At 45.0% G+C, this 141,656-nt stretch overlaps 8 protein-coding genes and 1 long non-coding RNA gene across 13 annotated transcripts in view; 5 read left to right on the forward strand and 4 right to left on the reverse strand.

The window, feature by feature from the left end:
• Positions 1-18,620: 18,620 nt before the first annotated feature.
• On the forward strand, positions 18,621-22,944 carry styx (serine/threonine/tyrosine interacting protein). Its single transcript, XM_076050559.1, has 11 exons — positions 18,621-18,860; positions 19,214-19,246; positions 20,141-20,194; positions 20,281-20,378; positions 20,458-20,518; positions 20,626-20,662; positions 20,755-20,794; positions 20,956-21,006; positions 21,765-21,837; positions 22,051-22,141; positions 22,380-22,944. The coding sequence occupies exons 1-11, from the start codon at positions 18,672-18,674 to the stop codon at positions 22,451-22,453; spliced, it is 801 nt and encodes a 266-aa protein (XP_075906674.1). The 5' UTR covers positions 18,621-18,671; the 3' UTR covers positions 22,454-22,944.
• Positions 22,945-23,379: 435 nt separating this feature from the next.
• gnpnat1 (glucosamine-phosphate N-acetyltransferase 1) lies at positions 23,380-26,739 on the reverse strand. Its single transcript, XM_076050569.1, has 6 exons — positions 26,494-26,739; positions 25,448-25,611; positions 25,240-25,302; positions 25,026-25,153; positions 24,607-24,668; positions 23,380-24,498 (listed from the first exon to the last, which is right to left on the reverse strand). The coding sequence occupies exons 2-6, from the start codon at positions 25,599-25,601 to the stop codon at positions 24,351-24,353; spliced, it is 555 nt and encodes a 184-aa protein (XP_075906684.1). The 5' UTR covers positions 25,602-25,611; positions 26,494-26,739; the 3' UTR covers positions 23,380-24,350.
• A 567-nt stretch (positions 26,740-27,306) lies between these two features.
• On the reverse strand, positions 27,307-37,221 carry LOC142904441 (E3 ubiquitin-protein ligase AMFR-like). Its single transcript, XM_076050547.1, has 14 exons — positions 37,056-37,221; positions 36,020-36,292; positions 35,839-35,931; positions 35,427-35,591; positions 33,686-33,838; positions 32,417-32,457; positions 31,826-31,958; positions 31,581-31,714; positions 31,331-31,441; positions 30,877-31,076; positions 30,690-30,793; positions 30,179-30,313; positions 29,813-30,003; positions 27,307-29,206 (listed from the first exon to the last, which is right to left on the reverse strand). Exons 2-14 carry the CDS (start codon positions 36,272-36,274, stop codon positions 29,050-29,052), a joined length of 1,872 nt encoding a protein of 623 aa, XP_075906662.1. The 5' UTR covers positions 36,275-36,292; positions 37,056-37,221; the 3' UTR covers positions 27,307-29,049.
• A 1,842-nt stretch (positions 37,222-39,063) lies between these two features.
• LOC142904470 (leukotriene B4 receptor 1) lies at positions 39,064-40,495 on the forward strand. Its single transcript, XM_076050581.1, has one exon. The coding sequence runs from the start codon at positions 39,105-39,107 to the stop codon at positions 40,212-40,214; it is 1,110 nt and encodes a 369-aa protein (XP_075906696.1). The 5' UTR covers positions 39,064-39,104; the 3' UTR covers positions 40,215-40,495.
• Positions 40,496-42,361: 1,866 nt separating this feature from the next.
• Positions 42,362-62,071, forward strand: esrp2 (epithelial splicing regulatory protein 2). Of its 4 annotated transcripts, none has more exons than XM_076050624.1 (16): positions 42,362-42,819; positions 43,010-43,162; positions 43,645-43,773; positions 49,306-49,419; positions 49,857-49,971; positions 50,118-50,213; positions 50,573-50,627; positions 51,115-51,225; positions 51,772-51,904; positions 51,989-52,031; positions 53,368-53,669; positions 54,315-54,548; positions 54,968-55,166; positions 56,776-56,980; positions 57,256-57,481; positions 60,804-62,071. In XM_076050624.1, the coding sequence occupies exons 2-16, from the start codon at positions 43,031-43,033 to the stop codon at positions 60,963-60,965; spliced, it is 2,256 nt and encodes a 751-aa protein (XP_075906739.1). In that variant the 5' UTR covers positions 42,362-42,819; positions 43,010-43,030; the 3' UTR covers positions 60,966-62,071. The 4 variants fall into 4 exon arrangements, with proteins under 4 accessions (XP_075906739.1, XP_075906729.1, XP_075906746.1 ...); XM_076050641.1 differs by adding an exon at positions 58,638-58,740 and having other exon boundaries at positions 42,366-43,162; positions 60,804-60,942; XM_076050614.1 differs by having other exon boundaries at positions 42,362-43,162.
• Positions 62,072-62,223: 152 nt separating this feature from the next.
• On the reverse strand, positions 62,224-114,726 carry nfatc3a (nuclear factor of activated T cells 3a). Of its 2 annotated transcripts, none has more exons than XM_076050595.1 (10): positions 114,080-114,726; positions 102,866-104,045; positions 99,022-99,184; positions 87,415-87,614; positions 86,784-86,956; positions 86,481-86,621; positions 83,210-83,265; positions 82,485-82,611; positions 79,439-80,515; positions 62,224-65,369 (listed from the first exon to the last, which is right to left on the reverse strand). In XM_076050595.1, exons 1-10 carry the CDS (start codon positions 114,168-114,170, stop codon positions 65,311-65,313), a joined length of 3,267 nt encoding a protein of 1,088 aa, XP_075906710.1. In that variant the 5' UTR covers positions 114,171-114,726; the 3' UTR covers positions 62,224-65,310. The 2 variants fall into 2 exon arrangements, with proteins under 2 accessions (XP_075906710.1, XP_075906718.1); XM_076050603.1 differs by lacking the exon at positions 114,080-114,726 and adding an exon at positions 109,464-109,738.
• Positions 74,269-79,429, reverse strand: LOC142904502 (uncharacterized). Its single transcript, XR_012929408.1, has 3 exons — positions 78,901-79,429; positions 78,553-78,866; positions 74,269-78,271 (listed from the first exon to the last, which is right to left on the reverse strand). It is a non-coding gene; the product is annotated as an uncharacterized LOC142904502 (long non-coding RNA).
• A 4,880-nt stretch (positions 114,727-119,606) lies between the features above and the next one.
• ddx28 (DEAD (Asp-Glu-Ala-Asp) box polypeptide 28) lies at positions 119,607-121,807 on the forward strand. Its single transcript, XM_076050658.1, has one exon. It carries the CDS (start codon positions 119,827-119,829, stop codon positions 121,528-121,530), a length of 1,704 nt encoding a protein of 567 aa, XP_075906773.1. The 5' UTR covers positions 119,607-119,826; the 3' UTR covers positions 121,531-121,807.
• Positions 121,808-123,410: 1,603 nt separating this feature from the next.
• The window catches only part of LOC142904518 (talin-2), an 82,435-nt gene continuing 64,189 nt past the window's right edge, over positions 123,411-141,656 (forward strand). The window contains exon 1 of the mRNA XM_076050668.1: positions 123,411-123,593. The gene's annotated coding sequence lies outside the window, so the exon portion shown is untranslated. The remainder of the gene's footprint in view (positions 123,594-141,656) is intronic.

Consider the following 141,656-nt stretch of genomic DNA (forward strand, 5'->3'; position numbering starts at 1 on the left):
ATTTTGTATTGTATGATGAAATATGAAATATTCCTCTTCCCTTTCATAATTGATGTTGTGTAAGAGGCAGACACGTTTTAGTTCAGTTCACAGACATCATCCACCATCTCTTTTACTCAAAGTCGCAAGAATTTGACCTCCACAACTCCAGTCTGTGAATAATGTTGGTCGAACAATGGTAGGTGCATTTCACTATTTGTTTTGGTGCTGCTCACCAATTGAATCAACAAGACCCTCTGTTCCGTCTGATGTTCTGAGTCTTTCTTTCTTTCCACGTCCAAACGGCCCTCTTTGATCGGCACGCGACTGGCTAGAAAACTTCATGATTCTCTGCGAGTCTCTAATTCCAACCTTGCAGCCAGTCTCAAAGAGACTTGCTCAGAGCCCCAAACCTGCCAGCACTTCACCGTACTGGACCAGTCTTCTGCACTCTCAGCGGAATGTCCCAGCGTCACCATCTTCTGTTTTACCATTTAAAAAAATTAACAAATAGTTCGACTGTTGAAGTTCCAAAAAGACACAAATTATCGCGATACAGCCTTTTCCATGTTGTGGAACTATTTTCACTTCAAACTTTATGCAAATTTGAGCGTGAATGAAACATTGCGCACGATTTTACGCATGGTGATTTCTCAGGAATCTGACGGATTCAGTGACTCTCCAATTCTGACATCATCTCTAGGCTACAACACCTCCCCGATAACAACACGGGTGTGAATAGTGCATTTTGCCCAGGACGTCTTGCTTAGAGTAGGTGGATACAATCGCACCCATGTTCGCAGTCGTATCATTTGCTCTTGGATGTGGAACCAACCTCAAACAGCGGGGGTTTCACTCGGTCCCAGTGTGAATGCAGCTGTTTAGAGTCTTGCTGTAATAACAGCCATCCGGGTGGCTCCTACTTCTAGTCAAGTGCGAGCGGCGATAACGTCCCCCCGCTCTTCCTCTCTCACTGCCCTTTTCTCTTCTAATCTCCTCCTCACTGAATGGCTGGCAGATAAGTGGCGGTTCCTCTTTTTCGCTTGAGGTCTCCACAGGGTTGGGCAAAGGCGCCGACGGACCCTGCAAAGAAATGTGGGGAAATTGCTTTTGGCTTTTTTTTTCCCCACCAGCCGTTGCAAGCTGTACAATTTACACCTGGGTGTCCCACAGCCTTCACTGGAGAAAAGGTGAGAAAACTGAATTTACACAAAAAGAGGAGTGTGTGGGGGAGGAGGGGTGTGAAGGGGCAAAGGGATGCGATGAAATGTTTAGAAAATCTGGACAGAAAGTAAAGCCTAAGGAAAAAAGGTGACAATGTCATTACAGCAATCTGTGTTCATGCCACCATTTTGTTCTACTGATGGGGAACTGGATTCATTTACTTGACTCAATCCTCTATGAGTCATTCAGCAAAAAGAATCAGGTTTTGTAGCCACTGAGTCAGTTGCCCAGAGTGAGGACGAATCCGTGGGCATGCACGCACGAGTTCAAAGTTCAATTGCTAAACTGAGTGATTTGTTCACTCCTTTCTCAGCTTCATAGCAGGAAGGGAAAGGAGGAGCAGAACTGTTGCTTTCCCAGAGATTAGTTCTCATGTTTATTTAGATGCCGTTAAAATTGCAGTAGCACAATAGTGACATATCATCTGGTGTATTCTTTATGCAGTTAGTTAGGTAGCTGTAGCCAGCACAAGTCAGTGAACTGGTTAATAGAGACATGGAATCATGACTAACAAGTCACAAGTTTTGAACAATTCACTCAGGGCTCATCACAACTTACTTCCTTTCTACCACATTTTGCACAAGACACACCCTTGCTAGTTTTCCTTTCAGTGAGTAATGACTTCAGTAACCAAACCCAAACCGTCTGCCACTCCACCTAAATCCCAGGATGAGAGTGGGAACACCTGTCACCAATCATAACTCATTTATTTTGTGGCCCCTCTTGTTTTGTGTCGCAAATTCACGAGTACATTATCTCTGGCAAGGGACCCACAAAAAACCCAGTTCCCCCATTAGCAGCCGGTGGCTCAGATCCAGGATTTGTTTTCTCGAGGACGCTGTGTCACCGTAGACCTGCACCAGCTGTTATTGTCTCCAGCTGTGTTGCCTTTATTTTTCAAGATATTCAGGGGTATGGAGGGTTTCTAGTGTAATGAGACTATAGCAAAGATGCCCCAAACTTAAAGCTGGGAAACTTTAAAAGTAATTTCTAAAATAAATTCACAAGACTGTCTGGTTTTGTGGTGCAAATTCATGGGTTCATTATCTCTGGCAAGGAACCCACATAAACTCAGCTTCACATTCGGAGTCGGTGTATCACCATATACATGCAGCATTAATCTATTTGTTTTGTTATGTGTAATCACTTTGGCCAGAATCGGTGGTTGGAAATCTTTAAACAGAATCTTCAAGATAAATTCACAAAATCCTGCAGTAGACCTAAATAGTCAGTGTATGTGATCTGCAGGGAAGGGAGATGAAACACTTCCAAGTACGTGGCTTTGAATGGACACTACCACACTGTAGGGAAAAGTCCAAAGTTATTTTGTGACGCTTAATTTCAGACTGCCAGTACAAAACAAATAATGACGCTCCACTCGATGCAATCTAATCACAAAGCTAAATAGGGATCATTTAGAGAATTATGCTTTGGTATTCAATCGGTGGATAACGCAGCTTTGAAACTAATGTTCCTTCGTCATGTCCGTTAATCAAGAGGAGATGAAACAATGCATTTTGGGAGCCCTAAAATTTATCACACAACTTTTCAACATCAGATGGAGTTCTAAGCAAGGGTGTTTCTTTCGTGTCCTCACATAACTGTGAATGCTGGAGTACACATGCTATGCCAGTAGTTGGCAGTGGGAAGACTGGATCTGGAAGGAGGCACTCCCTCGAAGGGATATGCAATAATCATCACAGTGGCATTGCAAAATTTATTTTACGTTCTGATGCACTCGTAAAAGTCATAAGCACCCCAAACCACCCGAGTTCTTTGTAGTCATCCTACTTCCTCAATGCTGTTTGGCTGAGCGTGCATTGAGTCCACGCCAGGGTTCAGTTATGGAATCATTCACAGTAAACATGCCGGTGTTACGTAAAGGGCAAACCTCAACAAAGGTTTTGTTTTTAATGTGTAAACACGATTGCTTACACTGAATTAGGGTTCTGTGTGTACTTAAGTCCAGTCGAGACCTCTAGGCTGCCCTCAACTCTGTTCTACAAACTGTCTCTGGATGCTTCAAAGCCACTCCAACCAACCATCTGCCTTTTCTTGCTGATATCGCCCCACCAGATATCAGACGAGAAGCAGCCACATTGGCTCTTGCGCAGAGGGCACAGCAGCGTGAGTTACATCTCCACCACCCCAAGGTCTACCCACCTAAAATCTTGCCGCCCCTTCACTGGCCATGCCCACAGACTGCTCCGCACAACATCAGCTGGCCTGGCCAAGTCCACCTGGGTCAAAACAAAATGGAGGGAATAGCGGAAATCTGTGGAAACAGCATGGAGACTTCGGAGTGTCTATGCTGCACTGGGGTCTCACAGACAGTGGCCAATGCGAATGTGGGGATCCATTGTAAACCGTGGACTGCATACTGACTGGTTGCCCAAAACATCAACCTCCAGGGTGTCATTGACCTCAACAATAACACCCTGGAATGACTTGCATCAACAGAGCTGACTGTCTGACCTAGGACATATGACAGAGAGAGAACCAATCCACAGGTCATTGTGTCTGAATGCGTCATTCAAGGCATATTTTCTCTCAGATGTTGCATGAATCTGTTGCTGTTAAGCTCCAAAAAGTTAAATTAATGCCTGATAACGTTCTCTGACACGTTCATTTTTATCTCTCAGCTTAGTGCAGCATTTCTCTTAAAAAAAAAACAAAAAAAAAAACTATCTTAACACTTTTTGCAGCTCTATCAATACATGTCATTTTCCCCGCAGCATTTTTTTTAAGTTATTTGGAAACTTTTTATTTCCAACATTTTGTTTCAGGCCAAAAAGTTCAGAAAGTAATTTTCCTTGTACCCTCTCCCCGAGGAAGTGAGAGAGCGTACCTCAAATGTTGTTTTTTTTTCCAGCAAATGCTGAAGCAACTATCACCAGGGAGCTCTGTTTCCATATCCATATCTTGGTGAGCTCCGTAGCCTCTGGCTTTGGCTTGGAGTTCCGCATGTTCATTAATATTAATTATACAAACGTAGACCAAAGCAATAGCACATACAATCTGTGTTTTTGTGCGTGCGTGTGTGGGTGTGTGTACTTGCGGGCGTGATGTCTGCGCACGTGTGTGTGTGTGTGTGTGTGTGTGTGTGTGTGTGTGTGTGTGTGTGTGTGTGTGTGTGTGTGTGTGCATGCTGTATTTGGCTTCAATTTTTGCACTTTGCAAGTTTACTTTTTTTTGCCCAAATAGCAAACAGCAGAGACACAAAGTGCACAGCTGGGCAGAGCTGAGTCTGAAATAGAAACATACTTATTCAATATCTGATACATGTCATTCACGTTTGTCCATGTTTTTATTGTTTACTGGTTTATTATTTAGATATTAATGCACTGACCAAGAGAAGCACCCATCAATAAATTCAATTCAATATGAGAGGCAATTGAGACTTTTCAGGTATTCTCTCTTTTTTTCTTCATGGAATTTCATTATATATTTGATTTTGGGGGGGACACACATTGTGCTCTTAAGTGTATTTATTTTAAAGCCAAGCACTTTACTAGTTGATTCCCCTGATTGGTAGAATTTTAAGCAAAACAACCATTAAAGTCTCAGTGACTCCTGGTCCTGGTGACGCAACAAATCATCATCTGACAGAAAAATGTCTGTGGCAGAGGCTGTCAGAAGCCGTCTTTCTTTTTCTCCCTTAACATTTTCACTGTGTAGGATTTAAACTAAAAAACACAGAGGTTCTGCATGTCTTCATTGGGAAGTGTGATGATGAGTGCGAACACAATATTGGGGAGAGCTCGACTGATTTCAAATCTTGCCTCTGATGGATCCACTTGAAAATTGAATCAGAATCATTATTTTAGATGGTCTAAAATCCCATGTCCACACGAATCAGCTGAGAGAGAGAGAGAGAGAGAGAGAGAGAGAGAGAGAGAGAGAGAGAGAGAGAGAGAGAGAGAGAGAGAGAGAGAGAGAGAGAGAGAGAGAGAGAGAGAGAGAGAGAGAGAGAGAGAGAATCTGATTGGCCTCTTTTAAAAGTGACACGGTTTGGGTTTATTGAAGGTGTTTTATTCCTGACATATAGCTCAGGGATACACGAAATATTAACTCCTTTCAGAACACTCATCACTAAGAATTACATTTCCTGGTGTGGATCCTCTCACTTATGCAGCTTGTGAAAAACAGCGTCCACCAGTCTGTCTGCACACTCCAAGGGCAGAGGAACTCTGCAGAGGATGCAGACGATGCCCAGATCCGCACGCGATGTTGCAGCACCTGCCTTAATGAAAGCCAGAAAGTGCTTGCAGGGCTCAAGGTCTCGCCTCTGCTTTATTTTCCCCTCCAATCTTAGACGCAATCGCACAAATCTCAGGTGGCAGCGTGTGCGTGTAAATACCGTATGTCTTCTAATTAAGTCTTCATGTTCCCCGACTTTATTGTGCCTTTCGGACTTTGTAGCGCCAGTAGTGATAATTAAAGCCAGGCCCTCTTCCAAAGGCGTGTTTTGAATCCTCATTTAATTACCTTTATTAATCAGAGAAAAGAAGCCTAAAATCTATTTAAAAATAAATAAATAAAATAAAATAAAATAAAGTGCGACTGCAGTGGAGCGTGCCTTTTTCTTTTTGTTTGGAGTTCACAGCACCGGTGAAATTGTTTTTGTTGGCATATTAAAGGCAGCGATAATAATGAAAGATGAGATAATTTCCTAAAGATAAGACACCGTGTAGGAACCGGTTCAGAGCAGGGGGAATATGCAATTCGTTAAGGCTCCTGTGTTTTGTCGAGTGAGGGCCTCCTGTGGACTCCCCGCCATCAATTACTTTTATTGCCTTTGAGAAAAGAGCAAAAGAGTGACAACAAACAAATCAACAATACCTGCAGAGGAACAGATAAGGCCCCACAGTGGGCTGCGTTTGATGCGGCCACATTAAAAGGAAGCAGAGCGTCGGGAACGCGGGCATTTGTGGGTTTAGCGCAGCCTCGCGTCTTTGAGCATCGCTCGTTTGCCTCCGAAGGCGACAAGATGGTGCGGCTCACATCCAAAGCCGCTGCGCGACAACTCGTGCGCGTGCCACTTCAACTCAGCGACTTCAAATTAGGATGAGAGCAAAGCGAGGGAGAGAAGACAGACGCCCCCGCGTGACCCTTGCACTCGTCTCGTCAAACACTGCGAGCCAACGGTGGAAAGCTCTTCGCACCCTGTTGATTATCCTTAGCAGCCTCACGCTCTCCTGCAAATGGCTGGCTGCCATTGGGAGCCCAGTGGCAGCCAGATAGATAGATAGATAGATAGATAGATAGATAGATAGATAGATAAACATTAGGGAGACAAATTGTAGACTCCTGTGTTGAATACTTTAAATGCATCACGACTACTATTACTACGTACATATTGCCGTGGTAATAGTAGTAACTACTATTAGTAACATTGTGGAAGTATAACATGCTAGCATGAGTGTGAGCTGACTACAGTGCTGCTCGCTGTTAATGTGTCATGAACCACGAGCTGGCTGATTTCCAGGACTTCGTGACATCTCAGGTTACAAACACACATCATTGTTAAAAAAAACACTGGTGGGCCACACAGAATTAAGATCATTTCATTATTATTCCATTAGCCTCCAATGCACTCAGCATTGGAGGGAATATTTATAAAGTCTATGGGGCTGTTAAAGTTACCACTGATCAATCCATCATCATCACTAATCTGATTAAAATTGATGATTAAAAAAAAAACAGCTCTGGTAAACATTTGGTCCAGTGGGTCCTGGACTTTGCACCATTTGTTTGTGATTTTGTCCTTGGCCAAAAAATTTTTTTTTTGTCTGTCTCCAGTTTCTCCTTTGGAAAAAGCACAAATCCCCAGATCAAATACAACCATAATTCTTTTAATCACTCTTATGTCGCCTCTAACTGGACAGCTCCCTTCTTCTTCCTCTCCGCTTGAGCTACCAGACTCGACTGCGGCACGTCGCCGGACCCCGATTAGCCCCCACAAAGATCAGAATTCGAGCATGAGCTCGGTGTTCTGTCATGTTTGCTCAAATGAAAAATCCGGTAGACCGTCTCCATCGCCATTATCTTCGTGAAGACTTACGCGTCTCCCGCCACAAAGCAAAATAAATGCACAATCCATCAACAAAACAAAGTGGCAGACTGGGCTCACGAGGGCGGCGAGCGAGCAAATCACCAGGGGGCAGCAGCGGGCTGAAAGATGAGGAAGAGGCTCCCCCATTTCCCATGTCCCCTGTGTAACGTAAGAATCCCTTGTAGCCGAGTAGGACCGGCAGATCAGGCTGGCTGTAAGACGTCTGCAGCCTCACCCATTTAGCTAACAATGGGCTTTTCTTAATATTCATGAAAACTCAACCCCAAAGCAAATAGCAAAGCAAAGAAATGGGAGGGAAAAGGAAACAACTGTAGCTTCAGAAGCCATCGCTCTCCAGCCGTTACGTCGCCCAGAGGGAGTGGAAGGACGCGTGGCAGAGACTGAGTGTGTAGCCGCGTCCCCCTGGAACCCATATGGAAAGAAATCATCAGTGCAAACATGAAGTACATACCAACCTGCTGCAGGGAGTTCGGCGTGGGGGAGGCTGTCCTACCAGTGTGTGTTTTCATCTCAAAGTCACAGCTTTTTTCCTCATTCATTTGCATACTTACTTGCAAACGATGTTTGCTCGGGCACTTTGTCAGAGTGTTTGCATGTCGTACGTGTGAATATGATGACAGCTTGAAACTACTTGTCTACTACTTGTGCGTCGGCCCTCGCAAGCATGTTCGCATCCGTCGAGGGCAGTGGGGTTGTGGTAGTGGAGGGGTTGTAAAATCACGGACGAGCCGATGGCTTATTTATGCGCAGGGACACACACAGATTGTGCATTTAGCTTTTTGCCCCATTACGGGCAATATTCAGCCGAAGGGTTCAGGGCCCATTTCTAAAGAGTCGGCCTGTAATGAGAGATCAGAGGCAAGGTTTTATCATAGGCAATAAAACATGAGAACTGCGTGTCTGTTAATAAGACCTCGGGAGGATTGGGGAGAGGGGTGTGAGGCGTGGGATCCAAGGATCAAAAGACACGTCTGCCTGAATAGGGGACGAAGGAAGAGATCGAGGCGGAGCGCAGAGGAGAGGAGAGCAGCGGAGGAGGAGAGGAGACGGGAGAGGAGTGGAGGAGATACTGTACAAAAGGCGGACGAATACATTGACGCTTAATACAAAGGGAAAAGTCACCAAAAAAAATGCAAGATTATAAAAAAAAGGTCTTTTTCCCCTCGTTTTTCCATTAATGTGTTTTATTCTCCCATCAGTCTCTTCTTCCCTCTGCACCGTTGTCTTTGTTCGGCTAGAGGAAAAAATGTGTTTCCATTCTCGTCAGCTCTTTGTATTTCATGTACTGCCCACTGATGTCTTTTTGTCTTTTTTTTTTTTTTTTTTTTTTTTGTAATATTCAAGCGGTCATGAAAATGACCTTGATTGTGGTGAATATTGTTGAAGAGAACTACTTTCTTTTTCACATGTAAATATGATTTTAGATGTCATCAGACTGTCCTCTTCATACTGCATGAGCCTTTGGAATGAATCTGCAAAAAATCTTTCACGGAGAATGACACTGATTTTTTTAATTAAACCTCTAGTTGAAACCTCTAATGTAATTCGCTTCGACAGCATCACTGATTTAATGTACAGCACGGCAGTTTTACATGAGGTTTTTTTTCCTGGAGTTTTTTTTTTTTTACAGCATCACTTGGGAAACAAATTGTACACTCCTGGGCTAAATTCATTGAATGAATCTCGACTACTATTACTACATGCATACTGTAGCGGTAATAGTACTAACGTCTATTAGTAACATTGTGGATCTGTAGCATGAAGGTTTTAGCAGTGCTGGCTAGTATGAGTGTCTGCTTTTTGCTCTTCCAAATCGAGGTTTCCTATTGGCGCGTCTAAAATGAGGCCTCCTGTTGGTCAGTGTAAAACTACGCTTCCAATTGGCTCTTGCAAAACGTGGCTTCCTGTTGCCTAGTTAATAAAAAGGCTTCTTGATGGCTTGTGTAAAACAAGGCTTCCCTTTCTTCAGTGCACAATAAAGTTTCCCACTGGCTCCTGCAAATCGAGGTTTCCTATTGGTCAGTGTAAAACGAGACTTCCTGATGGCTCTTGTAAAACAAGTCTTCGTATTGGTCAGTGCAAAACAAAGCTTCAAGTTGGTTCTCGCAAAACGAGGCTGCCTCATGTTTCTCATTTCAGATCTATTTGTTTTGTTTGTCCTCCACGTAACACGCATAACTGCGGCACAGTGTTGCGTTGGCTGGCGGAGGTCCTGCATAAAACTGCCTTTTTTTCATCTCTCTGCAGGGAGCCTGTAAATGAAAACATGACTGCAGAGCAGCTGCACTTGATGTGACAGGAGGCTCCCCCAATTTATTTTGATTGGCCTTGCTTTATGCAAGCTCCGGCTACATTTCCCATGCGGGCAACTACGCATTCTGACTTGAGATGCGGAAATTTGAAATGTGTGAAAGCCCACTGTGGGGGCAGGGAGCAGGAATGAATGAAAAGGCAAAGGTGTCACCAGAGTCTGCACGCCTATCAGGCGTCATCCTCGTTTGTTGTTTCATCCTGATGCCATATTAATCGTTATTACACTGGAATCGCGTGGAATCGGGGTCAAGTGACTCATATCCATGAATGCGCGTGCTGTGGTGCACGCTGCCATGAAAGGAGCGCCTCAGCGACCGCAACGGCAAACAAAAAAGCCAGACCGAGAGCATCAATTAGTGCTTCTCTTAAACACTTGATTGAGTTTTAGTGCCTGTCTAAGATTGGAGGGAAATTAGCCTGAGGAGAACTTAATTGGACGTCTTAACAGCTCCTTCAGCAGCAGCTAATTCACGCCGCAACGCGGGATTTGGCGAAACAAGTACAACTGTAATTGACTAATAAATCCTCACAGAGTGCTTGGTGATCCTCGCTGGCACCCTGCGGTCTCTGCCAGACATCAGAGCTCCGCAAGGCTGGATGGCGTCCACAGAAACAGGGACAGAACTGATCAATGATTCAGACACATTCTGCACAACAACAGGACACAGCTGGAGGTGGAAATCATCCTGTCTATTAATGCCTGGGTCAAATGTTTTTTGTTTTTTTTGTTTTTTTTTGAGCTATCAGAATGAAAAGAACACACCTGTCTGAAGGACATTCAGAAGATTCCAAAGCATGAGAAGGTGGGTTGGTCATCTTTATTGCAAAAGGTCTTTAAGAGGCTTTTTACTGGGATGTCTCAGACACATGAATTGGCAGTCACACACAGATCAAATAAATCAAATAATCAGTCAAATAGAGGCTGATCCGTGAGTCCGCATTCGTTTTGCAATTCATTTAATGGTGCTTAATTATATGAAAAATTAAAAGCCTTACTTGAGTCTCAAATAAGGCACACATTTATTTTGAGGTAATTGCATAACTTATTTGCAGAATCCAAATATCCTCTGTTGGCCAAGTACAAGAAATTCAATTTGGATTGAATGCAGCTCATATTATATTTATGAAGAAAGGGACCTGTATAGCCTTGTATGAGGTCAAAGGGGATTAAACAGTAAAGGTGAGATCAATAATAAAATAAAATATAAAAATAAAAAAATTCTGCGCAGAACGGAAGAGGTGTGCAGTTGTGTGCTACCGTACGGAAGAAATTAAAATTCTAAATGTGCTCCCAAAAAGTGTGTTTTTGAACATCTGTGGCCTTCAGCTGTGCCACATGAGATCAGTTGACCTGTCAAACTTTTACATTTTTATTATTATTTCCATATTTAATCAACTAGGCCTGATGTCAAAATAATGTTTGAACACTGGTGTTGTGGGCGCTATGTTCTTTATTTAAACCCTGCATTTTTTCATTTCATCATTTGAGACACATTCTTTCCACTGGAGATCTCATCCTTAGGCTAAAATCCAGGAGAACTCATTCAGCCGACGTTGCTGACTGTAAAACATGCCCCATGTGACAAGTAGTTTGGCAGACACTGCCAAAACCAAAAGCAAACACGGGCTTTTCCCTCTCACAATGAAGAACGAAACACTGCATGCTCAGGAGGTGACCCACCAATGTTCCCGACGCTGGATCTGTCTGTGGCTGCCAGTGGTGGGATTGTGCTCGTCACAAGCTTGTCGGATGTTTCGAATAAAGAGTCGTCAGGAACCAAGTCACAGGTGTGGGTGGGCCCAACAGGACACCAACCGCTGAGGAGGCAAATCAGGCTCTGACTTTGGTTTGATATGAGCTATAGACGGCTCACTTCAAGCTGTCTCCTTTGCCCACCTAACAGTTAGAAACCTGAATAACTAAACCCAACCAGGCCACTAACAGTAATCTCCTCTGAAAGAACGAAGGGAACGAGATCAGGGCACACTAGCAGGAAATGCTTCCTGATTTTAGCGAGTGAAAAATGGATTAATCAGCCAGGAGGTTCTGGTCTCTTTCTTATTGTTCTTGATTGCCTGTCTCGCCACGTGCCCTGGCAAGGTGATGTTAAAATTCATGAGAAGTCTGATGCCCACGTGAAGCTGGGAGGAAAGCTTGACGCTCGCTCTCGCTCTCTTCCCTACATGTCCTGGCTGAATAAATACCTGGTCGATGGTGAATTTTGTCAGATGCCAGATACTACCAGGATTTTTTTCCATGAAAATTCCAAGGTTTTATCCCTATTATTGCCTGTTAAATGCTGTATTTTGTCCCAAATATATACATATGGATATTGTTTAAATATCACACTTTATCTGGATTCTGGAAAAAAAAAAAAAAAAAAAATTATCTAGCATTTATTCAGTTAAAATGTTGAGGGGTCTGCCATTTATCTAGAGAAAACCCCACATTTGTTCGGCAATTATTTACCACCAGCCGGCGCAGTGATGCTTAAGGGCCCACATATCTGCACTCCATTATTACATCCTAACAATTAACCAACAGGCAGCCTCCTCATTTGTATCACTTTACACACTGTAATCAGTGGTTTTGTAATGGTGCGGTGAGAAGGTGAAAGTGGGTGGTGGTGGCAGTGGCCGGGGGGGGGCAGGGGGGGGTTACTTTCAGCACTGTGAATTGAAATTCCAGTGTTGCAAAGACTCTCTCTCTCTCTCTCTCTCTCTCTCTCTCTCTCTCTCTCTCTCTCTCTCTCTCTCTCTCTCTCTCTCTCTCTCAACTCAACTTATGCAAACTCACATTCCTCACAGCCGTAAAGTCACACTACATTGAGTGGACCCCCTTGCAGTGCAGGCCAGCCAAAGCCAACCCAGGCACTGTGCTCATCTGCTGTGACATTTACCTCAATATTGATATTGTAGCACGCTCCGGGCCTCCCTCTTCTTTTTTTTATCAAGACAAGCCCAAAAAGCCCTGGGCTGAATGTCAGAAAAGGAGCGGAGCAGCAGAGCAAGCAGCGGAGTGCGCAGTAATAACCTGTTCTGGCACCACGTCTGCAGCCCAAACAGGAGGGTTGTTCAGTCACCAAAAAATATATATATATATAATAAAAAAAATCAACTTAAGACGGCCAGCTGAAGTCTTTGTCCAGAATGTGCAAAGGGCTACGTCACCTCTGAATGTTTATGATTGAGCACCACCTAGTGCGAGAGGTCTGGAAGTGGAGGCTTCGACAGAGAGACTGACTTTTAGGAACCTTTTACAGACACAACAGAAATCTTTCCTGTCCAAAGCCATGATTCATGTCTCTATTACTTACAACTGCTGATGCTTTACATCTTATTTCCATCTTTTTTTTTCTTTTTCTGTATCACTTATTCATAAACTGTATAGTTCACATATTGCCATTTCATTTTGCTTTAGAGAATTAACCGTTATCTATCTATCTATCTATCTATCTATCTATCTATCTATCTATCTATCTACCCATTACACCCAATACGTCACAGCTTTCCTGGTAGGCAATGACTCCTTGTGTGGTTTCTTCTTGTTTGCTGTTTAACCTTACTAAGTGTAACTGTATAAAACTTGTCAGAAATAATGATGTGTTATTATCAGTTTATTATTCTTTTCTTACGACTAAACTACAGTTACACACCAGTAATTACACCACAGTTTCATTTTTTTAGAAGGCATATGTACTGAGAACCACATTGTATTTTCCCTGGTTTTCTTTATTCAGTGCTGCACTCTGATCCGTGCACCATTATTAGATAAAACTGTGTGCGATAAGACTAAATTATTCTCTTTTTGTTTAGATTCCCACCAGATGTACAAAATGTTTCTCCTGATCTACTCTCGGCAATCCCAAGGGCAGGATTTGAGGAGCGTTATCCAGTAAAAGAGGAAATTCCATTAATGATGTGGCCTCTGCAGTCTCCCACTCTCTGTTCCGTGGCAGTATTTCCAGAGGAGCGCCCGCCCCTGCACCTCGAGCAGCTGCACATTAAGCTTTTACACGGGGACCTCACTTTCATACTCCTAATTTCCCATGAAAGTAAAGTTTCCTTTCACCGACGCTGACGGCATTTAACGGTCAAAGACGTATACGCTTTGCTGAGGAAGATGGGGGCTGTTATTACTCTTTGGGGAGGTGAGTTTTTGTCCCCAAGTGATATCACGGCCCATGAATATGACTTATGAAAAGCGGTGTCGCAGGAGCCCCGGGGCGGTGTGCAAACTTGGAGACGGATATTCCGCTGTTCCCCCCCAACCTCACTCTCGCCAAATTACAATAATGTCTCCTCTGCCCGAGCCGCCTCAGTTCATCACTCGCAGCGGCTGCTGTCTCGCTGACTTCTTTTTTTAATTTTTGGTGTATTAATTGAACTCTTGACCCGGCAGCCTTCACTTGATAAATGACGGCGTCTGCGCTCTTAATTATACCTGTTTATAAACATTTTTCTTTGTTATCTGCATTAATCGCGCGTCTCTAAGGGGGTATGGAGGGGGGGAGTCTTATTTCCTGCAGTCTTATTTCACTTTAGAGGGAAAAACCCAGGGGACGGATACAATGCGTGCGCTCTACCACGAGGAAAGAAAAGAAAAGCACAATTTAATAAGCTTAACGTGTCACTATCCATCCCGTATACAGCAGCCACGGCTCGTGGGGATTGGACCTCATATGAGGCGGAGACGCCTTTCAGCCGCACGGATGAATGATGTGACAGGAACGAGGAAGCGTGTACGACATCAAGGCACCCAAACGGGAGAACAGTTAACAATTAGCTTAGCAGATGCGACCCGCTGTGAGGCGTGGGAATTCATGAATAAGGCATCAGGGCTGTCCCTGTCAAACGACACCTCTGCGGTCACGCTGTTTACAAAGTGAAGCGCTGAAACAACATGGAGGTATGACAGAAAAGATTCACTATGGGACAAACTATTAAGTTATTGTGTCACTTTTTTCAGACTGCATTTTTTTTTGTTACACACAATGTATTCTTTTGTCACGCCAAGTCGCTCACATTGAGCCCATTTTCAAAGCTTTATTTGTTTACAGCTTCTTCCCTGCTACACCTGACGGCGTTCCTAAACAAACAAAGCTACCATGAGTGGCCTCAGAGGCCGGAAACGACACCGGAGCCGCGGCGTTTTGCGCGCGCTTTCGGGAAAAATGGAGCGAACAAAGCGAGGAAAGAGATGGACTTTCCCCGCTGGTGTGGAGACAAACTCTTTAACAAGGAAAAGGAGAGTGAAATGGTTTTCTGGTGTTTTGTTAGATATTTTTTGTGCATGCATAATTCACAGTCCCCAAGACATGAGTCCCGCCTCAAGCAAACAGCCTGTGGCTGTGTAATTTGTAAATGCTGAAAAGTGCGTAATGTTGATTTGCGACGGAGAAATCAACATTTATGATGCTAAAAATAATCATCTGTTGTGCATACTTTGCATTTTTTTCTTCAGTTATTGATCTTCTGTGAAGTGGCAGAAACTCACTTATATGTTGAGATGAAATGAAGTCATTGAATCATAATGCATTCTACATTGCACAAGCATTGTGTTTCGATGATTAGGTCCAAGACTGATTTGTGATTTTGCCATGTAAAATGTGACGTCAGTTTAGCCTCTCTGCCTTTCAACATTTACGTTGTGGCTGCAGCATTCAGACAGACGCTCGTCGTTGCTTCTCACCAATATGTCTTGCAGAGTTCAGAAGTTGAGTTCTATCCCAGAGCAATAAGAGGAAGAAGACGAAGAAGAAGTTTTTCTTTTTTTTTTTAAGTTCAAAATCATAAACCTGGCTTTAGATGTAGACTTTTCATGTGGACACTAAATTTTTCAGTACCCTATTAAATGTCAGTTCAAATATTACTACTTTGTGCTTGTGGATGTTCATAAAAGTGTTTTAGAAAAACACATCTGTTCCTCGTAACAGTGAAACTTCCCTCACACTGTTAATTAAGTGAGTCAAATTAGTTTTTGAATCATGTTCACCATCACGTTTAATTTTTTTTCTTTCCTTAATGGTAAAAACTTAGTTAAGAGACCAGAACATCCACAGGCAAATCAAACTTCAACAAAGTTGTCTTGAAGAAAACTTCAAAAAAACAGCTGATTAAATCTTGCATCTATTAAGTTCAAGTCATTATTCACAGGCCTGAATCAAAATAAATTGTATTTTTAAGTAACTGATATTTTTTTCACAAAGAACTATGTTTTTGTCGGCAAACATCATTATGTCTGCATCAGTCCACCTCCAGAGTCATACAGAGCAATTACATAATGCTGAATGAAGAAGAGCTTAGATCGAGATCCAATAAATCATTTTGAAATGTCTGTGTGGGCGGCCCATTTAAAGCATCGTTTTTTAAGTGACTGAAAATAAAAAGTGCTGATGAATATATTTCAGCATGTGCAGTGAGAAATTAATCTGACCAATGTCTTTGTAACTGCAGTAACTGACCTGCTTTATGATTATTAACCCTTTTTTTTTTTTTTTTTTTTTTTTTTAAACACAGCCTCACACTGCTGGAAAATGAACACTGTTTGAGTGACAGTCTGAGACATGTTCATGGAAACAGATGCGGTAGTCGCATTCCAACTTGTTGGTCCCTTTCTGTCTGCCTGTGGGAGGATGCACTGAGTAGGTTGTCAGTTTAATTTGCATGGTCTTTGCATGGTCTCCCTGTGTCTGGGTGGGGGTTCCCTCCTGGTCACACCTGCTCTGACTCAGCAATCAAGCTCACCTGGTCATCGTCAGCTCCTCATCAGCAACACAGCATATCAGCTGAGCTTCAGGGCTGCCTGGGGCTTCGCTTTGTCTCTTAAACTGTGTTTCTGATGATGGTTTCAGACGCCAGGTCACTCAGCCAGTTGACTTGTCTGCCTCCGTCTGGAAAGTTGCTCCAACCTGCCTGCTGGGTTGACTTGTTTCTACCTCTATTAAATAATGTTTGTCTGTTAAGCTCCTGCATCTGCCCTTTACAAGTGTTTTCCCACAAGATTAAGTGACTCTTGTTTCTTCCCTGTCGCTGCACTTTTCAGAAAGTGTTTGCTGGAACACACTTCTGGCAATTGCTGAAGAGAAATTGCTCAGATAAACCATTAGGTGAAAAATCAAGATGTTTGAATGACTGCTCAAGACCCACTAAAATTCTGAGGCATTGCTGCATCTTCAAATCGTCACCATTACAAAGATATTTCTAGTTGGCTGCATTACAGTCCAATACTTTTATACAATTTTTGATACAAGTTACTGTAACGTGTGTATTTTTACAATTATATTTATGTGGTCCTAAAATGAAGCCCACTAATGTCAAACTGCTCGGCACCTTTTTGTTTTTCTCGTGCGCGTCCTCACTCAGTATTTCCTCTCTCACTGTGTCTCCAAACATTTATCCTCTCCAAAGTCTGGCAAGGCAACTCATCTCTGATGCTTCTTTGAACAACAAAATACCAGCTATAGCCGAGGTCACCCAGATGTCAGTGCTTGAGGGGGGGACCCTCACACATGGAGAGATCTTGATGCTATTTCTTTTTCTCTTTTTTTTAAATGCACATAAAAGAGGAGGAAAAAATGAGAACAAGCAGGTAAAGTTTGAAGAGGAAACCTTTGAGAGACTTTTGAACTGAACTGCATTTGACTGATTTCATTTGGCATGTGATTGCGAGTGTGCGGCGGTGGGGAACGTGTCTGTGCCTGTAACAGATAAGACATAACGCTGGGTGACAGCGTGCATGCTGGCCAGTTAGCGCTGCGTATCTGCAAGGCAAGGTGTTACTCTGAGACACAAACGTGAGCTAAAAGCAAAGCACACACCCAAGCTTTGACAGTTGATCTGCCTTGAGATTCCATCTTCCTCTGATCGGTGGGGGGGGGTTGTCCCCTCCCACGGGCCAGACAGCAAACACAAATCACAAACACTTTTGGCAGCAACACACAGACGACACGTCTGACAGACAAGGATCTTGATGTTTTTGTTGGTTGTTTGGTTTCGCTTGTCACGAATTACAAGTTGTCGCCGTAGGCTGGCGTTCAGGTGGCAGAGAAAAATAAAGCTCAGAGGAGAGGGAGAGGGAGAAAGAGGAAGTCTATCCCAGGGTAGGAAGAGGTTTGTTCAGTTTGAGTGGGGGGGTCAACCTGCATAAAAATAATACCAGGTTGTGTGATCGAATATATGAGATAGTGCAGGACCTAATGATGAATGGGAGCCAAGTTATAGCTGCAGGTTATGTTGCAGTTACTGCTGTAACAGTTGTTACATCACACCACCAATAGGTTTGTACAAATATTCATAGGGCCACACTGGAAACAAATAACAGACTTTACAAAAATCAAAGTTCTAGCTTGCAGTTTTGAGTTTAACTTTATCAATAATATCATCATCTTTTTTGCTTCAACAGTTTTGTGTCTTACATTTCAAAGAGGGAGGGCGGAAATGGATTACTGGACTATTGACCCACCCAGGCCCCCAGAATCCAAGTTGCTCACCCAGCGCATACGCCCAAAATGTGTTTGACTTCTGCATTAATGGGCCAATACAGCATGCACAGTAGTGTCACTTCCCATCACGTGTCTGTAACTCACATGATCTATTTGGCCAGAACATCACTTACAGACAAATTAGGTCACAGCCAATCAGAACGGGCTGAGACACAGCACGTACGATGTGATGTCATGCTGGGAATAAACTCTTTTCTGGTGATTTTCTGGCCTTCATCATTTTTTAAAACAACTAAAAGGCCATGACTGAAAAATCCACAATAGAAACATTTGCTATGAATCGCGTTTCAGGTCTCCAGTCGTCCTGTCAGCCGTTTCAAAGACGTTTATTTTTGTATTGTCTGTGGGAAAAGTGCTTTTGGGCCCATGGGATTTGTTTTTTTCTGCAATAGCGCGAGTGGCCACTGAGAAAAATCGGCGCCCCAAGTATCCTTTCCTCTGTTTGCGCTGCCTTTCCTCGACCCGCCGCTGGGCGCCGCTGCTGCCAGCCAGACGCCCTCTTCTTGTTGGCGTCGGTCGGGTCACGTGACTGTTGTGTCAGTGGAGTTGGGGGAGCGGCAGCATGGCCGACATGCATGTGGAGTCTCAAAACAAATTGCGCCCATCGTCCAGCTAACCCCGCCGCGGAGGGAAAGAAAAATACACCGTCGTACAGCAGAGCAGAGCCAAGGGCCATCGGTGCCCGAACGAGCGGGGAAGGCGGCATGGACGGGGACAACAAACTCCAGTTCCCGACTCTCCCCGCGACAAAAGAGGAGCTGCTGGTGAGTGAGTGTGTGTGTGTGTGGGATCTCTCGGCAGCCCCCCTACGCTAGCCCGTTACCTCCGCCCGGGCTAATGTGGGCGACCCTGCGCCTCATTGTCCGGCTGTTGGTGGCCGCGTCCCATTTATTTAGCTCGGGTTGAACGAGTGTCATATCGATATTGGAACTCGTCGGGTGATTATTTTGAAGGGTAGCAGCACAGATGCCGACTAGCCAAGTGTCCAAACATTAGCCACGTATATACACACACACACAGAGGAGTCTGCTGCTGCTGTTGTTGCTGCTGCTACTCAGTCGCTCGCCTGCTTCTACACATGATTTTATATGTTTGTTTGTTTGTTTTCCTTCCGCAGGACTGGGCTTATCCAATGAGACGAGATATGCAGGTATGTTGACGGTGATAAGGGGAGAGTACCGTTGAAAGCCTATTCCACATTCCTCCCTTTTCTGTGGCAGCAGGCAATGACTCGACATAAGCCCTTCCCCATCCCGCCTGCTTGTCTCCACGCTAGTTTGGACCTGAATCCTGATGTAGCTGTTCAAAGTTGACAGCCACTGCGACGCACAGAAAAAAAATACACACACACACACACAACCACGTAGCATCACGTATCAGACTTGTGCAACCGCAGCCAAATGTGATTTTATATCCCCTCGGATGAGGTCTGCTGACGTGAAGTTTACTTATTATTGGTCTATGCCTCACCTCGAGTGTACCCTCCCCTCCCCTGCTCAGTGCAAGTGCTGGATCGGGATTGCTTCCATGTGTCTGTCAGAGAGAGAGAGTGATATCGCACCATCGAGTCTGCCTTAATTTCACTGACAATGCAGCTGGCAGCACAGCAGGCAGCGCCTGTAGCAGTGGGCACCGGCGACCTGCTGTGAATCAGTGTTGAATTAAAGCTGCGAACATTCTCACTTGTTATCCATGTCAAACTCCTTCTGTTCAGCCAGTGATTGACATGTCTGGGACACTGAAGGGGGGCCCATAGCGCCCTCTGCTGGAGGGGCTGAACAACTGCAGAGTGTTTAGTATTCAGCACCCTGATCTTTGTTTCCCCCGCCCAAACACACACACACACACACACACACAGAAGTAGATTGAGAATTGTATAGATCTGATTCCCATGCCTGGTGTGAAAACACAGTTCAGGAAATGAGCCCTCTGGGATGTCACAAAGGGCACCAGGAGCCGGAAGTGATGTTAAAACTGGTTTATTTTTCTGTCCAGTCATAATCCAAAGTGACCACGTTCACGTGCTGTTTGATTTGTCTTCTAGGAGATTTTACCAGGGCTGTTTCTGGGTCCGTACTCTGCTGCAATGAAAAGCAAGGTGATGGTTTGTTTTTTGTTGGTTTGTAAATCTCCCACCATGTACTCTCATAATGACTCTGGTTGTCGCCCTTTCTTTTGCTGTAGCTGCCAGTCCTTGAGAAGCAGGGCATAACACACGTTGTCTGTGTCCGCCAAGATATTGAAGCCAATTTTATTAAGCCTAATTTCCTTAATTTGTTTAGGTAAGTCAGACCTGACCTGATCAAGCTTGGCAGACTTCTGCTTTCCTATGAACTAAAAGTTTTGTTTTTTTCCCCGCAGGTACCTTGTCTTAGACATTGCCGACAATCCAGTGGAAAACATAATACGATTTTTCCCGACAGTGAGTTACACAACATGCTTTAACGCCGCTTTTTGGAAGTAAATCTACATCTCTCTGTGCATGTCAGTAGCAGCAGCTCCATCCTGTTGTTTTGTTCTTTCTCGCAGACAAAAGAATTTATTGATGGCTGCTTAGCATCAGGAGGTAACAGCACCGGCCCATTCCACTGCATTTCCATACCCCAAAATGTTGAGAATGAAATAACTAAAATCAGTGAACTTTTGCTGCTGTTTCAGGAAAGGTACTGGTTCATGGTAATGCAGGGATATCAAGAAGGTAAAGTTATGTCAAATACTTGCATACATGCATTTTTTTTAAGAGCAAAACAAATCTATATAAATAGGTACATGTACTTATTTGGCAGAGGAGGTGTTTTCCAACTTTTATTGGTAAATTCTACAACTGGAGCATAAAACCAAACTCATTTGTTTTCTCAGTGCTGCCTTAGTGATTGCATACCTTATGGAGACATTTGGGATAAAGTACAGGTGAGTTTGTCTAATATGAAAGCATATCTTTTCTCTACAGGTTTAACTCTAAGTATAATATTCTAATAATTAGGGCTGGGTGATATCGACCAAAAATCACATCTTAATATATTATTAGCTGAATGGCGATTTATAATATATCTCTCAATATGTGCCAAATCTCAGACAAGCAATTTTTATTAAAGATTAGCTACAGTATCAACTTCCTCATGAATAAAATGGTGCAGAAAAAAACTACCAGCATATATTAAAGATGCTTTTTTTTAATATATTAAAATAAATAATGTTCCTTTTTACGTGCAAAACGTGTATAAACAGATACAGAGCAAAAGTAAAAGGCTGATTTGATATTCAAAAGTTATGCTTCTCTGAATTCGAAAGTTTGTTCTTTGCCAAATAAAGTTGCGTTGGCAGTGTGTTACGCCACCGCTTTAGTTATTTCACGCCACTTCTCGCTCGCTCGTTCGTAAGGCACAGCGCGGGTGAGTTCTGTAGCGAGGTTTGTTTCCAGTGTATATATTTCTGCTGCACATTTGACACTTTGAATTCCAACCATGCGAACCAGGTTGTGCTCAGACAGGCGGGCCGAGGTGAAGTTGTGTTAGGGGACAGTTGTAGTACTAATGCAAAGTAAGCCGCTATCGCCGTAGATCGCATTTATAAACATGTCGATGTAAAGTAAAATCTCAGCACGTCGTCCAGCCCTCCTATTAACCCAAGACGCAAAGCGGTGCAAACTGTTTGACTCTGTCGTGCAGGGATGCATTCAGCCACGTCCAGGAAAGAAGGTTCTGCATCAACCCTAATGTGGGCTTCGTGCACCAGTTACAAGTAAGTAGCTCCATCACAGCACTCGGCTCTAAATGAGCAAGAGCCTGGGGGGTTTTCACAAATATAGAACAAGTAGTGACCAAAATGGCTCGGAATTCTTTGCTGCAGCAATACTGTCACAATATTACTACGATGGTAATAAGAGTAGCATGCTAAGGCACTGGCATTTTCTGTCTTCATCTCCGGGTTTGGTTTTTTTTTTTTCTTCCTTAGGAGTATGAAGCGATCTACCTGGCCAAATTGACCATTAAAATGATGTCACCAGTGCAGCTGGGCCGATCCATCTTGCAGGCTGGGATGCCAGGTTGGTGTAAAGTTTCCCCACTCCCTGGGGAGTAAATCTTTTTGCTATTTTCTACTGAGTGGCAACAATGGCATTAAATCTAAAAGCTGGAACAGACAATTACATTGACATAACAGCATATTTAGCCAACTGTTTCTTTTCTACCCACCAGAATGTTTTATGTTTCCACGTTGTGACAGTAAGAGCTTAGCTTGAAGTTGGCGCATTAAGTTGTTTTTCTTGTTCTTTTCTGTGACAGGAAGCCGTAAACGCAGCCTTGAAGAGGATGAAGACTTTGGAGCAATGCAGGTCACGGCAGCGCAGAACAGATGAGCTCTAATATTTAGCTGCGTGACAAAAGTGACTCAAGTCTCTTTTTTTTGTTTGTTTCTTTTTGTTACATTTTTAATGGGATTAAAAATGTAAATATTTAAACTTTTTCTAAGGGGAGGGTTTGGGACTACTCGTGTCTGAGACATGGAGAACTGATGGGGATCGGGCTTCTTTGATAACCTTTTGTTGTTTTTTTCTTTTGAGCTGTATGCACTGATGCGAGATATTTTGCCATTTTATAGTATTTAAAAGCATTTTGCATTTCGAGCGGGACAGTATTGCAATAATGCACTTTCGATACTTGAATTAGAGAGGACGACCCGAACGGAACGGTCGTCAAAAGGGAAACAGGAACGTCGCCCAGTGGAGGATACAAGCTTTTATTTTGACGCCTTTATTTTGAAGCAGAGTAGGACTGTGGACTAATGAGGCTTAACTTGGAATAGCAAGGATTGGAAAAAAAAATAAATAACTACTTCATGAAGACTGAATCATTTTGAAGTGTGAATTTGTTTTTATTGTCGTAACTCCCCTCATGCACAAATGTAAACTGAGATCTTCACACCTGAGATTTCTCCTCTTCATTATAACTCAAGGAACAGAGAACAGTGACAACACGCTGAATTTTTGTGTGTACTGAGAATGTTCTTTAATGGGCGTAATAAGTTAATTTCTTTTTCAAATTGCTAATTTTGAAGTCAAACAGATGAGCAAATAAAAGCACAAACACGATAGTTCCAAGAATATTTTTTATGGTTTTATATTTGGAAATAAATTACATAAATATGTTTCCCTTCCCCCAGATTAATAGCATGTTTTAAAGAGTTTTCTTCTTTTTTTTTTAAGTCTTTTCTCTTAACTACCAACTACAAAATACCCGGTCCACCAAAACAAAACTTCAGGGATGCATCACTGCTTTGAACAGGAAAAAAAAAAAAAAAAAATACAATTTGTTGGAAGATTCAGCATAACAGTCGCTTTGAAGTAAGACATGGTTTGGCCCCCAGCAACAACAGTGCTGTTTCACGGACAACTTTAAATTTGATGTGACGCAAAACAAACTGCTGACTTTCTTTGGTGGGTTATGCACAGATCACCGAGTTGAATTAGTGTTCACATTTGGCTATGTGACATGCTTGCCAGTTCTTTGTTGGACATGTTCTAGCTACTTGCTGTGGATGTTTAAACTTCATGTTTAGTACTATCCCGTTTTCACTCTTCAGCTGCATTATAACTGCAGACGTAGAACAGCTTTTCTGCACACGGTAGTCAAAACTGGGCAATAAATTCACAGTTGGAGACATTCTTCATTCAGAATAAAGGAGACGGTGATAGTCCTCGACTGTGGTGGGGTGGCCCTGATCAGGTTAGAAGGCCAGTGTGCAACCGTACAGCAATGTACATGCATGGAATGGAATAAAGACGATTCGTACCGATGCTTTTGGTTTAGTGAAGTCGCTGAAAACATGTAACTTGTGTTTTCATATGAAAACAATATCAAACAATCCAATCATTCAAATTTACAAAAATAATATTTCCAATTGTGAGGATTGTGTGATTTTACTCCGACATCACAACATAGAAGCAATATGTGAGCCCAAGTGGGACGTCAGGCGAAAAAAAAAAAAAAAAAAGGTTAACAATGTTTGTAATACACTTTTACACCTTTACATGGTGCTGAATTTTACACACTGGGCCTTTTAACTGTGTTGGGCAGATAATGATACTGGGCTGAGCAGAGAGTTCAAACATCTCTTTAATAGGAGCAATCCAAGAAAGTCAGGGAGGGACCTGGGCAGCTCCCAGTCTGTTTAAGACAATCAAGTTGTGGCTGTGAAGGTGCGTGTGGTCCATCATCTCCCCTTGAAAAAGGCGACGTCAAAAGCTGCCGACGTCGTCAATCAAAGAATCGAAACTGCATGTAGGTCTCGTTTGACGAGTTGTAGCCAAACTTTTGGTAGAAAGCCACGTTTTTGTCCGAACACTCCAGTGTGACTTTATAACAGTTTAGTTTTTTGCTGAGAAGAGTAAGAGCTGAGACTAACCTGTGCGGAGGAAAAACATAAAATGACACTTTTCAATCCGCTGTCCATCGGTTTCTCCTCTGGACAAGCTGAAAAATATTTGAGTGCAGTTATGAAAGGTCTACTCACAGTTTGCCCAGCTGCTTCCCTCGACATGAGTCATGGACCACCACATCCTCCACTCTGCCCCTCTGCAAGTACAACACACAGGCTCCTCAGCTCAGTCATATTCATTCTGTCTTTTTCATTCAGCATTGTTTGCAGCGAGCTGATGCTACATTTTTTTAAACTGGCTGATGCAGTAACACAGAAAGCACTACGGGCTGATGACAAAATAGAAAGACACAGAAGTGCTGGACATTAATGAACATGCATTAAATACAACATAGCAAAAAATAAGAAAGTGCTCTGCACAAATGTTTGAGTAATCTAAACTGTGAAGAATGAAAAAAAAAAGAGCATCATCAATGAGTAACTTTATTTATTCGATTGTAGCAACCAGGAAAGAAACAAACAGGACTTCAGGACTTGCCGGAATGTTGATTTACCTTTGCACAGGTGTGGATGAATTTGTGCTCTACGATCAGGGTAGCTGTGGCAATTATCTGCCCAACATTTGTGTCCTCTACCACAGCAACATAGTAGTCTCCAGTCTTCTTCATGTGCTCAAACTTTTCTGTAGGCCAAATCACATCAATAAATCAACCCAAATCTATATTTTGTCGATAACGTAAAACGTAGTGAAAAGCAGCGTTGCCTGACTTGAGAACTGCTCTGCTGTGACATCGCCCGTCTTTGCAAGCTGAGATAAAACACCATAAAATCCTGTAAGATTGGGGGGGGGGGGGGGGGGGAGAATGGAAAAACAAATTTACAAAGCAAGCGATTTTCAATACCCTTCAGAATTCTGTCAACGGCCGACATATTCCTCCGCCGAGCAGCTGACGCTCTGGAACGTCTTCTAACTCACCCCGTTTGAAATCTGCAATGCAGAGCGGCCTGAGGACCAGGCCATCCCCGGGACTGGACGGGGAAATGGGAGGAGAGAAGGAGATGGTGTTACCGCTCCAGTCCAGATCCTGTAGCAGAGCCGGGTCGAAGAGTGGAGTATCGTCCAGCAGCATTCCACGATCTCTGTCAACACACACACAGTTAAAAACCCACAGGCAAAGTGTGCGTGTGTGTGTGTGTGTGTGTGTGTGTGTGTGTGTGTGTGTGTGTGTGTGTGTGTGTACGAAACAATCAGTGGCACCTAAGACACTGTGTCACTGTAATAAGTGAAAGCAGCGAGCGAGAGACAGAGAGGATTAGGGTTTGTTTGAGCCTACACAGAACTTTGACTTGACAAATACAATTTGACTTGTTTTTTAAAAAAAAAAAAAAAGTCTTGACGTCACTGTGTGAATAGCAGGCATTCTGACATGACAGTGGGCGTAAATAGGAGTTCTTTGAATCATCGTGGCAGGGGGAAATGCCTACACCCATGGTCGTCTAGGATGCAGTCCAGGATACACACACACTAACGCAAAACTCCACGACCAACAACAGTGGTCGAGGTGGTGTTGATAGTATTGTTGCCACTAAAAATGGACTTGGTCCACTCGCTGAGGTGAAAGGGTAGTTCTATCCACACGAGCTGTACAGAAAACACAAGCCGGAAGGTCGGGAATTTAATTCCCATTGTTGCCTAAAACTTTATTGGCGTCTAAACCAAAGAATTACGCTGAAGTTAAGGGAAGAGACGCGGTTATCCGCGCTATGCATTAGCACAGAGCTAAAGGTTAGCTACAACATGAGCCGCACGTAAAATGTAAGTAAATGTTCAAATGATCCAATAGTCGAGTTAGCGACAGCTCGGTAGCTGACTGAGACAGTGATGTCATTCATAAATGGGTTGACTCGTGTCGCGTAAATACTGTAAATCTAAGAGCAGCTTTAGACTGGATAGATTTACAAGCGCTCTCTGGCAACTATCACCTGCTGTGCTACCGCGCATGCTGAGCTTCGTTCACTTACCAGTGACAACAGGGCGCAAGGAAAACGGTCGTATGGTAAGGTTCCCAGACCATGAAAACATGGAGTGACTACCAGGAAGTGACTGGGCCTGGGCTACATTATTTGGGATGAAAAATGTGGGTGTTCACCGCCGTCTAAGCAACGTGGCAAAAAAAGATCCGGTGTAGGTACAGAATCTGTCCGGGACTACGGGATGTGTCCGGGGTCCTACGGCAACTCGATTAGGACAAACTACATCGCGGTCGGATAAATAGACAGACCGGGGTTGCGTCTCAATTCAGGGTCTGCATCCTTCGAAGGAAGGGTCCTCCGTCGGAAGGAAGCGTTCTCTGCAGTACCCGGAGAATGCTTCTTTCCGACGGAGGACCTTTCCTTCGAAGGATGCAGACCCTAGACACAGCCCAGGAGATCATTAATGGACTTGCGCATCTCGATGACGTCATGTAGCCTGCCTCGGGTTCACAGTATAAAGGGATGAATGTGCTGTTTTGTTTTTTCTTGTCATGTAGTTGCCGATCCATGTTACATTTAACGTTTACGCTAGTTTTACGAGGAGCTAAAAAAATTTACGACTCATTGTTTTGCTTCGAAGACAGCAGTTCTACTTTGTACTTCAACTCTCCCATTGTAAATTTCATTTATGTTGACCCCTTCCTTTGCATTGTAGTATGACTTTATTTGCCATACTCCTAATCCCGTTTTTTCAATATTCTTTTTTTTCAAATGTTGAATTGATACCAAAAGCACGCCAAATGGCATGTACAGCTGATTTGAGTCAAAACGATTTCCAATCTGCAATGTGTGGCCACCAGACTTTGTTAAAAAGCTGTAGAAGCTCTGTTTATTAAGTCTTTTATATTAACATATTTTACAAAAACTAGATTTACAGAGATTACCCACAACTGACTCAGTCTCGATTTAGGCACAAAATACAGGAAAGCTCAGTTCAGAAAAGTGTTTTAGACTTGATTAAATTAAATTAAGGGTTACAACAGAACCACGTGAGCGCAAAATATCATATCACGAATATCAAGAGTTATTAAATAACTGTGACACAAATGAAAGCTGTAAAACGTTAACAGTTTGACTAAATGAAATCAAAATTCTAAGGTGAAATTGTTTTTGACAAGTACTCCAAACAGTCTGAGAAATAAACACGCAACAAGGATGACGCATCTGCTTTGAGTGGAAGATTGTGGTCTGCTCTTTGGATTAAGTGAAACAAAGAAGAAATAAAAAGCTTGCCTAAATTGGTTCATGCACATCCCACCCCCACACTGTCCATACGATTGCACTGAAAGCGCACAAGATCAAAATTTGTCCTTGCATTAGTTGATGTTACTACAAGCCAACAAAATGTGATGTTCCATAAAATGTTTCCATCCATGTTCTTTACCCGCATCTTTACCTCATGACCCTCGGACTCAACGGTTTTCTAACTAAACTGAACTATTTTAAATGAGGGAAAGCAAAAAACTTTTCTCCAACAGATTCTAACTCTTCAGGTCACAGAGCAAAGCAGTGTTAGGTCAAAGGCAAATACATTTGGAAAATGGCTCTGTTTAACTAAAAGACAAAATCTCTCATCTTCATCCACTGGTGATCGCAGATGTGCGTCCGTGTGTAATCAGCAGTAAACCATAGTTTCTAGCCCAAAAACCACAACACCTCCACATCCTCAACTTTTGAGAACAGAGACAACCGTACCCATTTGTATAAAATGTTATACACCCCACTTGGCTGCTCAAGTATTTCAGAAACAGCATCCAAACCAGTTTTACAAGTCTCCCATCACACTTTTAAACGTGACAAAAGAGCAGAACAGCCTGCAAATGGGCAATAAAAACACACTAAACACAGAATACAAGCGGGTCGAAAAAGACTTAGTTTGCAGCATCTTTTAAAGGGAACATTCATATCTGACAGAAAGGCTCACCAAAAACTAAAGTGACATTCTCTTACTCGAAAGTAAGAAATCACATCATGTGTTAACTTACATACACATAGTTCACAGTAGAAGCTCAAAAGAAAAAAGAATAACGCGCAAAAACGCAGGATACGTTTCTTTGTCCCGAATGAGTCACTTTCTGTCATGAACAAAACAACCGAAAAGAAAGTGAGAGGACCCGAAACTCCTGTCCCACGTTCACCCCCCCCACTTGAAAATTGAAAAAGACCCCTGCGAGCGCACAGCATGCTTGCTTTTTTTTTTTTTTTTTGCCATGCCACTTCCAGTCCTGGTCCATACTGACATCCCACTCAAGATTGTGGCTGCGACGTGTGGCACATGAATAAGGGCAGCGCAACCGTGAGCGTGCACCCCATTAGTTTAGTTTATAAAGTCCAAATACTTTAGAATTAGTGAGGCAGAATCCATTTACATCAGTCTTGGCCTGGTTTTGGCAGCCAAAACACTATATTTGCAATGCTTTAGAATAATGTATTTGATAGGCGATGACAACGGACTGCACACCGGAGAAAGACGGGGAGGTTAAAAGAGTTCCAATGATGCCTCCTGGGATGATGACACTGGAAATCCTCCTGCCGCAGAGGCGCTCAAGGTGCTGGGTCTTGGTGGTTTTGCATGCGTCTCTCTGCCGCTGCTGCCATGGTTCTGCGTCTCAGCACAGTCAAGTCCAGCTCTGGAGCAAGGTCCTCCTCCAGTCCGGGCAAATCCTCGGCCTGATCGTCCTCACTCTTGTTCAGGAATCTCCTGCGCACAAGCAGCAAACCACTCGTGGTTCTTTTCACAAAATCAAATGTCCGTTTTGGTGCAATGAAATTTGCACAGCTCTACTATGTTGCACAGTATAACACGGTCACATTTTTGAGATCAACCAGCAAATGTATAGTATTATGGTTCCTACATGGCCTAAAATAAGGAACATGCAGTTTGTTGTTGCAGGTTAGGATGCAGAAAAAATAACACGTATAGAAAATAAATAGTGATGCACAGAATCTTGCAGAAGTGCAAGCTTTTTAAAAGTATAAAACTAAAATCACACAGGCAGAAAAGGGAGCCGGGTCAACCGGGTGATTTTCTTTCCAAAAAGCCCAGGAACATTTTGTGAGCTTCTCTACCCAGAACTAAAGCACACCAGCAGTCAAAAACCTGAACCAGCAACTATGAAACATTCAAATCTTTCTTCTCCATTGTAGCACTCAATTTGAACTTGACAGGTCATAATGCCCATGTCGAAATGCACTTATTTGTGAGCATGTGGTTGGCAAATACACATTTTCAGGAGTAAGCAGCAGAAGAGACCGACCTCCTCGGTGATCCACGTATTAAGATTTGAAATAACAGGTGTGAACAAACCTGCGAGCCTGCTGCAGCAGCTCCTCTTTCCGCTGCATTAACATCTTCTGCCTCTCCTCCGCCGACTTGGAAAAGCGGCCACCCCTCACCTCCATATTGTCGGGGTCGCCGGCGCCCTGCTCCGAGGCGCCACTGGGCCCCGCTTCCTCGTCTGGGGAAGCGCTCGCCTGCGCAGAGCCACGCTCTAAGGCCTGAGTAAAGCACACACCAACAGCTGTTACATATTGTTGCATTCTACCTTGCAAGAAAATTAAAGGGTATTAAAAGGTGTGGAGGGGGTTGGGGGGGGAAGGAATAACAATAAAACAATAACAATTAACATTAAATATCTTTCTTTTTCTTAAAAAAAAAAAATCTCTGACGAACCTGTGCTGGGAAGGGGACCTGGATACGACCCTCCAGGATGTTGTCAGTGGTTATCTCAACAGAGCGGGTCAGCTGCAGGTCCTGCATGACCAGGTAGGAGGGCACCTGAGGGAACATCTCCTGGACCTGATGGGCCTGACGAGCAGCAAAGGACGGATGGAGGAAATATTTAGATAAAAACACGAGGAGAGAAAACTCAGAAAGACAAAGTGTCTTTGAGACCAATGTTTGAAATTACTTTCATTTCTGTCAAACAAAATACAAACATTTAGTAATACATAATGATAGACAATGTGTATCGACAATAGTCAATATCTACTGAATATATTGTAACCATAAAAAGCAAAAAAAAAAAAACTGAACATAGGAGAATAAGCATATCATGGTGACAACAACAATCTAAGAGTCAATTCCCCACTAAAAACCCTCACCAAACATCCAAGGAAACAAATGTGTAAGATCCTTCTACATATTTCATCTTTTCTAGAAGCAACAGGAAGCAGGAGCTTACCATGGCCATGAGCTGCGAATTGTTGGCCTGCGCGATGCCCAGGATGTTAGAGGTGTGCATCACTTCCACAGAGAAACTGGGCAGCCAGCTGGCAATGCGAGATCCTGCGAGACAACATTGAGGGATTTTAGCGCACAGCCTAATGTCCAACGTGATTCATGTTTAGTTTTGTGTCTTGTGAACTGACCATCAAAGTGGAAGAAGTGATTGTGTTGGTTGATATGTGGTCGAGCATCTGCTGGAGGCCCTGCTGGGCCCATGTTGTCCTCCAACCCCCCGCCGCCTTGCTGCTGGTTCCTCGGCTGGCCTCCGTCCCCACTGATATTCAGCATTTTACGACAGGTCGGGCACGACGTGTCCTGTTCCAGCCAAGAACGCAAGCAGGAGCTGTGCACGGACACACACAGCGAATGTGAATAGGGCATTTCTCTGTGTCAAGACTTTTTCCTCAGAGTCTTTCAGGAATAATTTTCATCAGAATCGCCATCAACCGACAGAACGATGACAGCACTGAAGTAAAAGTACCATTTCAATACTGCTTTTAAAGAAAAGTCTATTTTTTTCCTGCAGCAACATCAGGAACCTTATTTTAGATCGGCACTGTGATAAAAAAAAAATGCAACCGGACAAGACAATCTCACTTGTGGAAGAGATGTCCGCAGGGCAGTTTGCGTGCAGACTGCATTGCATCCCAGCAGATGGCGCAATCATCATCATTAGCTGCGAGCTCCTCCGATGTGGCGATGGCAAATCTGTGCCATAGAGCAGAGCACATTTAAACAACATTGAAACAGGCCATGAACTGCAAAGAATAAAAAGCTCCCGTCACAAAACCTCTGAGACTGGGGGAAAAAAAAAAAAGGCAGAACGACGGTTCCATCGAGATGCTACCTGGCCTCCATGTTGTTAATGACACGCAGGTAGTTCTTGTGGCGCCGGAGCCGACGCTGCACCTCGTGGAAGAGATAGCGCAGCTGCATGAAGATGACCAAACTCGCCATGGACAGCCAGATGTTGCCGAAAAGCTGTGGAGGGTTTGTGACAAGCACGCGGATGAATAAATGCCACGTGAAAGGGAAGCAATTGAACAAAAATAGCACTTTCAGTCTACACGATCCATCACGCCTGTGTCTTACCAGCATGTGAATGTGGTGGATGAGATCCAGGAAGAGCATGGCCAGCTCCATGGCGAAGTCTGTGTAGTAGACGTAGGTGCCCTTGCTCTCCCAGGTCCCTGGATGCTTCAGGTCCCACAGATGAATGGAGTATCTGAGAGGAAAAGACTCGGCTATAAATCTCGGCTGCAGTTCAGACAGCACAGCTAGTAGAGAAGCAGTTCATCTAGATTCATGCGGGAGTGTAGCCGTGCACAACGCAGTCATTAACAAGGTTGTTGTGCATGAGATAAACACACTGGTTTAAATCGTCTTTATCTAATACAATAAATTATATGGTTAAGATTGTATAGTCTGACTTTGTTGAACAATGTAGTTGAAATTAATCTGTAAACTCTTATTGTCACAATGACCCTAAAAGTTTTACTGTTAAACAGTAACGTGTCTTTATTGCAACTAAGGAGAGCGTGTTCGCTTGAGTGCCCTCCCACCGCCTAGGAAGCCCCAGGCTTTTGTAATACAATCAGACCAAAATAAATAACTTGGCTAATATTAGCATTGATGCTAAATCTGGGCAGAGAGTCGATGTGTGTTATGAAAAAAGGGGCTTACCGCGTGATGACATGACCTGTGCGAACAGTGACCAGCAGACACTGAAGACAAAGAAGAGGAAGAGGAGGATGGAAATATTAAAAGTCGTTCTCCCTGCATGGAACAATCAAAAATAGCACATTGAATGTGCCTTTTATGTGAATGACCCCATGCTATAACCACTGTCAGAGCTTGTCGTCTCATACCCCTGCGATGCAGCCCGACACCAGGAGACCACCTCTGTTTACAGCCTCCAACAAAAGGGCATGGTTTTATTTTTCTGCTACAACAGATCATTTAGATCATTTAGTTTACATTCCAGTGGCTGTTGCCCCAAACAACATTCTTAGAATGCATTGGTAGAGGTGTGTTTAACAAAGCAGTTCGTTGGAGGCACTTAATATAATAAAAAGATTAAATAACAATAATTTTAAAAAAAAAAAGTTCTCCCTAAAATATGGGTTTAAATAGACGTGAAGCAGACAGGTTTAAAAAAGTATTGTGGTTAATTGTATTTCACATGAAGCAAAAATAGCAAAGGACATGAAGCTCAATGACCCTATGGTTGTGAGTTATGTATAAAACAAACCCTTAAAAGAAAAAAAAAAAGAGGCTCTGTTCGTTGTACTGAACACTTCTTCCCGACAGGGACAGCTTTCATTTTTTTTTTTAAAGTGCATTATTCCCTCATAGCAGGAAAAAGCAAAGTTTCAGCAGAACTGAATAGCAGTGCTTCTGGTGTCCCTGTGGGCCCTTGCATGCCAGCCGTCTGGACTGAAAGCGCTAGTGGCGTTCACAAAATCATGTAAAAAGGGGGCAACGGTTGAAAAGTTGGCCGAGCTCCATAAAGCACTGTGATGATAAAGTTGAGTGTGACCACAGTGTAAAAAATATAAATTTCATGCAATGGGGACAAGCCAGCACGAGGAAGGGTCTCCAATAATACAGTCCTTTTATTTCACTCGAAAGTATTTTATATGAACCCATATTATGGCATATAAGCGTGAAACAGTGCTGGGGCAGATCCATCACAGATTGTTTGAATGTTTTAATGGTTCTATTCCAACACGCCCAGGAGGCTTTACACCAGGTCTTGCCGTTATAGAAGATGGACAGATTGTGGCCAACACTGTTTTTTTCCCCCTTGAAAGAAAGTGATCATTTAAAACTGCACTGGGTGTTTTTTCTGTATTGATGCACTGCATTTGCAGACTGAAGAAATGCATCCATTGCCTGATGCGTTTCAAGTTCTCCCATCTCTGGTCACGTGTTCTGAGCGATAGTTCTCACCTCTGCAGCCATGAAGGACAGGGTGTGCATGCCATACGAAGCTCCCAGCAGTCCACAGACCACAGCCAGGCTGCAACAGGCCAGCAGCAGGGACACCAGCAGGCAAATCACTCGAACGTGGCTGTTCATGGGGGTGGAAGGCGAGAAAGAGAGCTGCAAAAAGAGAAAATATATCATGTTGAGTCTGGGTTTTTTCTACCGTCGTTTTTTGATTTTCCCCTCTGTTTCCTGAAGATGTGATGGAGAGATTCCAGCACTTACTTGAGTAGACGTGCTTAGATTCAAATCTCAATGTCATTCACATGAAACATGAGCATAAGATGGACATCAGTGCATTAAGCTGAAAAAATGAGAGGTGAATACCTTTGATAGTGGATGAAACGTATAAAAACGAAAAGAAAAAAATAATCAACCCCAACTTTGCAGACACTCCTCTGAGGAATTCAGTCTTTTGCATTCCCCATTTTGACGTCAGCAGGCCTGATTTAAAGCCTTTTTAATGGTCTGGACAGTTTTCTAGTTCATTAGTGTCGGAACCAGGCAACAGCAAAACATGATGTCACTGCCACACACAAGCTGAGCTGCACAATTCATCAGACTGGACAAAAAGTTTTTTCAGCAAAGAGCACAAGTCGAAGTGTATGAAGCCAAGGGGGCGCTAGCCGTGTGCCAAAGCTTACTGGTCATCGTAAACAAGCAGGGAGGGATGCCTTTCACTGGAAATAACTAACTCTGTCTGACTGGAGCCTAAACCGAGTGGCATGACAGCAACATTTAATCTCACCGCTCAAAAAGAGACACTGAAATCTATATTGCTTTTCAGACTCCACAATGTAAACTATCTCGGTCTGTTGGACCTGCCAGTAAGGCCACCTGGAGTAAATCTGGAGCCAAACTTGACGAAGAAGCTAAATATAGATCCAAAGCTAGAAAGAGCGCAGTTATTCTTTGACTTTTAAGGGACTCTGGTCCTTAGAAACAGACTGACTTCAAAATGATAAATGTTTAATTAAAAATCAGCATGATGAAATAATGACGTATGAGACATTATTTAGGTCACACAGTCAGGTGGAATTCAGGTCAGGGCCTATCATGTGTTCACTGTAGCGTAAATAGAGATCACTTTCACTGGGTGGAAACAAAAAAAGTGGAAGTAACATTAAAATAGCACTAATATGCTGTTTCTAACTGACATATTCAAAGGTAGGCTTCTTTTCCACAGTCTGGTGTGTGTGTGTGTGTGTGTGTGTGTGTGTGTGTGTGTGTGTGTGTGTGTGTGTGTGTGTGTGTGAGAGAGAGAGAGAGAGAGAGAGAGATGGATTCCTTGAGTAGCAACTTAAACTGTTTCTTACAAGGAACAATGATTTTGTCTAGTCTTATCTCATGCAAATTACATTCATGTTCCAATGCAACGTTCAATGCTGTACTGTTGCAACTTTTGACAGGAAATGATGTTGTATGATAAGTGTGTGCATAGGGTCACCCTGAATCTATTTTTAAAAAAATATCTGGTTTTGAAAAATATTTCTTTGAACTTGTACAGACTCAGCTACCCTTCATCCTCGAGGATCAGTGGCATTCTGCTTACACGGACTGTGAAATGTTGTCTGCTTGGAGAAATAATCTATTCCGTAGTTTTAGCAAGTAAACGTACAGGAAGTGGTTTGAACTTTCAGACGATATTTAAAAACATGACTCGGTGCTCTTGGAATTAAAATGACATGAAAATTGTAATACTCACATATTCAAATCTGTCTTTGCAGAGCTGCACCATGAGGTGGAGAAAGACCAGCGCAGAGAACCACAAACACCACATGACCACCTCCTCCACTGTCTGTACGTTCAGCACCCCAAAGATGAAGATGAACTTGTAGAAGATGAAGTTCCAAAATTTATCCTTAAGATGCTGGTGAAAGAAACAGAGCAGATGAGTGCCAGTTCTTTACCGTCGTGTGTTTACAATAGAACAACAACATTTAGTTCAGAGCTCCATAGGCACAACAATAACTCTGTAAAATTCTGAATTTAGCCGTCAAATCAATAGATTCTGAAAAAGCAGATGCAAATTGCTGGCTGTAAAAGGGCTTCATGAATACCCAGAAAATGTAGTGACAGGTGCTTAACCCTTCCACCAAATGAAATCCAAGACCCACCTGTTTCTCACTGACCCTTAGCGGACCAAAAACAATGCACTGAATCGTTTTGGCAATCAACATCAAGGAACAGCACGCTGTGTTGACTAAGACCTAAAAGAACACAGAGAATACACAGTTAGGTGAGAACGACCTGTCTTTCACCAAAAAGAAATGCAAGCTTTTACAAACTGACACTCACCCATACAAAGAGACTGTCTGTGATGAGGTACCACAGGACAGTGGTTGCCAAATCCGTCTGACTGAGATCATGGTGGAGATGTTCAAGATCTATATCAGGAGAAACTGGTGTCTCCTCAGCCTCCAGGACCCCAAACCCAGGGTCTGTCACTGTCGTGTACGCACTGAATATGCTGCCAGCGAGTAAAGCCACACTAAGTGCGGTGTAGGTCTGCAGGCTGGGCCAAGGAAACCTCTCCAAAAACATCAGCGGCATAGTAACGGTTGTTGTCCACTTCTCAGTTGAAAGGGCGGAGGAAAGAGAAAAAAAGTGACTGTTAGAGCCCGGAATCAAAGCTTTCAACAACAAACGGGGCTGAGGGGCGTGGGGAGTTACGTCCCTACTGGTTTCCAGCATAACTGGTTTTCTTAAAAAGCAGCTGCAGATGTGCCGCGCCACGGTCTGCAGATTCGTCACAAATCCACAAACGTGCAGATCTCCAGCTGCTCGGCAAGGAAACCAGTTCATTCAATTGGAAACCAGTAGGGACACAACAGGGGCAGGAGCGCGTTAGCAAGGGTTGCTAAACTTTGAAGTCGACGTTGGCTCGCCTCATTACGCAATGTTAGGTAGCAAAAATACATTAATAATAAGAGCTACGGCCTGGATTCATTTGGCTGATGTCTTGTGTGTTTTAGAGGACATCAAGTTAAAGACGAGTAACGTAAAGAATGCAACGTCCGTGATTGTTTCCCACCTCGGCTAAATCAACAGTAGCTTACCCTGGTTAGCTCAAACGATCGGAAAGCGTTAATAGTCTCCAAATACCACGAGACATTTCTTATGAATTACAATGCATGTCTTTGGAATATTAACGACAGACTTGGCCGGCGTAAACCGGAGAGCCTGATCATATGATAGGGGATTACGCGTCTGCCTGAAGTAAAAGCCTGTGCCATCTACCTGGCTAATGTTACCGTTAGCACACTAGTTTGCTACCGAACTAGCCACCGTTAGCGAGCAGCAAACATGAAGCTTCCACCAAATATACACTCACAGGATTGTCAAACGTTCGGCAGAAGACTATATCTGGGACCCGTTGTACCAATACGATGTTGTACTTTTAGTCCAGCTGCACCGAGGACATCTTGGTTGACAACGCCGTCATGTTGATCTCACCGAATGAGCAGCTGGTTCACCGGAGGTGGGGCTGTCAGTACACAGACTTCGGGATTTAAGGCTAACTCCGCCCACTTCCTGTTAACGTCATTTCCGCCTACCTACGGACGCCGATGTGGATAACGCCTATGTTGAAGGCCTACAATTTTGCAAACTTTGCACATCATGTCATTGTTATATTGAAGATCTACATTTCTGTAAACTTTGTAACTGATGAATAAACATTTTTTTTTTTTTTTTTTTTGGGGGGGGGTCGTTGAGACTATTTCTAATATTAACAAGTGTAATAGTATATCAATATAAACGGATTCATATTCAGCGTGTTAAAAATAGCTATTTCACCTTTAGTTATAAAAATTAATAAAATATAAAATATATCGGAGAAATGACGTACCCAGGAAGTAGGCGGAGTTAGGCTCAAACGTCAAAGTCTTTACCTTTGTTACCAGGCTTTCACCAGAATTTAAAATGCAAAAATAAATAAATAAATAAACTCCCTATAAATCCCTTCGAGAATAATAAAATAAATTCATAGGCGGAATTTTACCTTCATATGGGGAAAAATAAATAAATATCACCATATTAGAGATGGGGATTTAGTGAAATTCTAAATTTTGTTTTTTGAACATTTTGATTTATTGTGACCCCTTGTGGTTGTAATTGTAAATTGATTTTTTTTTTTTTCTTTCTTTAATTTTATACAAATAAGTAAGAATTTCATTGTACGGGGAAACGTGTTTCTTTACTGTGCATATTAAAATAAAAGTATTATGCTTACAATCTCTTGTATTTTTTATCCTCCCCTTGTTTTTATTTTGTCCTCTTATTTTTTTTCCAATATTCTATTCTGCACTTACATGTTCAGCAGGGTTTTTGTTGTTGATGGTTGTTGTCGTGGACTTATATGAGTATGTTATTGTTGCATAGTAGAGGTATGAAGGTAAGTTATTGTTCTTCGTCTCTGGGTTGGCAAACAGCTTTTTAGCATTACTGTCATAATGTGTGTCATAGTGTGGTCCGAGTGTCACAATCTCACACTTAAAACGTGACCGGCCTTTTTGAAAGGACCAGCTATCTATGGATATCTCAAATATAAGATACAGTTATTTATTTTAGTCATGTGGCCAGAATACCCAACCCAATTTCTAAAATAGGCTTCAGTGTTATTGACTAATTCATAGAATCTTGCTTGTGGATACAGTGTAATGTGGAAAACAAACTTTTCTTAAAAATTAAAAGGCTTGAACAAACTTTTTCACTTTTTCTCACTTTTTTTCACCCTGTGGTGACCACTTTTATGCCACATTGGTTGTCACATCACATTGTCAGTTGAATGTGATGAACAGATGTGTTCTGCATACAACGGTGCATGTGGTGTGCTGGACAATTGTTACCAGCTCAGATGCACTTCACCCTTTTGTATCAAATGAATGAATCCGGTGTAGTTTGATCTCTTCTGGTTGTTCCAGGACCTGAAACCTCTGACCAATGAATGTCTCTGCTGTTATCCTGAATTTTTGTTTGTTTGTTTTCTATAACAAGTGTTGGTAATGACAGCAAATTAAAAAGAGGAGAGGGCATTTGAGGTCAAGGTCGCACAGTCGCAAGAGCAAATTAGATCAGTCAAACAACTGATCGTTCTTCAAGTTTACTTGTTCTACAGGTTCTGTTGCTGTGATTGTTCAAACTTTTGATTAGGCTTCTGTGGTGTGAGATTCTAAATGTTATGCCTTTGTCAAGCACTTTTTGACAAAGTTTTACATTCAACTTTTACATGTACATTACATTACACGTACTTCATGCAAACATGTATGAGTCAACTCGCTGTGTCTCAAATACCATGTGAGGAAACTACTTTCATGCGCAGTCTTTACTCCTAAAAGGAAGTCAAGACTTGCTTGTACAGCACTTTGTTTCTCTCTCTCGCATGCAGACGCCACTGTCAGCAGATAACGCACAAGGAATGAACCACTCAACTGAGCTGAATATGGCCCCCGAGGAGTTTTATGGCGGGACGGCGGTGGCTTGTGTGATCCTCGGTCTGTCTTTCCTTATCGGGACCCCTGGGAACCTGATGGTGATCTGGACCATCCTGAGGCATGTCAAGCGGCGCTCCCACACTGTTGTGCTGATTCTACATCTGGCCATTGCCGACCTTCTGGTCCTCATCACCTTGCCTTTGTGGATCTACGCCCTGGCGCACTCCTGGGTGTTCGGCGAGACCTTCTGCAAAGCCATGGTGTATCTCATCAACGCCTGCATGTACACCAGCGTCCTCCTCATCACAGTCATGAGCGTTGAGCGTTTTGTTGCCGTGCGCTACCTCTTCGCCTCAGCTAAGTGGAAGAGGCAGAAACGGCTGAATAAACTTCTCCTGGTTCTGTGGGTTGTGGCCTTGCTCTTCAGCATACCTGTCATCCCAACGCAGGTTGTGGGAAAGAAGTCTGACGGGGACCACTGTCTCTACCGGGAGTACACTTCCCCTGCCCAGGAACTGGTGTGTCTGCTGCTGGAAACGTTGGTGGGCTACGTGTTGCCCTTCTCCATCCTTGTGGTGTGCTACGGGTGCCTGTGCAGCCGAATCACTAAGATGACCTTCAAGTCGAAGCGCAAGTCCACCGTTCTGATTGCAAGCGTGGTGGTCATGTTCGCCATTTGCTGGACTCCCCATCACATCGGGAACGTCCTCTCACTGATAATCCTCGGCATTGAAGACCGCTTTCCAGACACAGCAGCGAACCTGGAGAGTGTCAGGACGACCATGGCCTTCATCGCAGGCGCGTTGGTCTTCATCAGCAGCACCGTCAACCCCATCCTCTACATGTTTGCGGCCCGCTCCTTCAGGAGTTCCCTGCGCGACACTGGCATCAAGAAGCTCTTCCACCACATCTCCAGCACGTCCCCAGGTGAGGGCAACAGAGAGGTGTCTTTTGTGACCAAGCGCCAGAGCAACCCGACCAACAGCACTGAGTGTCTGTCTGAGCCAAAGGACCAAATAAACATACTGTTAAAAATGTGTGAGAGCAATCCGTCCTGATAATGGATGTTTGGTTCCTATTCTATGCGCCTCTCTGTAGATATGTTTGTATGTACACACGCAAGAGATTTTGCCTGAAATTAAGCTCAGTTTCCTTGTATGTTTTATCTGTGTGGTGTTTTTATCAAGAACTGAACATGACCTGTTTAACATATTTGAAAAGATATATGACTTGTAAATCTTGAACATATATTTATAGAATTAATATTCATTATTATGTCTTTTTTCATTTTCGCCCTGTAAATATTGGAAATTCACTAAAATATGGATTAATAAGTCTGTGACTGTGTAGTTTCTTTTTTTCCCTCACAGCAAGAGAAGCTATGAATTGTGTTTGGGCTTTTTCGTAATTTTTTCACATCTCAAATCTTAATCTGATCTGACTTTCAAGACATATATAATGCATATACATATATATATATATATATATATATATATATATATATATATATATATATATATATATATATATATATATATATATGTATATATATATATATATATATATATATATGTAAATGTGTTGTGTTTGCAAATTAACCAAAAGTTGCATTTATATTGTTATTTTCTACCACAGAGATAGTCATACTTTCAACTTCCTCTGTCGATGAAAAGATTGCAAAATGAAAAAGTGCATGTTCCGTTTGTGGGACAGAAAAGCGGAATCATGTCTTAGTGTTTGTCACAATCACAAAAATCTCAAAGCTGAGTCCAGCAAACCCCTCTTCCCCCCTGACGTTTTTTTTTTTTGAACTAATATTTCAGTAATATATACTAAGATTTATATAAATTAAGTTTTAAATTCAATTTCCCTTTTTGTTAAATGTCGTTATCAATAAGTGACACAGCCAGTAGATGGCAGTGGAGAAGCGTTTTTCTCACGGCCCTGACACCATTTTGGAGTATAAGCATATCATGATTCAAACGTAAAACAAAAATAACATTTATGAGATGGTTAGAATATTGAGCTCGGCAACAAGAATTTTAAGAGTCCAAAGAGGATCTCAGTTAGGTAAACATCTCACCCTCATTCCCTTTTTTCCCCCAGCAGTTCAGAGCTACAGGTTCTGGTCAAATCAACCTATTGCAACATTCTTGTCACAGCTTTGACATAATTCCAAAGCCTGTGAGTGATTTACCATATAACCATGACAACAAGAGCAGAAAAAAAAATACCAAAATAGGGGAAAGAAAGAGGGACGTCAAACAAGATTGTGAAAAGAAAAACAGTTGACCCAGACAAATCTTTTCTCACAGAAAAGAGGAAGCTGACTTTTGTGTGGCATGTGCCACCCACACTTTGGCATTTTTATTTATTTATTTATTTTACGCATTTATCCTCATTTTAGCTTTATTTTCTCACATTTGAAAGATAAGAAAATAATACAACTAAATAATGTGAATTTGCAGAATCCAAAAGTATTTTAGAATCTGTTAGCATTCATCTATATTTTATGGGGTTCCTATTTACTCATCATTTGCCCTTGACTTTGACAAGTTATATGATTTGATATAGAGCATTCTTTTACTGTAAAGGCCATACAAATTCTAGATTTTGGAAGCTACTCCTTTAATATTTATTGCCATGCAATAAAGACATATTTTATCCCACAGTATTCGTAGAGTTTTCTGTTTCAAGAAGTGTACGTCAAGATTGTCCTATTTCTTGTATTGTATTTCTAATTGCTGATGAACTTTTATTTTGAAAATTCACAGACTTTAAACATTCATGATTTAACAATCTTTGTAGTCCACTAGCTGGGAAATCATTACATTCAGTTTTATTTTTTAAAAGATAAATCACAAATACAAGTTGCACTCAGACTACTCGGGAATTTGCAGATAATTCAGACCTTGAAGCTAATATCAACAAATATTTTTACTTCTCTGTGAGAATGATGAACAATTTATGTTTAATATTCCTGTCAAGCAATCAGCTAAATATTTAGGGATTCACATAACTTTAACCCTCAGATAGAGACAGCAAATAAACTTCCCCCTACAAACCAATAGCAAAATCCATCTATAATATGTGGTTACAAAGGGACCATTCCATTTTTGGGACCATTCCATTTCTGAGAGAGTGTCACTGTCATAAGCTGAAGGTGAGTCAAGGTTTGTTTGACAAAACGTCAGTTTAAAATACTGCACACCATTAATTCTTGTAACAACCCATTTTCCAGCTTCACTCGGATGGTAAATACACTTTTTGTGGGGTTGAGTCAGAGTCAATTGCACATTTAACTGTGCGTTTAACCTGTGGATATGTGTTCTTTTAAGAACCAAATATGCCAACGCGGTATCAAACCGCCGTTATTCCATTGGGAAGGATACTTCCTGGTGCAACGGCAAGAACCAATAACATTACAGTAAATGTCCCTTCGTCCCGCCCTCACCTTTCCAGTCCAGCCTATAGTCGAAGGTTTTCCTTGCGCGGAGGCCGAGCCATACAGGTAACTTCAGGGTAAAAAAAAAAAAATAGGAGAGGAGGGAGAAAAAACTCCGGGGCTTACCATGGAGTTCGTGTAATGCAAACACGGATTTCCACCCTTCTTTACCAGTTAAACCAGTATCTCTGGATAGAAACACTCAAGTACTGCAACAGGTAGAGTGTCGAACCGCAAAACTCTTCCGTGTCTCCTCTGAAAATTATCCTCCCCCCTTTTTTTCTCCCCCTCTATCCGTTTACCTGAATTGACTTTCCAGCCCTTTTGTTCGCTCCTCTTATCACTTGGAAAAAGGTGAACCCTCGTGTTATTTTTTTTTTTATATATTAATCTTTGCTTTAATTGTAGTTTTTACCCTTGTGGTCCCTGATGGCTTCGCACAGTGATACTCTGGTGGTGTTCTTTGGGGCAACAGCTGGTGCAAATGGGGGTAAACTGGGTTCGGATGAGAGGGAATTAATTCTCTTGGTGTGGCAAATTGTGGACCTACATGAGAAAAAGGTACGGACCTTCCCTGACCTGTTCGTTCGTTACACGGTTTCTTATGTAGGCAAAGAGTGTGTTTGTGTTGTGTCGAGCTGTAGTGGAAGCAATAATGTTTTGACGTCGAACCAAACACGATGTGCTCTCCGAAGCTAGCCGAGACTAAAGCCTATCGTGGCGTCTCGTGTATTTTATTTTTGTAAATGTTTTATTTTTATTTTTTTCTCTCAATTTTATTTTACTTTTTAATTATGTTGAACACGAGGGAACGCTGTGTAGTTCCCGACTCCTTCGGATAACACACCTGTTTGCTTCGGCCTGTCAGTTGACAATTCAGTGCTTTTGCTTATAATTGTCATTTTGTTGTTTGTTTTGTTGTCGAGTATGTTTGCTGTAACTTTGCGGGGTTAGGGTCTAGGGGTGATATCGTGTTTGTCCAATGAATTAACGAACCTCGTGCTACAATCTGCCCCGTGAAATGCTCGACTTCGCCTTCGCAGGTCGGAAAGCTTCATAGGTGTCTCGTCAAGCCAGACACGTTGGACTTGACGGAGCAGTGTAAAGAGGAGACGGGACTGAGCGTGGAAGACCTCGCCAAAGCTGAGCCTTTAGATAAAGTTCTGCAACAGGTGAGTCCGTGTGGACGCTCAACACGCACTGGTAATGTTATGAGACACAAACCCCGGCCCGTGCTCAAGATGTCATGTGTGAATGTGGGTACTGCTCGAGTATTTGTGATTTCACCTCGACATCATAGCTGATACATATAGAAAAAGATGTTTGATCCATTGGGACGTCAGAAATTGGGGATTAACATTGCTTGTAATTTGCCCTTTTCCCAGTAGGTACTGCCAAATCTTAAATTGTGGGTCGTTGTTTTTTTTTGTGCACACTTCATTTGACCCAGTGAGTGCAACAAGCTGTTAAATATCTGCATTATTGAGCCCAGTGGTGTGCAAGCTCAGTTTTTCTCATCCTGCTTCCAATGAAAGAAACATTTTCACATTTTTTTTTTTTTTTTTACAAATGGTTCCTACAGGCCCCGCCTGCTGGTAGCATTGTGTGAATTTTATATATATATAAATATATTTTTTTCCCCCCCTGAGCCTTCAGACAAGACCTGACAAGACCTGACAAGCCCTGCAAAACTTCTGATTGAGCAGGGTTGATTTCTTTTCAAAAATGACGTTCCCTCTTGGCTGAGATGTCTTGCTGTTTGGCCCCTGACAGTTTAAACTGCGCTGACACTTGGTAGAAGAGTTGGGGTTGGGCAGGGCCCGAGGCATCTGGAGATAAGCAAGACGCACGCACAGGTCTTGTCTTGTCTCGCTTGATGCATGCTGCAGACATCTGGAAGGCGGAATGTTTACCTGGGACCACACCTCTGTTTTACACTGGAGGAGAGACAAGAGGGGGCTACTCTGGTCTGGGGGTTTGGCTGGTTTGAGCAACACTCCTAACAAACCTGCATTTGCTTTCTGTCGGGAGGTGTGTTTTGACAAAACAGGTCATGTTGCCAAACATGTTTGGCGACATGAACTGGGACACTTGTGTGCTCTTTTGTTGTCCTTCCAGTATTTCCTAATGAAAAGAAATTTGAATAAAAAAAAATACAGAAACAACTCATTATTTACTCATTTGGAAATGCTGCAGTAGGCCTGGTAGATATGCTGCTGTGGTCTGCTCCAGAAGCACTTTGGTTTGGCTAATCAAAGTTTGTTGTCTTCTACCATTCTGTTTGGGCTTTATCAGAACAGCATACTGCTGGTATTGGCTCTCTTAAAACCTCAGAGGGCTTTGTTTTAAAGGCTGGTGGGATCTGGGCTCTGTGCAGACCTACAGAGAGTCCCAGTTCCTTTGTAGGTTAGTTTGTGTGCTTAAACCTTCAAATATTAACCCAAGCAATCAAACCCTTCTTTTCATACCTCACTCAGTCCCACTCCTGACTTTCTATAGCTATTGGCCATTCCAACCTTGTTGGTGTAGGCTAGCTTTACATTTTAGAAATCAAAATGAACTCAGATTGTGTGGTGTGTTACATTTGGGTGCATTAAAAAAAACGCTCCTTTGGCAATTCCTTACTCTCTTTATGAGGGTAAAGTCATTGGGAACTTACAGAGGGGTTGGTGAAACAAGCCACCAAGGACAAACAGTTTTCCATGGTAAAAGATTTATTGAGGCACACAGCAGCCACAGAGTGAATATGAACTCCTGGCTGCACTACAGTTTACCAGGTAAATCACATAAGCTGCTCCAACAAAATATTCTGTGTCATTTTTATATGCCTATCCTCCATGAAGCAGACGGCACAAACGGCATAGAAATGCCGTTAAACCAGTTTCTGTTGGAGCATAGATACAAGTAAGATTCAGTGTTTTCTTTTCCCATGCAGCGGATCTGCTGATGTGGGAACAAACGTAAATTATACTCATCAAAGTTTTCTTACAAGCCTTCAATGAGAATGTATGGAATTTATGACATAGAACTGAAAAACATGCGTCGTGGTTCTGTGACTATCTTTGTGCTTAACACGATTGTGGAAAACATGTGAGAACTTGAGCATGTGTGCGCGGCAACTGTTGCTTTCAACTCGTATCTTGTGTTCTCTTGCGAGGCCAGAACTCGGTGCAGCTCCAATGAAGAGATGGATAGCCGGCTCTACAGGTTTGGTGGCCTTCCTGTGCAAAGTTGTTGTCTGTAGTTGTGAACGTGCACATGTGTTTTGTTTTTTCCTCTTAATGCTGCCAAGATACCTGATGGTTCACGGTAGAAAGGGATTAACGCAACCTGAATCAAGTCTTTCAGGTCCCTTTTTTTATTATTACAGTACTGAAGTTGTGAGTCAGTGCACGCAGCCCAAGCTAGGAAGCTTCAGACTCGATGTCTATGCCTTCCTTCAACAGCATTGCTCCCTTAGCTTATTATCACTTCTGACTCTTCATCAAAATCCTGCAACAAATCACTTGAGCACACTGGCTTATGTGGAATCCTTGTCCGGAGTTGAGCAGTTGTTTTTTTTTGTGTGTACCTGTTTGATTTAGGTATCTTCAGCAGCTTCCTTCAGAACTGCTCTGACACTCTGCTGTTCTACATTCAGTTCAAGAGTTGGTCTGAGCCGCGGCAACACCCTCGACACACAAACGGCGCGGATGAACTGGAGAGCAAATCCTGATAGAGCCGCGTTCAAAGGCCACTTCCTCCCCCTCATCTGTGGGAATGTCTCTCGGCGCTCGGAGTGAAACAGAACGAGTTGTGCAAGTTTATGTCGGAGCTTAAATAACTTTGGGACAATCTCTTGCGACAATGCCGGAACTTTTAATCAGGTCATCTTGCTTGAGCAGCAGAGCCAGTGGCCGTGTGTGGCCATGGTGATGAATGTTTGAGTGGCGTGAAGGCAAATTTCCTTCTGTGTACTAGAAGGAAATTCTATCTAAATAGCACTTGTGGCTGTTTATTGGAATGCTGTTTTGAGTATTTGAAAAGAGAAGCGAAACATGAATAATTTCAGTCTTCAGTAGACTTCTCAGTTCAGTGTTGTTCTTCTGTTTGTTGCATGCTGTCTGTGGTTCCACTGTAAGATGCAAGCATTGACATGGGGATTTCAACTCAGTGGCCCGATGTCTCACTCTCTGTGTGAGGCTTTTTTTTTTGTCTGTTCTTGGGGATTTGGGGTACTGTCTGGCACAGACGGGAGTGTTAGGGTGTGCCAGGTCCTCTGAAAACGTTTGCTTTTTCACTCAGTAATCCGCTTTTAGTAATTTGCCAAGGTGGAGCAGCATCCACAGCCGTGAGCAAACATGACTCCTGTTGTTGTTACTGTTCATATGAAAGGCCACAGTACGGCTGCACCTTGTGATGCTGTGCCGGTGTGTTAACACAGCAAGTGTGACAAGCTTGAAAGTTGGATGTCATTAATGTGTGAAGTGGCGCTCTCAGGCTTCAGACGTCTTAGTGTTGGGGTAAATTAATATAAATGTGAATGAAACGGCCACCGGTGATCCTGAAAATCAAGTAATTGACTGGAAATGTATTGCGTAGCAAATATTACTCAGTGAATTACTTCCACATTCCCTCTAACTAGCTTATTGTAGGCGTTTGTATTCATCACAATGACAAGGCAGTGGCAATAATGCCACACTGCTGCTTCAACTGTGTCTCAACTGTTGTCTGTCTGTCCTTCAAAGCCCAGCGTCAGATGTGGTCTAAAACCTCTCTTAATACCAGGTGCTGTTGAGGTGGGCCAGCAACGGTAAGGCGTGTATGTGGGTGTGCGCATGTGTGTCCACCTCACCTGCACAGCATCAGTTTTCTTGAGGATTGTGACCCGTTTGTTGTTCCGTCGATGGTATATTCGATGTGTCATTCTTTTATCTCAATGTATCTGATGGCCTACTTTCTCTTGCGCCGCTACTACGCGGTGGCCATCTCGGGTAATGGCACTGGACTGATTCCAGGTCACTGTGCTGCTGTTGGTTTTTTTTTTCTTTTGCTTATCAATAGCTGGTGTGCTGTCAGTAACTATCATTCACGGAAGCTGGATTTCATGCTCTTGTCAGCTCAGCTTTATCTATGTTTGGTGAATGGAGGTCTTACAGGCTGTGGCTTGTATTCGCGTTTTAAAAAAGAAAAAAAAGTCTTTCCTCAATAGTTCCGTCGTGTTTTCATCCAACTGCCCAGATCGACTCTAATCTCACTGAAAAGAGTTTCTGGATGTCAGCAGCTGGTTGGTGTTGATAAATGGACACCGTGATTCTCTTTGGCTGTTTAGGAGCGTGTCGGAGCACGCTCTGCTAATACTCTCCCGGTCTAGAGAACTGTCATATACACTATATAGCCAGTGGCCATCTAAGACTAGTCAGAGCTGGGGTTGGAGCTGCTCTCACGGCCAGGTGGGATGGTGGAGCGCTCAAACTGGCCGTGGGTCGGAACATTCGTGAGAGAAGGAAGGGGGTGAATAACGCAACATTCAGGAGCATCAGGCGTTCCAGGAAGCAATTCTCTCAGCAGTGTCGCAGCAGCAGCAGCCTCAAGGGTCACGTCAATATATCACAAACGCTTTGTTTCCATCTGGTGCTCTGCAAATACTGAAGTACTGTGCATGCACGAGACGCCAAGTACAGGAAGTAACTTGACTTCAATGTTTCCATTGAACTCTTCTTAGTCCGACTTGTAGATTCAGGGAGAAGAAGAGACATTTTTGTAGTAATCCTCTTACTCTTAATCAACCCGTTTGCCCCCTGCTGCTTCTACATGATGACGCCTCATTAAAGATGTTGGTTTACTCCTCCGTTGTGTTGATGTTGAGACTTGCCGCTTATTGATTTGCCTCATGGAATTTTAAAGGAGCTTTGTTGCTTTAAAAAAAAAACCATAAAGCTCTCTGATGGCCGGTCATCACGGACAGTCAGAATGTCAGTCAGACTTCAAGGCAACGAGCCAAAGTAAATGCGTAGCTAATAAAACACGCTGTAGTCCAAGCCAAACCAAATGGTTGGTAAATAATTTACATAATTTGCGTGCGTCCTGACTGCTTAATGATTAAGTTCAGCAGTTGTTGTTTTTTTTTGTTTTTTTACTGCCGCTCTCATTTGTTTGTTTTGAAAATGAGCTTCAGAAGTCAATAAACTCAAGACGATTGTCGTAAAATATGCAACATTTCCGAGATGCGTTCCGCTGGGCCAAAAGCCATTCTTGTCTGTGTTTGTTGACGTCAACGTGGTCGTTGATGGTGAGATGTTGGCCAACAGCGGGTTGACACAACAGAAGGAGTGGGGCTCATTGAATGTGGCAGATAAAAATAAACACTGTGTGCCATGTGGAGGGTTGCCGGTGCTCAGGACTCGGTGATTGTTTTTTTTGAGCCACCTTGAGTGGGGACGGTCAGGTTGTCTGGGTGTGACTGCGGCTCGCGGCTGAGAGAAAAGTGTGATCCTGGTGATTAGTGTCGTAATCGCTCCTCTCCTTTGTTTGCTCCCTCGCTCACAAGACAAACGGCCAAACCTGTTGGACGAGCCTCGCTGCTAATGAAAACCCAGCGGCGAGACAAATGTCGAGCAGCGCTGTTCGGTTCGAGTTAGAGATGTAATTCTCACTTAGCTGAATGTCTTGGAGTCGCCCGCCTTGCAATAATTCTAACTAAAACCCTTTTCTGTCTTTCACAGTTTCAGCAGTCAGTCTCGTCAGAGCTGAAATGCCTGGATAGAAGCTCGTACACACTGTGCATCAACAGTCCCCTTGTTATCCGACAGGCCCTCCACCCGGAAGCCTCCAAAAAGGTAGCAGCCTCCAAAGCATCGATATCCTCTGTGGAAATGTTCTCCGCTGCATTTTGTTCTCGTTATTGTTTAAAACACGCTTTTTTTGTTTAGCAAAAAAAAAACTTTGTCCAACTTTTGTCATCCCGCTAACTTTGACAGTCATTCTGATGGTAAAACTGCAGGAGCAAAACAAACCTGCCTAAGAAATCGATTTGAGGAGAAGCTGTGGATGAATTTCTAAGGATTTGCGTCTTGTCACAAAAAGGGATCTGGCCTTTAAAAGCTTTTAATGTGCGTCTTTAAAGTAGTTCTCCCTCCTTTGTGGTTTGACCCCACTGACACAGCTCAAGATATTGTTGTGCATTCACACCTTTTCTTCTGAATTGTAAAGGCGTTTCCCCTAAGAGCATCCATGTGTGTTTTTCTCTAAATGCTTTTTTTCCCTTCCCTCTCAGAATCTTGTTCTTCCAGAATGTTTCTTTTCATTTGTGGATCTAAAGAAGGAGTTTCACAAATGTTGCGCCAACGCCGACCCCGTGCAGACGCTCGATCTGGATTCTATGTTGGAATGTATCCTTTGCCGCGCCATGCGCTCTACAGTTGCAATTGAACGGGTCCAAATAAATGCTCATAGGATGGCGTATTAAGTCGTCGGAGACGGTTGAGGTCGACGACCCCCATGCTGCGCGTTAGCGTCCTTAGCCTTGTGTGCGCAGACGTCGGCCTACCCGCTGTGTCAGAGCAGCAGGTGGGGGTGAAGGAGGTGACGGCCATGGTGCAGCTGACTCTTCAGATCCTGGCTGAGCCGTACAGTAAGTCGCCGGGCACCATTCAGAATCTTAGTGTTATGCCAACCACACCTAGAAGTGTGTTCTAAAGAAAAACAGATAAGTCTTCACGCCATTGTTTGACTATTCACTGTTGTATGACTCAATGTAAAATGAGCCAGGCATGTCCGGGTGGCGATAAATTGCTCTGACAGCTCGTGACTGTGGCTCCTGGGGCCACCCCCTTAATAACAGTCACAGGCGTCTCTGGGCGTGATGGTTAACAGGAATGCCGAACGCTTTGCATGCGAACCCGCGAGCTCGACGACGGAGAGAACCGATGCCGTGTTCAGAACTCCGGTATCCGAACCCTCATCCAGACTTCCAATCTCCTTTTCCCTCAGATCACAAGTTCTCCTGCGTTGAAACCGTGAAGTACAAGTTTGATTCGGGCACATGGTATGTAGAGGCTACTAGGTGGATGCATCTGTAACTTCTCACTGTCTTTGTTTTGTTTTGTTTTACCCCCCCACCCCCAACCACCAAATACCTGTTGTACCTGTTGACAACCCCCACCGCCGCCAGACACATCCAGACCTCAGAGCTGGGACCGTTTGCACAGATTACAGCAACAAGGAGACCGCCAGTGTGTTATTACAGCGGTCCAACTTTGCTATCAACTGCTTACCTGGTTGTCTAGTAGCAGAACACCAAATCCCTCTGCACTCTGGCGCTCAAAAGCCGCCTCTGTCACCTCAACAAAACCCCCTGACATTTAATCACGCCGCTATGTTGCAGTGTGAAGCTCTGACAGCAAGGGGCCCCCCGCTTAGAATCCCATGGACTTGTGTTTTAGCTGAACACAGGATATGTTGTTGGTCTGCAGTCTTCAAACGGTCTGCAACAGTTGTGTTTCTGTGTTTTATTTAATCTTCTCTCCTCTCAGCAGTAAAACAGAGCCTGTGGACAGTGAGACGGTGATCAGGGCGCGGGGGCTGCCGTGGCAGTCTTCAGACCAGGACATCGCTCGCTTCTTCAAAGGCCTGAGCATCGCCAAGTATGTTTGACTAAACTACTTAATGTCGACGCTGCTGTCATTGAGAGTCATGAGACGGATCCAAACTTCTGGGAAGAAGTTAAACATGACCTTTCGGCGTATTACTCACTGTGCAAATTTGTTCAGCTGCCGCTTTTCACATTCTGTCACTCGTTATGCAAAATCAGCCATTTCGTTTTTTTTTTTATAAGTAATTCAGCAGAACATTTCAAATGTTACTGTTGAATGTTTTTGTCAGGCTGAATAACTGAATAACTTGTAATTGTTTTTCTAAAACTTGCTGAGGCAATTGATCGGCCTCACAACTTTCATGGCATCTGAGACCTGTTTGAGGACTAAAATGGTCATACCAAGAAAACCAACATCATCACAACCCATTATCTGGGTGTCTTTCATTCAGTTTGCAATTTCTTAACATCTGTCAATCACCTTTCATCAAACTTTTGAATACGGTTCTATCATGCACTTACAGAATTAGTACAATTGTGGGGTTTTTGTCCTGATGTAACTTAGCTCCATGTGCAAACTCCTTATGTGTGCTTTCAGGGGCGGCGTTGCGCTGTGTCTCAACGCTCAGGGCAGAAGGAACGGCGAGGCCTTGGTTCGTTTCATCAACTCGGAACACCGGGACCTGGCGTTGGAGCGTCACAAGCATCACATGGGCAGCAGATACATCGAGGTCGGTTCTCACTGCACTCTGTGTTGCCTCTCTGAGATGCTGTTGATGGCTAAATCCAATCCCCCCCCACCCCTGTCTGCTCAGGTGTACAAGGCCACGGGAGAGGAATTCCTCAAGATCGCCGGAGGTCAGATTTCAGTCTTTTTATCCCTCCTCTCTTTACTCCATCTTGGGTTGAAGGCTCGTGGTAAAAGGCTTTCTGTTAATACGGGTAGAATTCTGTTTCATGGCTTTCTCGCATCTTTGAGGAAAAACAAGAACCTTCCACATGTAGTAAAGAGCAGCTTGATAGTGACAAAAAAAAGAAAAGTAAGATTGCATGTGGGCTTTGGTTCTCCCTCTCCTGTTACCAGTCTCCTTGCCTCTCATCCCAGTGACTCTCCAGCAGCTTATCTAAGTCCATGAAAGGTGGTGCTTTGTAAGGGGCTCCCCCCCCCCTACTCCAACCCCCCCAGCCTGAAATCTCTGAGGCCGATCGGAGAGAAATTTCACTCTTGGCTGACAGCGGCTCACCTGTTCACTTGGGCCTTGAGCTCCACTCCCCTGAGGGAGGCGAGGCCGATGGCCGGTGAAAGCACCGGCTCGGGGCAGCAACAAAGTGGGTGTGAAGAGACAAAGGCAGGGCCCTGGGGCCGGCAGACCACAGAGCCAGGAGCCAGCAGCACACAGCACGGGGGGAGAGAGAGAGAGAGAGACAGCGCAAAGGAAGGCGCTCAGTTAGAACCAGTAACTTGCAGCGGCCTCCAGTCCAACTGTGGACTTTAAACCGATGAGTCAAGAACTGAGCAGGCTGACGGCACATTGGACTCAAAGCAAATAATGCAGTCATACGACACACGACTGCATTAATCAATAGAAATGAAAGTAGTTTGTAATAAAGTGGAAGTGTGAAGATGAGACCATTCCTGAGAATTTGGCTTTTTTTTTTTTTTTTTTTTTTTTACAGTAATCTGTAATGTATTTTGACCCTGCAGTCCTCTATAATTAAACAAGGCATAGATGCACCCGATACGAATATATACCCTTATAATAAAAATCCAGCATTTATCACCTGTGAGCCACTAGTCCTCTGATAAATGGATGAAATCATGACGTGTCTCACCTTCTGCCACCTCTTTTAGATAAATACTTAACTTTCAAAGCTACTGAGCCACCTAATGGTTGAATGTGGACTCCAATAGACCAAACAAAACACAAACTAAATACATATGATGCAAATAATAAGAGAGAGGAAAATGCCACAGGTTCTGGTAGACATTGTTATAGAGATGGTTTGATTTGCTCAGCTTGTGCAGAAATCAGTCACTGTGGACAAGTGACAAACTGTCAGTGGTGTTTTCATTTTTGCTTTTCTTTGATTTTTGAAGGAAACTTTAACATCACTACAAAGTAACTGAGTCCTCAGTTAAATAAACAATAAACCGCCAAGTGACCTTTATGAATTGTTGTCCTCTGAACTACAGGCACGTCTAATGAGGTGACCCAGTTCCTGTCCAAGGAGAACCAGGTGATCATCCGCATGCGGGGCCTGCCATTCACAGCAACGCCCCAGGATGTGTTGACCTTCCTAGGCTCGGAGAGCCCGGTCACAGACGGCACCGAGGGCCTGCTCTTTGTCAAGTACCCCGACGGGCGGCCCACCGGCGACGCTTTCGTGCTTTTCTCTTGTGAGGAGTACGCCCAGAACGCCCTCAAGAAGCACAAGCAGATCCTGGGGAAGCGCTACATCGAGCTGTTTAGAAGCACAGCTGCCGAAGTGCAACAGGTACATTTTTAAAACTGGTTGGAGCAGAACACAGAAATCTCAAACTGAGGAAGATATAGACATGTTATGATTGAGATGGGCTCAAAAAATCCACTCACAAACCTCATTAAAGTAGGAAAATGAGTGTGTAACAAGGACGCTAATTATAATAATTATATTATATTTATTAATTAATTATGTTTGTAATTATTACTGCTAGTATAATAGTCACTAATCATTTTAATAATTGTCTTCTGCATTTGTAGTCCTAAATATGCCATTCCTAGAATTTCCGTCATCGCAACGCCAGTCATGTCTGTTCTCATAACTGGCAATATGAAAAGGGGAACTCGACCAGTCATACCCACACTGTTTTCATTTTGACTCCTTGGATTTCTGACGCAAACAACTCTGCTGACTGCCCTGTGTTTTGTCTTTAAGCAAGACGTGTTAGCATGGCAACACACAGACGTGAGCCAACATTGTGCAAAATGTGGCGCTAAATATATTGACACGACTGCGTCCAAGGGTTTTTATTTTCAAACGTTCATCCACGGTCTCGGCTCATATTCAATCCCAACTAAAAGTTTTGTGTGCATTGTATGTATTCAAATTTGCCCCTGTTGGTTTTGTTTTTTGTTTGTTTGTTTTTTTTACATTTTCCAGGTGTTGAACCGCTACATGTCCACTCCTCTGATCTCCACGCTCCCTCCGTCACCCATCGTGCCCGTGCCGGTGCTCACCACGACTCCCTTCCTCCCGGCGGCCAGCAGCACTCGCGACTGCATCCGCCTCCGAGGCCTGCCCTACACGGCTGGCATCGAGGACATCCTGGAGTTCATGGGGGAGCACACGGTCGACATCAAGCCCCATGGCGTGCACATGGTCCTCAACCAGCAGGTGAGGCTGGAGCGCCATACTGCCGATTTTTACCATCGATCGGCTGTCAAGTAAACACAGGGGCATTGCTGATACGACGGCGATCATTTTTGCTTGTGTCGTGATCATTGAATGGTTTTATTATTTTAGCTTTAGTTAGTCTGTTATGATCATGGTTAAACGCTGGACTAAGATTTTTAGGCAAATGTTTCTTATTTCAACCATACGCCCAGCCCTGGTCGTCAGAATCCCCCGTTCAGTTCACTCATTTCAGTTACCAGATGCCGTATGAAAGGAACGTCCCAAGTTATTGCAGACCTCTGCGTCTGCACATTTAGCCACCTGCAAAGCCAAATGCCAGTGGTTGGGTTTTCGGCCACCCCCCCCCACCCTTCCCCTCCTCACCCTTTCATCTCTTTGTTCCTCCGTCGTCCCTGCAGGGCCGGCCCTCGGGAGACGCTTTCATCCAGATGAAGTCGTCTGACAAGGCCTTTATGGTGTCCCAGAAGTGCCATAAGAAGACCATGAAAGACCGCTACGTGGAGGTGTTCCAGTGCTCCACGGAGGAGATGAGCATCGTGCTGATGGGCGGGACCCTGAACCGCAGCGGCCTCTCCCCACCTCCCTGCAAGCTGCCCTGTAAGACCCCCACCTGAACCCCTTCAGACTGCACAACTAAAACAAATTGTCACCACACCTTTAACACGAAGGAGACGCTTCAAGGTCCAGTGTGTAATATTTGGCTTGATTTATGATTTTTATATTGGTAAAAAAAAACTTAATATACTGCCCATAAGTAAATTAATTAAAGTGTATACTCGCAGTAAAATCAATTTAATTGGGTTTACAATAAAAATAATTAGGGTGACTGCTGGTGTCTTCAAATAAATCAAAGCAAAGACAAAGGTAGACAAGGTACCCAAATTTGGGTGCACAGGCCACCGTAGTTCACGGGCAAGCTCAGGAGGGGGAGAGAAAGTGAATGACGCTGCAATCTAAAATGTCACCACTTGATGTCACTGTTTCTTCTTCAGAATCTATATTACGCACTTAAACGTTACTGCCGCCTGTATTCTATAAACCCTGGCCATATTTAAACTGACCGCACTCCTGCGGCTCTCAAGTGTTGCAGATTAGATCAGACCAGGAGTGGAACCACTTCTGTTCTCTTCTGTTCCTCCCCCTTCTTATGTCTGATTTCTATAGATCGAGTCGGGGTTTTTTTTTTCCTTTGGAACTAACCTGACCTTACGTCAGCCTCCCTAATGCCAGTAGTTGCGTGCGCCCGAGCCGCCCTCAGCCACACTCAGATAGTGGCTGTTTGCATGTAAACACGGCTACCGTGCCGTCGCTTGCCCGTGTTTGTCCTGTGCAACGGCAGTCTGAAGGACAGGCGAGATTTGCAAACAGTGCATGTGTGGTGCGCAGAGGTCCAGTTTTGTGTACTGTCAAAATACGCAAGAGTTTCCGTCCGCCAGGTCTGTCCTGCGCAGGTTTAAAAAGGTTGATTGTCAGCAGCCTGGGGATTCAGATTATTTTAATAGACGCACAATGCGGAATTTAGTAAAGTGGCGTTTCTCAACCTTTCTTGAACCACGTCACATTTTTTACATTGAAAACAATCCCATGGCACACCAACCGCCAAACAAAGATATTATTACATTTTTTAGCCTGATAAGACAGTATAGTCTCAATGTATTTTACACTCAGTCAGTATGAAACCTGGCAAACCTGTTCAGATGCACTCAAAGCTGATATCCTGGAAGGAGAATAGGCTCGCTCGTTCCTTTTAAAATGCAGTCACTCCACAATGGAATGTTATTACTTTTCTTCGACCAATTAAGTGAAATTGGAGACCATTTCACAGCACACCTGACATTATCTCACGGTGCCCTAGTGTTCCATGGCACAGTGGTTGAAAGACAATGGACTGGGTGGACATTTGGATTGCAGTCAGTGGAGTAAAATGTGCATATTCACTCTGGGTTCTTTTGGTAGTTTGCATGGTTGTGCGTAAATGTCCATTTGATTGTAGACAGCCTGGAGGAGGAGTCTACACCAGCAGCTCCTTTTCTCTCATATGATTTTTTTTTTTGAAAAATAGATTAAGAATTGAAGTGAAAACCAATGGTAAGATGATGATAATGCCCTGTCTGCAGTGCTCCTCCTCTTCCTCCAACAACACCTGTGTCTGCATTCACCCCTGAGACTCACCAGACCGCTCTGCCCCGTCTCTCTGTGTCTGCAGGTCTGTCCCCCCCCACCGCCTACGCCGCCTTCCCCACGCCGCCCGCCATCCTCTCCGAGGCTGCCCTCTACCAGCCCCCCCTGCTGGCTGCCCCCAGACCTCCTCAGGCCGCCGCGCACGGCGCCCCGCACGCTCTGGCCTACTACCCTCCTCACCCGCACCTGTACATGAACATGAACATGAACTACACGGCCTACTACCCCAGGTCAGTGCGTCCAGTCGGTTGTATATCCTGGTTGTGTACAGTCTAATGTTCCTGCTGCTCTTTCTTTCTTTCCCGTCAATGTTGCTTCTGCTGTTTGCGCGGTGATTTCGCTGCACACCCAGCACGAGCGCGTCACAAATAAAGTTCTCGAACCTTGAATCGGCTGCAAATGTGAGCAGCCGACTCCCCCTCCCCCCCCCCCCTTTTTTTCCTTTTTTTTTTTAACAGCTTGCACATGTATCACACAGCCGCTCTCTCTCTCTCCCTCTCTGCAGCCCCCCAGTCTCTCCATCCACAGTGGGCTACTTTGCAGCTCCGCCCGGAGCCATGGCGGCGGCGGTGGCGGCCCAGTCTCACCCCGCAGCAGCGGCGGCGGCCGCAGCTGCAGCGGCGGCTGCAGCCTCCCCCGTAATGCCCCAGCCCGGCGGCCTGGTCCGGATGCAGGGCCTCCCCTACAACACCGGGGTCAAAGACATCCTCAGCTTCTTCCAGGGATACCAGGTCAGTACGCCAGCGCGCACACGCAGCCCGGTTGGACCACTGTGTGTTCAGTCCACTGCTAAGCTCCTCCTCCTCAGTGTCATCCTCTGGAGCGGCGGTTCTCAGCTGGTGGGCTTTGTGGGCAGATTTTAAAATGTATGTATTTATTGAGAAAATGTTGGCCATTTATTTTGCAGGACTCTTGTCAGTTCAAGAATTTATTTACCAGACATGATAGAAAGTGGGCTAGCGGGGTTTTTTTTGTTTTTTTTGTGGAATAAATTTGGATCTTCAGCTGCATTTCCATGACCCCTAGAATTGCTTAAAACCTAAATGTCGCAATAAAAAACTGGTCATGGAAACACTTAAACTTGGAAAAACCTCCCAAATATCTCAAATATTATTAAAAGAAAATGTGGGTCCTGAGACTCCACCAGTTGAGAACCGCTGCTCTGGAGGGTTTGTACCAGTGAGCTCTCAGCCTAAAAAAGAGAGAGAGTTTCACTGGAAAATCGACACCTCAGCAACATTCGACTGAGGGCGACGTGTTCGCACTTGTGCGCCCTTCTACTTTTTGGGTGCCTCCTGTGTTATTTTGGCTGGCAGTCCGAACAGGGCGGAGTCACGTGAGGCAGGTATGAACAGTGACAGGTGTGGACCCAGGGGGGCTTCTCGTGTGTGTGTGTGTGTGTGTGTGTGTGTGTGTGTGTGTGTGTGTGTGTGTGTGTGTGTGTGTGTGTGTGTGTGTGTGTGTGTGTGTGTGTGTGTGTGTGTGTGTGTGTGTGTGTGTGTGTGTGTGTGTGTGTGTGTGTGTGTGCAGTCCTGACTGTTGGCTGAACTATTGTAATTGTACCCTCGTGTGTGTGTTTCTGACTTCATCAGTTCTCACACCATTAGCGGTGTACATTTGCCTGACAGGCTTCATCACAATGTGACTCACACGAAGCCTGGTCACTGTGTCATTCTGCTCTGTTGTGTGTTTTTTCCTCCCAAGGGTTCCATGTTATGGAAAACGATTTTTCCTGCAAATGCTTTTAAACATAATGCGATGGCGCTAATCGGCTGTGTTGACTAGAGGATCGCAGATGTAACGCGGGACCTCTAAAGTGTGTCGAGTGTGAGAAGGTGTGGGGGCCACCCCTCCCTGACTGTGCGTCCATTGTCATGCTGTGTGTAGTACGCCCCTGAGGAGTACAGCGGCGTGGTTCAGATGAGCGAACAGGCCCGGAGTCTGATTCAGCCCAAAGAATGGCTCTGTCTTTAGGGACCGGCCTCCAAAGGTAAGAGGAGCCTCCAGACCAGGGCTGCCAGGACGGGCATTCCCCCCCCAGCACCACATCCATCTCCCTCCACCACTACACAACATGCAGTTGGATTAAAATGACCCAGCTAACACCCAACTGGTCAATAATAAACACACTAACTCACTGAGAAATAAACAAACAAACAAACAAACGTGTGCAATATCAATTGTACTTGTGCAGTAACTGAGTAAAAACTGAGTGCAATGGCTGAGTGCCACTTTAAGTACTGGAGATGTTTTTTTAATTGCAAAATTCCTCAACTTATTTTATTATTCTGTTTATTTACCATCCGTTTGCTGCGTTTATTCATAGCATTGCTATATTTTATTTTCATTCTATAATGCACTCAATGGAGCTGCACTCCTAATTTTGTTGTGTGCACGGTCATACAATGACAATAAAGGCTTCGACTTCTTCTTTTTAAAACTGGACGAGAAAAACATGATGATCGTTCACACATTTTTATTTGTTAAGTTTTTATTATTATCTTTTTTAAATCACAAAGCGTAGATGTTAACATGAGTGGACTGGTCACGATGCCCGTTCCAGCCGTCCGGTCCGAGAGCTCCCGACGCCGCATGTCAGCCCACTGCTGCCCACTGAAACGAGGCCTGTCGGCCGGAGACGAGTGCTGAGCCCTGACAGACGCCCCAGAGTCTGCGCATGCCTGGGAAACGGGACAGAAACACGCGGTGATGCTGGTCACCTCCCACCGCAGACCATCAATCCCACTTCATGCAGCAAGTGCACCATTGAAAACTGGGCACGTTTTTTTTGTATTTTGTGAGTCTGAATGAAAGGATTGAATAGAAGATTATTAACTTTGAAGACACCTCGGCCTGCGTTGCCTCTGCCGGCACCGGTGCCATGCTAAAAGAAAAAATAAACCCCGCAGAATGTGCGTCAGGGCTCAGCACTCCGTCTTCAGTTCTTCCTCAACACAACGGCTCCCTGAGAACTTCTTGTGCTTGATCCCTCTAACAGGCTCCCTGTCTAACGCTCTGACACGTCTGACGTCATTGAACCGCTCTCATCGCCTCCCGCGTCCTTTCTGAAATCTCGTATCTGCATGCAGTTTTTTGTTTGTTTGTTTTTAAATCAAAGTTGATCCTGACGTGAAACGTGGATGCATGTTAACAGGAAGTCGTGATTCAGGATTCTTGGGAGCGGCCTGTTCTCTGCTTTTGTGCTTGCATTAATCAGTCAAACCCTCCTCCTTCCTTCCCTCCCTCTCTCCCTCCCTCCCTCCGTACCTAACTGGACCGGTTTGAGCAGATGTTCCCCAGGGCTTGTGGGCTCCCCCTGGTGTCGTCCTTGGTGCACTTGCGGTCAAAGCGACGGGTCATCCCAGGCTGGATGTCTCACTCGTTTATTGCTCAACTCTTTGTTTGAGGTTTTGATGACATTTTCTGATCTACGAAACCTTTTCCGGAGCTTCGCAGAAGGAAAGAGCTTCAGCCGGTCGATGCCAACAGTAGAGCCACGGTCTATCGACTGTAGCGCAGTGTTTTTCAACCGTTAGCGTACTGTAAATTTTTTTTTTTTTTATCCAATTTCACTGAATTTGTCTAAAATACAAACCATTCCATTTGTCAAGTGACTGTGTTTTAAAAGGAATGTAAGCCCATTTTCCCTCAATTCCTCCCAGGATATCAGCTTTGTGTGCATCTAAACAGTCCCAGGTGTCACACTGAGTCAGTGTAAATAAAGAGACTATAAAGTCTTAAGTAGGCTAAAAAATAAAAAAATGCAATTTTATATTTTTGCTTGGTGGCTCCAAAAAGGTTGAAATACACTGAGTTCAAGCAACATCCACAGACCAGTTGAATTCTTTCATTGCGCGAAGCTTGAGGACGGTTTGTCAGAACAGAACAGAATCCTGCTCTTGTTGTCCTTCTCCTCTTTCTTTGTGCTCGGGACCCCCCAGTAAAAAAAAAAAAAAAAAAACACGAGACAACGCATCAACGCCAAGCCTCTCTTACGTTTCGTGGGTTTGTCCCACCCCACCCCACCCCCACAAACCCCTCCTCCCCCTGCAGCTACAGCCAGACGCCATCCTCATCTTGTACAACCTCAGCGGCCAGTGCAGCGGCGAGGCCTTCGTCACCTTCCCCAGCGAGGAGCTGGCCAGGCAGGCTGTGGCCGAGCGCTCCAGCCACCGTTTCTACGGCCAGCAGGTCCACTTGGCCCTCTGCAACTGACCAGCGGCACCTGCAGACCCCCCCCCCCAGGACCCCTTTACACTGACCTACTACCACTAAGCAGCGCCCTCGCCGCCGGTCCAAACGCACCTCCTCAGCGGCAGAGCCGTCATCCCTTTAGGAAAAAAACGCCACTAAAAAGCTCCACTGGTCCTGACCGTGGATGTCCTGCTGCAACACCGACGATGAGACGGTTGTTTTTTTTGTTTTTTGTTTTTTGCATGTCAAACACCTTCTGTTCAAATTGCACAACTGTTGATCCTCTAATGCTTGAGGCTGCGCAAACCACTTCTGCATGCTACGGTTCTTTACCCCCCCCCAAATTCTGGCTCTTAACCCCACCCACCCCGGGGTTGTCTGACGCTGCTCGAACCCGCGTGTACGTGCAGTTGCATTTGATGGTCTTAAGATGGCGCCAATGAGACAAAATAGGAAGCCATACCCTGAGCTGAGCTAGATCTGAACTACTGAACTACTGGAAGTCACAACGCAACGGCATCACCTCAGACGTGCCACTGTACTGCTTTATTTGTAACTTATATATATTTTTTTCTGTTAAAAAAAGCTTTTTTTCGTGCAACTCTGTGCTGAGATCTTTATTTTCCGGGCACTGCAGATTAATTTGCGTCTGAGTTGATTGACAGAGGCCGAGAATATAAATGCCTAATTGTTTTTATTAAACCCATGTCCTTCCAAAAAGATGTGATTTTGTTGTGAATGTTTAAAGCGGCGGCGGCGGCGGCGGCGGCGGCGGGACGATCCCACCCCCACCCCCCCACCCCCCAAAGCCCTTGTCGATGATGGAACCGCAACTCTTCTTTTTGACGACGACCTGTCCGTAGCAAAGCTTCACACTCACCACAGTGCTGCGTTTGTTGATAGTAGTAAAAGCGGCACCAGTTTATTTTGTCTTTCCCCTGGAACAGGTGTGCTGACACTTGCCTGAGTTTCTCCCTCCTTATGCAGAATCTGCGACGGCCTGGACGAGGCTAGGTCAACCTCTGGTAGCAGAGGAAAGATGTTTCTTTTGTTGCAAGTTTGACACTTGCATGACTTGAGAGCTGTGTATAAAACTGTAAACGATAATTAAAAATACTGTAAATCAACCACGGTGGGCTTTGACCTTTCATTTGAGTGTAATGAAAGCCAATGGAGGCTAAGGTCACGTGGCACAATGCGCCGCTCCAGAAGCTCTGACATGTCAAGAAGCTGTGTTTTCTTTATGTGGATTGAACTCTGTGACAAAAGTGACACACGGTCAAAGCTGAGTTTTCATTTTTATTGATATACACTAGTTAGAGTTTACAGCATGATGTAAGGTACCCCCTTTGAAAAATCTTCAAAAGCACTGCAGTCTTAAAAATTACAAAAAAGAAAAAGAAAAAACATAGCATACAAAATATACAAGAAATTACAATACAAGGCTCGGTAAACGTCAGCTAAACCTGTATTTCCCTTTTCATTCTCTCAATTCATATATATATATATATATATATATATATATATATATATTTTTTTTTTTAATTTGAAACACTCAGTGACGTCCCCGACTGTTTAGGAATGAATCCATTTCAAAGTATCAAAAATAGAGTTGTACAGTCTCTGCTGCTGTAAAAACAGGAACACATTGTTCGCTCTTTGGTTTTGGACAGAAGAGAACGGCAGCCACCGTTTGCCATTCGCGCTGGTTGTCTTTTGCATTTTAAAAACGACAAAATATTTATTGACTCGAGTCTTTCAAGTTGCAGAACCACCTCTTAATGCAAAAAAAATGAAAAGCCAACTTCCTTTTCTGACTCAACCTCTCGATCCAAAGAGTATTTATAGTTTTGAACTTTCATCGTAGCCACGGGGAAATAAAATCAAGTCGGAGGAGCAAACAGACACACTGACAAACGGGTTTCATAGAAGAATTAAGGCACCCTAATAGTTTTTTTTTTCGTTTTTTTTATACAATATTTGTTTCCTGTTCAGGTCAAAAACAACAAATGATCGTCTGTTTTTTTTTTTGTCATTATCAAAACATTTGCTTTCTGTGTAGTTTGCATAGCAACAATACGTGCGTGTACACCAGCTGTTCAAAGTAGGACTCGTCCACCCTCAAGTCTGTTTGGTACAAACCTGAACCACACACATTCTCTCTGTCTCTCTCGCACACACACACACACTAACTGAGAGTTTAAAGGTAGACCTGCTGCTGGGCGATTCAGGGGCTGCTTAAAGCGTTTCACACGGCTGCTCTAAGCTCCAACGGCTTTTTTTAAAAAAAAAAAAAAATTAAATGTATTTTTTAAAGGCATCGGGCAGAAGATTAATGCATAGCAGAATGATTTTAAACCTTGCAACAGGCTCGAAGCTGTCAGCATCACCATACATCCTACTGGAGGCCAGAATCTACGACTAAAAACGGCTCCCTCCCACAGGGGGGCGCCACCTCTCTGACAATGACGTGGTTGGGAGGAGAACCTCTGAATTCGGAAGGGCAAAGGCTAACAAACTAACATTTCAATATTTTGCTGACAATTCCAAACTTTCAACCAAAAATATTTAGTCATTTGTTTTTTCTGGTACAAAATATATTGAAAGGGGCTGTTTTTCCACTGAAGGCAGCCTCGGCCATCACACTGTGGCCGGTCCGGTGGCTGTTCGGAATGACAAGGCACACTAGCGGCCCTGGGAGAACTGGGGGGTTGTTTCAACAACATAATCAAATAAGCTAAATTGAGAAAAAAAGAAGAAAAAAAAGCATCCCTTCGACTGCTGGGCATCTTGCAGATTTCCAGAATCAAAAAATTGAGGAATTACGCGAAAGCGCTGCTGTGCAACACAAACCGAGAGAGAGAGAGAGAGAGAGAGAGAGAGAGAGAGAGAGAGAGAGAGAGAGAGAGAGAGAGAGAGATGCTGTTTGCTACAGTGGAGAGCTGGTAAGTTTTACTGAGGCAGTTTTCATTTCAGCGTGGACGTGGTAGGGGGCACTGAAGGTGGGTGGAGAGGAGAGGGAGCCCCGACATCAACACGGCTGTAATTTATTTGACAAAAAAAAAAATAATAATAATAATAATGCTGTGGAATGTTACAGATCCCAGATGCCAGTGTTTCCTTTGGGGCCTTGAAGTAGCATGGCGGGACCCTGCTCGACTGCGATTGGTTGGTTCTGTTTCCACATGCGGCCTCCCGATAGTTTGTGAGTGACTTGTTGAAAAAAAACGCTGGCCAACAAAAAAAAAAGCACCCCTGTGTTCTGGCTTGCGGTCGATCTGAGGGTCCGTGCTGGTGACGAAGAGGGCGACGGCGACACACACAAAATACAAACCAAAAACAACGAGAAAAGCGAGCACCGCAGACTCGCTGGCTGCTGGTTCGTCAGGAAGACCACCATTCCCCCTGCCCCCCTCCACACACACACACACATACACACACACACACCAGGCCCCCACACTCCAACACGATGGCCCATTCATTTCGATGTAATTGCTCAGCCAGAGAAAACATTTTTTTGACTTCCGCATTAGAGAGCGCACAGCGCATGCGCACTTCGCACCACTTCGCACACCACCGCAACTCCTGTGATACATCAGGACCAAACTGCCAGAAGGCGGCCCATTCATTTCAATGAAGTTGCTCACCCAGCGCATACGCCCCAAAAGTTTTTGACTTCTGCATTAATGGGCCCATAGAGCATGCACAGTTGTGTCATTTCCCATCATGCCTCTGTAACTCGCATGATCTATTTGGCCAATCAGAACGATTCTGGAGAACGTCAATTACAGACACGTCAGGACGCAGCCAATCAGAACGAGCTGAGACACAGCAGCACGTATGACGTTGTGATGTCACGCTGGGAATAAACTCTTTTCTGGTGATTTTCTGACCTTTTTTTTTTTTTTTTTTTTTTTTTTAAACGACTAAAAGACCATAACGGAAAAATCTAATATAGAAAGATTTGCTATGAACCGCGTCCCAAGCCACAGTCGTCCTGTCAGTCGTTTTAAAGGCGTTTATTTTTATATTGCGGAAATGCTTTTAGGGCCCCATGGGATTTTTTTCCTTCCTGCAGTACCACGGGTGACCACCAGGCGCCGCCATATAGCAAGTCCGGCATCCAGTACTGTTCATACATCCATGCTTTTCACCGTTTCTGAAGACTGTGCTTTATTCAAAATGACTCGAGGTGGGACAGACGGGCGTCTTCTCCTCAGGCTGGTGGTCTCGCTGCTCTCCGTCACTTCTCCTGCTGCTGCTTGCTGTTGCGGTACTTCCGGGACCGGCACCGGAAGCGGAAACCTTCGTCCAGGGTCCCAGTCGGAGCTGCGGGCGGGGGTCTGGTTTGCACGCTGCGAAGAAGCTATGATTGGCCGTGAGCTCCGGGGGACTGCGACATGTCTCTGCCGATGATTTCGTTCACTGTCGAAAGAGAGACGACATCGTTCTGGTTAGGAAGGTTTTCCCCAGGTGAGTGGAAACACGTTTTTTGCTCGGTCACCGCATCAGCTGCGCGGTGGTCAAAGTGGTTCGGCTGTGATTGAGACTGCGTCACAGTGTCGCTAATCGCTGCTTCATATATTGTAAAGTGACGGTCTCAACTCCGTTCAAGATCTTCATTGTTATTATGCAAGCACAACGGAATGATCGAAAAGTGTCTCGGCTCGCACACAGAAAGAAAAATAGAAATAATACCAGCAAGTTTTTTTTTTGTTGTTTTTTTTTGGAAAAAAAATTAGAAATATAGCACTCATAAATAAGTAAAAAAACGAACAAAAAAACAACACTGATATCGAATATAAAAGATATTGCACAACTCTATATCTACAGACCGCAATGAAATAATTCACAGCCAGTGTATTAAATGCTATTCATCAGTCACCAATATTGTAAACGGATCTTTATTATGACAAAGAGCCTTTCCATTTGTCAAGTTACAATGCCCACTCTGTCCCGTCACTCAATCACATATCAAACTCTAGACGAGGCGTGGGCAAACTACGGCCCTGGGGCCATATGCGGCCTGTTAAGCTTTTTAATCCTGCCAGCCGAACTTGAATAAACGATATTAACAGTAAGTTAGTAATAAAATAGCTGTGTTTCATCCATTTGTTTCAGTGTTTTAAGTCATTTAAATAAAGAGCTAAATACTGTGGGGCTTCAAAGACATATTTTGTTGATTGACGTATAGGCCCATCATGGTTTCTACATATCCCATGAAAGTTATTTTTCCCCCTATGAGGCGGGTCACCAAAACACTCCATTCATCTGCTCCTGCTCCAGCCTCTCTGTCAAACTTTAGAACCCCTTGTGGCCCCACCAGTCAGAAGGTTTGCCCACTCCTGCTCTCAACCATCCGACCGCCAACAAAAATCCTCAAAATCGTTGTGACGTTAGCTCTGCTCGGCAGCTTGGGGAACATTTGTGGCTATTTCCTAACTCGGCTGCTGTGAAAACCCGCTTGTCAGATTAAACCCTGCAGGTGTGCGTTGGCCGTAGGGGGGATGGGACTGTGAGTCCCTGCCAGGCCAATGGCATCGCCAGTCTGCACAGCGCCCCGCCCCCCACTCTTTGCTGAGTGGTGGTGCCGCAGCGCCGGCCCCTTTCATCAGCTCTCACCTGCCGGGTTTTCTTAAGCCAGACGGGCTCAGCAGGTGAATAGGCGGCTGAACCTCTGAGCACCAGTGTGTTTCTTGTTTCATTTTTGTTTGATTTTTCTTTTTAAAGAAAATTTGCTGCAAGAGGATCGCCGAAATCCTGCGTTCCCGTATTTTTAGACAAAAGTATGTAGGGGTTGACTTTTACCACCGCGGCAGCGCCTGATGGCCCTGATGCAACTTATTAGAGTTTTTTTCTCAAAGAAACCAACTGAGCTAATAAGTACATTTACCCCTTTCACCACTTCCATCTGGTTTTGTGACTTCCCTTCCCTCCGCATGAGCTGAGTTGTAACGCTGAAACCTTTTTGGACGCTGGTCATTGTGACACACACTCTCGCAGCAGAACAAAGGAGCCGCAAAGGGGAGACGGCAGATTGAAGCCGTCTTAACGGGCCCGTCTGAGCGGCTGATGATATCGACTCAGCCCCAAATGGGTGCTTCTCTCGCTCGGCATCAAAATGTCTACCGAGGCGGTGGGAACGCGCGGCGAGGAGAGTTTGCAAATGCGCGAAAGCCGGTCTGAAACCGCCGAGCTCGGCGCAGGTGCTTGAAGGTCCCACTCGTTCAGGCAAGGCAGCGTCACCATGGTCAGTAATCCCAAACGTCTGTGGTTACAAGTTGCGTGGCTGCTTGGCAAAGATTGTCCTCGCCATTATAATTCAGCCACTTGTTTTCATGTCTCTGACACCTGGAGGCATCCTTTCTCTCGCAGGAGAGCAATTTTCTACATATCATTACTTTATCTGTGTATTGCAATTATTATTAATATGACTGTGATACATTACCGTTTGCCACATTTTTTATTTATTTTTTTTTATTTTTTTTTTACAGCTTTTCTCGATTGGTTAGGCTCATTTCTTGAAACAGAAATGACATTCTCAAAACACCACGGACAAACCTCCGAACCATTTGGCACTTGTTCTTCTGAAATTGCAAATGTCTTCGCACATCTTTGCAAATGATTATGTACAGGTAGCCTACAAATGTCAAGTGAACAGATGTTGTTGTGCTGAACTGTAAGACTGTTTTGCCAAATGACCTTATTGAGTTTCTATTTCAAGCAATGAGTCAAACAGTAAACAAAGATTCTCGCATTCCCCACAACTGATTTTTAGATAAACGCTGCCCTTTATGTTTTGCTGCTACTATTTCTGGCCAGTAGGTGGCGGTGTTACTTCACACCCACATTTCCCTCTAGGGCCCCTCAGCGGAGCAGGAGTGAGATTTGACCGACCCAGTACATAAAACCAAACTACCGCACTGACTATAAATGCTAATTGTGACCTTTGTTTGGGTCCAGACACTCAGTCAGACACTCTGACTCATGGACGGCGGCCCCTCGCTTGATCACACCACACGCTGCAGCTCGGCCAAACAACTCCTGGGGTCACGGCAGCAGCGTTCACTGGCCGCCAATGTCCTCAAGTCAGTCTCATTTTTAAAGGGGAAACTTATCGGCTGTTTTCTGTCTTTCCCTCAAGCCAACTGCATGATCGCGGCACATCTGCTGCTTCCATTGAGTCGTCACTGCTCGACTGCAGGAGACCTGGTGGGGAGCTTGTAAAGCCCAGTTGTGAAGTAAATCAACTTCAGATACTTTCACGGTCAACAGACTAAATATCTATATATAAATATATATATACTCATATATATATATATACATATATGTATATATGTATATATATATGTATATATACATATATGTATATATATATATATGTATATATGTATATATATATATATGTATATATATATATATATATATACATGTATATATACATATATGTATATATACATGTATATATACATATATGTATATATATATACATATATGTATATATACATGTATATATACATATATGTATATATATATATATATATATATATATATATATATATATATATGTATATTTATATATGTGGTAACAGTGTTCTGGCACTGTGTTGTGTTGAAATATCTGGTTCAAATGTAAAGATCTGCTTTTTCTGCTTAGAAACAACAACTGATGATAATCAGAAACAAACTGCATTAAAACTGAGTGAAAATAACAAACAAATACCCAACTAGAAGTAGAAGGAGGGAGCCCTCAGACTGGAACACTTTGATTGAAATCGGCAGCAAGCCAAATGACGGCTCGTCTTGAAAACCGCCAACTGGCCCGTGACTCGCGGTGACTAGCAGTCCAGCGTTAGCTTGGAACTCTCGAAAAGATAGCATTCTTAACTAACACTGATCGATGGGGACTGGGACCTGTCTGGGAAGAGCAACACGCTGTTACGAGTGGATGAGTGCAGCGAGGAGAGCTGCTGACTCTGGAGGACGAGCGGAGGGTTTGACTCAAACGTGGCCGTTCTTTCAGTCGAAAGCGGCGAAAGCGCACTTTCGTCGGCTGACTCGTCTTTCTTGATTCCCTCCGTCTCTCTTCGCCGTTTCCTGGTCTCCCACACAGCCGCAGCAGCATCAGTGTGTGTGTGTGTGTGTGTGTGTGTGTGTGTGTGTGTGTGTGTGTGTGTGTGTGTGTGTGTGTGTGTGTGTGTGTGGTAAGGCCCGCGCTTGTTTTCTTCAAGCAGCTGTTTTCATGCTGTGCTCATTCTGTTGCTTTATTTGTGTTTTTCTGCTGCGCGCTTTTGTGTCTGGCCACCATCACTCACATCATCCTGTTAGCGTGGGAGGCTCTTCCTTTCCCATGTCAACCATATTAACACACACACACACACGAACACGCAAGCACACACACGAACACGCAAGCACCACGCGCACACACACACACACACGGTCTTGACTGCAACACTAACGCACACACACACACACGCGCACACACACCTGCCACTCATTACAATACCTCCCAACTATCACAGCAAATGTTTGTGTGTTTGCACCACAACTGAGGACTGATGCCATCAAACGCGTCTCAGGCTGCCGTGAAGCAGTGAAGGTGCGACGGAGGGCCGGCTCCCTCTGCAGGCTGTGACCTTTCCATGGAAACACACAGCCGCTCACAGGAAGAGCGGCGGCCGCGTTGATCAAAACTCACATCTTCGCCAGCCAGCCAGCCAGCGAAGCCCTTCACTCACTCGGTGCAGATATCCAGTTGCGCAGCGAGCGCCTGGAGTTCTCTCCCCGCCACCCCCCCGACGATCCTCCCCTTTCTAAGATGTGTTTTCCCCTGAATTGAGATCTGGGCTCCGTCGCGTTGTGGAGTTTTCTGCTAAGTCCTGCGCGCCAGCCACAAAAGTGCGACGTGCCAACATGTGGCCAATCACTCTGCGTCTCGATGGTTTGTGCTGCGTGTGGACTGAGAGATATCAGGAGACACACACACACACACACACACACACACACACACACACACACACACACACACAGCATAAACAACCCGAGGAGGCGTCAGTCTGTCCACGTTCAGCCGATTCCTCTCAGTTTGTCTGAATAAAAAAAATCGAGAGGAAGACGTTTTCGACGTGCGATCCATCAGAGATGTTTTTGCTCCGCTTCGTCCTTATTTGACGTCATCGTTATTATTATTAATATTAATATTGATTTAAGAAAAAACAAAAAACAGCTGAGCGTGGTGGAAATTTGGATGTCTTGACTTTGGGCGGGCGGTGAGAGCGATTTTTCCATTTGGGCCTCGCAGTGAAAGAAAGCAAAAAATGGAAAGCCAGAAGCGTTCAAGCGCACCGCTGAGAGGCTGATCTCAGGTGTTTTGCATGTAACGGACGCTCGCTCTCTTTTTCCCCGTAGCGATGAGCAACACGCCTTCGGTTAGCGCCGCCCGCTCGACGGGGACAGAAGCGAAAGAGGGTTCTGAGTCGGAGCGACGACTCGCGATGACTCCGGCCTTTCCCCAGTTTACTCACGCTGCTCGCGATGTCGACAACCAGACGGTGATTCAGCGCAGCGGCCGAGGAGCCCGAACGGAGGGAGATCCTCTGGAGATGACTGGCCGGGGCCAGTGGGGGGGTCCCCGCCGCCCCGCTCAGAATAAACATACACGCCGTCACTCCATCACTTGTACTCTTTCGTCTCCTGGCTTTGATCAAAAGGGCTCCCCCCTTCGTGTGGGCCGATCGCTCTGACTTGACATCCGAGATTCACTGATTCACTTCAATTTCACTCTTGACCGTCTTTTCTTTCTTTCTTTTTTCTGTAATGTTTCTGAGGAACTTAAGAGGGGGAGGGAGGGCGATAGATCACAGTCATTCGATGAACCAGGCCTCGCTACTCTGCGCTGGGGGCAAACCTGTAGGTCCTCGCAAGACAAAACGCAGAAAAGAAAATTTACCGGCATCACACTGACAAACGGTGAATCACGAGTCTGTCAGCAGAAGAGTCTTCAACCGACCCAAAGCGGCGAGAAGCAAGGCGGCTTCCAACTCGAGAAGGCCTCTGCGAGGATCACGTCAGGGGACGTACGCTGAGAAGAATTCCATAATGCTAAACAGAAGGGGAAGAGGCCCGATGGACCTTCAGCACCATAAACAAATCCACCGTCCAAATGGAAAATTGGTAATCACGCTAACCCTCAGTGACATGTTTCCTGCCTGACCGGGGCCTTTCAAAGGAAGGAGAAAAAAAAAGCATGAAAAAACAAGACAAAAAAAAAAAAAGTATGAATCTGGCAGAGCGGCTAAAGCAAATAAGTGAGAGAAGTGAGTGATTGTTGGGTTGGGCAGACGAGGACGACGGTGGAAAAGACTTGAAAAGGAAAAGACTCGAGGTTTCAAAGCGCAGAGTTTCCACTCGCGGGGCCCTGCGACGACACGCTCGCGTCTTCGCAAAGTATGAGAGCAGCGCGAGGGAGAAAGTAGAAATACAGTGTCAGGCTGACGCACACGCACGTGTGGGCACTCATACACACACACACACACATACACAACTGGTCAGTGGACGGAACCTGTGTCAGACCTCACTGCAGAAACAGTTCTTCTCATCATTGCTGCCCTGCCATGATTTTCCGTTTTCATTTTTCATGTTGGCAGAAGTGGCAAAAGCATTCACATTTTATACTTGAGTGAAAATATAGATTTTTGTGTAAAAAAAAAAATACTTTGGTAAAAGTAAAAGCTCCGATTCAACTCCTTTACTCAAGTAAAAAAGTAAGAAGGTCTTTAAGTAAAAAGTAAAGACTAATTTTTGCAATTAATGAAACAATACATTTGTTGATAAGCTGAGGTACTCTAAAATAAAATATCTCTGAAATATGATCCAGTTTTATATTTAACAACACAACAGCTCAAATATCTCAGCTTCAAGCAACAACAGCTTAAGTCAAAATAAGTTACTAGAGTTACTTTTAACAGAATTTGTATATTAAAAAAAAAAAAAACAGTAACGCGTGTTTTTCCAGTGTAAGGAGCAGAAACTTACATCAGAAAAAGTAAAATTGAAAGTACCGTACTTATGGACAAGGGAAGCGAGCAAAAGTAAAAAAGTCGCACAGATACCTAAAAAAAAAATTGACTTGGGTACAGCGAAGTATTTGTACTCTGCTACCTGCCACCTCTGCGAGTGGGCGAGCGACGGCGCTCTGGTTTCCGTGATTCACGGCTGGATTTCCCATCACGCCTGACACTGAGCCGCCAACGTTCGCAGCGGAAGGCCCCCCCGTCCCGCAGGCCGCAGCAGCGACCGGCCCGCTCCAGAGGAAACCGCCGGAGCCAAAATGGCCGCCCGGGGAGCTGGGGAAAAAAAGGGCTGCTGCAGTGTTTAACGGTGCGGTCGGGAGCTGTTAATCACTACAATAACAGCCCTGCTCCGGTCGGTGGTTTCAGGCCCAGTGAGGACGGAGGACAACAACAGTCCACTCAATGCTTAAGAATCGTTGTCTTTCTCCTTCATTGATTTGGTCTGGAAAAGTAGGGGGAAAAAAAAGTTTTTCGTGCGTCCAAAGCAGGAAAGTTCTTTCTGTTTCTCAAACTGGAGACGATGTTTTTTGTTATTAAATTCAAGAAACGGCGCTACTTAAAGCATAGGTGTCAAACTCAATAGACTCAATAAACCCCAAAGGCTATATTAAATAACTAGCAGAGTTGGCCCAATGGTATTATACAGTACACCTACTGCTATTACTACAAATCCCAGAAAGCACTGTTTGTATTGTGTTGTATATTGTATTCTGGCAGACTACCTGCTTAACCCTAAGTAATGTAATGTAAGTAATGTTTGCACTTTTTCTTGATACTCCAAAGCATTGGCTTAAATGGTTGCATTGAAAGATGTTATTATTAGTTCATTAGTTTATTATTGCTATTATTTTTACATTTGTTAATAGCCCGTGAAAAAATGTTACTCTTAAAATTTAAATCAGATGGCTGCAAATAAAAAAGAGCCATATGATTTTTATTTACGTTTGATTTATTTCGATAAGTTTTTTCACTTGAAATTCGATTTTGCATGTGTGCGATATGAAGTTTATTGTATAGTTATAGTATAGTATAGTATAGTTATAGCTATTGTATTATGATTTGCTTGAAGCAAAACTTGTTTGGGCCCACATGAAAAGATTCACAGTTCTATCTGGAGGAAGATATCAATAAATATCAATGTTGGAGTTTTGTCCAAGTTTTAAATTTTGGCCCCACTGTGTGTTTGAGTTTGACACCCCTGCCTTAAAGTGACACACACACACACACACAACAGACTGTTTACAACTCACACGCAGTGATTTCAGCACTTCTTTCACGCAGTGAGGCAAAACAACCGGTGTTGTGTTGATCCTGCTCCTCGGCAGAACGAAGCCTCCGCTGCTCACCGTCCAAACCAACACACAACAAAACAAAACCAACAGCCAGCGTGGCAACAAACGCAACTGTGGCGGAACTGCCAAGAGAGACGCCACTGCTATTTTTCTTAACAACACAAGAGCGCATTCAGCAACATGAAACCAGAGTTAATATGTTGCCCGCGGCCCCGCCGAGGATTGTGAAGGCTTCCCCTGGCTCGGTTCTCGGGGGCTGGCAGAGCATCCGCACCAGGATTTAGCCCGTGCCAAGTCCTCTGCATTACACTCTCTAAGAACTTGATTAAATGGAAATAAGACACAGAGCTTTCGTGTCTGCCTGCTTGGGGTTTTTTTGTTGTTGTTTTTAGATGGAAAACAGCAGCCAGTGTTTGTCTTTGTCCTTAACGAGCAGCAGCAACATTGGACGGGGACGTATTTTCCTCCCGCCGTCCTTCTATTCATCCCCCCGAAGAAAGAAGAAAGAGCGGTCGTGTTCTGGGCACCGCTCCGGCCGGCCGAGGGCACGGCGGTGCCTCTGACTGGAGAACGGCTGAGTTCCGCCGGGTTGTGTTAGGAACAATCCCTGTTTAACGACCCAAAGGTATACTTAAGTTTCTCTTTTTAGAGCAAAAGAGGAAACTTTGCGGGGCGTCTGATGCAAGTGGTGAAGAACAAAAGGTCTAAATGAGTTTGTGGGCAACTGGTGAATTTAAAAAATGCATGTTTTTTTTTTTTGGCCAGTTCACGTTTTACCTCTTTACTTCTCACTTGTTTGACTCACTTTACAGAGTGAGATTTTGTACCAGTGCAGTGATGCGCCACTGTTGCTGCTTTAAGAAGAGAGTGATTCCCGCCAAGGAAGCACTTATTTATTGGCCAACACAACATTCTGTCTGAATTGAACTGCATTAGTGAGCCGGCAGCTTTTGTTCCCTTCTGAATAAAGCAACTTCAATCATTCTGCCGTTTGGTAGATTGATTTTTTTGTTATTTAAAGTTCCAGTGTGTATAATAATTTGGCCTGATGTATGATTCCTATGTTGGTAAAAGCTTAACATACTGCCCATAAATATATTAACAAAAGTGGTTCTCTGCTATATTTTACGTAAGCCCATCTGACAGTAGCCTAAATACAAAACGTGCTGTCAGGCTTCCTTTACTAGCAGGCTTCATTAAAAATGTTTTATAAGTGAACGCTGCCTCACATCAATTGTTTGTTCTAAATAAATAAAAATGCTGATCAAACAGAATATCTGCCTTATTTCTTTTGGAAGTGAGTAAGACGTTGACGCTGTGTGAAACCGTGTGGATCCTGCTTCATACCTGCGACAAACCCTCGACACTTCACACTCCGCAACAGCGTTTCTCAACCGGTGGGTCACGGCTTCAGAGAGCATCAACACAAAGGTCTCGTCTTTTCCTCACAACGTATTACTCGCAAGTAAGCCGCAATTTGAAAAGTCACGCTAGTCTGCGGTCGCACGCCTACTCTCACCCGCTGATTAATTAGTGAATTGTCTGACGGCAACCCAGTTCGCAAAGTGCGTTTAGGTTGCGTCGCCATGGCAGCCGCGGCCTCCGGTCTTCAGCCAGTGCTGCGTTCAAAGACAGCCACCAAAACCCACTAATTCGAAGCAGCTTCAGTCGAGCGGTTTAGCTTCATCGTCCGATCGGGTTGTGAAGACCCTCGTGGGTTCTCCAAAGCAAGTCACACGACAAGTCGTGCACGACAGGGCCACTGGAAATACGATATAAAAAAAAAAAAAATCTATTTGATGCATCTCAATCGTAAAAAAAACTAAACAAATAATGCCAACAGCAACACAATCAGATACACACACATCAGGTAGCAGCTTCATTCTCACTTGCCAAATTCATCTCAGATGGAATCTTGACTGAGGGACCCTGCAGTGGCTTGGACGCCGACCTTGTCTGTCCATCTGTCTGTCAGTCTGTCCGCTCGCCTCCCGTGTCCCCCAAACACACACACACACACACACACACACACACACGGAGTGCACTGATTGCCTACACACCATCAAACACAACACCTACAATGCGCGCACACACACACACACACACACACACACACACACACACACACACACACACACACACACACACACACCCGAAGCATGCTCTCATGTGCGTCACGAGGGCCATCTGCTAACTCACCGGAGCAGTTTTCCACACACTCGCGCCTGTGATTTGACGGCGGCTGCGTGCTTTGTACACATGCGCGACTGTTTCAAGGCGAGCACCGCAACACAACTCAACACAACACAACACGACACAAAACACAACGATGTCGCCCACATGTCCCTGGCTGAATTATTGCCCTGAATGAAGAGTGACCCAATTCTCAGCACCACTCCAGGACGAGTGTTTGTCACCCGATCCTCTTTTGTGCTCCCTCTATAAATGTTTACATCGGTGCCTCTCGTGATCCAACGAGACCCCCCTTCACCCCCACCCCAACCCCAACCCTCCCCCATCCAGCTGAGGTGGGGGGGGTGGGGCTCGCTCCAGAAGAGTCGAGTGGGCTTTAAACTTCACGCCCGCTGCTGCTGCTGCCGCCGCCGCTGCACAACATGGCCTACAGAGCTGGGCTGGCACAGAAAGCTATTTTTAGCCACGGGCTCAAAGGGAGAGCTTACATTCCCGGCCCGAACCACCGTGTCACTCTCAAACTTTTCTCACACTCTTTTTTGGTCACGGCGCGAGAGGAGAGAACCAACGGCGGGTTGTCGACTGCGTTGTCGGCCGCGGTGGCGTGCGAACATGACAGACGGGCTCACAGTTTGACGTGAAACATCGCCGGGTAAACACTTTTTATGAGCGCATTGCACACGTCTGGATGTGAAGCTGTAAAAGGTGAAGAGGCGGGGGGGGGGGATTTCAAGTTTTGTCCCCACCCCCACCGCAGTCCGATTACACGTTTAAAATGTGCGCTAGCGCGCGAAGGCAGTGGACCACAGCGGTTGGTTGGTGTCGGGCCTTTCACACGCGACTTATTGACAACGGGCCCCGTGTTAATTAGGCTGTGACCCTCGCTAGTCCGCAATATCACACTTCCTGTCGCTGCCACGGCCAGGCTGTTTATTAACCTGCAACCTGGTCCGGTTCACAGATGAGGGCGGGCGGCAGCAGCAGCAGCTACAGTGAGTGGGTTCCCCTGAGCACGCTGAGGAGTCTTTGTTTAGGCTGCAGGCAAGTCATTCTATTTGTTTATTTATTCATTCATTCATTTATTTATTTAAATACAGACCTCAAACTCCAATAAACTGCATTGAAAAAAAGAAAGCAACCTCGTCCCGATTCCCAAGTTGCTTTCTTGCACTCGTGTTGACAAATACAGCGTTTATCAAAGAAGTCGAAAGAACGTCGTCCACGCTGCACTGTTTTGAAGCGCGCAAAATGCATCCACCTCACCACCACCGCCACTCTGCAGAGGAAACGCATTGGGCGCGCACACCACCCTCACAATATTCACTGATACTGCCTCTTCTGTAACTCAGTGTTTTTCAACCTTTTTGTTGAGCCACAGCACATATTTTACATTGAAAAAAATCCCATTGCACACCACCAAGCAAAATTTTATGAAATTATACTTTTTAGCCTAATAATGACACTGTTGTCTTTTAATTTATTTATACCCACTCTGGGTCTGTTCAGATGCACACAAAGCTGCCATCCTGGGAAGAAGAAGAAAATGGGCTTACGTTCCTTTTAAAGCACAGTCACGATGGAATGTTACCTTTTTTCAAAAACGCTTAAAAACGCTGCTATAACTGATCACCTCAAACAGTCTCCGCCAACCTTTTCTGCATTGTTTGCTGCAGTGGCGAGCTGAACACACAATGACTGCATACGTTGACGACGCAGCTTTCTCCCGCAGAAAGAAGCGTTTAAAATCCACAACTACCAACTGGCCTATTTTTGTCACGATGCCGTGCCACTCCTGCATCGCGACAGGCTCCGCTCCACCACTCAAGTTGCCAGCGACGCCAAAAGGAAAAAAAGAAAGCGCTCAATCTCACTTTCAAAAAGTGGCTTTGGATCAGATCCGCAAATATCGCACTCGGTGCGGTTTCCCACTGTCCAGACGAGATCCAAGCTGCAACTCGGTTGTGCCAAAAGAAACAACAACAAAGATTAAGGCAGGCGTTCTGAACAGGATCTCGCGACCACAGCAATATGCACAGCATGTAATTGCTCTCCATTATACAAGTAGGAAATTGGAATACCCCAAAATAGACGATTAATCTCTTAACCACTGCCAGAAATATCCAGCGGTTGTATAATACAACAGTTATCAGTCCTGTTGCCTCCATGTCACCCAATACGAAGTCACAGGACCTCTCTCTAATGAACCAACTGAGTGTTGAGGGTGACACACGAATCTCTATCGCCACAATCAAGGTATCAAGTTTACAGCTTCTTGAAACACAAATGCTGCTCAGTTTTTTTTTTTTTTATTGTTTCATATCCGATACTGATTTATCTACCATCTGACATCTGGTTTCACAATTAACACTCTCAATAGTTCCTTATTTCAGAGTGGAAAATTGGATTTTTCTCAAAAATGGGTCTCTCGGTATCTCATCGCAAAACACAGAGGTGACAGAAAAGTCAGGAAGTGACAAAAAAGCAAAACGACAAGTAATCACACGCACAGCACAAGACGAGAGTTAATGTTTCGGGTCTGAAGGAGCCAGATTTCAGCATGACTGTGTGAACATTTGGAGGCTTCCCTTATACTGATAATACCCATGTACCCAAATATTTGTGCGGTTTCGGTGAATCCCGTATTCATTACGCCTTGCGTTCACAATGAAACCGCACACACGGAAACCGCACTTTTTTGAAAACGCTCCTCAGGGTGGATTTTATTTTGAAAACACTGCCTGCCCAGATTCATGTAAATGCCGAAACCGTGCTTTTTTGGATACGCTGATGTCCCACCTCTAAACCCCTCCCCTACCTGAGCCGCGAAAGACCACTCGGACTTGTGTTACTACTCCAGCAGATGATCGGCCTGTTGCAGCAACTGCAGCAAAATATTCTCCTTCTCCTCCACTACACCGAACAACAGACTGTTTTGGACAGCAACATTCGGTGTAGGCTTTGAGAAGGGCGATCAGGAGGACTCATTGGGTTCGACCCGGGAGAACCTTTTTTTTTTTGGTTTGTGTGCCAACTGTAAACAAAATAAACCACTGTTATTTGGAAACATTACTCTTCATTTTGTACATTCAAGTAGTGTCACATCTTTAAGTTTCAAAGTTAAAAAATAAAAACACTGTTCAAAAAAAGTTAAAGTGCCGCGGTGCGGAAAGTCCTTCCCCGTTTCATTGGTTGGATATTGCGCCAGGAAACGCTCCCGAATGTCTACGTACTTGGCCTGGCACGACTCCCAGTCCGCGTTCTCCTGGAGTTTACTGCTTTTATATTCTAAAGTCACCCACAGAAGAAGTTCTACCTCATCATCAGTCCAAACAAAGGAATCGATCCTCACGGTCTTCTCGGAAACGCTGGCCGCCATCTTGGTCGAACCTGCAACTAAACCGCGCGCTCCAACGCATGCTCTCTAAGGAAACCCACAGCGCCACACCAGGCCTGTCATAGTTACCACATCGTATTCAGTCACTACCAGCGTATTCGTGTAAACGGGAATTTTTCTGAACACGGCTTCGTCTAAACGTGTTTTTTTTTTTTTTTGTGCGGTTTCGAAAATGTGCGGTTTCAATGAATCCTCCTATTCGTGTAAACGGCCCCTGAGTTCAGGTGACTGCACTGGTTTCAAAATCCTGGAAACGTTTCGCCTCTCATCCCGAAGGCTTCTACAGATCTCAGGAAGAACTTTTGCTTTCTTTCGAACAGAGGAAGTCCAGTTGCTGCAGTTAAAGCGGCACACTGAACACAGCTGTAGCTCACGGCTGTGAAGGAATGCATAGTCACACGTCGGCACAGGAGGTGCATTTGGTTGTTCACCTTTAGGACGTGATCCGCATGTCAATCGTGGCTGTTACTTTTCTTTTTCTCTTTTCAACACTGATTTGCCCCACATTTAACTTGCAAACAAATCAATGAATGAACATCTTACCATCGTCCAATGTGATGTCCTGCAGGCCAATGGAGCGGAACGTTGGCTCTGTGTCCTCTGGCTCCTGCTTGATGCTTAGCCTTTCCCCCTCTGAGGGGAAGGGCCCCTGCGGGCTCAGAGGGTGAACCAAAGGTCCTGCTGTCACCGGCGACAGGCTGGCCATGACTGGGCTGGTGGCCTGGGGAGACGGCTGTCCTGAGTGCTGCTGCTGCTGCAGGGGACCCAGAGGGCTACCACAGGACGTGGGTGAGGAGGACGTGGGAGACTGGTAGGGCATGGAGTGGAGCTGGGGGGAGGAGGGCCCAGAGTGGGGAGAGGGGTTCATCCGCGGAGGAGGGGCGCTGGACGGCGTCGGGCAGGAGGCCGACCTCTGGCCCACTGGGTGGTAGCCCATCGCCCTCTGGAGCTGCTGGCCCACGAGCGGGTGGCCGCCAGGTGCGGGCACCTGAGGCGGGTTCGGGGGGCAGTGGTAGCCTCCCAGCGTGTGCAGGTGCGGGGACGAGGGATTGAGCAGGGGCTGCTGCCCTTGAGGAGAACCCACGATGGGGTTGGTTGTGGAAGGGGAGGGCGAGGAGGACGGGGAGGGCGGGAACACCAGCCCCATGCCCATAGGGTGCGACGCCGCGCCTGGGTTGTGCTGAAAGGGCAGCCGCTCGTAGCCCTGAGCAGGGAGGCTGGGCTGGCCGTTGAAGGGGAGGCTGTGGGCGTGGGCGGGCTGCTGCATGGGCTGGTAGGGGAGCCGCGGGGGAGCGGGGAGGTTGGCGGGCGCCGAGCTCGGGTGGAACGTCATGTGGCAGTCGGCGGGGGGTCGCTGCACGCCGCAACCCTGGAGGTGAGGCAGGTGCTGGAAGGACGGGGAGCCCAGGGAGGAGCAGGGCGTCTGGAGGGGCAGCAGGCTGGGGCCCGAGCCCACAGCCAGGCCGTGAGGGGAGCTGGACAGAAGGTTGTCCGAGGGGTGGCCCTGATCGGGGGAAGGCAGCTGGGTGCGCACCAGACTGGCAGCATGTGCCATGGGCATGGATATGGGGGGCACGGCGGGGAGGTCCATCTCGTCTCCGAGCTCCTGCTTCACCATGACTGAAGACGTGGAGAGGAAGAGAGAGAGGCGACGAGAGCAGAGGTGTCAAACTCAAATACACAGCGGCGCCAAAATTTCAAACTTGGACAAAGTCGTGGGCTGACATTGATATTTATTGAAAATCTGATGCCTCTTTTCTTATTTGCAGCCTTCTGATTTAAATTTCAACCTTTTCCCCAGAGGCGAATAACACATTTAAAAATAAAATAACAACAATAAACCAATTAAGAAATAATAAGCATAAAGAGAAAGAAACAAACATGAAGTTCAAGTTATTGCCTTTTCAACACAGATCTACGCTGCGGTGGCGTCTAATTACACCGGTTCCTTAAAAAAACAAACAAACAAAAAACAACTAGGTGAAATCTTGATAGTAAATGGGGCCGCTCCCTCTCTCGCTGTGACAGATCACCGTGCTGCTATGCCAGTCTGTAACCCATTTCCCAATCTGGTGCCTTGTGACAGTGAGTTTTATTTTTATCCAGCTCTGAATCACAGGGAGAGCATATGCTGCCAGTCCGGGTGCCATCATGTGAAACGCTGTGCGGGGAGAGGAGCTCGATGCCCCGCAGCCCGGATCAGACCGACAGAACAAACAGGCTCATTGATCGAAGCCCCGAACTCGCCTGGCCGCTGGGAGTGCGAGGCGAGGACGAGGTGCAAAGAGGCCAAACACAAAATAGAGTCTGAGGCACAGGGGAAGGGTTAAGGCAGGGGTGGTGGGCCACGATAGGTTCTTTTATTTGACAGAGGGGCTGGAGCAGCAGCAGATGGATGGAGTTTTCTGATGACCTCCCGCATACGAGAAAAAAATATATCATGGGATATGTACAAAACGTGCTTTAATGTCAATTGAAAATGAACAAAAGCAAAGTTACAACAGAATATGTGTCTTTGAAGCCCCACAGTATTTAGCTCTTAATTGAAATGACTCTTATGGATGAAATGCAGCCATATTACTCATTACTTACTAATAATATAATTCCTTCACGTTCGGCAGGCCGGATTAAAAAGCTTAACAGGCCGTATTTGGACCCCGGGCCGTAGTTTGCCCACGCCTGGGTTAAGCACTCTCTGAAACGTAGGGCACCGTTTCGGAGCAATAAACAATCCGTCCTTTGCTTTTTTTTTTTTTGTTTTTTGTTTTTGCAAACCGCACTTCAAAATACAAAGGGCAAACGGCCTTCTTGTTGTCCGCAGCGACCCAGCTCGGCAGCGCACAAGCGTTCCCTCTGCTCTGCTCTGATTGGCCGCCGCAACGTGTCGACGGTGAAAACAGGAACCATCCACGGCGACGAGTGGGCGTGCTTGCAAAACAGAAGTGCTGGTGCTGGAGGGGCGAGGCGGCGAGAGTGCACAGGCGCACGCGGCGCTGTGGTGAAGCTCTCGGTTGAAATATTTTGCACAAAACGCTCACATGTCACATATTGTTCGCCGGCAGGCGCTTTCAGTTTGACTGGTTGGATTTGAAAAAAAAAAAAAAAACAGATCACGAGAACAATATTGAATTTCGTGCCAGGAATTCGGCTTTAGTGAGAAACGCGGAGGAAACGATCAGATTAGAATAATAGCAGCAGCGGGTTTCCCCTCGTTGCCACGGCGTTTATGATAAAACCACAACTCGCAGTCTTTTGTTAAAGTATAGTGTAACATTTTCCTGAATAGCTGCAGGCTTGCATGATAAAAAGATATTACAGTGCACAATAATAAGAGTGGGGCTGAAGGTTGACTGGGAGGAGGCGTTACAAAATAAACAGCTGGCAGGTGTCAGTGATATTGTTGGTGGAATACACCCCAACAAACCACAAAAAAAAAAGTGCAGGAGAGAAACGGGGTTAGCGAAGCCCTGAACCAACAAGTGTGCAGCAGTCTGAGCACCCTGCTTTTCATAGCATGAGTGAAAAAAACCCCAGAAACACCCAACAAAACGGTGAACCCAAAGGACGAGGACTGAGCGGCTCTTCTTACCTGAGAGGTAAGTGAAGCGCTGTGATTGGCTCCTTTTCCGCTTGCCGTTACAGACGTAAAACTGAACCTGCACGGCTGAGCCCACCGTCTTACTGTGGTAGGGAGGGACCTCCACCACAATGCAGGACTGCGGGAAAGAGGGAACGTTACATACAACTGGCATCATTACACGCAACACCTTTCATTTGCATATCAATGAGCAATAAACTGTGCGGAAAGGGCGCATGTGTGTCACGACCTGTTGTTTAAGTGGTTCCTTTTTTTTTGATAGTCTCGTCTCCTCTGGTATTTTATGTGCTTTACTTTTCCCGCCTTTTTTGTCACTTCATGCTTTTCACCTGTGTCTCATTGTCAGTCATGCCCTCGATTGTTCTCACCTGTGCTCCTCTGCCCTCTTGTATAAATAGTCCTTGTCTCTCTTTGTCTGCATTTGGTTGTTGCTTCCTCAAGGCTGTTGCGCCTCAGTTATATTGTCTGCAGCGCTGTGTAGTGAAGCGCTGCTGTCTGTTTCGATTATCTGTTTTTCTTTTACAATGAGCCTCCCATTTCGTTTTTTGTTATTTACCACGAGTACACCTTAGATGAGCTTTCTTTATTAATCACAATAAGTTGGAGTTGTGTGCATTTTAGGTCCTGCCCACACACCTCTGTGAGAATGTGTTGCAAAATGCTGCACAATCAAATGAGAATCAAATGACTGGGAGTGGATGGAAATGATAACTTACTCCTTGAGACTTCTCGCGCATTATCTTCGCCTCGACCTCCCACTGCGGTCGCCCATCTGGGGGGGGGGGCAACAAAAAAATATTAGATGTTATTTTTCATCTGAAAATAAAAAAAACTGAGCACTATAATTTCAGTCACCCTGTGAGCTTTAGTCTATACTGACCAGTAGGGCAACACATGCTATGGATTGGGGAAAAGGGAGATTTGCTGTGCACTTGAGAGCTGAGCATTTAAAACGACACAGCTAAATAAGGAAAAATGAAGCAACAGGATGAAAAGACAGTTACATTTCTTTCTTTCCATACTGGCTAAGTATCATTGAGATTTTAGAAAGATAAATAAATCTAAAAGTAACTTTTTACTGCTGTACATGCAGTAAACAGTCACACAGGAGTGTCTTAACCTCACAGAACTGCATAGGGAGCAGTATTTCCGTTTGTCCTGGAGGCCCAGAGGACTTGTGGGGAAAAACTCGGTGCAATTCAAAAAGTGTTCACAAGTCTTAACTGTCTCTGTGTTTATCTTTCCTGTCTGAAATTACAGAGTGAGCGGAGAAATAATGACATTTCTTTTAACGTGCCTTTAAACTCCGCCAAATAAAAAAAAAAAAAAAAAAAAAAAAAAAAGATGCTCTGTCCAGTTTTCCTATGAGAGATCTAATTATTTGGCCAGACATGTTCAGGACAGCAGCTGGAAGAGAAGCTGCCGGGGTTAAAGCACTGACGTGCTCATGCGGTCGGAAGAAATGACAGAGAAAAGACGAAAACACTTTAACAACTGCATAGTGTCGAGGCAGACGCAAAAAATTCGCTCCGGCTCACGTGGTAGGAATTTTTCTCGGCTTTTGCGGAAAAAAAAAAAGAGCAGCAGAGGATTCCACTTTCTACTGCAGACTGAAGTTGGCCATGTACCTGCTCTCACCTCACCTCACCTCACCTCACCTCACCTCGACTCACTCGTGCTGTGGTGAGCGCTTGGGACGAGCCTGATGGCCTGTAGTGATTCATTTCCATAGTCGGGATTAGCTTCACCTCGAGGTGACAATTTGCAATGAGCCAATGGGAGCGCGAGAGTCGTTCCAGCCGACGGAGGCGCTGCTTGTTGACATTCGACAGGCAGAAGCGAGGGCCCCACATTCTCAGTCCGACTGCGTGCACCGACAGGAGCCTCATACCACCACTCATACAATGACTCAATAATCCGCTCAGCCACATGCACCTTCCTCTGAGTTTTGCATCAAAGAGCAGGGAATTGCTGCTCTTTGATGCACGTCTGGTGCCCTGTGATAAACAAAGTCAGCCAAAATAATTTATGCGCACGTCAGGAAAGGAAAAACTTGCTTACATATTTAATTTGTATCTGTACTTTTATACATATAGATACCTCTGTCGAAGTTTGATCAAATTACCACTGTATACTGTTGTACTATGTTTTCCCAACGGATGTCATTACGCTCATGAATGCGGCATCAACAAGTATGGAGGTAACAAATGCTACCCAAGCAGTGGTTCGCCGTACACTTCAATAAAGAAGCCAATGGCCACCACTTTGAGCACCTCCTGTAATTGTAGAGGCCAAAGGTGACTTGTGTTAATCTTGTGATGTCTGGATAAATTTGGTATGGAAATATATATGCAAGTCTTCCGAATGTGTGTACATTATTTTGGCAGACTCTCTATGTATTTTGTTCCTCCTCTGAACCTGAGCAAGACCCAGCAAGAATTGTAGCCAGTCAACTTTTCCTTGCAAACCTAAAGAAGCATTTTTATGACAGCGCTATTGTCCGCTGTGTGTTTATGCTGCGAGTACTGAGCGACGAAAAAACAGTTGTGGCTTTTTTTCCTGAAGATTCCAATCAGGGATGACGATGGAAAAATGTCTGTCATCCCCCATGATGGCTGTTCTTCTTCTTTTTTTTCCACTCCTTTGGTTACTACGATCACAGCCTCTCTACACTAAGTCCAGTGGATCAGTCACGATTAAGGCAGTCGTTTGCAAAAATGCATTTAACTCCAACACTGCCACCCTCACCGCCACCGCCCTGTCTTCCACAACTCTGCTGCCTTTTGTGTTCCATGGAGACCAACGCTAACCTTCCAGCCCCCCTGACGGACCCCTCCTCGCAGAGTTGTTTCAGCGCACGCTTCACCTGGTGCACCTGAAAGAGCTACAGACATTCCTCCGGGCCGCGTCTTTCTTCCCGCGGTGCCTGGGAGAAAGGCGGTGGCGCGCAGACGGAGCGCCGAGCCTTGTGCGAAGTGGCCGCCGTGCATCGCGGCGGTGCCTCCAGACAGGCACAGACTGGCTCCGTGAATGCTACCCATTTAAAATTTCCACGAAGGGAACAGCTATTAACATGTGTTTTGATTACGGAGTGGTGTAGAGAAAAAAAAAAAGAAAGAAAAGGCGAGCGTGCGGAAGAGGACAAAAGAGCAAAAGACACGAGATGGGAAGCATTAGGGGGGGGGGGGTTAACTTCGTAAGCTCCTCAGACTGAACATTTGGCTCCGGAGAGGAAATGTGGTATGGATTTCGCTGCCAGAGCAAAAAACAGCAAAACAATGCATGCAAGTTACACTGTGTTTCCATATTAGAATAGAACTGAATATTGACCATTTTATATCTGTGTCACTCAATTGAAGAGAAAAGTTAAAGTAAACAGACAGACACCCGATCCATGGCCCAGGGCTTCAGGAGTTATCTCATGCTTACTTGAGAAGAAACTGTACCAACAAACCAATAAATCTGTTCTGCATTTGACAGAAGGAAGCCTGCGGGAATAAAGAACTTGTTGAGGAGGAAGGAGCCATAAATACACACACACACACACACACACACACACACACACATAAAATCTTGGGATCACATGGATCGTAGTGCAAACAGTTATACAGAGTATTTATAATTTGAGTAACTTTTTGAAACGTGATAATTCATGGTCATCATCACCACTTTATCGTGCTTATTATTACAGAGAATGATAATAATCCTAAATAGATCATTTTCGATGTAACGGAAAGAAAATCTGAGTTTGTTTTTTGTTTTTAATTTCAATTAGAAATTGAGTTTCAATATGTTCAGTCAGACAGTGTACATCAGGAATACTTTCAAGGTCAGTATTCATGAGTGTATCCATTAAGAAACATGTGTAATTTAGCTTTTTATTTATTTACTCTTTTTTTTTTTTTTTTTTACAGTTTTTGCTGCCAAACGTGAGTCTGTGTCAGCGGTTCAGTGCTGAGAGAATGCTGCCTTGCGCCTAGCTCTTACCGGGGCCTTTCTCCAGGAAGATGACCTTGGATTCTGGGAAGAAGTTGGAGCCGCTGATGACCATTTCTTCTCCCCCGCTGACCAGGCAGCTGGCCAGGCTGGATTTCTCCACCTGCGGTAGCTCCTGAGCGGAGCGCTGGGCTGGGGGAGGGTTGGAGAGGATGATCACTCGGTGAGCACGCACGTTGCACCCGGACCGTGTGCCAAGCACTGCCTAACAGGGCGAATCGAAATCGATCTGCCCCACCACGTCCGGTCACATGTGGATTTTTTTTTTTGTGTGTGACGTTTGTGGACACTCACAGCACTCCACGGGGATGGAGGCGGCCTGCAGTGACAGCACCTTGCCACTGGGCTGGGGGATGTGCACTCTGAACACCACACGCACGCGCGTGTTCTTTCTCCCTATGTCCGTCTCTCCCTTCCGCAGTTCAATGTCGGAGTTGCGCAGCTTCAGGATGCCGGCACAGTCGATGCTGCGGGGTGGAGGGGAAACACTCGGCTTTATTCACAAGCGCCAGGCTGGAAATCTTTTTTTTTTTTTTTTTTTTCTAAGTGAAGGCTTGGGAGCAATAAAACCAACCACCAGTCCAGGAGGAGACTGGAAATAACGGTTAATTTTATTTTTATTTTTTTTAAAAAGGTTTTGCCTGAAAATAATATTTATGACAACCACAAAAAGAAAATTCTCAAGTATGTTCCTAAATTCCTGTTTCAATAAATAAAGAATATATATACTTATGATTTATGCTTCTTCTTTTTTACACCAGCCAACTCCTGCTGTTTTATAAATTACAACATCTTGTAAATCCCACTGAGTGGAGCTCTTAAGTCGCTTCAGACCGAAAATGTGCATTCGTTAATTGGAGAGCTTCCCCCGATGGGGTAAACCCGTAAATGTGTAACGTGACCCGGCGTGCATTTGAAAACCTACCTGGCAGACATGCCATTTTCGGGCAGGAGAGGAATTTCAAGAACTTTGGTGCTGGAGAGGATTATTTCCTGGCTGGCGGTGGCCACAGTTTTCCCGGTGATCCGGTGCACCTGGTAGAAGGCGTGCGGCCTCAAGTAACGGTCGTCTGCGGTGCCAATGAACATCTGCAGGTTGACGGGCTTCTCGCTGTAGCCAATGAGCTGAGGCACGATGGAGGAGACGGGAGTGGGGGGGAGGAGGACAAGGAATTTTAACAGCCGCGAGGGTTCACGGTGCAGACTAAAGGTGTGAGCAAAGAAAACAGTGCTTAATCCCGGTGTTCACTTTTATTTTTCTGAAGGGAATCTGAGTGTCGAGATGTTTCTGGCATCACAAGAGAAAAAAATAAAAAAGCAGCGTTGGCTCCAGTCTCAGTGCTTTGAATGTGACCAGTGGAATCATGTTTGTCGTCTTCATTTTAAATATTAAAAAAAAAACATAAAAATATATAGAGAGAAGAAAAGGAGAAATGATAACAACAGCAACGGTAATAATAAATAAGAGTGAATCCTTTTGTTTGGTAAGGGATATTTTCAATAAATGCCATTATAAAGCTGAACTACAAAACCAAATCTACCAATTCATTTATTACCAATTCATTTTTTTCCCGATTGTTTTTTGGCCTTTTTACCTATTATTTTAGTCATTTACGCACAGCTCCGTCTGCACCTTTGCCTTACAGGCACAATGCTATGTTTTTTTTTATTAGACTAACTGTATTCTTACACTGACTTGGGGAATCGCACAAGAATTCCAATGTACCTGTTCTAACCATTTTTTAACTTGTACAAAAGGCAATAAATCTCAAATCTAATCTAATATATTCTAAAAATGAAAATACAAATAAAAACTATGAATTCAAAGGAAAGATTCGGCATATGTCTCATTGTGGAACATTTAACAAACTCGTTATTCATACAGTCTTCTATAAGAACCGCTCTGCTACCCAGCGCAGTGTCCCTTGTTCCCTAAAACAAAACAGGTGAAAAGAGCAGTGAAGTCAACAAGCAGCGTGTTGGGTAGAGACCAGGGGGGGAAAAAGAGAGCAGGCGGCTTTTTTTCTCTCCAAACGGAGACCAGAAAAAAAAAACAAAGGTCGCTCAGTCACTGCTCCTCCTGTAATGTTGCGTTTGGCCGACTGCGTGACGAGCGCGGTGGAAAACTCCTTTCTGAACATACACGCTCCCGCTGTACCCCTCCCCCGCTCCCAGTCCCAGACCGCCGTCCCGGCCCAGAGGGCAGCAGCACATCGGGGTGAAAGTGAAAAAGAACAAGGCCGTTCAGTGCTATTTCATCCAAGGAAGTGCAGCAGCAGAGTTCCAACCCCACCACAGCTGGCTACTGACCCCGGCCCGCCTACGCGCAGGTTTGCGTCACACGCCGCTGTGTCAATGTTTGGTGCAAAAAGAAAATGTGGCGGGTGGAAAAGTGGGGACGCGTGTCCGGTCCGAGATCCCTCGTGTTTTGTTCCACAGCGAGCGGCCACATAGAGGGTAATAACGCATCCCGGAAATCAAAAAAGTGAAAGAAAAACAAAATCAGTAGAGGTATTTTAACGCCCCTGTAATTTTCCCTCATTCTCTTTTCTCCTGAGGAAACAGTGGAGACCCCAGGGCAGGGGTGAGCAAACCTTTTGACTGGTGGGGCCACAATGGGTTCTAAAATGTGACAGAGGGGGTCGGAGCAGCAGCAGATGGATGGAGTGTTTTGGTGACACCCACCACATAGGAGGAGAAATATATCATGGGAAACTGTATGTAGAAAACACATGCTTAAATGTCAACTGAAAACAAACGAAGCGTTACAACAAAATATCTGCCTTTGAAGCCCCACGGTATTGAGCTCAATTGAACTGGGTTGGGTTGACTCTTAAAACACTGAAAAATGGATGGAATACAGCTATTTTATGACTTACTTTTTACAAGTTTGGTGGATTAAAAAGCATAATTGGCCACATATGGCCCCCGGGCCGTAGTTTGCACCGTGTAGGGGCACTGCTGAGGAGCAGCAGCGTGAAAATCCTGCTGCCCTCTACTGCAGGTTAACGGGGAGGTCGAGGCAGAGCGGACCACTTTGAATGGGATTGGTCAAGTGTACAAAGAGGTGCAGAGATAAGCGCCTAAATATGGTGAAAGTGCACCGCTTTCATGGGTAGGTTGCAGGACGCGGGGAAGGTTCTATTTCTGGTAAAAAATAAAAAAAAAAAAAAAAAAGACATGAAATTGTTTGCACACACACACACACACACACACACACACTGACTTCTTCCGACATGCCCAGATATTGAGAGTGTCTCAGACTGAAAGCAACAACAGTGCTGAAGCTGAGCTCTACCGCGGCCGGCGCACAGTCTAACCCCAATTAGAAGCGAAGAGGCCAAAGGCTATAAACACATCTGGGCTGAAAGGTGCAGGTCCAGGCTGGCAGCTAAAAGTGAGAAGTGACACAGCAGTCTAGTTCAGACAGGTCAGCCCAGCGCTTCGAGCTTTTGTTTTGTCTCACTTGTCTGCCGGGGCTTGAAGAAGCCTTTGCTTGTAATTTAGTTTGGAAATTAGAAAACACGCAACTCTCTTAATTACCCTTCTTTGCAAAGGTGTTGCGCTATTTAACCACGAATGTTCGACCGCTAGCGAAGCGCTATTGCATAGGCAAGTTTTGTTTGTTTTTTTCTCTTAAAGGCTTTTAAAAGGTGAAAATGCAACAAGCGAGATCTGTTTTAAGGAAACAAAAACTCCCCACCCCCGGGCTATGTTGATGCTTCATTCTTCACCACATCCTCCAGTGCAGTTTAACTGCTCATAAATTAAGGCATGTTCGAATTGGACTGACTTACAGAACAAATCGGAAACTCGCATTCTTTCTGCGTGTGTGCGCGTGCGCGTGTGTGTGTGTGTGTGCGTCTGCAAGAACACCGAAGATCGTGCGTGCGCACGCTCACACTCTGTACTTTAACAGAAAGACAATTATGTCATTTTTCACTTCTTCAACCTCCATCAAACTGGGACAAACTGAACGCGGCGCACCTTTTTTTTTTTTTTGCTTCTTTTTCAGCACAAAAAGTTTCGCCGGCGCAGAGCTAATGCAGTCATCTATGAAAAACCACATCACATCTGAAGAGCCACATGAAAGTCAAAACTCCTGCTGCTAACAAGCTAGCAGGTAATTGTGCCTCCTGGTCTGAGATGGATTCACGGCTGTAAATGATGCCATTATGATGGATTCAAAGGCGCGGCGACGACTCAAAGGAGTCGACCGTCTCGCGGTTTTGCGTCGCCTTTGTTTTTATGATCACGTCTGTGCGCCGTGGAAGTGAGCATAGGCAGGACGGGGCCTTTACATGTGTGTGTCCATAAATCAGGGCATGTTTATTCGCAGCGCCATGTGTGTTCCAGACAGCATAAAATGAGTTAACAGCGTCTGGAGGTATGTATCTGTGAGAAAGGAAACACGTGGACTCAGACGTGGAAAGAAGAAAAAAGAAAAAGAAAAGAGGGCCACCTCAAGCAACTTTCAGAGTTTTTGTGTCAAAGGGATCAGTGCTCCGTCATTCCTTCTCTATTTACAACTCTATTTGTTTGCGTTTCCTTCTCTTCCTCAGCCTGCCGCCGCCGTCTGTCTTGTCTGTCTGTCTGTCGCCTCTATCGCTCCACATCTCTCTCTTTTCACGAGGGACTCAGTGTGGAGACAGTGTGTTGACAAGCACACTCGCCAGGTCAGGAGGTCTTCCAAATCAAATAATCAAGTAGGAAAACTTGATTAGAGGTCCACAGAGAGAGAGAGAGGGTGAGAGAGTGAGAGAAAAGAGAGAGAGACAGGGAGAGAGAGAGAGAGAGAGAGAGAGAGAGAGAGAGAGAGAATCGGAACCCTCCCAGTCAAACACAAACATGCCACGCAGTTGGACTGAATCAGTCCCTCTGACAAACTCCCAGCTGTTCATCAAACCACAGTTGTTGCCTGTTTCATCAATACATCAGTGCTGGGCAAACCTTCTCACTGGTGGGGCCACAGTGGGTTCTATAATTTGAAGGGGCCGGAGCAGGAGCAGATGGATGCAGTGTTTTGGTGACCCACCTCATAGGAGGAGAAAATATATCATAGGTTATGCAGAAAACATGTGCTTTTAATGTCTACTGGAAATGAACAAAAGGGTGACAACAAAATCTCTGCCTTTGAAGCCCCACAGTGTTTAGCTCTTTATTGAAATGACTCTTAAAACACGGGGAAAAAATGGATGAAATACAAATTTTATGACTTACTGACTATTCAAGTTAGGCGGGCCGGATTAAAAAGCTTAATTGGCCGCATATGGGCCCAGGGCCATAGTTTTTCCATGCCTGATCTACACCATTCAAAGGGGCAGAAGAAGAAAAAGGAGGACAGCGAAAAAACAAAACTCACGCACGAACACCCAGCGCACGAAACACTGTAAAACCAAAGGACCGGGCGAGTGGAGCCTCCACGGTGTGGGAAAGGAAGACCGGCGATTTGAACAGGGTGCGAATAAACCTAATTAGCAATGCACAGTAAACAGAAACGCCTGCAATAGCGGCTCGATTGCACTTCAGGGGCTCTTTTGCACCTTCAACCCAGAAAGTGGGTTAAGCGCCACCTGCTAACAAGCGGGGCGCCTCAAACAAGCGCACACGGATATTGCCAGACGGTGGGAGGCTCTCTCGACGGCACACACACACACACACACACACACACACACACACAGACACACACACACCCTTGACTGGTTTGGCATTCCTGAGTCGCCCCTCCACCTCCCCTGAAATCTGTGCTCCAAGTGTGAAATGCCACGGGAGGGTGGTCTCCGCACTTTTAACTCCTCACCTTTCCGTCTACCCAGAGTGAACTCGGCCGCCGCCGGTCCGCCCGGCGGGCTGAGCGAGGCATCCGCCGGGCTGGCGGTGGGAGGGATCTCGTACTGAAGCGCGCAGCTGACATTAAAAACCCAGTCACATGTCGCCATTGGCCGCGCGCTCGCGGAAGCCTGTAGCTCACTGCGAGGCTGCGACAGGTCCGGGCGGAGGAGGAACTCTGTCCCCCTAAAATAAAACCACAGGATACGGTTACATCCCCACCAGTAAATAAAGTCCCCACTTATTTTGGGTCTTTGTTTGCGCCGCTGATCCCGTAACGCGGCTAAGCGGGCGGAGGGGGAGGTGGGGGGGGGGGGATCTGGCGCTACGCCTCCAGCCCGCATGTATTTTAAAAGGACCGAAGTGAAACATACAACAGGGATCTAGTGGATAAATAACTTGCGTATCTTTTATTGACTGATAACAAGCGGTAATGGGTACAAGGAGTGGAGCCACTTGTAAGGAGGCAGCCATGTTGTCCCATCATGTCTTATTTTATTCATGTTGTTTTATTCCGGCACTGCGGCTGGCAAAAAAAAACAACTAACACTGCGTACACCGTTCTTTTGCTAGATTACAAATGACTACACAGTCATCGCGGTGCCTTTAAAAACAAAATAAAACAGGTGGAGTGGAGACATTTCCGATGAGGAGATATTATTTATGTGAGCAAAGTAAAAATAAGGATGGCCAGCCACCTGCATGCTGCTACTAAGTAATATTTCTTCCTATTTTATCAGTTCTTCACTTTTAATTACCGCCTCTCTCTCTCACCACCCCTCTCCCACCTCCTCTCTCATCTCTTCCCCTGTATTCCTCTCATCCCTCTCTCCTCTGTGTCCCTGTCGCCTCTCACCTACATCAGCTCTGGCCGGCGCTCCGCCGTAACTCGACACTTTCTTATAGCGCCTGACTCTGCCAAGTTGTTTCCCTGTGTTGCTCCCCTGTTGTCATGGTGAGACTCTTTGTGCGTATGCAGGAGCATGACTCTGTGTGTGTGTGTGTGTGTGTGTGTGTGTGTGTGTGTGCATGCGCGCGCACGCACTAGCAGCTACATCCCCTACATTCGCATAAACTGCTGCCCAAGGAATTGTTGTGATATGTCTGTGTGTGTGTGCGTGTAAACTCTAGTTTCTGGCGTGTGTGTGTGTGTGTGTGTATGTGTGTGTGTGTGTGTGCGCGCGTGCACGTGTGCGAGACAGATTGTGTGTGCAACAGATGTAAAATAAAATGGGAGCAATGGCGGTCAAGGTCACAAGAAGGCCAGCGCTATCTGGCAGTAGTTTGCTACTGTAATGCCGCGGCACCGCTCGCCGTGATCTATGGACACACACAAACACACACTCACTCACATGCACGCACGCACGCACACACACACGCACACACACACACACACACACACACACACACACACTGCGGTTCGCACAAGCTTGGTGTTTGCCCAGCACACTAGAGAGGGCAGAGAGTGCCAGGGGGCAGTTGACTGTTTGTTTAAACAAGCTCAATACATGCACACACACACACACACACACACACACACACACACACACACACACGCAAACACATACAAACAGATACAGCCACCCCCTACACACACACACACACACCAGGACACTGTACACTGCATTAGGACTGTATATGGCTTTGCTTGACTGATCCGACCTCAACTCCATTCATTCCCGATTTTATCCTCCCTCTCTCTCGCTCTCTCTCTCTCTCTCTCACTCTTTCCCTCGCACGCACGCACGCACACACACACACACACACACACACACACACACACACACACACACACACACACACACACACACACACACACACACAACGTCTCTCTCTCTCGCCCCTCTTAGAGTGCGTTACCCTGCTGCGCACGGGGCCAGATTACAACAAATGAGAGCCGAGCTCCCAACATGTTTACATCAAACACAGCCGCGGGCAGGCCGACACCGGCGGTTCACACAGCGCCGAGCGCACGGCTCGGGTCGAGCCATGATGGCGGCCCGTCTATTAAGAGAGTCGGCGAAGCGGGACGGAGTGAAAGAGAGAGAGTGTGACAGAGTGAGAGAGAGAGAGACAGAGAGAGAGGAGTGAGAGACGTGTCGGGACACATGTTTCACTGCGGTTGCGGAGCGTTTGGCAGAGCAGGAGCAGCCGGTTTCTGACACAGGCGGCTCCTGAGAAGATCAAGGTGAGCTGCAGGAACAGGAGAAGAGCGGCGTGCACGCAAAGACTGAGATTGAAATGATTTATGGCAATCAAGCCAGAAGCATCTTGGAAAGTCTCCCCTTTTTTCGCCTCCGTTTGATTTGTGCTCCCTCGCACTTTTGTGTGTGTGTGTGTGTGTGTGTGTGTGTGTGTGTGTGTGTGTGTGCGTGTGTGTGTGTGTGTGCGTGTGTGCGCGCTCCTTTGGTTGCGCGCCCCTTGCGGTGTGGTGACGCCGTGTCCGACGGGCCCCGGCACTCTGCTTGTGCGTCTGCCTCGGGCCCGCAAAGCAGCAGGTAATACCAGAGGGGCTCCTTACATTTGTGTGGGTGCAGCAGCACTCAATTAAGCTGGTTAAATACGCACAAGGATACCTCAGCCAGCCGGAGAGGCTTTGGACTTAGACGTCTCCTAGCAACAGGTGCACTGATTATGGTCTGCGGCTAGCCCCAGAGGAATGGCTAAAAGAGCCAGTCAGCCAGGCTTCAGGCGAGGCCAGCCAACAATAGTGCGAGTATTTTAAAAAAGATCAGGTGCTAGACGAGGCAGCGACATTCTGAGAGCCCATCTACAACTCGCGCTCTCCAACTTGAATTTTTTATTTTTTTTTTCAATGTACAGAAAACGATTTTCAACATTTCCACAATGTTCAATGACCACAAGTGGAAGTGAAAAAGGAAAAACAAAATAGAGCCGGAAATGAATGATGGATAAATAAAAGCTCAACAAAATGTTGATCGATTAAGACTTCAGTTAAATGTCAAGATTTCCGCAGTATTACTATGGGCTTCAGGGGCCACTTCATTCGAAAAAGTACCTCATTAAAACACAGCAGCTTATTTAGCTTTATGAAAACGCCTCATGTTTGCTAAAATGATCCTGCATTTGGTGTGTGGGGCAAAAAAACAATAAAAAAAAAACTGCTAGTTAGAAATAACTGACCTGAATCTGCCTTTCAACCGAGACATCAAACTGTCCACAGTGTGAGAAATCTGGAGTGCGTCCACGGCGAGGGCGAACTCTATCTCCCCTGAGTTCAAACCCACAAAGTTCATCCAATGACAGAGACAACAAACTTGTGCAGCAGCAGCAGCAGCAGCAGCAGCAGTAGCAGCAGCACCTTAACCAAACAGTTTGAACAAGTGGGCTTTGTAATACTCTGTAAAACCAGTCGCCTACTGACAACGTGTGTTCGTATAGGTAGCGAGGTACAAGAATACTGTTCAGCGTAATGAATGAGTGAGTAAAGATCAGTGTTTAATACTAATAATAGTTATTTCTGGAGACTAAGGTGGGTGGACTCAGACCCTCTGGGGGGGAAAATAGTATACATTTGATTGAAATGCATCAAACTGTTGAATTTTAAGCATCAAAATGTGACACTTCAATTCCTGAGTTTATCCAACATGAGGTTGGTGAGCTAACCATATTGGCAAAGATGATACCAAAAATAACTAAAACACAATGCTCAGCCTCGATACAAATAGTGTATTGTTACTGATAATGTTAAATGTCTCTCCCTCCCTCCCTCCCTCCCTCTCTCTCTCTCTCTCTCTCACTCCTTTCTGCCCACCCTTTTCCGCGGCTCCCTGACTGGAGCTCTGCCCGCCTCTCGGTGCACCCTCTTCTATCCTCTGCTTGCACTCCACTCGTGACAGGGATTGTGGATTGGCAATTATTTCCCACGAACGAGGAGTTCCCAGTAAGCGAGGGTCATAAGCTGGCCTTGATTAAGTCACTGCCCTTTGTCCACACCGCCCGTCGCTACTACCGCTGGGATGGTTAAGTGAGGTCCTCGGATCGAACACTTTGGTGGAGGCCAAGCAGAAGTTGCTGACGTGCAAATCGGTCGTGCGATCTGTGGATAGGGGCAGAGGGGACCAGGCGTGCGGCCGTGCGGGCGAGCGGGCAGGCGGGTGGGGAGGGAGAGCACCAGCAGCAGAGAGCAACCGGGAGAAGCGGTCAGAATAGATTAAAACAGAATGCTGAAGGGATAGAACAGCTGTGAAGAGCTTCCCTGAAGCGCTGCTATTCACCTGTACATTATGAGAGCAGCTACTGAAATCTGTTCATCGAAATACATTGATCCAGGGTGGATGTTGAAAAACCATGGTGGCTGAAATTGAATAGACAGATAGAATAGATGTACTCTATTGAACCCAAAAGGGTGAAACCATCTTCCTGAGCAGTGTATTTAGCTTCCAGCTCCCGTGCACGGTCACTGACTTGGTTCGCATTGTCTTCAATCTTGTCTGTGGTCAGACATGGTTGTTTGGACACAGTCCAGCTTAGTTTCAAGGGAAGTTAAGGCCAATTTAAACTCGGCGGAGAGGGCTGCTCTATGCTCTTCTAGTAGCTTGGTCAGAGCGGCCAGTTGCCAACTCGTTGTCCTTTAATCCGTCTTTTTGGCCAACTTTGACGCCATTTGATCTCTGGTTGGTAGTAGAAGTGACTTGAGCGAATAGGTACGACAAATGCCGTGTTGCAAGTGAAACGTTTGTGTTAACTGTTAAGTTTTATCAAAATGTTGCAGGAGCTTGGGCGCAGCTACTCCATCCGTGACACGGAAGTCTTCTCGAACCCAAATTGGGAAACTAAAGTGTTGCAGAGAGGCAGGGACAAGCAAGGTTTAATAAACCATTAGTTCAATAAATAAATAATAAATAAATTAGTCACCGTCTTGTAGTCAATGTAATGGAAAGACTGAAGGTCTGAGGTCGTGACACCAGGCAATGTTTTCTGATGTCCTTAAAGATGGTCTGTGTTTGTCTTTGTGTGTCATTATTTTGTGTGGTTGTTATAAAAACAGCGATGGCATCACAAGACAAATTGATCATTACGTGAGCGTTGGCGCTTGCAGGCCCTGCGCATCAAAACAGGCGCAAGGGGGAGCAGACAATAGAGGAACCGTGTTTAGCAAACAAAGAGCGGCTGTCAGACCTGCTGGACGAGACATTCTACCAGCAACCCTCCTACACAGCAGCGTCACACACAGATATTCAAAATCCACGACCATAATGTCACTGTGTGTCGGAAAAGAAAAAAAAAACCTTTGCATTTGATTTGTTTGTCACATTCTGCAGAACTTCTCGGTGTTTGCGACTAGATAAGAAAGCTTCCTCCACGAGGGTGAAAAGGAGGGAATATCTCTCGAAGCCGTGTTGAGTGATGACGACCTCGTATCGTGACCTAACCCGTGCTATACATACACATCCTGAGGCCCGACTCTACCATAGCGCTTCTCAACCCACACGCAAAATGGAAACAACCGCTTGTCACAACTCGCAGGGGATCTTCTGTGCTGTCAGCTAACGGTATAACATCATCACACTGAGGCAGAAATGACTTTATGAAAGAAAAAAAAAGGCAATGCAAAACTTCAGCCAGCTTCAACTAGATGTGTACAAAATATTACAGCCTTTTTTGTTTTTGTGTTTTAAGCTACCAGTGTTCAAGGTACCGACCATTCAGATTTTTTTTTTTGCGTGATAGGTGAGGCTTAGAAATCACCGGGCGTCGGAATCAACTTTGAAATTGCCTCATGTGACCCAAGATATCTACTCTGTGGTCCTCTGCGAGGAAAGTGATTGGGTAAGTGGTTCCCCTTGGGGATGTGGAATGGGGGCAAGTCTAGCAATGTTTGGCGAGAAACGTTGGACAACTGAATTATGCATTGTCACATATGGCGCGATAGAATCTTGGTCTAACTGAGGCTGAGGTGGTTAATGATTGCCGTGGAGGAAGTCGGCATTGTTAGGTGTATGGGGAGGCAGTGGGGGTGCGGGCTGCTTGCAAATGGCAGTAATACGTAGGACATCTATATTCATAGATATTTACCACTGTTGATTTTTTTAGAACTTTTGCATATGGCGCAAAACCAAGTATGTTGCCCAAATGCGATCACTAATAGATAATGATGAAGTCTACAGAGCCCCTAGTGGTTTTGTGGCACTTTTCGAGCTAATAGGCTCAGTGAAGAGACTCGGAGGACTCGGAGGCTCAGGTGTGTGCGCTACAGAGTTTGCTGGAGAGCTGACTGAAAGCGCAGTGGCCACGACGCGGCCTGAACTCCCTCCCCGGATGACGAACACAAAGGACAGTTGTCACTACGCTGTTGAAATATTCATGGGCCTGAAACCTTCTGCTCTTGCCCTGTCTGTAATCTCTCTATCTACAGTCATTGCCCGAGAGCCCAGTCTCTCACAGGTGCTATCGGATGACCACCTGCCTGGCTGGCCTACAGCGTGGTTAGCGCTCTGATGTGCCTCCCGGATGGTTCTTCCTGAATCAACAGGTCAGCTGACAACATCACTTGACATCTTGGCTGCTTGTGGTTCATTTGACTAATGCAAGGTGGCGATTGTGTTACCACAGACTGTGAGACCTTGCGTTGGCAGAAACATCAGAGCCCTTGGATTTATGCAAAAATAAAGTTTGACGAGTTGATTTACACTCCGGTAAACTCTGCAGAGAAACAGCCGAGGATTTGAGAGATGGATACCTTGACAACGGGGTGCCCTCCTGAAGACGCTTTGACGGCCCCTCGGCTGCCCTCGGTTTCGTAGTGAGCTCGGTGGTGGGCTTTGGGTTGCAGCTCTATCTTCAGCTCATACTGGCCAAACTGGCTCGGCAGCGGCCAGTCCAGGGGCGGCAGTGAGGTGGTCCTGGAGGAAGAAAAACAAAAAACAAAAACAAAACAAAAATAAGCTCCTGCCTAATGTTTTCTGGAGGACACGTCCTAAACCACAGAATGATGATTGAATTTGTCACGGTGCCTTGGTTGTCTGTATAAAAAAAATACACATATACGTGTGTGCTATTGTATTTTCATGTATTTTTTATTTGATTGCAATTGTTAGTGCTCCCTCCTTTTTCAGAACTTTGTAATTGTATTTTTATTTATGGCAAAAAAAATTGGCATTTCTGATGTGATTTATGTTTAAATGAAAATAAAGATGTGTTCCAAAAAAAAAAAAAAAAAAAAAATGAATACACCATCACAGAGAAATGTTTGAGAGGCCATTTTAAAGCGCTTTGGGGTACCGGTAAGGTGCTGGAAAGCGCTATATAAGTGGACTTTATTTACCATATATTGTATTTTATCGTAACACGGGTAACACAGAACACCTAAGGTGAGCAGAAAGAACTGAGTGGCCGCCCACAGGTGTAAAACTCTGAATGCTGATGAGGTTATTGAGGGTTTTGGACTAGCAGTAACTTTCCGAGTAACCTTAAAATGTATCACTTTGCAGTTCTTCGGACGGTATGATGAAAGCGGCAGTGGTGCCATATGAGACAGTTTTGTGGGGGAGAGGTGGTGGGGGAGGGTGCTACAGAAGGGGTGTGTCCGCCGGTGGGCACACGTGTGTGTGTCAGTTGTGTCAGTGAGTGTGTGTTATTTTTACATACAGAGCTACACGGAGGCCGGTGCTGTGTGTTTTTCCCTGCTTTTTTTTTTTTTTTTTTTTTATCTTTTTAGGCCACAATCATATTTGAACAGCTGCACTCGAAAATTAAACAGCCAATAGTTTTCTCCACACAGCAGCTGAGCCTCTCCATTCAAGTGCATTAGTATAGGTTATTAACATTGTTGCACTGTGTACACACTGCATTTATGCATACATAGTATATAATGTTGCCGACTAGGAGCGATTAATTACTACATTCAAGAGCGTCCTTCATTAGCATTTAGATTACGTTTTTTTAATGAGTGATTGTTTGTAAATTCTTGCTGCATTCAGTTCAACTCAACATACATATTTTTTTCAGTGAAAGCGCACTTTAAATGGTCTTGCTAACTTAATTTTAACATTCTGCTGTTTGAAACAACTGATCAACAAACATTTATTTATTATTATTATTATATATATCACATCCACCTTCATACAACCCTGTACCTTTATAAAAAATCTTAATGCTGAAAATAATGAACGATAAACAATTCCTGGCACCTGCTGCAGGTCATACCAAATGAGCATGGATGACATTGTTGTGTGCCTCTACCTGCACACACTTAGGCTTGCTTGCTGGTGTTTGGCAACTGTTTGCACTGTGCAGAGACCATGAACAGTCAGCAGCTCCGGGTTTTTTTGTTGTCACTGTCCGAACCTGTTTCTAAATGTTGGCCCTCATGAGCTGTTCCTGCCAAGCTGCACGGTGGCACGAGCTTTTCTTTTCTCTACCTGTGGTGTGAATAGACGGCTCGTGTTTCAAACACGAGTCTTAAACGTGCAACAGATGCTAAGCGGTGAAAATCATGAGGCCACTTGACCTCATCGAGCACCAACTGACTGCATTCTGCAGAGTTAACGCTGCTTTGAGGTTGCAAATCGAAACGAGCTACATTCTGAAGAGTTTCCTCCTACGCAAGAGACGCATACAAACGTCTAACAGGGGCATTCTTCCCTTATGTCTTCCCCTCTGAAAACCATGACATAACCAATCAGGAAGTGCTACCTTGCATGGCCTGGCTGCCAAGGAGCACGGTAGAAACACGAGCTTTGAGACATCGCATTAAGGTGTCAAGACACCTTATGTGTCCACGGTTCCTGGATTAATAGTTATCAAATCAACTGCTTTGTCTTCTCTACACACAACTTACCCTTTTTTTAATCCAGTTAACCAATTAATTTGGCTTGTGTGTGTGTGTGTGTCTGTGTGTCTGTGTGTCTGTGTGTCTGTGTGTGTGAGAGAGAGACAGCAGCAGCATCCAAGACATTTGTATAAACTCCTGCCCAAGGAATTGTTGTTATTTGGCTGTGTATGTGCGAGTAAACTGCCTGTGAGTGTTTTGTGTGCGTATTTTTTTTTCTTGATCTCGTACGTTAACACTCACGGTATAAACAAAAACATTTTTTTTTTTTTTACTCTCCTGTCGTTTCACAATGTTACTGATGGAATTCACAAAATTATCCATTATCCATCCGAGGCTGTGGGCCCTACCTTGAGAACTGTAACTATATTTTTAAAAAAACACCAAACAATTCTCTTCACTGTTCACAATTGACTTTTTTGGCAATAACCGATGGGGAGATAATGGGGCTGCATCGCAATGTAGTGACTATAATACTTGACAATAGTTGGTTTCAACATCAACACGCTACAATTCAACGTGCAGCCAAGCTGAAACTTTTATCTCAAGATGCATCTGCCACAGGACTCCCTGCTGTCTCAATCAAATTTGAAGATTTACATTTTTGACCCAGCTAGAAACAACTTGTAAAGGCAAAAGAAAAGAGCAGAAATAGCAGCACATTCAGCGTCGACGTCTGCAAAACGGACATTGGCAGATGCCTATGTGATGCTTTGTTTATGTACGATCTGAAGGAGTTGAGACATTATTTGGTAACATTCTCAGACGGGGTATTTGGACGTATGACTGATCCAGTGACAAGCCATCACAGCCTCACAAAGCTCCTCTGTCTCTGCGCTGACAGTCTGTCTGTCTGCAGAGCGCTCTGTGCAGGTTCATCTCAACAGGCATGTGTGCACATGTGTGAGTGCATGTGTGTGGTAGACCCCTTGCCATATGTGCCCTCTGCTGATTTACAGTGCAAGGGGCCAGTTCACACAAACAAGGCCATATCTTCATCTGCTGCACACATTGGCAAGTCCTCTCCTTCAAAAACTCCATCTTGACAGACTGATTACAACCATCGTCCTTGAGGAGTACGCGCTGCTTATGTGTCTGGTGTGTGTGTGTGTGTGTGTGTGTGTGTGTGTGTGTGTGTGTGTGTGTGTGTGTGTGTGTGTGTGTGTGTTTGTTCGCATGATAATGAATTGTATAAAAGTTAACGGTGTAAATCAACTTGATTTATAGTTCTGATATAAAGCTCAAAGATCGGTACTTGCTATTGTCCTTCGCCCCATTATTACAAAGAGCACTAAACCTTTGTGACAGATTCTGACCCTTTATAAAGATATTCATTGATATCGCTTAGCCTTGACCTATGGATTCCTCTTTGGGCTCAGCTGTCTTGCCAAGCGGCCGTGTAATAAATGTCTTTTGGATTTAAATCAAAGAGGCAGGGTTTGAGTACGTCAAGTTTGCACAGCTTAATTTCCTGCTAATATTGCAGTCATGACTGTTGCCAAGGCTTTCAGAAGCACAAACAGGAAGTAAAAAGGACAAATGTATTGCAACAGAGAGTTTTTCTAAGAGGCTGAAAAAGCCATGCTGACACTTAAAAAGGCACAAACTTTCACGCGCATCCTCAATCACTCAGTTTTCTACATCTTGGCTTGAATCGCTTGCTTTATATGGGTCTAAATGGATGTAAATAAAAAAAAAAACACTTCAAGCACAGTTTCTTGCTGCCCGTATTTGTCAAAAATCATGACATTACCTGAAGATGGGAGTGTGACCAGGCTTGGGTTTATTCCACGAGAAGTGAGAGGGCACGGACAGGAACTGCTCTCCAGGCCCGTCCTTCTTCTGACCGTGCATGCCCTCATCTGAAGGAGAGTCTAGACTGGGAGACATATTTCCTTGGTCATCGAGAACGAGCTCCCCTTTCCCCGTCTGCACAGACGTTCTGTCCTGCGACGTCTTCCTCGTCTTGGACGGGATGTCCGCCTCGGCCGAGCAGCACTGGAAGGGCGAGATGCCTACGGAGGGGCTGCCGACCCACGTGTCCTCGGTCACGCTGCCCCGTGGCGAAGGTCCCGGCGTGGGTGTGGGAGAGTGATGAGGGGACAGTGAACCAGGGTAGCAGATGTCGGCGCTGGAGTGGCGCCGCTTCCCGCAGGGCGAGGTGGGACGCGAGGAGGGCCTGGAAGGCGGGCGCGGGCTGAGCCAGTTCTCGTCGGTGACGCTGGTGCGTGGCGAGTGGCACGGCGACTGGCGGGGGGACAGGCTGACCGGGTGGTGCACGAAGGCCGGGTGGTGGTGCTGCCAGTGGGGCTGCTCGTCCAACACTCCGCCGCTGGTTTGGGGCGAGGCGCAGCCCGGCGAGGTGAGCGGCGAACCCAAGTTGAATCGGGCCGCCGCCTCGTTCAGCTCCGACTCCACGTCGTCGTAGACGTGCGAGAACGACTCGCACGACGAGGCGTCGGAGAACCAGCTCCGCGAGGAGAGGCTGCTGCACGGGCTCGGGCTGAGCGACGAGTCCCGGTACGAGTGGTCCAGCGGGAGGTACAGGTGGTCTCTGGACAGAGGCCTTTCGCCGTGGTAGTCTCTGTCGGGGCCGTTGGCTCGGAGGTCCTCCTCGGCGGCATCCATTTCCTGCTGGCAGCTGGGTGAGATAGAGGTGATCTGGATACTGGGACACTCGAAGGCCTTGGGTGTCTCCACGGGAATTGAAGGCAGCATGGGGGAGGTGCCGTACTTGGAGTCTTGCGGCTCGTAACTCGGAGCCTCGGGCCCCGGTTTGTGCGAGTGAAAGCGAGGGGAAGTGCTGATAACTTGGGAGTGGGACTGCATGCCATGGCGAGGGAGGCTGATGGATTGGTTATTGGCGAGGACAGACTGGGGCTGGCCCACATTCAGGATGTAGAATGATGTGTTGTTGTCATCAGGCTCCAGATCTAGTTAAAGAAGAGGAGATGAAATTAAGGCAGTGATAGCCAACATGACCTATCACAAGAAAATTGGGCCTTATTAGCGTTGGTTTCCCACTAAACACACAACACTTTCCTCTGTTTCTGGGCAACAAACGGCAAAAACAGGCGTCGTCCCAAAGGGTTTACCGACAGACAGCACAATACGGGAAACAAATTCACGGGCAGCACATGCTGTCGACAGTCATTACGGCTCATGCTGGCAGGCTATTTATACCAAGGTCATTCAGCACAGGCAGAAACTGCACACAAAACAAATAGACAAACAAATAGACAAGAGCCTATTGTACACGTGGTAGTACTTTGAAAAGAGGTTATTGATGGACCTCCACTGGACACGAGAGGAATCAGGAGCGATGCGGCTGCTTTGAGTGCAGTTAAATACATTATATGCTACAACAGAAATAAAGACATTGTTTGAAAAGGTCAAAATTCCAAGGTCGAGATCAGGATTCACAAAGCTGAAACTTGTTAAACTTTTATCAAACATTTTCCCAAATTCCTCTAAATGTTACACTACATTAAATATTTAATTGCATTTAACACAGGACACACGTCTTTTTCTTTCCTTTCGAGTGCAATTACAGAATCTTTGTCAAATTTGACTTGAATTACTTTATGGGAAAGCTGCTCAGATCGTGCCCTCGTTTCCAGCGGCAGCAACAGAGGGCGGCGGCAGAAAGCGTTTTTATTTATAGTCGCTTGGCTTCACGCTGTCCCTGCCAGCCTGTCACAAGACTCAGCCATGGATCCTCTGACAGCACTGGACAGACAGAGAAGGGAGGGACAATACTGTTCAAAAACCTGCCGGGGTGCTTTAGATGACTGACACCAGTAAGCTATTAATCTGGCACAGGTTCTCGCTTTGGTCACTTTTCACTCAGATGCAGGGCAGACTACAAACAGATGGTCAACTGCCTCCTTTCCAATGATCGCAGCTCTGGCTGGATACAGCGCGGGAAATAAGGGGGAGGGGGAGCTGGCATTTATCGGAACAAGAACGCTCCTCGGTTAATGAGTGTTAACTATAGAAAATCCCTCTTCAAGGTAGGTAGGGAGGTGCGGTTGCAACAGAACAGGGTCGGGCAGAGGACAGCCTTGTTTCCTGGCCCAGAGCCCTCTACTTGCCCTGAGATAAGATTAGCCTGTTGCCCAAAACCCTCAAGTGTGCCGAAAGGGGGTGCATGCAGGGAAACCCTCACCACCACCACCAAGCCCAAACCTCCTCAGAACCAATAGCCAGTCACCTTTGGATAGAAAGTAGGAGAACCTCGGGGACGAGAGGGAAGAAAAGGAGCGAGAGAGAGCGTGCGAGGCTGCGGTGCACGTCACACCGCTGGCTTTGGTCGCAAAAGCCCCTACAGTGATCCTGAAACCTGGTGTCAGTTGCGCGACACAAGCATCCGCACATCAGACAGCCAATCTGGTTAAATAAACATCTCTAAGAGGCTTTGCTGTACCAAAGCTAATAATAGCCTTAGCTCGCTAGCTCTGTAGCGCTGATTGTTGAATGAACGTTCTCCCTGCACGCCGCGGTGACTGTTGTGTTTTTCACCGCAATCACCTGACGCATCCAAGACGTGGCCTCTCCACCTTGGCACCTTGGCACAACGCTAAAGTGGACTCTGGCTGACCGTGACGCTTCCTGGGGATTCTCACCCCGGGGATAATCCCGAGAGATTTTCTTCCTCCTTTCACTGCGCACAAAGCGCCTGTGCATGCAGTGACACACAGGCCAACATTCTGAGAAAGCCCAGTTTACTACAGAGGAAGAGAAGGATTTGTATCTCCTCGAGACGACAACAGGCTGACTACCACTGCCTGTATCCACGTGTGTGAGTGTGTTAGAAAGTGGCAAATAAGTGTACATGTTGATAAAGTTATGTTTTTGTGTTCCAGTGGTCACTGCTCTGGCTCTGTGCCTTGCTGTGTTTTTCTATATACAGTGTGTGTGTGTGTGTGTGTGTGTGTGTGTGTGTGTGTGTGTGTGTGTGTGTGTGTGTGTGTGTGTGTGCACCTTTGGATATATGTATTTTTGTCTAAGGTTACCCACCAGTTCCAGCACCATGTGGTCCTGGTGCTCCCAGGTAACCTAAGACAGTGTTGTGTTTTCTGGTGGGGAAGCAGATTGAGGAGAGACTCCAGTTACAAGCTGTGTACAGAGGGCTTTGTCTTCAGGTCAGTCTCCTCTTTCAGCAGCCTACAAGGTCTGCTGGCCAACAGACCTGGGGAAATGTGGGCCACACAAAAGGCACTAAAGGCCCCCGTGGCATACATGCATATACCTACTGTAATACAGTAAACCTTTCATATACTGGAAATGCCCCCAAAAATGTTTGTTTTCTAAAGACATAAAATGAAATGGTTTGTTTATTTGTTAAATGTTTTAGTAGGATTCTTAGTAAGTTATATTACAACTTTTCAATTTGTGGACCTGCAAAATGAAACATTGAGAATAAAAATTCAATTTGCTCAACACATCCTACACAGTATATGACTTCACTGCTGTCAAATGTAATATGCAAATCTCTTTAATTCAATTTGAAAGTGTTTTCTCCAAACACCTGAACTTTTATTTCACATTGGCCAATATAGATATTTGCTGGTATTTCAGGGAGAACTCACATCAAAGGGCCGACAAAGCGAAAATATCCTAGGTTAAGTTTAAAAAACAAACAACAAAAAAAAACACGAAACAAAAAAAACAAAAAAAAAAAACAACATTCCCTTTATGTTTTCCAAGAACTCTGTGGCTGGCTGCTTGCCTGCATTTCTAAACACAGAAGCAGTGACGCACAAATGCATTGTGAGGATTGGCCTACACCTGTGGCTTTGGACCTGGATGAGTGGGTTAGTGCCAAAGCTACTGATGATCCCTGTATGTGTCAGTGGTATAAAACTAGGGGATCGTGAGCAAGAGCAGCAAACGTGTAAGTAGGGTAGAAGAGGGCAGAGGGAAACTGAGGTGCATACGGTGCAGTGGAAATTAAAGGCACAGATCTGAGATGAATCTGGCCTTCATCCCGTTTTGTTATGTTAAGGTTATATTAAAAAAAGCTTCCCTCCACCGTCATCGCAGACTCACCAGCCAGCAAAGGCTTAACAATGGAGCCTAAGCCAATGTTAGCATATGCCAGAAGCTAAATTAAGCTCCCAATTAACAATCTCATGCCGAGATAGCATTATGGGATAAACGTAGTGTGCCAAATTGCCACCTGAACAGGATACCCAGCAACAACCACAGATCCCTCTCAAACACATCACAAATTTCCTTTGGGGTTAATTAATTTAAAGCTGACAGGATCTCGTAGCAAATTCGTACTTTAAAATGTTCTCTTGACGGTGACGCCTTGACAAAAAAGGAACCTACAAATGGTCAGAGATTAAGTAAAATATCAAAATACATATATAACGGTACTGGTTACTGTATGTTTCCACTTGTACTTCATTATGGATCACTGGAAACAAGGAAGTTGTCAGAAGCTTCTGCCAGCAGAGGTGACATTTAAACATTCTGTTAGAATGGACTGCACATGTGCAGCAGACAGGGAGCAAAAGGGAGAGGGAGAGCGCGTCAGAAAAAGACAGAAGGATAGTTTGCTTTTTTGAGGGACAGAGTGTGTGAGTGTGCAGCAGAGGGAACGAGACAATCTACAGGCCGTACACATTGTGTCCTGAAGAGCTTCATGATGCAAAAGTATGTCCTGTGTTCAGCGCGGTAAACACAGCGTCCGCTGTGTGTCGGCTAATATCCAACAAATTAATAACAAAGGCTCACATCTGAACGGCCCCATATGTGAAATCCCCGTTCCCACTGTTTTGCTAAAAGTGATTTGTGTCACCAGCCTGTAAGTGAAGTCGACCAGCAGTTCTGGAAGTCGGCTCTCTCGGCCCTTTGTGAGATCACGAAGGGTGCTCGACACCCATCGGCGGGTGCTCGTCCCCGCCCTCTGAAACCACCTCATCGCAAAAAAAAAAAAAAAAAAAAAGAACCACAAAGAATCAGTTTCATTGGGAGGAGGGTGGGAGGATGCAAACAGCCAAACCGGAGGAACCCATTTCCTCTCCTTGTGCTGTTTGCGCTCCAGAAGACCGGATCGTGAGTCGACACGATAAAACAAACCAGGTGCCCCGAGGGTCCATCACTTCTGTTTTCACCTCAACAATGCCCTCACTGAACTTCTGGTGTCATCTACACATGCAGTTTGCCGGTAGTTTGCTCCACTCAAAGCGGTGGCGACAAAATGAATGTATGTTTAAAAGAAATGAACGATGGGAAATTGCGTGGTGGGACGATTAGACGATGGCAGCTCGCCGCATCATGCGAAACTCGTGGCAAACACCTAAAACCAGCTGTTGACGTTCCCTGATCCGTTTACAAACTAGATCCACAAACCGTGTTTCGGCTCGAGCAAAATTTGGCATCGTGAACGAGAACCGATGCGAGGAGCATTGGAGGATGGGTGGCGTAGGGGGGTGAATGCAGCCAGATGCAGGAGTTCAACAGCTTTCTCTGGGCTGTAATGCAGCCTCTGACATGTTGATACAGAGCAGCCAGTGGTAGCTTCAGTTACACTAAATTTAAACTAGACAGATGCCACACATAGCTACTCATGCCTCGCCCCAGGAAACAAAAGTCTCATTCATCACGCCAAGTGCTTGAACCTCTTCAGTATAGTAAGGTTTGGGGGCATCCACATGGTGATTCAGTCCCACATGTGGATGTCATGCACGGCTGTGTCATTTCTGTGTGGTTTTCTTTTTTCTTTTTTTCTTTTTTTTCTCTTGGGACACAGACACAGTGGAGTGACAAGCTTTTCATACCTGAATACTACGATCTGCAGTGTGTGTTGTTGTGTTTTAACTTTCATCAGGGATCCTTGATGTCCTTCAAGAAAATATCCAGTTTCATCATTTATCCTGTTGCTTTGTTTTATCAGATTTTTTCTTCATCTGTAAAGAGCGTTTTGCTTTCAAAATAAAATATATGCCTCGCGTGAAAGAATTAAATAGTGATTCATGTGTTGTTGTTTTTTTCAATTTAACTTTTTTTATTCAGTTATTTTATGTATGATGAATTATTTATGTCATGAAAAAATCAGATATGTGCATTCAGACATATAACTGAGAAACTGCCATCACGCTAGGGGCTTAAGCAGAGCTTAACACGCATAAAAATACACGTTCGGACGACAACGCAAACCTGTGCCTTGTACGCAGTCGTGACATTAAAAGGTGGGTCCAATTTATATCAGGGAGTTACCAGCCCAGTTTGTACTGATATGCCAGCTGCCTGTCTGGGCAGCAGCTCCTGCCCCTCAACGTAAGCGTCTGGACTAAATGCAAGACACACCTGGATCGAGTCGGGAGTGCCAACACACTCACCTGGGGATGTCGTACACAGCATTCTTCGACAGGCTGCAAAGTCGCCGGTGCAGTGTGAAGACCTGTCAAACAGCAGTGGTAGCGGGGACAAGAGGGGTCTCCTGCGCTTAGTACAAACGAGTGGCTCAAACCTGCTGCCTGCCCTCTGTCACTCTCTGTGGGAGCTCAAAATAGTCCGACATGAGAGCGATGTAATTTCAGTCTTTCCCACGACAAGGGCCGAGGGGATCATGCTCTTGGTTCGCAGATTTAGAGCAATGACAACAACATGGACGGAGGGCAAAAAAAAAAGAAAACCTGCTTTCTCAACGTGCGTCTTCAAGTGTCTGCAGGTCGTCTCAAATGTCACCACTAGATAGACGGTACTTTTTGAAAGAAGAAATCAACCAAACTTGAAGGTGACGCGTCACAGAGTGCTTGCAGCGACTGCCGGCATATGGAGATTTCATTAACCCCAAATCAAGCTGTCTGATGTCACCGGTGGTCCCCCTCACATCGCCAGAGAGCACTTAAGAAAGAGAGAACTCAGCTGCCCCGGTGGAGACTCCATAATGATCTCAACTCAACTGAAATGAAGGGGAAAGAAACCTACGCGCGTGCACTTCTTTTGGTTTGCGAGGTAAGAGTAAAAAAACATGCACGTAAAAGTCAAGAGAAGGGGCCTCGGCAGAAGACGAGTGAACAAACGCTCTTCATGTTTCCTCCACCATCAGCTAGAGAGCAGTGTGCCGCCTGTCCTCTCGTTTCCACTCTGCCATCTGAACCCCACATGGCGTATCTGGGCAGGCGGCCAGACACCTACAACTCTGCCACCCAGAAAGGGCAATTCTGGCCCCATGGCGAACACCACCTTCGAAAGTCCAATGAGCCCGCAGATTGTGACCTACATAACCCCAGCTCACCGATGCGTTTATTACAACCCACCTATCAGCGACATTGCAATGATCACAATGGAGAGAATAGCCTGACTAAAACCAGATGCACAGCGTGTGCCGCTATTTTGATCAACATTGAAAATAGCACGCGCAAGGGGGAATGACGCGTCTATAATTGGCATTTGTGACTATGTAAAAAACTCCAAACGCTCTAAGGTAGGCATTCGCTACGGAGGGTCCATGACTTGTTGTGGTGTGCTCTAATTCACGCTTGCCATTTCAAATGGAAATCACAAAAATGTACTATAATATATTGTACTGTTTGACGCGTGTTTACTGTTTGACGCGACTACTGTGTGTTATGTTAACAAAGCATCTCTTCTGCTAAACAAACCGGCTTTTACACCTGCTGTTATTATTTAAAACTAAAAATCTAGCAAAAACGCAGCTGCAGACGGCAGATCCAAGGAGACAGATGTATTCAATAGCCGCCAACACACAGAAACCCTGCATCACATTTCTAGAGTTAACTGGGTTAACGATGTCCTCAGCTGGCAGCAGAAACTTGACCTCATTGGCTCCTCACTTTTTTCATGATTTCCCTATCTTTGTGAGAAATCACATTTTGTGAGTGATTTCTCTCTTTTCGTGTGATATGTGACTCGCCGCATATCGCAAGTGGCTACAGGTTAGCCGCTATCACTTCGTTTACGCCTGACATGAGCAAACTACGGTCCTGGGGCCATATGCGTCCCATCTAGCTTTTTAATCCTGCCCGCCAAACCTGAAGTAATTAATAGTAAGCAAGTCATAAAATAGCTGTATTTCATCCATTTTTTTCAGTAAACACCGTGGGGCTTCAAAGACACAGATTTTGTTGTTACGCATTGTTCATTTTCAATGGACATTAAATTACATGTTTTCTACATGTCCCTTTTTTTTCTCCTACGAGGTGGGTCACCAAAACACTCCATCCATCTGCTCCTGCTCCAGCCCCTTTTTAGAACCCATTATGGCCCACAAGCCAAAAAGTTTGGCCACCCCTTGGTTTACACATTTAAATCCCCAGGACTTTTGCTCAACGACATCACGTCCCCTGTCCAACAATGTCAGCTATCCCTTACACCACTGCCTCTGAGGGCGGACCACTGACGGGGACAACATGGGGCACTGTAAAACCAACGATCGCTACACTGATTTTTGCTAATGCACAAATGTTGGAAGAAGCAAGGGCAAACGACAGTTGCACGCAGAGAAAGCAAGAACCAACTTGTTTGCAATATTACAACAATAATGTGTGAAGACTTGGTATTGACATGAGCGACCAGCAATAACAACCTGCTAAAGCTATATTTGTGCTTTGCTGCACTTCCAGGTTCAATATGTCCATTATTTTGCTGTCTCTGTTGAGTGTTGTCCAAAGATGTTAGCCTTTCTACGCTACAAACTTCAACAGAAAGATGACATAATTTGTTATGTATGCAAACACTAGATAGCAATCACAGCCAGTGTTCAAAAATATGATGCACATCGGTGTAAGCGGGGGAAGAAAACTGAGAGGCATTCTTCTTCAGGTTGTTCAAAAGACAAGCCCTGACTTAAACCTTGCCTTGAAAGAGAGAGAGGGAGAGACAGAGAGACAGAGAGAGACAGAGAGACAGAGAGAGAGACAGACAGACAGACAGAGAGATCAGGTGTGCGACTCTTCTGCTCTGACCCTATTGCTAATTCACATTTCATTGGTAACATTCAAAAATTGATTTCTCAGTATTAATTAGCATGTGCTCTTTTGATTGTTTATTTTTCCGTCTTGTTAACAAAGAATGCTCCTAAAACCATTCTGCCTGCTTGTAATAACATTTGAGTGACTGTAAACATCCATAAGTGAAGAGAAAACATTCTGAACTTCTTGGCAGCCTTTAGTATTTTTTTTTTATTTTCACGTAACATCTCCTTGACCTGCTTGCAGGCCAAACAATTGACACTTTCCAAGCCTGTGCACTTGACAAAGAAACATCAAGTGCCATATCTAATAACTGAGGAACATACAAATAGACTCCCTCAAGTATTAACAACTAAATATCAGAAGGATGCAATCTTCTACTGTCAACATAGCCCCTCTACTGTATGGTTCAGCTTTATGATTTCACAGAAACGTGAAAGCAGCCCAAAGTAAGTTTTTTTTTTTTTTTTTTTGTATGTTTTAGATCAATACGAATGTTGATTCCAATCATAATTGGTCCTCTTTTGAATAATTCTTACATGATAAAATAAGGGATATCAGGACTGGCTGAAAAATAAAATGCACTGCAATTTTCCAATTTTAGCACTTTGGTCCCAACAAAATGTACGCAATATCTCTATAGACACACATTCACTTACATTTTCTTTTTTTGAACATTTGGAACGCTTGGAGGCCATCCAGTAGGACAGAAGGTTTTTCTGCTTTTCTAAAAAATACTTTTTTTTTTTTAAATTGTTCTGACAAATAAATACATTTGTGGTAAATTCCACAAAAAACTCTTGCAGAATAATGAATTATTTTATGAACTTTGCAATACAAAGGTGTCACTTAATAATTATTCATTAAAATGAATTATTTATTTATTTTTTAATTAAGTTGCTTTGCAACAGGTCTCATGAACTGTTCGACAAGTGTAGGAATTAACAGAGGTTGCATATTTAAAAAAAACTAAATTCAAGGAAATAGGTCCTGCCGACTTACATATCCTTAGTCTTTCAACCTCTATCAAATAGTGTAAACACATATACGTGTATATATGAGAGTCTGTGTGCATAAATATAAATACACAAAAAGCCTCACTTTAGCCTCACTCAAATTTTAATTTAAGTTTTTTTTTAATATGGTACTTTAGAGCTGCTTTTGACGTGTTGAGAATCATCACCATCATTTTAAATACACAAGACAGAATCAAGCTCATCCACTCCAATCAGTTAATATCTATCAATGTGAAATATCGACAGAGCAGCGCGCCAGAAACCGGAGCATTTCTACGTCATATGCTCTACTGCCGGGCAATAATGTGACTCAGTTAGCCCTGACGTGAACCGTAAGACTGCTAAAAGTTTTCGCATCCACATCGTGCGCTACCTGTTGTAAAGAAACGCGCCAGGGTGACATTTGCTGTGGCTCCATCCCTGCCTCCATAACAAAGCGCCCCTGTTAACCTGCTGCAGTCCCACCAAAGTCACCGAGTTCACGTTTAATCATATGTCAAAGTATCCGTGGGAAGAAGAAAAAAAAAGGGGAGGGGGGGGCATTGGAGCTGTTCCACACGTTTTAAGTTGATAAGCAAGTCGAATTAGCAATGGACCTGGGCGGGTGACGCTTGCTTGCAAACTAGCACTCCTGCTGCTAGCGCCGCCGAGCCAATGACAGCTCGGGCTCTGTAACATGGGGCTATACCCGCGCGTTTATTTTTAACATTTCCATTTGTCAAGAGCACCCAGAACCAGAAAAAAAACACACACACTTGTTTGAATCAGTTCCCCTTTCACTTGGGAAACGGCTCGATAGAAATGGGTGTCAAAGTTTCCGGGTTGAAAGAAACAGTCACCCAGTAGCTGACTGGGCGACGTAAACCCAGCACCGTGTAATAAGTTTAGTACACAAGGTTTCGTCCGTTGTGAAACATTGCCACAAGGAAACGCGCGCGCGGCTCGGCGCGGCGCGGCGCGGGGCGGCGCGACACACACACACACACACACACACACACACACCTGCCGGGCCTAACGGCTGCTGTTGCCCGTCCTCTCCGAAGATCAGTCTGAAGTCCAGCTCCTCATTGCCGGGGCAGTTTGCAGTAGTCATCGGGTTTGACAGCTCGGGGCTTAGACCCCGTCACTCGAGCGTCGTCGGCCGCCTTGGAGCACTTTATGCTCGCCTGGAAATCTACCGACTGCCACGGTGCCGTATTTGGAACTTTTGAGCGTGAACTCAACAAACGGCTTCCCCCCCCTCTGGTTTTGGCAAATGATAATAATGATAGAAACAAGAAAGAAGAATCCAAATGGCGGGCGGTTGCCTCCTCCTCCTCCTCCTCGGTCCTGCGGTTCAACCAGCGAAATTCTGGGCTTCAACTTCAAGGAAAAGTCGTCCGCCCGCTCCGCGTCTCCCTCTGGGCGAGAGATGGGTTATTTCTCTCCGCCTCGCCGGTCGATCTGGCAACACGAACAAACTGCTTTTAATCTGCCGCTGTTTCACGTTGGCCGTGATGCTGACAAAATATCCGTTTCAGCCTCCCAGCGCACCGTGTCTGTCTGTCTGTCGGTCTGTCTGTGTGTCTGTGAGTCTGTTCCGCGGTCTGTTTCTGTCCGTCTCTCTCCCTCAGAAGCTCGTATCCCAACTTTTACTAACCCCGCGTGACAAGGCAGTTCCAGTGGTGACGTCAGCAGACACAACACAGGGCACGCACGCGCGCGCGTTTGCTTGCGTGCGACTCGCGCACGCGCCACTTACTTACTTACTCGGAGGTCGTTGGCGGTGAAAATTGAGTTTGCCAAAGACTTTACTCGAGTTTTTTTGCTTAACGTAATCTAATAGTAATAATGGCGTTACTGAGCCACAATAACGCGCACGCACTGAAAGGGTTTCCACTGTGCCATCACAAACTTCTTGCTCTTAAACCGGAAAGTGTTTTAAATTTCATTTCGCAAAACCTTTCAAACTTGCTGCCAAAGGGAGAAGCGCGCCTTGCTCACTTTAAATTGTGCTCTCCCATCCATTGTAACCAGCGGCCTTTTGGCTTGCATCCGATGGCCACTGGTCCTTTCACTCTGCGGAGGTTTTCGAGCCAAGCCAGGATCTGTTTGCGTAATCACACAATGCACTTTTTGCCTTAAGATCCCTTGAGCCTGTCAGCACAGAGGCCCATTAATTTCTAAAGAGCTAATTTAGGCATCTGAATGAGGTTCTCAAAGTTTTCAGGTAAATCCACTATGGCCTTTACAAAGATGTATATTTTGTAAGTCTGTAATGTATAAAGTACATCAAATTACTTTGGATTTATATGTATGCACTTACATTTATCTATTTGTATTTCTACATCAGATGATCAAATTTGCTTTTCTTGTTTTGTTGTTAGAAATATTTGTGGTGCTTTGGCTAATTAGTTGTTTTTTTTTAATGCATGTTTAAGAAAATGATATTGTGACAATGCTATGCATTACAATTTACAGTTCACAGAACACTTGAATATGTGGTAGAGTCTAGCTTAAAGGTCAGATAATAACTAATGACATGTATCACACTACCTGCTACAAATGGGCACAAAAACAAACAAAAAAACAAAACGGGCATCAAATGTGTAGTTCATAAGGATACTTCTTGTGTTGGTTGCTTGTTCACATTTCTTGGAATGGCATCAAAAGGGTGCCCGGGAGGAAATCAAACAAAACACTGTGAGGATGAACCAGGGAAGGAAACGCAAAAGTAAAATCCTCTATGTGTACACTGAAGTTCAACACAGTTCCAGATTCACATCACTTACTCCACCTCAGTCTCCGCTATCATTCTGGTCTGGTTAATCTTTAACGTTTCACCAACATACTGGCTGTTGTACTTGAAGAGTACGGCAGTTTTAATGATCTTGCTTGATAACGGCCTTTATTGGCATTTTATTCTGCCTGCTCTGATTCAGATGGTGTTCTTTATCCTCCCCCACCCCCTTCTGCCTGCAAAATACTTCATACTGAAATAAACACCGTAAGTTTCCGAGCACACATTATCCCGCCTTGTGTTTTCACACACACACACACACACACACACACACACACACACACACACACACACACACAAACACAAATATTCATCTGATAAGATGATCCGTTAATAGGTTTTTATGAAACTGATAGGTGAAGTTGCTCGACTTAATTTTCATGAGTTCTTAAAAAAAAAAAAAAAAAGTTCCTAACTAAATTTGCTTGTTTTTTTCAACAGGCACAAGAGATATTTTTTTTATTGCCAACTTCTCAAATTATTTAATACAAGGAGTTCCGTAACTTTCCCGTATTTTTTTCACCGTGCCTCGCTTAGTGTTTTTTGATAATTTATACATCTTGATAAAAAAAAAAACCTCCGTAAACATATTTTGCATGCAAGGCTGACAAACTGCCAAGTCTGTGACACAGCCACACCGTGTACCTAAGCTGGATGCACGTGGGCGTACAGACATGCACTCAGCTCACAAATGCATCTGAGAGCATCAATATCACATTTCCTGTGGTCGTACTTCCAAGTGAAAGAGCAGGTTTTAACCCAATTTTGCTTATGAGTTTAACATTTCATCTTCACCGAAGAACCTCTCAATGTACACACGGTTGCCAAAATATTCATGACTTTTGTGGCAAGTGTTTGCAATAAACTGCAATTGTCCATGTTTGCTTTCCTCTTTCAAATCAACTTTTAATTACTTTAAGAAATTAAAGCATAACTATTGTCACACTGATATTTAAGGTAAAAGAAATGTTAGGCCAACTGCAATTGCTTTCTCCTGAAATCAGTGAATAGTCTGACAAATGTTAGATTAAAGGTTATTGGTCGTAATCATAATAAGTCGTAATAAAACCGACATTGGCTGCAGGCATCAACATGGGTTGCCCTAATTAATGTAAATCAGTCACAAGTAAAAACTGCATGAAGAAATTCTAATCTGAAAAAAATACCATTCTTATTAAAGTAATGTGAAATGAAGTCTTTTTTTTTGGAATCAATGAAGCAGAACGACAAAAAAAAAAAAGATAAATGCGCTTGCCACTGATTTGAAATTTTTCCCTAAAGCTAAATTTCCTGTCAGGTTTTATGTCCCTAAATGCAGCTTTGCAATGGACTTTAACACTGCAATCAGCTCCAAAATGTCATGCATCATGATAAGTACAATAAAAACAAGTATTCTGTAATGTACTAATTAAAATGATAAAGTTACCGTCATATTATTATGTCACAATCACATTGCTTGACTGAACTTTATCCTGTTTTGCAGCTCCCAGACCCAGCCCAAGTCTAATTCAGATTACCTGTGTTATCTTCACAGATGACCTTTGAAGAAGGAAGATAAAGAAAACAAATTGTGTGGGAGGCTGTCGATGTGGTTTGTGATACTGCGTTCTTGTGAAGGAACATGTGAAGGGGAAAAAAAAAACTTCAGCCCCCACACTAGTCCTGTTTGAAAGGTGTCACTCTTTCAAGGATTGGTGTTTGCAAACACTGCAGAAATGCAACGCAGCACCTTGACAACCCGCGTCTCATTCTTTAAATGTCAACAAACGTGAAATTAGACAAGGTCCTGCATTAGAATACATGTTGATAAACAAGATGATAAGCTATACTGGGCAATTAAACTGTAACTGCACCTGTGTGCAAAAATTGTTTTGTTTCTTCTTCTTCTTCTTTTTTTTTTTTTTTTTTTTTTTTTACATTTATTCATTGGTAGTATGAAGATAATGGGGAGGCTGATATATTACAAGGCATACTTTCCATGGATTATGAAATAGTCATCACAAAAGACGTTATATATTTTTTGCTATTTGGTTAAAGACTGCAAACGGGTGCTGTCACAGGGTTGATATACTGCAGTTACAGAGGCTTCAAAATTCCCCATGTTGATTTATGGTGCCCCCTTTTGTTCAGTCTTGAAAATTACCCTTATTCGTTGTCAAAATATAGTCAGAAAGTAATCCACGGTTATCAGTTACCTGGATCAGTGAAACTGGATTCTGGAAATTAAAATTATGCAAGGGGAAAATGTAATAATTCATAATGATGTGTATTTTTGCATGAGCAGAATATGCTTGGAAACAGGCCCTCCGCCTGCCACAGCAGTCGACATGTGCCTGAGATTTTATTACAGCGTTAGTAATGTTGTGAAGCTGCAGTAAATCAATAAGTGAACCAGTTCATTCAGCACATGGGAAGAGTAGCTGATGGACAATCAATGCTGACAGCAGCATTGATGCAGAGAGGCAGCTGATTGTTTTTATGTGCAACTGTCCTTGGCAAATAATGGCCATGTAAAACTACTCTCATGCTAACACAAAATGTGAATAGGACAGGTTTTTCTTTTTTATATACCCCTTTTGGACCCTCTGTGAGGCTCTGCATGCCTGGCCAGATTATACCTTTTTTTCATTACCTCGAACTGAGGGTCAAACCAGCTGCGAGATAATCCTCCTTACTACCCCCTGAGTTGTGACCCATATGTGCAGGCTACAAAAGTTGACATAGACAAAGAGAGGAAACAAAAAACACACACACACACACAAAAAAAAAAAATCCAGAGGAGATTTTCTGAAGGCCAGGGCCGTGTTAAAAAAAGAACTGGCTGGAGTAATGCAAACAGTTATCGACAGTCACGGTTACGTCGATGACAGCGCTCTTTTTCGTCCGACATTAATCCATGACAATCTCTGACTTTTCTGTACCTCAGGCAATGCTGATTCACCAGTGATCAGCAGAGTAACGACCCTCAAATTGATTGACTGGTAGAACAGGCACACAATGTGCAGGATTAAAACCAGTTCACTGACAAGGTGGAGAAATAAAACGGTGAAGTTATATCATGTTTTATTTAATTTAGAAAATATTTAAAAAAAAAAAAAAACGTAATAAAACTTAAAATAGGGTTTAAAAAAGTGCATGGTTCACATAGTTTGAACTGCTTGTTACCAATAGACATTAGAAATAATGTTTAAATTGTATTGACATCTTTTAATTGAACATATTTTTTTTACACAACAATCAATAAAGTGCAGGATGGTTGGCTTTTACATAGGAATAAAATCAGTAACGTTGAAAAGAACAAGCGATCCTGACTCTACCCAAGCTACTCAGCCAGTACGCAGTTGTCTAGAATGGATTGCGCAATGGTGTTGCCTGTAACTACGTAGATTACGGTTTTGAACGCAAACTCTATGGAAACGAACGTGAGTTTGCGTCGGGGGAACAAAATATGTTCAAGACAACTCAGAAATACGGGACAAACCCCGTACAATATTGATTCAAAACGGGACGCACCATTTCATTGTCAAATACGGGACACTTCTGTATTTTAAGGGGAAAAAAAATCTAAATACACGAGTAGTCAGAATAAGGTTATGGGCAAAATATTTAATTTGTTAATAGTTGTTTAGAATGTCCGTGAACACTTTTTTTTTTATATGCAATCACAACGATATCGAAAATCAGCATTCCACTGTATACAGATGACTTTCTAGCTGCTCTAAACGCCGCGTCCCAGTGACGTCATCAACACTCGCCAAACGCGCATGGCTGTGCGTATGTCGGATGGAAAATAAAGGACTTATTCTGGATTCTAAACACATTGACGATTCCTTATTTTTTTGTGACGTTTTTCGGAGCGCTGGATTTGTTTCTTCTTAGACGACTAGTTGCCACGTCACGTCGTCTTTACTTTTTTTTTTGTTGTTTTTTGTTTTTTTAACTTGACATCGCCGCTAACAATTCAGCTAACATGCAGTCCTTGAAGGTTGGTTATTTAGCGGCGTCCAGAGCACTTTTGTCTGGTGGAATTTTCGGCTCGGAGGGTGTCATAGTTCCAGTTAGTTGCGTTCTCCGTGTTTTTTCCAGTCACTCTCCTTTTGGTGACAAGGGAGGACAGCAAGAGGAGACGCCAGTTATTCGTATTCCGCGCTACCTGCAGAAGCGCGTTGAGAACGTCAAAGAAACCCGGGGCAAAAACAAGATCAATACCGTCAGACCCGGAAAGCTTCTGATCCAGAGCAGAAACCCCGATCTGAACCAGTCTGCAGGGTACACTCTCGGAAAGTTCGAGGAGCCCAGACTCTCCTCGAAGGGGTGGAAACATAACAAATCATGCGGTGACTATTTCACTATCAACTCCGTGAACGAATCTGCGCCGTTTGTTGCAGAAAGTGAGAAGGATGTGGCCGAGAAAACGTCGTTTAAGAAGCTCAGAATCTGCGAGGAGCTGGTGGAGACTTTGCACAGTTTGGACATCCGTCATCCCACCACTGTGCAGCGGCAGGCCATCCCTAAGGTCATGAGAGGTCACAACATTCTATGTGCCGCTGAGACGGGCAGCGGGAAAACGCTGTGCTACCTCCTGCCCATCGTTCAACGGCTGCAGGCGGAGAAACAGGAAAACGCTGAGGAGAAACACAAAGTTCGCAATGTGATCCTTGTGCCCTCCAGAGAGCTGGCCGAGCAAGTGGCAACCGTGTCCAGGACACTGTGCACCCCGTTTGGCTTCCTGACACGCACTGTGGGTGGAGGACGAGGTGTAGGACACATTAAGCTGATCTTCAAGAAGGATCAGCCGGATATTTTGGTGGCGACGCCCGGTGCCCTTGTCAAGGCCCTGCGCAGACGCTGCCTCGACCTGAGCGAGCTGAACTTCTTCGTGGTGGATGAGGCCGACACCATGTTTGACCCGAGCTTTGCTGACATGCTGGAGAGCATCTTCCTTCACACTAACATTGCTAGCAACCCAAAAGAAACACAAGGCTTGGGCCACAAAACCCAGCTCCTGGTAGTGGGGGCCACCTTCCCCGGTGGTGTCGGTGAGTTGCTCAGCAAGGTGACTGATCTCGGCAGCATGTCGGTGATAAAGAGCAAGATGCTGCACTTCCTCATGCCACATGTCAAGCAGACTTTCCTGAAGGTAAAGGGTGTGGACAAAGTCCTGGAGCTCCAGCATTTGCTCAAGAAGCTCCAGCAGGAGAGAGGAGGGGGCTCTGCTGTGGTGTTTTGCAACAAGTCTGCTACCGTCAACTGGCTGGGATACACCTTAGAGGAGATGGGGGTGCAGCACCTGCGTCTTCAAGGCGAAATGCCCGCGGCTGTGCGCGCAGGAATCTTCCGCACCTTCCAGAAAGGCACGGCAAACGTGCTGGTGTGCACAGACATCGCATCCCGAGGGCTGGATACATCCAGGGTGCGCTTGGTTGTCAACTATGACTGTCCAGAATCACACACAGATTACATCCACAGAGCAGGGAGAGTGGGGAGGGCAGGAGGACTGGAGGACGTGGAGGTTGTCAGCTTTGTGACTCATCCATGGGATGTGGAGCTTGTGCAGAAAATCGAGACTGCAGCACGCCGAAGGACCAGTCTGCCAGGGATGGAATCAGAAATCCATGAGCCAAAGCAAAAAGCTGAGGACACAGACTTGAGGAAGAGTTTTGAATGTGTTTAAGTTTTAACAAATGGTGTCACTGAACTCAGTATGTTGTGTTGAAATAAAGATGTATTGCACAAGATTTGTTTGACATGAAACAGAAAAAAACTGTTTAATTATCATTCATTCATCTTCCATACCCGCTTTTTCCTGAGCTCAGGGTCATGTTTTTGTTTTTTTTTTGTTTTTTTAACCCATAGTTAATTGTTAAACATTTTTGTTCAGAACTGCTTATTTGGATACAGAGTACTCATATGATCCTTGTCAGCCATGTAGAAAAAAGAAAGAAAAAGACTGTGCCAATGTCAAAGTAGGTTTCTGAAGTCTGGTTTCTTGCTTGTCACATTACAGCACATGCGCACTGATTCTGTAGTAAAGATTGATTCCTCATTTTACCTCATTCACCTGAGACCAACATATATTATAGAAATGTTGGATGCAACTGCCATACTAACAACCGCCTGATCCGGAGAGCCGTCATACAGCAGCGTAGCTATGTCGTGTGCGCTGTTCAGCCACAAGGTGGCAGCATTGATCTAACTTCAATTATAGAGGTCCGAGACAGGTTGCGCACGACTTCGTTTTAAACAACCAGATCCCAACAGCTACTCCCTGAACCAAGTGGTTAATCCATGCTCCATTTACTTTTACCCTGAGCCAACACCGAACAAAGCCTGACATCACCGCCGTTGATGTGGTAGGTCTGCAGAACTTGAAAGGAGTCTTTCCCCTCCTTCCCTTGCCTGCAGGGGCTTGTTGAAAGGGAAACCACAGTAATAATAGCATTAGAACTAAGAATAATTTAAATCTCTAAAGGTTGTTTTTTGTTTCAAATGTATTAACTTTCCAGTGGTTCTGACTTCAGTCACAAGTAGCTGTTTTAAACCACATATTTTCAATAAATGAAAGACATAACTCATAACATAATATTTCTACAGGTGTACTTTCCTTTGAAAGGGGCCGATACCTGTTATTTGCAATTTGTAGAAGTAGAGATTAGAGAGGCAGACGTGTTAATGCCCCGACAGTATCAAGGGCTTCCATCAGAATGCGTGGAATCTCGCTCTGATTGTCCTCCTCAGGCTCAGGTCAACATCTTTAACCCCTCCTCCTCCCTTTTTCAGCCTCACATTTCACCCACCTGCACCCTGACAACTAGCAGCCACGCAGCAGTCAACTTGCAGCATGCAGAACATAACTGCAAGTGGTGATAGTCGTAATAACTATGATTTATATGGCGCCTTTCATAAAACCCAAAGTTGCTTCACAAAAGTGGGATATAGATAAGGGAGATGGGGGAGGAAAACTAAATAAACCCACAGGGATAGGTGACCTAGACTGAAATAACTAATATGAAAAGGCCATTGAAAGGTCAGTTTCAGGTTGGGTGCAGCCTATCCTGAAAGCGATTTGAAAATATTAAACATCTGCTAATTTATGGTGAATCTTAGAACATTTCTATCTATCTATCTATCTATCTATCTATCTATCTATCTATCTATCTATCTGCCTGTCTGTCGCACAAGTCTTAAGATGGGCCCCCAGTTACCCAGAACAACAGTAAAGCAAACAATAAACTTTTTTGTGTCACTTCCTCTCAAATATTTGAGCAGGTGTTTGTGACTGAATTTTCTTTCAACTCTTGTTTTGTATGCGCTCTTATTTCTGTTCTGTTTCTTTAAAAGAAAAACATCAAATAAAAAAATACAGTATACAGACTCAGTTTTGACTGAATAAAACGCGCCAGTCGCCTGTGGGAGTGCGAGGTTGCGCAGATGGACTTAAACTCTTTTGGTGTGGCGCAGATGGACTACAAAACGCTCGGTCCATTGGGGATGACGTACTTCCTCTCTGCCCCACCGTGGGATAATCTGCCCTCCCTCCACTCCCCTCCTTCTCCTCCCAGTTTACACACACACACTCAGAGTGGTGCTGCTGCCTGCCGCTGCTCGCACACTGTCTGTCCACTTGGAAATTTCTCCTCAGCGTGGAGGATATTTTTTTCCTGCTCAGGAGCGGAACCGGTGTGCATCTTCTCGGGGCCCGAGTCGCCTGAAATGCCCCAGTAAGAGGAGCTGGAGGTAGGTCCTCCCGTGCCGGTGATCGGCTTTTATTCCGCGGTCCATCTCTCCGTTCCCCTCCCGCTGCAGACATACCCGATCCGTCTGACCTTCTCTCTGCCAACGCGAAACAATAAGAGAAAAAACATATAAATAAACCGCACGGCGCGTTGCGTGAAACCCCATTGTGGTCGCGCGTGGACGGCGAAGCCCACGCGTACTCTAATAATTCAGCTGCGGACCGCGCGCACAAGTTGGCTCTCGAAAGGGGGCGAAATAAAGAGGCGGTGATGCTCGAATGAAGCGACGAAACTTGTTGGAGTCGAGAGAGGAATCGGTGTCTCCTTAAGAGACGCCGGCTGCGTTTTCCTACTACTTTACCGCTGCAGGAGTCGCTTGCTGTGTGTGTGTGTGTGTGTGTGTGTGTGTGTGTGTGTGTGTGTGTGTGTGTGTGTGTGTGTGTGTGTGTGTGTGTGTGTGTGTGTCTGTGTGTGTGGAGGCGTCGTCCAAGCCGAGGCTGCATGTGGTTCAGGTAGGGGGGGCGGTGTGCATGCAGAGTTGCACCGACGGCCAGGGTCTCCGCCATGTTAACGACGCACCACCTCAGCCAAGATCGCCACTCAGCCTTCCAGGCGATTGCCAGTCCTCCACCCCCCCGCCCCCCAACTTTTCTCACCCCTCCCTCGATAATAATTCACGGTTTGGGGTGCGGGGATAGGGTGGTGGTGGTGGAAGGGGCGGCCAACCACGGGCGAGTCTTGCTGCGTTGCGCACAACAGGGTCTGGGAAGAGAAAGGGACGCGAGGACGAGGCGCACATGAGAGCCTCGGCGTGTCATCATAATACCGGCATGCGTTATAACTTTGCAGCCGTGGGCGTTGATTTTTTCCCCTTCTTCTTCTTCTTCTTCTTCTTCTTCTTCTTCTTCTTGAGCGTTTTGGTCATGCATTTAAAGACGCGGCGCTCATTGCGTTCAAGGTGATTGTGAGAAGCGGCGTCGGTGGGGATGTGTGGAAGGAAGGACGCACAGTGCACAGTGAGATGCAGATGCAACACCGGCTAGCTTCACTTCACCCCTTCGGGTCACGTCGTTCGACCTGGACGGCTGCATGCACGGTTCCTCCGCCGCCACACCCCTTCCGTGGAGAGAGAGAGCGCGCACGGCTGTTGCCTTTTAATAAGCGGTGACACGCTGCTGTCGGTTCACCTGCAGAGTGCAGCTCCCCTGTGTGTGTGTGTGTGTGTGTGTGTGTGTGTGTGTGTGTGTGTGTGTGTGTGTGTGTGTGTGTGTGTGTGTGTTTAAATACACGTCCGATTCACTGGGAGACGGGGTAAAATGGAACTGCATGATCGGTCGTTACAATAGATCAATACCTTCCATGCTTGTAGTGCAGACGGTGGATCAATGTGACTGTGGGCTCGTCAAAGAGGAAGCAGCGCCCCTCGCATCAGGGTCACTCGAAATGGGTTGAAGTGGGTCTGTCTGAGGGGGTTGATGAGCAGACAGTGATGCCAGCCACGTTTGATGTTGCAAGCAAAGTCCCATGACGGTTTTGGTCGTAAACTGTTTGTGGAATTTGATAAATATTGACAGTCAGTATGACACTCTTACAGGTGCATATTTGTTTTTTTAGGATGTGACTGTGCCTGTTAACAGGATTTATTGCTTTTCTAATCTAAGCTTACCTCAGGTTTCTTTTTTTATACATACATGCAAACATACGAGCCATACTTGCCTGTAGAGAGGAGTTTAACGCACGCACACACGCACACACGCACACTACACATACTACCCCCCCGCCATGCTGGCTTACTGGACCCTGGCTTGTCAGAGAAAGACACATTGCCTTTTTTTTCTTCGCTTCAGGCTCCAGTGCGTACGCAATGCCTCAGGAACGAGCGCTCTCCTCTCACTGGTTTGTTACACATCCTCCAGCTATGTCTAAGGTTGCAGGGGGGGCTTTTTGGAAAGTGTTGCTGGCAGCTATCGTATCGTGTAGTGTAGCTATCTTCCTTCTGGAATCCCCCATATCCCCCCACTGCTCCCAGAAAAAAAGCAAAACATAAATTCAACTCATTTGCTGCTCACAATTTTGTCAATGAAAGCGCTGGTGACAATTTCTAATTCATGTAATGGTCCTGGAGTTTGAAATGATAGGGCCCACTGTTGGTACCCTAGCAACAAAATAAAAGGAAGACAACAGAACTCATCTCCGTGCCGCTTGTCCAGTTTGACTCTCTAAGCTAAAATGTCTCCTGTCGCCTCCTTGTCAGGAGCTGCATCAGGTTGAGTGAGCACAAGAGCAGCGAGAAGGAGACACAGCGATGACTCTTCCACGTGAAAGTGTGGAACAGTTGGAAAATGTCACCACGTCGGCAAATGAGGGAGGAGCGGATGAGTGAATTTTAAATCACGGGCGAACTTGTCTCTTTTCAAAGGTGCGCGACAGCGAGAAGAATGTCAGCCGTTCTCTCCCAAGTGTCAAACCTGTCCTTTTTAAAATGGCAGCTCCTTTTCTGGTGAGCCGCTCGGTGTTTATCCTGCCGCTCATCTGTTAGCCTCCGGTGTCTTTCGTCTGGGCGAAAATGTCACCAGCCTCGTGGTTAACAGTGACAGTGATCAGTAGCTGCCCTTTTCTACCACGCGGCAGTTATTAAACTGATCAAACAACTCGACCCCTGACTTGAGAAAAAACCCTTCCTTGGTGAACATGTTCACGTAGCCATTAGAGAATTAGCCGTTGAGTGCAAGCCAACACTCCAGCGGCGATCGATATAGTTGCTGTTCACTTTGTAGCTGTGCCATTATTGAGTTGATGGAGGGAAGGAAAAGCACTTTGATTGCTTCCAAACAAATGTGTTTGCCATTTTTGGGTTTAATGACAACAAAGCTGCTTTACCTTTACCTGACTGGTGTGGGTATTATACCTAAATCTGTAATCTGAGCGCATTAACTCCACTGCAAGTTTGAAGGAGAGTTCTTTTTTTATTGGCCAACTGATGATATCAACTGATCAAAGAAGCTCCTGAATACACCACTGCGTGACCCAAAGCTTCCGGTCTTAGGGCCCATGGGACTAACCTTCACGGGCCATTTCTTCTGGCAGTCAAGGCTAATCTTTCCTGGCAGACGAGAGGTCACTCATTTTATTGATTATTGATTTACTCTGCGTGCAATTGGGCAAAAGGTTGGCTGCAACCTTCCACAGTTTGTGACAAGCTCTAAGAAACACATGATTCTTTAGTTTAGCGCTCTGGACCAAAGATTGAGGAATAAATGCTGTTTACGGAGAGGGCTTGTTGGGTTTATCTGCTGTTATCTACTGTGCTACTCACAACTGAATATTATATGATGTGTGTGAAAAAATGCACCTTTACAGATGAACTTCCTTTGACCTTGTCAGAATTTCTGAAGACACATGTCCAACCGGTTGCTGTTTCAGTACCTTACTGCCAAACTCAAGTTTTTGATCAATCAGTCGACCACTAAATGTTCTGCTCCAATGACCGTTTGTATTTAAACAGTCCTCTATCAGGCTGTTTACCTTATGGCATCAGGAGGCCAAGATGACCCCTAACAAAAAGTTCACCTGAGAAGTTTGGACAGTTTTTGTTGTGGTATACCCACCACTGTTGTTTTAATGAATAGTTTAAGTTGCAGAAATTAGCACGGCATGCTTCTACTTAAATGCCCTACTTTCATGGCGGAAACTCACTGTCCACGAAGGTCAAATATCCCTGTTAATAGTAGTTTGTTAGTAGTGTTCCTGCAAACACGTGTGGTTGAATTGGATGTGTTCACATAGTTTTTCCATCAAATGCACCACTGTTGTTGCGTTTTTTTTTGGGGGGGGGGTTTTTTTGGGGTTACTTGACAGTGAAGTGCCCGCTTCCCTGGATCTGCAGAAACTTTGAGTACAGGTTCCAGGATGTGATCTTCTGATATTGCAACCTTCTTTCCCGGCTGTGTAAACTGGCCGAACAAAGTGGCTGATGTCACACGATGATATCATAGCTCACTTAGCCTATTCAAATAATGACGTGTGAGTAGAAGGTTTACTGACAATGGCAGTTCACCGAGCTGCGTTTGCGCTCATGACCTTGATGCGTTTATCAGAATGTCTAGCTGCAGCACAAGTGTTATGACGTATGGCAATGAGAGCCTGTTTTAGATGACTGTCGCGCTATTAGTTTCTACTCAGCGCTCTGTAGGAGGACATTTCACGCCCAGGTAATTTTTCCGCCGACTGTCAGCCTGGCATGCAAACTTATCCAATTTTCACTTGTTCACGTAACTGGAAGGACGCAAAGTTAATACCCCTCCCCTCATTGCTCCTCTCGTCGAAACATCTTAAGCTGCTGTAAAAGCAAGAATAAGCACCTTGTCCTTTCCGCTTCTCCTGTGACTCTCACAGTTGGCCACCGTCCACATTCTAATTGGATGGCAAAGTGATCATGCCGTGAAAATAAACGGCGTGCCAATGCATTCATCAGCATGTTTACAAGTTATCTGCATCATTTGCGAATCACTGTCACGGAAGAAGTTAAATGAAGTTCACCGCTGATCGTGTCAAAGATGAATCCCTTCATCTCGGTTCTCTGACAGGGCAATTTTCACAGCGCTGGCTGAGCTCTAACAGGGCTGACTGCCTTTCTCCTGCGGAACCTAGAGCTTTACCTATATTGATGTTTTTGAACACCTCGCTGTGGCATTGTGTGTAATGGAGAGTCCAGTGCTGGTGGCGCTGGTGACGGCAGCAGCAGCCAAGGACTGAGTTGAGGACTGAATCGGAACGGTGGAATGTCTGGCCTAGTTCAAGTTGACAATATTGCAGAATTTCACGCTTAGTTGTGACCGAGCCAAGGCATGCGTAACCTTAAACATAAGAGTCAAATCACAAGATTCCAAGCAGGACTTCCTGTGAGCGAGTGGGAGCCCCTGCAGTTCCTGGACCTTTCAAACTGTAAAAAGATTTCTCTTGGCATGAGCCAGTGAGCGCAAAGAACCCATAAAATCTGCTGTATAAGGTTCCATATTTCATGTTTATGTAAAAAAAAAAAAAAAAAAGGTTCATACGCCAAATTGGGTATAGATCTTAAAAAAGCTTCATTTCTTTTCATGTTGAAAATAATGCATACGATAGAAAAGTGTGTTTCCCTGAAATTCTTTCCGTCAAAGCCATGGGAAGAGAGGCGTTCGACCAGATTTTGCATCTTGGCATTCCCGTCTACCTTCAGCTTTTTTTTTCTCCTCCCACCTCCCACTAAGTTCTGGTTGGCTGCCTCCCACTCACTCCGCCGTGCACCGAGTGTTGCATCACAAACACGAGCATGGACAGTCGCTGCCTGCAAGTGACACTCCGCCCCAACTATTTCTTTTTACTATTTGACAAGTGGCCCCGTACTAATTGATTGGTTCTGAATGCCGTGTCCCTCAAATAGGGTGAAATGGTTGCCATGTTAATCTTCTTTCTCCTTTTTTTTTTTTTTTTTTTAAATAACTATATTTAAACATGAAGTCTGTTCCAGGATGTGCAGTCTGTCGAAGCAACTGGTGCCACGCAGCTGTGTGTGTGTGTGTGTGTGTGTGTGTGTGTGTGTGTGTGTGTGTGTGTGTGTGTGTGTGTGTGTGTGTGTGTGTGTGTGTGTGTGTGTGTGTGTGTGTGTGTGTGTGTGTGTGTGTGTGTATGCTGCTCAGTGGACCCCTGGTCTGGATTAAAATGACAAAAATGTGGTCATGCTGAGCAGTCTGGAGCAGCAGTTGTCATAGTGATGGGTGATGAGCCTCATGTTGCCCAATGCTTAATGTAGTCTCTATTATAAAAAGGTATTTTTTCCCCTTATTGCAGCAGATTGAAGGCTTTTTGCTCGTCTGCTTTTATCGTGTTAAGTAGATTGTAAAGCAGGAAGTCTTGCGACAAAGATGAGAAGTAACTTTCATTCTGTCTATTTAGGGTCCGCCGTGCTAGAAAAGCTGCACAACTGTTTGTCAGGGAGGACATCAAAGTCACGTGTCTGTAAATGCTATGCATTTGTGAGGGCCGTAAAGTGTCAGAGGACGACAGCAGGTTAAGTTTTGTCTGGAAGCCTGTGGCGACCCGCCGCGTGTCTTCTCGTTTAAGTTTAGAACTTTGAAATGAATACAATCTATTCCTGAAGTTAAAGTGTCCTTTATATGAGCTTCCTGCGGCCCGATGCTCACTGGACTCCAAAAGCCCCTTTTTTCCAAAAAAAAAAAAAAAAAAAAAATCTAAATGCTAAACTGGATAAACGTAAACTCTAATCACAATGCTTTCCCTCGGGGCTCGTTGGCAGAGTGGCCTTTTCCCGGCTCGACTTCCAGCCCCCTCCTTCTCGGCCGCTTCTGGCCGGAGCGAGCTGTCGCGCCGACCTCCTGGTCTGAAAGTAGATCAAGTGCTGAAATGTTTCGGGTTGCAGCTGAGCGCTGTTGCTATTACTGGAGTGCGTCTCTGGCAGAAGTCCCTGCTGCCATGGTTGCCACCTCGAAGCTCATGCCTCTCAGTCACCAGGGCAGAAACGTAACCTAATCAGGTGTTTGCTGCTCCCTGCGCATCAGCGCGCCGGCCCTGCAAACGCACGGCGTCGACTGGACTGCACTGGCCGCTGCCTGCCCCGCTGCAGCCTGGTCGGCACTGCCATTTTCGCGTTTCTCTTTGATTTGCTCTTATGCTTCACTCACTGTGTGCTGCTCGGGGCCGTGAAAGTAATTTTCCTCCTCCCTCGTCTTCCCCCCCACTGCTCGGGGGCTGCTTCTTCTCTGTCAAGTCGAAAAGGAAATGCAGTAGATGCCGAAGGTTAGAAAGACATGCCTATTGTAATAAAGATTACAGGTTGGCTTCCACAGGCAAAGTCACCGTGTGTTGTGCCTGTCTGTCGGATTGATTTTATGCTTTCAGTTCCACTTTCCTCCGTCTCTCCCTCTCTGTGAAGGTGACTGCTTTTTTTTTTTTTTTTTTTAATTCATTCTAAATAAATACAGTAAACAGGACTGATGAGAGCTCATCAAAAACCAGAGGATGAGCACCTAATGTAGACATTATCTCACATGACCTCGAGCGAGTCCGAGCCTGTTTCATCCCTGTTGCTTTAAAGCTCCCTCAGCTGTCGGCTGCTCCTCCTCTTCCCGTCCGCTCTAATCATAGGAGACAAATGTTCACACTTGCTCGGCGTTAAGCATGCAAATTATCGATTAATTCATTAATTGTTAGTTGATTGACCTTATCAATCGATTAACGATTAATTGATAAGCAGTCATTTTTCAGGAGAACCTAAATTTCACAATGTAAAATGTGTAAGGAACGCATTATTTAACCCTTAAATAATGTTGAGGGTCCAATGTGACCAATTTTTACATTAGAGAACTGTAAAAACACCCTAAACATTTATCCTCTGACTTTAAGTTGACTTCTAATGGGTCACATTTAATTTTTTTTTTTCTTTTGAAGTTGTTTAAAAGTAAAAAGTTGTTCTAGGTATATAGGTATACACCACGCCATTAAAAAAAACCTGTGTAAAAAAATGTTCAATTAATTGCGACTAATTTAATCGATTAAATTCTTAATTGACAATAGATCGATAATCAATTAATTGTTAGCTCTGTGTGCTTTTGTGTCTTTGTTGGTGAATTTCAACATTTGTATCGCAGGTCAAATTATTTTGGTACCTGTCATGTTGCGGGTTTGTGGAAACAATCTCCGCATTGGAATTGGAATCCCCCCAGGAGGTGAGAGCAGGAGCAGCTCGGGGCTCTGTTGAGCTGGACTGAGGGATCATCGTTCTGGCCGCGTTGAAAAGGTATCTCGGCCCCTCCGCAGGCCCAGGTCGACTATTCTTTGTTGCGAGGATGAATTCTTCACGCAAATGTTTGCTTGCTGTCCTGCTCATGGAGTTACGTCGTCGGAATGGGGCCGCCCTGCTGGAGGGAGGCTGTAATGCTGCCGGTGTTGCAGAGTGGAAAGGAGGAAATATTGCGGTTCTAAGCCACTTGAATGGACTCAATTCGAAGTAGCACCTTTATGCAGTCTAGCCGGGAATGTGTGATATCGGGCAAATATGTGAAGTAACAATATGTGATAAGGAAGAGTGTTGCAACGGCGATATGACGAAAGTACTGAACAGACCAGCGCCAATGCCTTTTTACCTTTGGTTTACTGCTAACGTAGAGCTTGAGAGTGAGTTGAACATGCAGACAAATAGGATCATGATTTCTATTCCAGCAACATGGTTTTATTGAGAAATACACATCAGGTGACAGTGAAGCGTCTCAACTGCATGCTGTGTCGTTTCTTGATTACTCGGGAAAAGAAAGCACTGCCTCCTCAAAACATCTCCTTTCCTTCCTTTACTCACTAAGTTGACTTTTTAATACTCTTTTTGAAGTCTTTACTTCCAGAGTCCGGTCAGTAACATCTCCAGGGGGGTGGCCACCCGGGCCAAATTTACAGCCGAGGTTGAATGGATGGGATATTGAATGCAGTTTATTGCTGTTCACTGCCATATACCTATTGTGCATGTTGACATGACAATGACTATACATTTTAATTTGTCGCGCCGTCGCACTCTAGTCACGATTCTTCTGCGAGGTATTTTGTTTCTTCCCCCCCCCCATGTCATTTTATTTCATTTACGTCTGCTGAATGCAATTTGCCTGAAATCAAACACCAATTAATGGAAATGTGTTGTCGAGTTGAAGTGCCCTGTGGCTAAATAGATTTTTCCCCTCCTCCCCCTGACATTTCTCATGATGTATGCCAGTGAATGCTAACTGCGATGCATCAGGGCCAAATTTTGGGAGCAAAGTAATAATGTGAGAAAACTTCTGCAATGGTTGCTGTATCCGAGTAATGAGGCAGACTCGGTGGTACATTTGTCAAACTGAATGTTTTGTCCTATCAGTTTCCAAGCCTGTTCAGTGAGAAAGCATTTGTCCCCCTTTTTTTAATGGGTTTTTGAGACCGTGGAGGGGTGGGTGTGAGGAAGGAATACCACCGGGATGGGTGGAGCACCTTCGTTGTGGTAACTAAGGGCATTTGCAATAAACCGCTGCACATTTTTTTATTATTATTATTATTATTATTATTGTTGTTATTTATTTTCTTGTTACATTTGCACTGTCATCCTGATCTGATTGTATTTTACTTATGATAACAGCAGACCTCGCTGCTCACTAATACTACTACTACTACCTTTTGGCTTCCCTATGTTGGCCTGACTTGTGTCTGCTTGAGTGTTTAAAAAAGTAAAGAGATAATTAAAATATAGCACAACTGATTGACACGCACGTAGTAAACGGAGCAGGCGGGTCGATCTGAATTCATTAGGCGGTGCGTTGATAATTGAGAGTGATGAGCTTGTGTTGGGTTAGCATGTGGTTCTCTGCCAAGACTGCTCAGCTGGATGCTGCTGTTTCCTCCTGTCAGTTAAGCCTGGGGCAAAGGGCACATTGACTAGTTTGATGCCGTGAGGGCATATTTGAGAAGGAGAGCATTTTTCTTTTTCAGAATTAAAGTGAAAGATCTTTTTTGAAACATTGAGCAACTGTTGACATTAACATCAAGACTTATTTTGGCTTTTTTGCACTGTACAAAACTTTGCACGGCTTTTTCAGCCCACTCGTATGCATGTCCAACCCAACAGACTCTGCAACATTGTGCAGATGGACACAACCAGAAATAGCACTCTAAGTAGCGGTTAATGTACGACACGCTCTGACTGCCGGTGCTCTCTTCTTGCTCTCGGCCGCGAAGCGTTTTGTCAGAAAGATCCTTGCTTGAACTCCCCGCCTTCCTCGGAGGGCTGATGCTGCTTGTTGTGGGGTTTGAAAAGAACTATATAAGGGAAACCATTCTTTGTTTATTAGTTGGGGGAGAGTACATGGGAGTGCTGCCAGGGCCTCCAGGACAGAGTGCGAAGACCAAACACCACTCACTGCTATGTGGGGCTGTAAACACCAGCCTCTTTCTGGGGTTGCGCTCTGAGTGTAGCAGCTGGCTTACGTTACAAGTGAAAAGCTAAGTGTTAATCAAGTGGGTGAAAATAGCCATTATTTGTCCGTCCCACCGTGGGCAGGGGGTTGCACATGTGTTGGCCGGTATTTTCTGGAAGGGGTAAAAAGGCTGTGAAAGCATCTTGAGGTAGTGGCGAAAAAGCAGAATTAAAACACCGGACAAAGCAAAGTAAAAACTGTGACTGGAGCTGCAGGTTCAAGATCAGTGGTAGGGTTTTACACATTTTGTTGCAAAATATCTTGTCGCAGAATATATCACCATGAATGTTAGTTTTGACAACATCGCTATCTAAGACCTTAATGATCGATTTATTGATTCATATTTAGTGAAAATATGCCTTTGTTACTATAAAATTGAAAAATGATCCAAGGAGATTCTTTGAAAGAGAATCTTCAAGATTAGAAATAATCTGGGGAAATAAAATGACTCCAAATAGTCTCCAAGATTTGCCTTGCAAAAAAAGACTCAGCAGAGTCAGTGGGTTCTCACTGTGAAATAGACTTCCAGCCTCATTTCCAAAAGATGAAGGTCTTGAACAAGAAATGCATCAACAATTTTATCTGTATACCGGTATGCTGTTAAAAAGAACAATGCAACAAGTGGATTAAATTTGTAGTCTGAGATGCACAGAATGGAAGCAGAGCAACCAACTGAAGCCGTGGTGCCTTATGGAAACTTTCACTCAAACAACAATATATGAGGGCAACAAAGTGAATTACTTCAGTTCATGTGTAGTGAACATGTGCAGTTATTCATATTTCGGCAAACCTTTTTTTTTTTTTTTTAGGATGGCTTCTGAAGCCTCCTGCCGAGAGGTTTGCAAGTGGCAGCTGGTGGCTGCTGAAGGATCAGTGTGTGCACGTGCTGTGCTTTTATCTACTGCTTTTGTAAAATGTGTTAAAATTCAAGTGGTTCCATGTTTTGGCAAATACACTTTTGTCCTCATGAGAAAGTGTCTCCTTGACACCCTGAAGTTAAATCTGTCTGGTCTTTTAAAAGATAAAATAGGCCTCCTGCTTCTACATGAAATGTTTTGGTAATCTGTTAACGAGCTTGTGTTCGGCAGGCAGTTGTTGTTGTTTGGGGAGTGGCAAACTCATACTGGGCGCTGCTGAGATTCCTTTATCGCCCTGCGTGATGCCTTCAGCTTTCTTTTATTCTGTAGGATGACTGAAAACATTAGGATTCAATTCCTAGGTGAAATGTCCCTTTCTTTTTTTCAAGGCCACCCCCTGCAAACAATCATTTGCTCGTGTCTGCAGCTGGTTAAAATTTCATGAAGATATTTCACTATTAATATTCCCTCCTCTGCCAATTAGGATTGAGATTGTTTTGGAGCTATCTTGTTCGCTTGAAGTTGTCGCACACAGAGTGTCGTGTCGTCGTGTCTGTGGGGAGCTTGTTCTCCGCCTGGCAACGAGACAAATGCTGCTTTGTCGGATTCGGCTCTCTGTACATGGACTTGGGCGTTTTGTCTTTTGGACTGTTGAATCCCAGACTCGTCCACCGTGGGTTACTGATCTCGGAGGCCAGCAGGCTGTCGAGGGAAATCACTGTGGTGGTGGTGGGGGGGTACGCCGTGTCATTTCCTCCACGAGATGAGTGAATGATGTCCTTCCAAGCAGAATCACTTGCGTGCAAGACCAGCAGCAGGACAAAGTTTAGGTGGGAAACCTTTGCTGCTCTTTTTAGTGTTTTTATCTTGATTTATTTAATTTAGATTGGTAGGATTTTGAATTAACAATGTGGTAAATTGGACAAATTGATTTTTATTTTTATATTTTATATCTTTTTTTCCCCTGATGTCAGGCGCACATTTTTTCTTTGATTGTGGCTTTGTTATGTTTGTGTTTGAAAATCTCTCTTGTAAGCTGTTTTTTTTTGTCACCCACTCTGGTGGCATGGGTGTAAATATTCGGTGGGTACGCAGTGTTTTGAGTATGATGTAATTGTTTCGAGTTTCACTTGCAACTCTTCCTTTATTCCCTTGCCAAATGGGCGCACTAGTGCACTTCAGACAGTGCTTTAAAATGTCAGTGTGTAAGACTTAACAGCTATGCATGTATATACACCTGTATTTTTATAGTGTGTAGAGTTACGGCCACGGCCGTCCTGCCACGGTTGTTTGGGTAATGGAGCCATACCTTTCAGCCACGCTGGTCAACTGAAGAACTTGTCAAGCAGATTGCAGGCTAAAACGCCCCACTGGGTTCCCGTCCCTGTTCTCCGGCCGTCTTCTTCATCTCGTGTCTCTCTGTGACGTCAGGGTGAAAATACAAAACCCTGCACTGTGCTGCTGAAACGTGCCGGTGCAATGTGGCCGCCTCCATAAGTGGACCTACTCTGTCTGCATATTTATTATTGGTGAATAAAAACACAGATTCATTTAACTTGGGTTACTCTAATTTGATATGTATATGTTAGGGATATTAACAATTAATCGATTGTTGATTAATTGTCAATTAAAACTTTATTAAATTAAATTAAATTAAATTAAATTAAATTAAATTAAATTAAATTAGTCACAATTAATTGAACATTTTTTACTCGGGTAGTTTATTATAACAGTGTAGTGGCAGGAAAGAGCAATTCACCTGTAGCTACTGTGATGGCCATAATATACCTAGAACAAGTTACTTTTAAACTTTTTTTTTTTAAGTTAAGATGTGCTTAAAGAACTTAAAGTCAGAGGATACATGGTGATGGTTTTTACTGTTCTCTAATGTAAAAATGGGTCACATTGGACCCTCAATATTATTTAAGGGTTAAATTATGTCTTCCTTACACATTTTTCATTGTGAAATTTAGGTTCTCTGAAAAAGTTGCGGCTTATCAATTAATCGTTAATCGATCAATATGGTCAATCAACAAACGATTAATTAATTAATCGATAATTTGCATCCCTAGTATATGTGTATTTCTTTCCCTTTAATATGCCAGTATATCCCAGTTCATGGTACACGTTGGACTTCTGCTCATTGTAAATGCTGCTCTGACCGAGACCCTCAAAGAAACCCAAAGGTGTGCAAGTGGAGCTGCTCAGAAGCAGCATATTTTACCCTCGCTCCACAACAGCGACTCCTCACCGCTGCTCCTCAGCTTCCCCCCCTCGTCCCTGCCTTTCGCAGAGCTTCTGTATTTCTGCTGAAAGATAAGCCGCCTTGGATTCAGCCACAGTCTGCTGACTCTGCAGGAAACGGCAGCAGAAACTGCTCCTCCAACCCCCACAGCCCCCTCTTCCCATCCCCACCAGTGAAACTCTTCCCAGTCGGACGGCGAGCAGTCATTTCTCTTTTTTAATCTCACTACTTTACCACTCGTTTAATAGCCACCTGAGATCGCCCTTCCCTTTAATTACCTCTTTCCTCCGCCATCCTCACCGGTCGCCTCCTCGGAGGTGCGGCTAGCAGGCAGCGCGTCGACACCTCGCCTGCAGCCTGGCTCCGGGGGCAAAAAGGCACAGCTTGCTTCGCTGGCCTGTAAATTGGCACTCAGCACATGCAGTAAATGGATGGAATGTTGACAAATTGAATAATTCACTCTGGATGTTATTGCCATTTTGACCACTTTTTTTTTTTTAAACTATGCTGATCTGGTTGTCCAAAAAAATATCGAAGTCCAATCAGATTATTGGTGTGACTAGAAAAAGCTGGTTTGCCTTGAACTAATGTTTAACGGGACACTTTGTGCCTATGGGGATAAATAGTTTATGTCCAGTTAAATGGTTTACAGCGAAGCCTTGGGTGGAAAATCAGCCATGACAGGGTTACGTTCAGCATTGCAATGTTCCTTTATGCATCAGAATCCAGCTCCTCAGTTTTCCCATCCGTGTTCTTTTTCGCCTACAGCAGACTTTGCCTGGGCCCGATCGGACTGAGTAAAAGCTTTTATATGTCAAATAACTTGAAGCCGGCTGTGCGATACAGGGGTTAAACTGAGACGACGCGGTTGCGAAAAGGCATCCGGGGCGAATCTTTCTTTCTCCCTGTCAGACCGTTCTAAAGAAAAGCTTTCAACGTTACAGTGAAAAGGTGCAGCCGCCGCCGTACAAATGAGGCATTTTGATTGGCAGAAAGTCCTCAATAGAATACAATGAGACCTCTGCTCTTTGATCTTTCTTTTTTTTTTTTTTTTAAACAGTCAGTTATGACTTACTTTGGCTCAGAAATTGTGTTTCTAATTATCAACCCTGCCTCCTTTTCATAGGCTGACAGAAGTGTGCGTTTTGTGTGCTCACCGCAGCCGCTGCCACCTGACTCCCCAAACAATACAGAGTATTTCATGTGTATTAGGCAAATTGGGAGCGGCTCCCCGACTGCTGCCAACAATGGAGCCGACAAGAAAGGGGCAAGGCCTTCACTCTGCGGACAACAGTGGAAGGGAAAAAAAAATTAAGAAGCGGTCTCAAAGTAACTGTATTGTTCTCCGTCAATGGGCGGCCCGAGTCCACATTCATTCCTCCGCCTCACTTTCCCTCGCTCCTCAGCCTGCTCCGGCTGCGAGCTTTTTAATTGGTTCCCCTGCCCTGGCAGTCGAGTTACGTGACTGCCATTGTCATCGCCTCAACTTGTCGCCGAAATTGCAGTGGACTCAGTCGGTTTTGAAAGGAGAAATAAAAGAAGGTGTTTTAGACCCAGGAAGTCAATCTAGCATTTTTTGAGGGTCTTAACTTCCCAACTAACGGAAAAGATGAACACTCGTTTTGTTCATTAGAAATGCACGCCACTGTTGACTGAACTGGCTTTGTGCTGGTGAAGACAGGCAAATGTCCGCACGCAGCTGTCCACCCTGCCAGCGGATTAGAGGAGTCCCATATCTTCACGGCTGAGATGCAAAAGCAGATTAGGCAGGCAGGCAGCAGGCAGGCAGGCAGGCAGCCAGGCAGGCGGCTCACGGAGAGGCACAGCCCGGCCTTATCTTGCGGGGACGCCGCAGTCAGACGCTGGCTTCCTTTTAAACAAGAGGGGAAAAAAATCACACCAAAAAAAAAAAAAGGGTTTTGATGATTCCTTGTATGATGTAAATGATGCCTTTTGTCAGTCGAGTGAGGACGTCACAGCCTCGCGTGTGTGTGTGTGTGTGTGTGTGTGTGTGTGTGTGTGTGTGTGTGTGTGTGTGTGTGTGTGTGTGTGTGTGTGTGTGTGTGTGTGTGTGTGTGTGTGTGTGTGTGTGTGTGTGTGTGTGTGTGTGTGTGTTGGTAAATGTGAATTAGGTGGACATTTCACAGGAGTACACCCAACACAAAAAGGTCATTTTGTATAAGCAGGGCAGGGTCGCTGTTCTGCTAATTGGAAAAAAAAAATCTATAACTGTGGAAGTATTTCTATTGGTATATAGACGTGTGTGTGCGTGAAAACACACACGATGCATAAAATAACTAAAAGGTGTGCGGCGCTCGACCCCGATGCCATTTCCTTTCCATCAGCTGCAGTTGAGTCTCGCCAGACCTCAGCGTGCTGTGACGGCGTGGTGCTCTTCAGGAAGCGGCTCCACCGCCAGCCGCCCCTGCTCGCACAGGCCTGATTGGCTCATTGAAGCCGGCGTTTTTGCCACAATGCTGCCTGATTCCTTTCAGATGAGTTGTTGATGTAAAAAAAAAAAAAGTTCTTGATGAGTTCTTTTAAAGTGCATCGTTTTTTACGCTCTTGGCCATTTTTGTCAGACTCTGCACTGCATGTCGGGTGTCATCCGGCCGTGTGCTCCATACTAGCTACATTTTGGGCCCACTGTGTATTTGAGTTTGACACCCGTGCTCTAATGGTTGTGTCTGCAGTACTGGTACATGGGCCAATATGCTTTTAAAGCAGGGAGAGGATCATTCCAAATGCAATTCCTTTCAACCGTCCACTTCAAACGGCGTGCAGGTTTGAAGGGTTTATTCAAAGGGTGAAGGGAAGGACTCGCGTAATTCTACCTATTTTGCTGTTGCAAACCTCATTCCGCCTGCCTACATATTCCTCTTAGTTGTAGCACTGTTGGAGGATTATGGCTGCACCGGAGTATTTACTTGGCAGGCAGATAGTCAATGCGACCCGCTGCCATTGTTCTGCACTGATAGCAGCCGGCTGTAAGTTATAACCGTAAGAAACTGGGTGGGGGGGGGGGGGGGGGGCTGGTTTCCACCTTTTTGATAAGGCTGTCGGCCATCCAGTGAAGCCCACTTCATCTTGACTCACAATTTCCAGCCGCACTCACTGCAGCTACAGCTGCTCTATGGGGCCTGCGCGAGTTCCTCCTCTCACGGTGCCGGGACAAAAAGTTTAAACCAAATACAAACCAGTGATCTAAACACATTGTTGCGCCGTCTACTCCCACCCCCAGCTTGGCCGCATCAGGATGATTCCATTCATGGAACTGGGAGTCGGCCCAAGCGGAGACGAGGGTCTACGCAATTGAATTAGTCCCCCCCCCCACCTCCTCCTCTGAAGGCAAGACTAATCATTGAGAATCTTTGCCCTCCCGAGAGAGAGGGAGAGAGACGGAGAGAGAGAGACGGGGTCGAATACCTTCCTTGTATAGAAGACGGATGAGAGGGGTCCCTGTCTGCTGGGTGTCTGCTTGTAGGAGCCTGTGTTTATGTGAGTGCGTGTGTGGGCATCCGTGTCTATTTTTTGCATGTGAATGTGGCCGTGCGGTGTTTGATTTCCAGTGATTGTCAATACTGAGAGCAGATTAAATGGTGGGCTCCCGACCTTGTGACCCCTGACGGGAAGGATATGTAACAACTGTGTGTGTGTGTGTGTGTGTGTGTGTGTGTGTGTGTGTGTGTGTGTGTGTGTGTGTGTGTGTGTGTGTGTGTGTGTGTGTGTGTGTGTGTGTGTGTGTTCACGTATGATGCGAAGCAGCAGCTGTTCTCCAGATGTCCTTCACTCCCCCCTACCGCCACCACCGCACTGCAAATTGAGAAAAAGGAGTAAACGAGACCCCAAATGAGACCGAGATGGAGCCCAGGAAATTTTTTTTTCTCGTTGTTCTAAGTTGTTTCTCTGAAAATGACTGCGTGTCCTTGACTAGTCAAGTACAAGTCTTTGAACGTTATTAAAAGTTTCTCTGCTAAAAAGCCACAAGAAATGAGTTATATATTGTTTTATTTTTTTGCACCATCATTGCTGTTTGGTTTTTTTTGTTTCTCTCAACATTTTGTTATGAAGCTTAATATGGAGAATGTGTCCTACCATTAAATCAGTTCGGTTTCGGCAGTGAGCATTTCTGATTATGCATTATGTACCAGAACTAAAATGGACACAATGCCTTTAATACACCTGAACATTTATTTTTTTTGACGGCAGCCGCAGGGCATTGACTTTTGTCCGATAACCTCTCAGTTTTTCCAGCGTGGCGGCTGACAACTCTTCGGTTGTCTTTCAGTTCAGAGCCTCCCAGTCCAGGATGGGGCCCTGCTCTGCACGACTCAGTTCCCTCCCTGCAGTCTGCGCTGGTGGTAAAAATGTATTGCTCGCTCATACAAGCGCCGTCACAGCAAGAGCAGATGGTTGGCGTTTATAGAGACGGAGGCGTCACGGTTTCTATTAGCGGCGCACCGCTGGCTTCTGCTGAACACGTAAAGAAAATGAAGAGAGCTTTGTTCTCGGGCCTCACATCGGTGTATTGTGTGTTTGCACTGAAGGGTCGCGTACCTGCTCAGGTGTTTGCTTACGTTCCAATTACCATTCATTATTACATTTTGCCCGCTCACGCAGCACGTCTCACACCGAGAAGAACTGTTGCATGGACGACCCGCTGTGCTTTTCAGTAACTAAATATCGCTGCTCTCCACACTATTATTACAAGGGCACTGCAGGACTGTATGGGAGGCTCCCCGTGACAGCACAGTAATAAAAAAAGTCAATTTTCACTCACATTCTCCACCCCCTTGTGTTAAGCCTCACCCATGTACACATTTAGCTAATTGCACGTCGAGAGCTGCTGCCAGTGGAAGACAGCAGACTATTAGCTGGTGGGTTTCAGCCCCAACTGAGAATGGATTTTCTTTAGAAAAGAGTTCGATCTGAATAACTGAACGAAGGCAGCTGTCAGACAGAATTGTAACGGGCAG

Source organism: Nelusetta ayraudi, unplaced genomic scaffold, assembly GCF_046127955.1.
Source record: "Nelusetta ayraudi isolate G7.1 ecotype Tasmania unplaced genomic scaffold, CSIRO-AGI_Nayr_v1 ptg000005l, whole genome shotgun sequence".
In the NCBI taxonomy this organism is placed as follows: domain Eukaryota; kingdom Metazoa; phylum Chordata; class Actinopteri; order Tetraodontiformes; family Monacanthidae; genus Nelusetta; species Nelusetta ayraudi.

Bases quoted from the DNA above. Each gene is read 5' to 3' on its own strand.
- esrp2 (XM_076050614.1), top strand. From the start codon at position 43,031: ATGGCTTCGCACAGTGATACTCTGGTGGTGTTCTTTGGGGCAACAGCT. The intron at 49,420-49,856 runs GTAGCAGCCTCC...CTTCCCTCTCAG, and splicing joins ACCCGGAAGCCTCCAAAAAG to AATCTTGTTCTTCCAGAATG. The intron at 51,226-51,771 runs GTATGTTTGACT...GTGTGCTTTCAG, and splicing joins AAAGGCCTGAGCATCGCCAA to GGGCGGCGTTGCGCTGTGTC.
- ddx28 (XM_076050658.1), top strand. From the start codon at position 119,827: ATGCAGTCCTTGAAGGTTGGTTATTTAGCGGCGTCCAGAGCACTTTTG.
- styx (XM_076050559.1), top strand. From the start codon at position 18,672: ATGTGGAGTCTCAAAACAAATTGCGCCCATCGTCCAGCTAACCCCGCC. The intron at 19,247-20,140 runs GTATGTTGACGG...TTTGTCTTCTAG, and splicing joins CAATGAGACGAGATATGCAG to GAGATTTTACCAGGGCTGTT. The intron at 20,195-20,280 runs GTGATGGTTTGT...CTTTTGCTGTAG, and splicing joins CTGCTGCAATGAAAAGCAAG to CTGCCAGTCCTTGAGAAGCA.
- gnpnat1 (XM_076050569.1), bottom strand. From the start codon at position 25,601: ATGCTGCTGGACGATACTCCACTCTTCGACCCGGCTCTGCTACAGGAT. The intron at 25,303-25,447 runs GTGAGTTAGAAG...CCAATCTTACAG, and splicing joins CATTGCAGATTTCAAACGGG to GATTTTATGGTGTTTTATCT. The intron at 24,669-25,025 runs GTAAATCAACAT...TTGTACTTGCAG, and splicing joins TCATCCACACCTGTGCAAAG to AGGGGCAGAGTGGAGGATGT.
- LOC142904470 (XM_076050581.1), top strand. From the start codon at position 39,105: ATGCAGACGCCACTGTCAGCAGATAACGCACAAGGAATGAACCACTCA.
- LOC142904441 (XM_076050547.1), bottom strand. From the start codon at position 36,274: ATGCCGCTGATGTTTTTGGAGAGGTTTCCTTGGCCCAGCCTGCAGACC. The intron at 31,442-31,580 runs GTAGCATCTCGA...TCTATGGCACAG, and splicing joins ATTAACAACATGGAGGCCAG to ATTTGCCATCGCCACATCGG. The intron at 30,794-30,876 runs GTCAGTTCACAA...GTTGTCTCGCAG, and splicing joins TCACTTCTTCCACTTTGATG to GATCTCGCATTGCCAGCTGG.
- nfatc3a (XM_076050595.1), bottom strand. From the start codon at position 114,170: ATGACTACTGCAAACTGCCCCGGCAATGAGGAGCTGGACTTCAGACTG. The intron at 86,957-87,414 runs GTAGGTTTTCAA...TCCACCCCGCAG, and splicing joins GAAAATGGCATGTCTGCCAG to CATCGACTGTGCCGGCATCC. The intron at 80,516-82,484 runs GTAAGAAGAGCC...CCACGTCTTCAG, and splicing joins GCGCTTCACTTACCTCTCAG to TCATGGTGAAGCAGGAGCTC.